The sequence below is a fragment of the Pteropus medius genome, unplaced genomic scaffold, assembly GCF_902729225.1.
Source record: "Pteropus medius unplaced genomic scaffold, Ma_sr-lr_union100, whole genome shotgun sequence".
Classification (NCBI taxonomy): Eukaryota; Metazoa; Chordata; class Mammalia; order Chiroptera; family Pteropodidae; genus Pteropus; species Pteropus medius.
The window spans coordinates 17,050,001-17,194,179 of record NW_024351729.1 but is presented as its reverse complement, the minus strand read 5'-3'; the positions used below and the strand labels follow the sequence as shown (position 1 = coordinate 17,194,179).

Genomic DNA, 144,179 nt, shown 5'->3' with positions numbered 1-144,179 from the left:
CAAATCTTAGCTAAAGTAATGAGAGAAAATAAACTTGGACACAAAAGAAAATGTTTATTTTTGAAATGTTAGACCATTACAATTATTTAGTCACAACCTTTAATTTTATTAATACCAATCCTATTATACTGAAGGAGTCTTTTAAAAAATGAAATAATTAAAATGACCTGGCAAACCAGTGTTCATTTCACAGTTGGAGGTATGTACAAACATCATTCCCAAATTTTTGCTTTCAAAAAACTGTGGAAAAAGCACTAACCCACAAAAAGCTAATTTAGAAATGCTAACCATAATGTGTTTACAGAACTGAAAACAAAAAGAGATTCTTATCTTTTATTAGCCCTGGCAATTGTGACTCTTTGGATGTTTATTTCCATTTCTTTAAAGTGATCTAAGAGAAGCAGGGGCCCAATAATTCAATGATAAGCTAATATTAGTGAAGAAGCAGTTTGGTCATTTCATTTGGAATGAAAAGTGACTTTAGGTTATATTTTTGATGAACTGGATTCATATTTTACAGAATCAGGCCTGTTAATAATTGAAAATTTAAATTAATTATCTTTACTATGATAAACCAGTCAGTTTTCAATCAAATGATCTATTTTTAAAGGTTTTTTTCCCAGTAAATAAGCTTCAGACTATTATCTAGAGTTCTGCCAAATTACTATTCTAGGTATAAAGCAGTGAGAATTTTAAAAATATCTGTTGCTATTCATATACCAGTAGAAATATTGTGTCAAATATTTGAATAAGTAATGTGGCTTAAATTATACGCTTTTAAATGGCTATAAATGAGAGAGAAACTATAAATAAAATTATGATTCTGTCATTATAGAACTTATAAAAGGCCAAGGCAGACTGTACCATGAGCAGATACAGAAAATGAACCCTAAATATTTTTAGACTCACTTCACTTACATCAATCTCACTTTACCCTCTCATGCGTTTATTGTTCCCTGTGGTGAAGATGCCATGGTCCCACTAAGGAAGGGAAAGATTAACACCAATCACATGTCGGGTACATCTTTATGTGTTATTTTAATGTTCCTTTGTCGTCCAAGTGCCTACACTTTAGAAATATCACATATTTCTGTAACATTTCTTGACATGAGACATCAAGGTTGAAACCAACAAAACTTTTCTCAGAACCAAATTTATAATGCCCTCCTCAATTCAGGAAAGCTTATACAGTCTCAAAACTGGAACTTATTTTGTATGTGTTTACGTAAGACAAACAAAGGAGAATACCCTGAAATTAGTGGGAAAACACCAATGTTCCCTTTTATATTTACACATTCTGGTGATCCCAGACCCCAGATACATATTTTCATCCATGGAATGACCAACTCACCCAGCTCTGTTGCTTAGTATTTGTACACATTAATTATGATAATCGAGTCACAGTTTCCTCATCTCTAAAATGGGTACCATGTCCATAAAAAAAATTTAAACAAAAAAGTTCAAGTATATAAGTCAGCTGGCCTAGATCCTGGCACATAATAAGGGACTAATAAATGGGGGGGAATGATCGGTATGCAGAAGGAACTGTTCATTTGTTCATTCTTCAATTCAGCAAATTGTTTGCATGCTTACACATGCTCTGTGCTAGTGCTTACACTAGCTAGAGTTACAAAGAAGAATGTAACAGATGAAGCCTCTGTCCTTATGGATTATGGAGCTCGCACATGGTAGACCTGTATCATAACCCATTGTTGGTCCATCTCACTAAGTTTCCTCATCTGGTCCCTGGTAGAGACTCAGAAGCTATACAGTATCACCGGTCACATTCTTTCTTAGTATTTTGCCAACAACAGTGCTCTCTGATTATATTTCTAGTGGAGGTGGCACTTTTACTCATCCTACACAACTTTCTGATTTCCATCTCTCAGAACTTATAAACATCTTAGGAACAGCTTCAAGACTCTCCTATGCATAAGGTCTCTTTGTCAAGTGTAATGTTAATATAATTGAATGAAGAGCATCAATGCAGGAAAGATCACTTTTTCAGTTTCCTGCTGAGAAATTTGGAAAATATGTGAATAGCCATTTGATGAAGCATTTGAAATTTCTACCATGGAGTGAAACTGATACTGTTTATGATGGTTGAAAAAATGGTCCATTAAGAAAGATTTTATGTGACATGATGTATATTTAGGAACATCTTAGAATTCGGTGAATGTGAAATATACACAATATACTGGCAGTGGTGATATTTAGAACTAACTACAAGCAAATTGTTCTGATGATAATATGTATTAATGTTATATTTATACATTAATATTATATACATATGTTAATGTTAATGTAACAAACTTGAATGAACTAAGAATTAGTCTTATGACAGAGAAATATACAAGTAAATCTCTGAGTATAGTATTTTCAATCCCATGATCCTCAGGATAGTGGAATACCAAGAATGGTCACTAATTCCACATGATGAAAAAGCATGCTGAAGACTTTACCATCAATCAGAGCACAAATAGCTATGCTTCCTGGGTTACCAGAAGCCAATAGGCCATATTTTGAGGACTCACTTATAGACAGAAAACTGTGGAGAGCAATAACACACACGAAATTCTCACTAAGGAAATGAGAAAGGTTTCACATGGCCTGACATGGGGTACCGACATCATCCTTACTGAAACACAAAGGTGTCTTGGTGATGGTACACAGTGCAGCTACCCATGGGTGAACTACTGACAGAACCTTACTCATAGTATTTCTTTCATCATGTGTGTTTTACCCTGCTGCCGAACAACTTGGACATATTGACTTTTGAAGTTTCTTCTTGGCTGCCTTTTGTGGGTAGGCAAAGCAGGCGTTATGTGAAAAATTAAGCAACTTTGTTGTGCCTTTTAGACCCAAACATTTGTACAGGCTAGGCAGCATGGTCTGTTTTATTTACTTTTTCAAATATATGGATTTCCAATGAAATACTCTCTCTTAAAAGAGCCTCATTTATTCTTATGTTATGTTTCACCCCTTTACTCCACATATTTTGTTCCATCACTTATATCAAGTCCTATCTTTCCTTCAACTAAATACATGTCCTTCCTTCTTTAAAGTGGTAGTGTTGTCTTAGAAAACGTTTCCATAATGTGCTTCATTCCTTAGGGTGTCCCTGTTGAAACAGTGATACCCTCACTTCTTCATACATATCTCATTTTCTTATTAGTGATTTTTTAATGGTTGCCAGTATAAGTAGGAATATAATTCAACAAATGTTAATGCCTACCATATGTCAGAAATTGTCTGAGGTCCTGGGCCTATACTGTTCACTCTGCTCTCTTGAAAGTACCTAGAATGTAAAGGAAGAGAATGTGAAATCAAAAGCAAGCAAAATATTACACCTTACCACTGTCTTATGCTCATCTTCAATATTTTTTAATCGGGTTTGCATCTTTCTCTTTTCCAAAATGTTTTTGTGTTCTTTAAGAATTATTAAAATACAAAGATAAGTTATTAGACTATTGTATGTTAATAAATTGATCAGTTATATTTCATTATAACTTAGATTTTGCCATTTTAAAAATAATATGTACATTGTGTAAACAACTCTAATTCCGCTCATATGTGCAGTAAATATGTTTTAACTATACTATGTACCAGACTATTCCAGGTAGTGGGAATATGTTAGGGTACACAACAGCCAGATAAATACTGCTTTTATGGAGTTTATGTTCAAGGGGGTAGGGGCAAACCATAAACAAGTAAATAGGGAACAAGAATGTGAAATATCAAGGATGTGTTTGTGTGTGTAATTTTATATTGAGTACAATCCTGATGGCATTACTGAGAATACTTGAGGAAAAAAAAAACATGGTGGAAGTATGGGAACTAAGCATGTGATTGTCTGGAGGATAATACAGGCCTGAGGAACAAGTACATACAGAAGTCCTGAGGCAGGAATATTCCTGGCAGTGTGGAAGAACATTAAAGAGTCCTCTGTGGCAGGTGCAGAATGATGAGGGACAGGGAGGGTAGCAAGAGATAAAGTCATAAGGTAACAGCAACCTGTTCATCTAGGGCTTTCCAGGTATTAGCGAGGACTTTGGATTTTACTCTGGGTTAGATGAACAGCTATTGCAGTGCACTAAATGAGATGGCAGCCATCTTGTAGGAGTTCTCTGGCTTCTATCTTGAGTTTAGACTACAGGGTGAGACTGAAGCAGGGGCACGAGTCATCAAATAATCTAACTGAGCAATGACATGATAGCTTGGATCAGGGTAGGAGTAACAGAGGCATCAGAAAGTAATCATCATTTGAATTTTTTTGAAGGCGGATTAAAAAAGAGGATATGCAGTGTTAGAGGCATTTTTCAAGTATGAGACAATAATTATGACTGAGCAACTGGAAGGATGGTAGTGCTGTAAATGGATTAAAGGATGAGTGAATAATCTGGTTGGAGGGAAATTGTCAGAAGTCCAGATTCAGACACTTGATGTCTGAGAAGCCCACCAGAATTCCAAATTGAAGTGTCAGGTAGAGAGCTGGATAATAGGGGTCTACATTTAATGGGAGTGGTGCAAGCAGGGGCTACAAATTTGGCAATCATCAGGATTTAGTGGTGTTTAAAATTATGAAACAGTATAAAATCACTTAGGGAGTGACAATAGGTAAAAAGAGAAAAATAGTCCAAATTCTCAGCATCAGGGAACTGAAAGTTAGGAGGTTGGAGAGATAAGGAAGAACCAGTGAAAGAGACTAAGCAGCTGTCTGAAAGGTAGGAGGAATATTGGGCTAATTACAATTTTGAAGATAAAAGAATGATAAACTATGTCAGTGCTGCTGGTGAGTCCAGTAAGATGAGTGTTAAGAAGTGACCAATGGATTTATCAGTGTGGAGATTATAAGCCTATATCCTTAACATGTTATCTAGGTTCCCCTTTAAAATATAAATGATGTATGTGTGAATATAAATTTGTGAACTGTAAGATGCTATACAAATTTATTATTATTATTACAGTATATTATTGAAAATCTGCTCTGGCTAAGATTATTTGTAAGCTAGTTCATTTTTTCTCTGATTATTTTTAGAACTCTTTAATGCATTTTAATTGAAATAATTTCCAATGTTAATGTACATCTCCATGTGCTACTTATTTTTGTTGGCTTCTGGAATGGGCTGATGTTTTCCTAATTGAAGGGACAATGTATTTTGTTCCTAGTTTATATTAGAGAGATTCAAATATTAGACAAAGCGTAACAGTGATATTACGAGGTTACGGGAAGGTTAATGCTATTTAGGCAGATGGTGAATTGCAAATTCAACCTGTTGTCATAATAATGAGTATGTGAAGAAACATTGGTGTTGCAAACAGGAAAAAAATGAAACAGTTTTCTTTCACACACACACTCGCACACACACACACACACACACACACATATACATACATACACACATTTATTATCACCTCTTTCATAGTAGAAGTAGTTATTCTTTACAAAAGACTGATTCTTGTATTCTCATTCACCAGTCATTACAAGGAACATTATTTTAGATTATATTCAGTGTATCTTTAACAATTGTTTTGATATATTTTTCCAAGCAACAATGGCTTAAGCATTTAAAGAAAATTTGTTGTATTAAGTGAAATTTTAATTTATTTTTATATATCTATCTTTTTGTCTCTAAGAAAATATTCCATTGTGTATATTAATTTTTGTCCAAAAAAATTTTAATCCAATAAATATCATTCTTATCAAGAAACTAAATTTAAATTGTATTCTCTTTGATTACTGTTTTTTCCCCTCAATTATGCTGATATATTTCATATCCTAAACCTCTCAAATCAAATACTAGAATATTTTCACTTGTTCAAAAATATATTCCAAACAATATGATTATTAAATTTTTTAAAGAAAAGTGATACTTAAAATTTCTGTAAAACCAGGTATATCCCAATGATCTGATTTTTTTCTCTTATTTTAAAGACTGCCATAAATTTTGGCCATGTTTCCTACTAAAGGACAAGATTTGTTTTCTAAAATAGTTTCCAGTGATATGCACAGTGATCCCTGGTCTTTATGAGATGACTGTCAGAAGAACTGCTGCCCTTGAAATCAGTCAATTAAATAACACACAAGTTCAGCTGTCAATTGAAAATATTGTTTGCTTATCTAAACCAGTAAGTGATTAAAACGCATAACAGACATCTTTTAAATAGTAGTCACACAGGCGTCTCTCAAAATTTTGGAGAATCATTAGGTGGCAAGTAGGTAATTATTCTGAAAAATCTTCTTTCTAATGTAGATATTCCTCAAAACATATTTTCAAGGAGAAAAGAGAGAAAAGGCAGCTGCCTAGAGACCTGAGTTATGTATGAACTGGGTATTCACACTCAAAACAGGGTCAAGTCAAGGGGAAACAATGATGCTGTATTTTTTTAATCTTGCAGATTAAAAAGAAAAGTGAACTTTTATTTGGTAGACGTGTTTACTACTCCAGTGTTTTGTAGCCTTAGAACTTCAATCTGACTTGTTTCAGAATCAGTCAAATACCTAATGATTTTGTTGGCAGCATTTTTAGTACTCAAGAATGGGAAGATCACAAATGCAACATGAATTTCATGTTTGTTATCCTAATGATGATGATGATGATAATAATAATAATAATGTGTGAATATAGGTGTATACACACAAGCACCTTTTTGTATATATATAAACAAATATACATGATGCAGATATGTGTGTTATATACATGCCCACACACACAAACACAAATACATACACATTTACTTTTCTTGCTACTCAGCGCTAAGGTCATTAAATAGGAGCATTTGAGTCCTTGCTCCCTGCATACTTTCTTAGTTTGGCTCAAATAAACTCATTTAAAAAAAAGTCATTAAATACTATGAATTCTGTAGATCTTTTTCTGATATTAAGGTATATACATAAAAAGTTTCAGCTAAACAAATGTAAATTTGAATGCAAATTGAATTGAATTCATTGCTTTTTTTATGTTTTTAAATTTTCCTTAACAAAAATTAACTTTTATAATATTCCAAAAGTGTATGTATAATACATTTCTATGTCTAAAATGGCCTAAAAAGAAATATAAAAAGTAAGGTAAAGTTAATTTTAAAAACATGCCTCCTTGAAATTGAACCAAAAATATTCCCAAATAGCTTTAGAATATATTAAAACAATTACATTAAATCTCAAACATTAATTGTGGCTTTTTGCTTAGTATATTCCATATTACAATATATAATGTGTAGCATTTTTAATATCAATTTTTATGCAATTAAAATTTTGTTATGCTAATCATAATGTTGAACAAATATTTATCAAGCCCCCTGTTACACACTGGGTGTATATGTAGATTCAGGGGAAATGGGACAGCTAGGAAGAAGGACAGTGCTGGAAAACACTAAGTTTTTGCACAAGTAATGAATTACTCCTGGGAAAGTGTATTGGAAGTATAAGAGATGCTATGGGCTATCTAACCAGGGAACTGCATTAGTCTTGGATAGCAGTGTAGAAATGACATTTAATTAGTGAGAAGTAAAGGAAGCTCTTCTTCATGTCAGGACCTCCTGCAAACAACCTCTCTTCTGCTGGACATAGCACCATAACCTCCTACTCTATCTTTTGTTCTAACCTAATTACCATCCTCACCCCAACATACACACAATAACCACTGATTATTTTTCCGATTATTTTTAATAGCTGGATCATCGCGAGCAACCTCATAGAAGTTGCTTTTTTTTTGTTTTGAGAGACAAGTTAGAAGACTTTTTCAGTGCCTCAGGTAAAAGGTTATGGTGGCATAGATTAAGTTTGTTATAGAGATGGAGAGAAGTAGATAGATTTAGGCAATATTTAAAAACAGTGATGAGGTAATGAACTTGTCTAAGGTCATATATTAGGAAATGGTACAACAAGAGCTTTTATCCACTTGACTTCTTGGAGATTGAATGACTGTTAGGGATGAAGAATGGGGACATGTAAAGTATGAGTTCCAGGTTCAGGCATGAGCAACTAGATGAATGATGGTGCTATTCACCAATATAGGAAAACTAGAATAGCACGGGTTCGACATGTGGTGTTTGAGGTGTCAATGAGACATCAAAGTAGAGATGGATATATCCATCTGGGTTGGAGATTGAAGGCTATGGATCACTGACATACAGATGGAAAACAAACCTCTATGAGTAAATAAGGTCATCTGAGGAGTGAGTGTTTAAACAATACTGAAGATGGATTAGGGCAGTGATTCTCAAACTTCAGCATGCTTCAGAATCAGCTGGAGTCAGCTGGAAAGCACAGATTTATGAGCCCCTTCCCAGTGTTTCTGATTTTGTAGTTTTGAGGCAGTTGTGTGTTGAAACCAGATCATTTGATCTCTCAAATTCTGATGATGCATTCCTTTTCCACATCATGTTGGAAGAAGTAATGTTGGTAGCTTGATTTGGCCATGTTGGGAGTATTTACATGTTTCCAGTATTTTCACCATAAGCATCTTTGCATAGCCATCTTACTGCAAGCATTTTTGCCACAAACATTTTTGCCACATAAGTGATTGACCATAAGGCAATTTTACCATAAAAAAAGAATAAAATTATGACAAAATAGGCCCGTTAAAAAGAACACAAAACATAAAAAACAAATAACAAAATTAAAAAGATTTTATTTAAAATGTATGTGGATTCATGGCCATTCTCCCAAATAACTGATTTTATTTTGTGGATTGTACCTCAGCACTTGTGTTCATTCTGTGGCAAATGTGGGTTCATTCTGTGGCAAATGTGGGTTCAATTCTGCACCCTGAAAGAAAGAGAGCCCTCAGCCTCTCCCTCTCCTCCCAATGCAGTGTGTTTAAAAATCAGAAACCAACTCTTGGGGAAAATCATTCTCTGGAAGAAATGCTAACCATTTTTAAGGCCACCATCACTATCACATCTACTTGTCATTGTATAGACTATTGTGAGGACTAGCTACAATTTATACATAAAATAAAAATAAGAGTAACTGCAAGAACTTTGTCAATGGAAAAATAAAACCAAACTGACACTAGCTTAAATAAGTTTGCCGAAGGGTGTTCATTCCTCAGTGGAGATATGAAACCAAACAAATAAACAAAAGCCAAACTGTCAACCAGTTCTTTTATCTTTTCTATAGCTGTTGATTGATTCGTCAATGGAGAAATAAAACCTAACAACACCAAAAAAGAAAAAAGAAAAAAAAAAAAAACCCTGTCAACCAGTTATTTCTTTTACAGCAAAACTGTCTTATGGCCAATTAGTTATTTGGCCATAACTGCTTTTGGCAAAAATCCTTTCTGCAATGACACTATTGTAAAAGTATCTAGAATTGTCTTTACATTATAGAATCAGCGAATGCTATAAATTAGGCTTTTATTTTAAGAAAGCTGGTTTACCATCACATCACAGGTCAGTGAAAGGCCTGATCATTTGCATTTCTTGCAGATTCCCCTGAAAACACCAATATCCCCCCAGAGACCACTTTTTGATAATAATTGGATTAGGGAAACAATTTATATGGCCCGAAATACTATGTTTCTGATTTCTTAAGCCAGTTAAGAATCTTACACTTTTTAAAAGTAGAGCTGCTTTAACAGTGATTGTCTTAAGATTTAATTGTAATGGTGAGAGTTATATAAAATATATATTTCATACCACCTGTAAAAAACTTACTTTCCATGATTATGGACCTTAAATATAAAGCTTAATTTGAATAAGATAATATAACTATGAACCGCTATGCAGTGTTTTTAATTTATTTTATTTTTTATGAGCAAATCCAAATTTATCTTATACCATGTCATTTTCAACATGTTTTAAAACCTCACAAGTTATCAGGAGTCCTAGATCCCTGGGACAGTATGCCAGAGGTACTGAAATCTGTCAGTTTTTTCTCCAAATCCCTAGCAATTAGACTGATTTAAGTCCGCTGCTTCAGAAAGCCAAGAGTGAACTCTTCAGTCAGTCTGCTCCTCTCATTCCTGGTCTTTCTTTCAAGGGAGAGAGGTCAGAATATTTCAAACAGGGAGCAAAACCAGGTATGTAAGATGGAGCAAGGGAGGATCCCACTGACCCCAAAGAAATGGACAAGGTTGAAATGGATTCCTGCTTTACAGCTTGGGCAAGGATAGGGTGGAGAGTAAGAGCCCTGAATAACAAAAATGACAAAAAAGATTTACTAATAAAGATTTATTTCATAGATGAGAGTCCCTTCATAAGTGCAGGCTCCAGATCCTAAAACGGGAAAGGCCTGACCAGACAGCCTGAATCAGAAAAGGAATATATCACACGTGAATAAAAAATATCTGAAAAAATAGTTCCTCCCTATTTTGAGGCCAGATAATCAATGTTTTGTTTTGTTTTAATTTGGTTATTCATTTTGTTTTAGTTGCTCAGAATTCCGAATTATTTTCTTTCATTTTGTGCTATAGGAAAATTATTTCTTAAGAGATTTTTAATAATAAGATTTTCAATTAAGCAAGCGAATGGGGTGATGGAGAGAATATATTTTAATATTATGTCTGTTCAATTTATTAAATTGATCAACTTTTTCCCCTCAATTAGCTTTCTATCTGAAAGAGAAAATAAATTCAGCATTTGCTTTAATGACATTGGAATTATAAAGATATGAAAAATATGTTATGAATAATTGAAAGAGAAATTTGGTAACTGTAGAAATTTAAAGGAAAAAAAGTATTCAAAGTGACCACATGGGAAAGCTGGTTGATAAACTGTCAGATGATCCCATGGTTTGGCATTTATTTCTCAGAATCTAACCCGTAACTCCACCTCTCCGGGAAGACTTAAATTAACCAAAGCCATTAATGATATATAAAGCTTGAATGCCAATTATTAATTTACAAAATATAATATCAGGCAGCCCCAAATGTTACTGTCTGCATGATTAGTGTTTCTCTTGGTGGAGATACATTTTTTTGGAAAGTCCAATTTTAGTTACTAAATTATCTTTAGAGAGCAAGAATCAGAACCAAAAAAGCCAGTTGTAAGTGGAGAATAGGTAGTGGACCCGATTAGAACAGCTTGTAAGTTTTAATTCAAGCATCATCATTTTTATTAATAGTTACTACTTATTGAATGTTATCCATGTGTTATTTACTATGATTCAAGATGTAAATAGGCAGTATGAATAGAGATTAAAAGAGTGAGCTCTGGAGTCCGATAATCTAGTTTTGAATGTTTTTTTATTTTTTTTGTATTTTTGGTTTCTTGCTACTTCTTAGATAAGCAAAATACAAAAACATTGAACACCTTTTTTTTATTTTTTTACATATTTCAGTAGAAACCACTTCAAGTTTTTATAGAAATTAAATGAGAATATGCATGTAAAGTGTTTAGTGCCAAACACGTAATAAATCAGTGTAAGTAAATGATAATGATGATGATGATGATGATTACTGTATTATCTCATTTAATTCTCACAATAAATTTTATTACTGTTGCCATTATTAGCCCAATATTACATGTAAGAGAAATAAAACTCATAAATATAATAATTTGCCCAAGGTTTTACTAAAAGTTGTAGAGCCAAGATTTGAACTTTGCTCCATATAAATAAATCTGAAACCTGAGTATTTCCAATGGATTCAAAATAACTGAATTTATTTCTAAAACTTTTTCTTCTCTTGAAAGTGCTTCATTCCAGGCTCTCAGAGCAGTCTAATTTTCTGAATAACAATCTCTTTAACTATTATAATATATCCTATCATTACAAACAAGTCTTACTTAAGTCCTTAAGTCTTTTTTTTTTTTTGAGACACATTTACCCATCTTTGCTGTGATTTATTATGCCCTGAACTAGCAATTGCTTGATGGGCATCTTCATGTTCTTGATGAAACACATATTGGAAGATCCGAAGTACTGACAGCAATAACAGTGTATTAATACAAATAGTCTGCAATTCTCCCTGCCTTGGGCCTTGAATCCTCAGACTTTAATATCATTATCATTTAAATATTTATCAAGTTCCTTCTGTGTATATGACCTAAATGAGGCATTACTAAAAGAGTTAGAAGTGATATAGAGGAATCACAATAAAACAAAACAAAACAAAGATGTTTTTGCAACCAATTAATATTTTAAATGTTTCCATTGCTCTCATTCATGATTTATTTTAAAAACTGTTAATTAGAAAGCCTACTTTACTTTCTAAAGACACTAATTCTATTTTTAATTTACAGTATAGTCATCATTCCCTGTACCTTTATAATTTATTATTTATAATATAATATGATTACCAAATCTAGCACAATTTGTTAAGAGTAGTAGATGCTCAAGAAATATTTAATGATGTATATATTTATAACTAGATTGGGGTTCTAAACGATGAATCGATACCCTAGATATTTATTAAATGTATTAACTACTCATGAACATGTTCATGAGTAGTTAATACATTTGTCTTTAACAAATCTTCTCATGAACATGTTCATGAGTAGTTAATACATTTAATAAATATCTAGGGTATATAAAATTGGTTTTACTGAAATGTATTGTGGTCGCCCTTTTGTATATAGGACGTATATAGGACGCCCTTTTTGGCATCCTATATACAATTGAACAATGGCAATTTCAGGCAGGAGATATTGATTCCCATTCTGATTCTGCCCTGATTTTGCCACTTTCTCTAGATCTCATTTCTTATCTATAAAATGAAAGAATCAAGTTAAATTTTTTTCAAGGCTTGGTCCAATTTTAACATTTGGTTTTATTCTAAAGGATTTGAAAGGAAAAAATCCTTCACAACAAATTGCTACTAAACCGTTGCGGTCACTTTTGTGAAATCAGTCTTTAACAAATCTTCTCTTTTATGTGAACACTTTATATCCTAAAAGTATAAACATTATTATCTGATGATTTCAGAGACCTCACAAATTCCACAGGAGATCCCAAAATAGGCAGGATCACATCAAAATGTGAGCAGGGTCTGAGGTCAGTATAGATTTGACAATGAAGAGTTTCATTTTTCCAATAGCACCCGTTAAATGAACAATACCTGAAATACCGTACAGTTTGTTATTCTTAAACCTGCAGCAGAACATAATGTGTTATCATATATAATTATGTAATAGCTTTCTGGAGAAAAAACCACAAATATCAAAAATGTCTTTCTTCCCTTGTGTATTACAGAGCTATATTGTCAGTTAGGGCTAAAACTGGAATGAGAGGAGGATAAAAGAAAGAAAATGCAGAGTGCCTTCAGCACACTTTTCTCTTTCAGCTCTCTCAAATGCCCTCATCTCACAAACCATAGGCACCAAGACTTATTCATTTCCTTGAGTTGGTGTGTGCTCTCCAACCTAGGCCTATCTCTTCATTCCTTTGTAGTACCTGAAGGTCTTTTTCTGGGCTGCCCATTATTTACAAAAGGTTAGTTTGTTAGATAAACTAGTTACTTTTAACTCATTCATTTATTAAACATTTGTTTATCGAATTTCTACTACATGTGAAATATATTCACAGGTACTGGGATTCAGCAAGAAATAATTAAATAACTACTCCTGCCTTCATGGAAGGTGGGAGAGATAGGTTATCAAAGAAAAAATGAATAAATATATAACTTATTTATGTTTAAAGCTATGAAGGAAGAAATAATGAGTTTCATGAGAGATTCCAATAGGAAAACCCTGAATATATAGTATAGAATGTGTTCTCTGATGGTTGGATCTGAAGGATAAATAGCAGTTAGCAAAAGTGTGAGGTGAAGCCTAATCCCAGGAATGGGCACATTTGAGGTAGAGATGAAATCCCAGCATGAGTGGAATTTAGTGAGTAATTAAAAAGTGAACAGGAGGCAAGGAAGGAGCCAGATCATTTCTTTAACTGAAGGACCAAACATTAATCCTGTGGGAAGGATTTCAATTCTGGACTAACATAATCAAAGTGACTTGAAAAATGTTTACTTTGATAACTTTATGGAGAATGGATTAGGATGAGTAAAAATTCCACAAAAGAGATGATAGTAGCTTGGACTAAATTGGTGGCAAAGGAAACTAGACAGAAGTAAAGGGATTTAAGAAATGCATTACTGAGGTAAAATGGACAAAATTGGATGTAAGGATAATGGAAGAACAGAAATCAAGGATAAATGCCCTGTTTCTGACACGATAGTGAATGTATCATATTTCCGACATGGTTGGATAGAGTTGTCATTGAAATATGAAAAAAAATGTTGAGTAGATTTGGGGATTTGGGGAGATAAAAATCAGTTTTGGAAATGTTGAATTTGAGATGGCTGTGACACCCATGTAGAGATGTCAAGCTGGCAGTTATATATATATGAGGACATGTGCATCTAAGATTTGTCACTGTAGAGGTGGCATTATCTGTGGGACTAGATGAGCTTAAGTAAAACTGTTGTATGAAGTGGGCTATCACTGACCTACAACTCTAGTGCTAGGAAATATGTGATAGAAGCTAACTTTCAGAAAGGAACTGGGATGAAGAAGCCAGAGGAAAGCCAGAAGAGCAGGAGAAAGTGTTCGAGGAAGGTGTGGTTAGTTGTATTATATGATGCTGACAATTCAAATAAGAGAAAGTAGTTCTCTAGAGAATAGAAACTTTGCCCTTATTAAAATGAAACAAACAAAACAAAATAAAAACAGCAACCAAAACCCTTTAAGTAATAATGTTAAGAATAACAAATGCCGTCGAAGTAGTCAAGGAAAGGCATTTTTTATTTAGATGAGTGTTTTGGCACACCTCAGGTGATATTGTAGGTGCATGACAGCTTCATTTTTAGTGAAGAGTATGTTTAAAAAATAATATAATTAATGTAATATTTCTTCAGTGAAAACTACTAGAAACTAGATTATTTAGAGGAAAAGAAATCAAAACAATGATATGTCTTTTTTTGACCCAAGATTGACTTTTGTAATGATATTAATAATTATGTCAATAATTTTTATTATAATAGCTATTACTTTTCTTACTAAATTTTGACTATTCACTCTGAGTCTGGCACTGTTTTAAGTGATCAAGCGACTTCTACTTTTTTTCATCCAGACCTGACAATTTTGAAGGGTTTAAAAATGATTAGCTTAAAAGCTCATCCAAGTAAGTAAAGATTTATACCCTCCCCCCAAAAATAATAATAGTAATGGTTTTCCAGGTTTTAAAACAAAAATGACATAAAAGACTAGACCAAATTTGATTTCTTCAGGACATTCAAAAAAGATATACCAGACAACCTCTACATTCACAGTAGTACTCATTAGTACCTGGTTTTTCTATTCATAATTTTGTGTATATCTTGATCACTATTTATTTCTTCTGGATGTGACGTATAGTCGTCCCTTAAAATATATTTACTGAATAAGTCAATAAATAGATGAATAAATTAGTACTGTGTAGCTTTCTTTTAATGCTATTTGTCATAGAATATGTGTGCATATGTATTTTAAAATTATTATTGCCCTGCCAGTGTGTTCTATGAACCCTGGGGCTGCATCTATTCTGTTCTCTGGTGTACCTCCAATGACAAGCTGAGTTCCTGATGCTATGTATACATGTTGAAATATAAATCAATGGTCATTCATATTCACATTTCTCTTCAATCTAACAGTTAATGAGTATTTTGCATAATAGCATCAATTATAGCCAACATTTAATATTGTGCAAGGTGTTTTACATGTTTAATCAATCTAATCTTCTCAACAGTGCTTTGAAGTTGTATTATTATTATCCTAAATTTGCAAGTGAGGAAGCAGAGGCACAAAGAGTTTAAATCACCTGCCTAGAGGCATGTAACTGTTAAGTAAAAGAGCTAGAATTCAGAAATGCAGACATTCTGACTCCCCACATTTAGCTCATTACCACCACATTATGCTGTTTTATGGTAGTTATAAGGAACTGTTGCATGTAGAAAACATTTCTATTATCTATTTATTCTTATTTTAGAATTAATGAAACAAGCAGTCAGCTGTGATGAAAAGAATCATATTGAAAAATAATTATCAATTCCGTTTTCAGCCAAAGTTCTCTCAAATTGACAAAATATCTTGTTCATTCTTGGGACTCAACCGATTTTCCTCCTGAATCAAAATATGGTCTACCTGGAAAATGCAGAAGATTAGCATTTGTTTCTTTCCAACCTTAAAGTCTACTACTTTGGGAAGATAAATATTTACCTCTAATGCAATCTGATTAGAGAGCAAATTAAAGAATCGAAGCTACAATTAGCCATATAGACACAAAGGGCAGAGTAAATAAGTTGGAATGTAATAGGAGAAGACTGTTTAATTTGATTTGCCTATTTAGTACAGGATTGGTGCTCTTCCTTTTTTGCTCTGCAATGCCTGTGATTTCATTTTCTTAACTGTAAAAAATAATTGCTGACATTTCATCCTTTGCAAGATGAAGACTAACTTCTTTTTGGTAGACATTTGGAATCATTTACATAAACTAACTTCTTAGCCATAACTTTCAAGTAAGTTTTCGACCGTAAATTCAGTCTCAAATAAAAAAGAAAAAAAAAAAACCTCATAATTTTTTTTATATCACTTTAGTGTGTTGCATACCCTGACAGTTTTTATTTTTAAATAAAAAATGGTTGCTTCTAATTGAGAACTTGGTCTCCTGAGGCATGTGTAAGTCTTCATATTAGACTCCTCTTAAGCAATGTTTTTCTTGAATTATTTTTATTTAAGAAATATGTTTTTGGTATTTACTTCTACTGGATACTTTTTCAGGCACTGGCAATACAATGATGAACAAGAAAGGCAATGACTACCCTCACGGAGCTTAAAATCAAATGAAGTGATAAATACATCAATGTATAAATAAACATAATTTCCAATAGTGATAAGTGCCATGGCAAACATAATACAGGATGATGTGACATAATGTAGCTTAGGTGCTGGGGAACGTGGGATACTTGGATACAATGCTCAGAATAGTGTCTGTCTAGCTCAGATGTGACCCTTCATTTCTTTGAGTATGGGAGGTAGGCACGGAGGTGGGGAGGAAACAATTGCATTGTTGGGTTTGTTTAGTTATTCATAGCTCACTATTGTGAACTGCTTGCAGTACAAACACTGCTCTGTTAATATTTTAGAACCAAAAAAAAAAGAGAGAGAGAGAGAGAGAAAAAAGAGAAATTGTCATTCTTCCAGGGAAAACACTCTGTGTGGTATGAGTGCTATTTTTTTTTTTTTTTGAGAGAAGCACTGACATTTCTTAATTACTCTCTTCATGAGTAGTCATGTATAGCAATTACTGAAGGCTCAACAGAGCCTTGTTCTTCCAAAGACTTGGAGAATAATAATGCTGACAGGACAGGTCGTCAGTGTCCAACACACTTTTCCTCTCTCTTCATTACCCCAGCTAATTACTCTGGCCAGTGGTTATTGTGTAGCAACTCTCCCTTTCTATAACCCTCACATCTCTCTACTGTCGGTATAATTTACAGGAATAGCATAATATCCTCTTGTTGTCATGAATTTCTACTAACATATAAAGACACAGCCTCCTTTTATAATATTCAACTTCTGAATAACTTTACCAATGAATGATGTCCAAGTTAAGAGAAACATTGCAATGCCACTAGTTCCTGTTTTTTTCCAGAAATTCTGACCTTTATAATGAAATAGAAAAGAATTTTTTAAGGTCACATTGCTATGCTGAAGGAGATATTTTGAGTATATGTTCACATAATGCCAAAGTATTTAGTCAATTCGGGTTTTTAAAAAAAAAAAATTAGCCCAGTTTGGCATCATGAACATAAAATAATGATATAGTGATTTAGTTCTTTTTTATTTACAAATTTATTAACAATTTTATATATATATATATATATATATATATATATATATATAGGCTGCCTCACACAGTACATAAGCTGCCTCAAAGTTGGATAACATAAAACTTTACTATTTTTAAAATAAAAAAATAAGACTTCTTCAAATATATTTTAAAGAAAAAAAAATTAATTATTTAGGGAATACATTCTTTGAAGAAGCTGGTGTATTCTATATAAAGACGCTGTGCTAAATCTATTATCAATCTGAATAAAACAAAACTGTTAACTTTTTTTTGCAAATATTTTAATCTAAAGTTTAATGAGTAATTGCAATGTGTGCATACTTTATGTATCCGCACTTTCTATAGAAGGAAAATCGAAGTTTGAAGAGATTGTGTAATTTGCACAGGGTCACACAGTGTTATAGTAAATAGCAGAGATGGAATTTGATCACAAGTCCGATTAAAATCAAAATCACAAACCTCCAACCTACACACATCACCTCTTACATATCGGAGGTAAGGTAGCTCTAATATGTGGTTATATTCATTGCCACATTTTTAATAGAAAACTGTGTATCTTAGATACTTTGCAACTGCCATTTCCATTCTGTGTGAGATTGTCTCTGGGCTGAGATTGCTCAAAAACAGGATATTTACAATGACTTTTAAAAGTTTAAATGTATTAAAGAGTCCACTTAAAATGATGTCACTAAAAGGAATATTCCTGAGGGAAATTCTTCTCTGCTATTGAGGACCAAAAAAATGATGAAATTAATATTTAACATGTTTCTCATTTATTAATAGCATTCATTAACTGTCTGTTTTTGCATCTGGGAATGAAAAAGTATCAAGCAGCATTAATTAAGGGGGAAAAAATCAAGGTACTCTTTTTTTTAAATCTACAGTTATCAGCAGATACCAGTTTTAAGAAAGATGAAATAATTTTTGCTAATAGCTATAAACTTTTTAATAAGCATATAGTATTCCTAGTAATGATACCTCATTATGAATAAAACTGTAAAGTCAAGCTTCTTATGTATGACTATCAATACAGAAAAACACCAATGTAAGAATGAATTGAGTTGTAAATGTTGATATAAACCAGTTTGAAATCAGAATAAAGTCTCTCATAAAACATAAAATTATATACTGATTCTCAAGTCCCTAAAGCAATCTACAAATCACTCTTAATTTATTTTCATTAAGGAGTATTTATTCAATACCTGTTATTTACAGAACGTACTTAAGCTTGGAGAAAAGGATATTCCAGGATATTCAAGACAGAGCCTTAATTGCCTTATTGAATTTATAGCCTGAATTGAGGGACAAGACATATATGTAAGATAGTATATAATAATAAGGGAAAATTAGCTGAGTGTCAAAACACTGGTAAAGACAATATAGCCTATAGAAATCGAGAGAAGAAAATGATCCCTAAAAATAAGTTTGTTCTGGTAAGTCTTATTTGAAGAGGTAGAATTTGAACTGGGTCAGAAACAGGAAATAGTAAAAACAAGTATATTCCAAGTAGAGTGAATTATAAGAGTAAGAATGTTCTCTGCTGGTCTACAATTTTCCTATGGATGAGGAGTGAGTGGGCAAGAACGGTGATAGGTAAGGAGGACAGGATCTTGGAAAACAGACTAATAAATTTGGATTTTGTATTTACATTACGTATGCCCGTTTGTGTTGCTCTGAGACCCTGAAGCAGAAACAGGTTCTGGAATATTTCGCAAAGTCAATTAAGAGTTGAAAAACTAGTACACAAAAAGAAGAGACATGAAGGCAGGTGACAGGAAAAGAACCAGCAACTAGAGTATTACCATGGAGAATCACCGCAGTGTCTTCTCTTATTTCTTTATGCCTTTTCATAATGGCCTCTCACGATTCTGGTCGTGGTGGAAAGATGAGTGCTGACTGCCCCTGAGTTTTACATTTTAGCATCAGCCAATCATGAGAGAGACTATGTTCTCTCTGTCATTCTGATTATATCAGATTCAGCAATGTATGGTACCCTCTACTGAACCGAACAAACTGTGCAAGTGGTGAGGATATGTGTACTCATATTTCCCAGGTATTAAGTCGATTGATAATATTTAAGCCTTCTATATTCTTATTGATTTTTTTTACTCGTTCTATCAATTATTGAGACATGGATATTGAAATCACCAACAATATTTGAAGATTTGTTTCTTTTTTGTCCTTGTAGTTCTTTTGGTTTTTGCTTTAAACATTTTAAACCTCTGTTATTAATTACTAAATATTTAGGATTGTTATGTCTTCTTGAAGAATTGACCCATTTATCATTATAAAATTATACTACTTATCCATAGTAATAGTCTTTACTTTGAAATCCCCTGTCTTCTATTAATGTTGTCATTCCACACTTTTAAAGTTGTTATCAGCAAATTGTAACTTTTTTCATTCTGTCACCTTTAAATTATCTGTGCCTTTATGTTTAAACTGGGTTTCCTACAGGCAAGACATAGAAGCGTTATCTAACCTGGCAGCCTTTTTATCAGGGTATTTAGACCATGTAATGTGATCGTTGGTGTGATTGAGTTTAGACCTACTATCTTGCTGTTTGCCCTTTTTGTTCTTTTCTCTCTCTCTCTTTTTAAAATTAACTGAATATTACTTATGACTCCACTATCACCTTTGTTGACTTTTAACTATAATTCTTTGTCACTTTATTTTAGTAGTATCTTTAGGGTTCGTAGTATATATCTTTGACTTATAGTCTACCTTAAAATGATATTTTTACTATTTCCTATGCAGTATGAGAACCCTACAATAATATATTTCTTTCCTCTAACTGATCATTTCAGCTGTTGTTATTTATTTTATTTCTACATAAACCCCACAATACAGTTATGATTTTTGCTTTAAATATTTGATTATCCTTTAAAGAGTAATAATAAAACAAGCGTGGGAACTGCCCATGTAGTTAACTACATCCAGTGTTATTAATTCCTTTGTGTAAATCCATATTTTGTCTGGTGTTATTTTCTAGCTGCCTGAAGGACTTCCTTTAACATTTCTTATCATGCAGGGCTGCTGGCTTAAAATTCTTTCAGCTTTTGTATCTCTTAAAGTCTTTGCTTCACCTGTGTTTTTGAAAGATTTTTCCTAGGTAAAGAATTTTAGGTTGACAGACTGTTTTTCTTTCAGTACTTTAAAGATATTGCCCTCTGTCTTCTCATTCACATTGTTACCAACAAAATATGTGCTGTCATCCTGTATATATGTGTGTGTGTGTGTGTGTGTGTGTGTGTGTGTGTATGTGTATGTGTATACATACATGTATACACATATATGTGTGTATACATACATGTAATGTGTCTTTTTTATCATGAAAGTCTCTCAATTATATGTCATCTTATATTCTTAGAATATAACATACTTAAAGGCAGGAATCATATTTTATATATAGTGCTTAATCTACAATGGACATGTTAAAGTAATAATTCCTCTACTAACAAATGCAGGGAAGAAAAGAAAAAGAATATACTAACTCATTATCATTGATTGAGCTAGGTATCTCCAAATGTTAAGTGACTCCCAAAGAGTGTTAAGTATTTTTGGAAGCTCGTGCTCTTTTTCATAAACAGCATTATGTGGGCTTAATGAGATCTTTTTTTTTTCTTTTCATTTCTTTATTTATTTTTAATTTTATTTTAAATTTTAAAATATTAGACATTTGTACAATCCATGAAGCGATCCCCCCGGTTACTCTAACACCGATGTGCCCTTCTTCCACTTGCTGCATTTATGATTTTCTCATCAATATTTATTTAAAGTAATTTAGTTATTATGTTTGGGATAGTTTAATTCATGTTTCTTGGGCTTGGGGCTTATTGCAGTTATTGAATCTGTGAATTTATAGTTTTCCTCAAATTTGGAAAAACTTTAGCCATTATTTCTTTAAAATATTTCAATTACCACCTTTCTCCCCTCTCCTGCAGGGACTCCAGTTAAACATTATTTGACTGCTTCAATTTGTTCATCAATTCACTGGTGCTCTGTTATCTTTTTCAGTCTTCATTTATGATAGTTTTTATTTCTATGTTTTCAAGTTCATTACATTTTCTTCTGCAATATTAATCTACTTTTAATTTCATCCAATAGATATTTTATACCAGATCTTTTAGCTTTCTCTCTAGAAGTCAATTTGTGTCTTTTTTGTATCCTTGTATGTCTCTTGCTTCTTCAACATATGGAATACAGTCATATTTAAATATCATTGTCTACAAATAAAATAATTTGTATTATTTCTGGGTCAATTAATTTTTCCCTGTATTTTTCTGCTTCTTTGTATACATTTTGATCTTTGATCAGAAACCAGAATAGAAACTTTAAGGTGTTTTAAGAGGTACATAATTTTTAGTCACATAAATATTCTTGGGCTTTGTTCTTGAATGCTGCTAAGTTACTTGGAAAACCTTTGATCCTATCAGGTATTGCTTTAAGCTTTTCTAAGAACTACACTTAATCTAGAGTTAATTTTTTTCCACTACTGAGGCATGACTCTTCATAGGCTGTAGTGCTTCCCGAAATGTAAAGTTTTCTACTCTGGCTATTGAGAACAAGAACTATTCGGGGCTTATGTGAAACTCAAGCACCATTTCTTATAATCAATTTGAATGGATCTTTACCTGGCCTTGGGTGGTTTCTATACCTAGGTTTCCTCTCCCTGCATCCTACCTTGGAAACTTACTCCAAACAGTAGTCTGCAGCAATCTAAGGGTTCACTTCAATTGTTACCCATCTCTTGGGGATCATTTTCCTTTATTATCTGATATTGAGTGTCCCAAGTAACATGGTTTAAAGTATTTTGTCCATTCATTTTTTTTTTTTAGTTGTTTCAAGGAAAAGTAAATCCAGTCATTGTTTGTCCATATTGACCATAAATTTAAAACCGAGGTGAGTTTTAATCATTGATAATATTTAGATTTCACAGCTTTGTTAGAGGGCCAAGGCCATTATCAATGACGTGACCTTTTTTTTTTTTTTTTCAGAACAAATTAAACCCTGAAGTAATGTTCATTCAACATTTTTCCTAAATAAATTGTGATAGGTGCTTTATGGAAGATTGTGAGAGACACCGTTACTAATAAACATTTTCTTTTCTCATAAACTGTGTAACCGTGACTATATATCTCCTTTGCTCACAAGCATGCCAACACTTTCCGAGAGTTCATGTTTGTTCCTAAGGAAAAAAAATGATTTCCGGCCCCAGTTCTGTCAACTTATGAATGACCTTGAACAAGTTCTTTAGCGTTTCTGAAGTTCAATTTCCTCATCTAGAACTATTTGAAGCACCAGGGCTGTGTTAACTCTCTCCTACCTTCAGGATGTTATAAAAGATTAAGAAACGAATACAGGATAGCAGGGGGATTGTGGAAGTTTCAATTAAAGGTTGAAACTAATAGAATAGCATTGATCTCTTATAATTTATACACATATACTCACAATGTGGCTTTTTTTTTCTTGTAGTTTTATGTCTTCGTATCAATTCTCTCTTTCATAATACTTCAGCAGTACTTTGAAATATGTCACTGAGCTTTCCTCTAAGTTCAAAATGATATTCAATCACTTTACACCCGTGTTCCTATGACCCCTTAATGGGATCCTGACAATGAAAGTAATGCTGTTTAGAATGAAAGAAATGTAAATTACTATAGGTATGTAATTAGCAAATCAATTGACTGGCAGTTATGAGTCCCACTTAACTGTATTGAGCAGTTATGTCATGCTGATATATAGAGCTGATTGAATAATAGAAATGGCAGTTTATGAACTAAATATATTTAGTCATAATGTAAATAATGAACATGCTATTCCCAACTCAAATTAAAATAGTTTAAAAGGCTTCATTAAACCTTTCAAGACAATAACTTATTACCTTATAGTACCATGGAAGTTACTTCCCTCAAGAGAGAAATAGATTTATGAAATGCCAGAGATAAACAGAACATATCCCTCCCTATCATTTGATGGATAAACTGTGAAGCCTAATGAGATAAAGTACTTTACTAGCTAGATAGGGGCAGCAGCAAAACCAGACCACAGGATTCCTCATTTCTACACCAGCCTAGGATACAATGTCACTTCCTTAAAGACAGCAAAAGGGAAATCATGAAAATCAAAAACCTTACATAGTGGTTGAGTGTGGCTTAAAAGGAGAGAGGGAAGAGGGAGTGAGTAAAAGAGGGATGGAGAGAGAGAAAGAGAAAAAAGAGGAAGAAAGGAAAGGAAAGGAAAGGAAAGGAAAGGAAAGGAAAGGGGAAAGGAAAGGAAAGCGAAAGGAAAAGGAAAGGAAAGGGAAGGAAAAGAAGGAAGGAAGGAAGGAAGAAGGAAGGAAGGAAGGAAGGAAGGAAGGAAGGAAGGAAGGAAGGAAGGAAGGAAGGAAGGAAGGAAAAGAGAAAGACAGAAAGAGAGAGAGGAAAAGAAAGAAAAAAAGAAAAGAAAAGGTTAAGTCAGCTCCAGTGATGACAGACAGATCAGATATCCTGTTCAAGTGTTTGAGCACTTTTTTGTGGAGGCAACCAGTTAGGATACACTTCAGCATGCCCATTGCCTGCCACCTTGTTCTGTATTTCCTGTGAGGCCATGAGACTTCTTATTCAAGATCACTGTGCTCTGAAATTTATCCTGCCTCTGAAGTAAAGGAAAAACAGATTTAAATATATGGTATTTGGACAGCAAATGCTGTCTTCTCTTTTTCTTGTCATCAGATGACAAAATACTTTAATTGAACTGCTTAAATATTTTCCCCCAATATTTAGCCCCAAAAACATTGTAATTGTTTCCAACAGATGGAAGCACAGCAGGAATCCCAGTTTCATTGGCAGGGCGTGGACACATGCAAAGTGAAAATGAAGCTTTGCACCAAAAGACAGCTTTATATTACCTTTGCCAGTTTATCTGCCAATTTGTGGTAGCATCTTTATGTCCTCTTTCGGATGTATTTAGTTACCAGTCAGAAAACATTTTTTTTACGTCTCATAGACAAGACATCATACTTTGCACTGTGGATCTGTAATTTAGTAATTTTGAACATGAATACTAGTCTTAAAGAGTATAGAGGTCTATAAGGAAAATTAAATTCTACCTCATGACTATGAAAAATGGGATATCTTAAGTCTTGTAAGCAAAATAGAAATATGAAACTGTAGGAATTTAGAAAAAAGAGAAGTTTCTGGATGTTTTCAGACTGGAGGCATATGCCCAAAGATAGTAGGAAATGATAATGAATGAAGCCTTAAGTGATGGGTTTCTTGCAGAAGTAGACATAGAGGAAACATATAGTTCAGCGGTGGTTCTCAAAATGTGATCCAGAGACCAGCAGCATCAGCACTCCATGGAAAAGTGTTAGACATGTAAATTTTTAGACCCCACCCCAAACCTGAATTAGAAACTCTAAGGCTGGTGCCCAGCAATCTATGTATGGGTCCCCCAAGTGATTCTAATGCATGGTCAAGTTTGAGAAGCACTGAGTTAGAGGAGGCAATTAGAAAAAGGGACAAGATGATAAATTATGGGATATGTGCAGGAGGAGGCCCAAGTAAATATCTGAAGAATAGGGAGAGGAGATTAGACAATCAAAACCACACATGTAGTTGGAAAAGCATGAAGGAGGCTTAAATTACCAACCTGAGAAGTTTTAACTATGATTTATGAAGATTTTTTTTTTCCTGATTTTGGTTTTGTTTGTGAAAAAGATGTTATCATTAGTACATATAAAAATATATTACTGTAATTACAGTTTATAATTTAAAAGAGATAAAATAGTGTTGTGCAGTTAGGAAACTCATAGTAGTCCACACAATAAATGTAAATGCTTGAATTAGAATATTGAAAGCAAAAACAAAGAGCGGTGAATAGATTCAAGTGGTGTTTTCTTTGAGAAAGTGAAAAGACGCAAGAGGTGTTTTCAGAGCTTCAGAATCCAAAGTATTTCTCCTCTGATTAATGATGAAGAGTGAGGAGGAAAGAAAATGACTTCGTTCCTGTAAATTCAGATGCAGATTGTGCAAAGAGCACAGATAAGGATGTTAGGAAGAGACATGGTTTTGGAGAAGGGATATGAGATTGTTTTTGGAACGTATAGACTTTTAAGTGTTCAAGACACATTCAGGTAGAATTAGCCAACATATATCTGGAAATTCAGGTCTGTTTTTTCATATTGGAACATTAAGCTATATTCTTTGCTTAATATCCCTCTCAGCTATTCAAATATTAATTTAGGAATTCTTAGTGGTTTAGTAAGTTATTTCTCTTAACTATAAGCTATTGACCAATACTGATATAGATAATTGTTGTGTACAGATAATATCATTTCCCCAATATCTTCTTCACTTCTCACCCTGTAGTTGTTATAGACTATTTTCTAGTGATCCTATGAATATGGTTGGTATATATTTATTTTGCTTAGTGTGCACCTGCAGAAACTGGACAGCAGTTCTGGCTTCCTGTTGGCCATAAATGCCAAGAATTCATCAGCAAAAGGGTGTTGTAGCTTGGACTGCTCAAGAGACCTTTCCTTAGCTGAGTTGCTACTTCTAACCCATGAAAGGTGAGCTGCTTCTCATATCTCTGAATAGTATTTTGAGCTTATTCAGTTATAGCAATTATGCAAAAAGTTATAGTATCTCAGTTGTTCCACAGAGGCAAAGAGAAATGTTATGCAATAAATGTTACTTTTGAATTGTAATACTTAAAACCCTTAGCAAATTTATGGCAATTATTCTCTGATTTGAGTTAGCTATTATTAATAGCTAAAACTACTATTATTCTCTTCCTTTAGTCTCTTGATTTTTTGTTATAAATTCTAAAACAAATATAGAAAAATTACATAAAACATATGTATAGCTTAATAAATTTTATAACATAAATACCCTTTGTCATCATCACAAAGGCCAAGAAATAAAATAATTCCAGATATCCTAGAAGCCCCTTTCAGTTGTCCCAGTCCAATAATAGCTATCTCCTTCACCCCATAGGTAACCACTCATTTGACTTCTATAATAATCACTTTGTTCTCTTTTACAGTTTTATAATACAAATGAGTATCCCTAAACACTATAATTTGTATATGCCTTATTTTTATTTGATATATAATTGAAATATCTTCTCATCGATAGTATATATATATATTAGTTCTCTAGGGAAATAAGACCAACAGAGAGAGAAAGACAGACAGATGAGCAGGCAGGCAGATAGACAGGCAGACAGAGCGAAAGAGACAGAGACAGAGAGAAACAAGCTAAAGAACTGGCTCACATGATTGTGGAGACTTAGTAAGCCCAAAACCAACAGACAGGCTCAATCGAGACCCAGGGAAGAGTTGCAGTTTGAGTCCAAAGGCAGTCTTCTGGCATAATTTCTTCTTGCTTGGAGGCAGTCAGTCTTTGGGCTATTAAGTTCTTCAACTGATTGGATGAAGCCCACACACATTATGGAGGGTAATCTGCTTTATTAAAAGTCCACCAATTTAAATGTTAATCTCATTTTTAAAACACTTTTACAAAAACATCCAAAATAATGTTTGACCAAATATCTAGGCACCATGGCCCAGAAAAGTTGACATATAATATTAACCATCACATAGAGGTTATTCCTCCCTATCCTTTTTCTGTCTTTGTAATTTACTTGTTGAATAAACTGGGTTGTTTGACATAGAGTTTCCTATAGCTGTAATTGTATTTACTACTTTATTGTTCTATAGTTTAACATATTCCTCTACTTTATGTATTTCTTCTAAACAGTTATTTAGATTTAGAGATTCAATTAGATTCAGTACCTTTTTTTTTTTTTTTTTTTTGGCAAGGCACGTTCATAGATGATGTTGTATTCTTCCATCATCCAATATAATATTCAATTGCCTGTCTTTTTGTGATGTTAGCAACCATTGGTGATTGAATCCATTGATTCATTAGGGGTTAGAAAACAGTGATATTTTAATTTATTCATTTCTTTTTCACTTATTAGCTGAAGTACTTCTAAAGAGAAATTATCCCTCTCTACTCTTCTGTAAACTGAAATCTTTATCCTTGAATAGCTTTCTGTCAATGCTACCCGCTGCCACTCACCAACCCAATCAACTCTTTCCTTCATATTAGTCTTCTTCAAGGTTAGCTCTGCTCCAAACATTCTTCTATCCAAAATACCCCAGTGATTCTCCTTTGGCTCACTAATGAAGTACGCATTTCTTTATTGAGCACTCATGGTCTTCCAGATTATATCTGTGTTGTAACTTTCTAGCTTTTACACTGATTACCCCCGTAAAGGTTCCATATTTTCCAACTAAACTGCATTGTTCACTATCTCCTGAATATGTCCCAGCTTTTCTGGTCTGAGGGCTTTTGTTTATCTTTTCCTCTGTCTTAAAATACCCTTCCCTCTTTACTCTGTCTTGAAATTTGTCAAAGTGCAACTCAGATGCCACCAACTCTACCTGGAATCCCCAATCAAATATAATCTCTTTCTCTTTTTGGGGGGGAACCCTCATGTCACTTTATGTCTTGATTTGATGACTATGATATTTTGCCACATATTTTACTCATTTTTATGCTTATTGCTTCTCTTCATGGGAGAATTCTCTTACTTTTCTATTTTTGTATTTTCCGTTCATCCATTATACAAAGTGACATAAAAGATATTCAACAAATTATATAAGTATAAACAAATTAAAATATATACTTTTAATATTTCATTTATTCATTTATAAACTTAATTTAAATAAATCATTTAATTATAAAATATTATATTTTAAATTTTTTTCAGATGATTGATTTTCAGTAGAACCTAAGCTATCAACAGAATAACTTGCAATTCAGCTTTAGTTTAATTTTTGAAAGAGGTAATATTATTTTTCCCTTCATGCCCCATAAATGCACAAACCAAAATTAAAACTATAGGTATTAACAAAGCAAGAGGTAATGTGGTGGTTGGTGTATTATTTTCTGTATATTTTAATTTACTTTTATATTTACATATCAATTTAGCTTTTCAGATTCAGGTTCAACTAATATCCACTGATCAGTTATTTCCTACTATACCAAGCCCTGTGTTATATATATATATATATATATATATATATATATCTTTATTCATATTAATATATATATTATTTGCTAAAATTTCACAGTGACCTTTAAGGTTGATAATATTATTTGCATCATATAAATGAGGAGAATGAGTTTCAGAAAAAAACAAATACCTTATCCACCGAGTTGCAAACAGATTTTAACAAAGGTTTTTTGTTTGTTTGTTTGTTTGTAGAACTTATTTCTATATAAGAACTTTTCTTTTTCCTCTAAATTACATACATTATTTGTATTACCAGGTCAAACATTTTAAAATAATACATTAGAACGACATAAAATTTATTTTGCTCTTCATCTGTTTTCTTTATTAATAATAAAAGGGCCTATGGAAAATACCCTCAATTATGGTTCTTTCCAGTCATCTGCCCTATCTCAAATTCTCATCACCATACCATTTTGCCTTTCCATATCTCTGACCTAAGTTACTATTTCTCTCTATTGCTTTCTTCTATTACTTTTTCTCCTTTAATGTTCCCTTTTGAACTTCTTAGTACTCCTCCCTCTTGTCATTCCACCTTCTTCTCTGGCTCCTCAATCAGCTTTTCTTCCACACACACATTAAATGTTTCACCCTCAGTTCCCCTACTCATCATAGGCTTCCCAGGAAGGTCATCCAAACTGGAGGTTCACTTACTATCTACATGGCAATAACTCAGAAGTGTACTACTTTGTTCTCATCTATCTGATTATGTAACAATTTTACTTCTTTCATTATATAACAATTTTACTTTTTTTTATTATGCATCAAATTCAACATACCAGAAATTAAACATATCATCTTCTTCAATTAAAATATTTGAGATTCTACATACTCCTTGATAAGTGGAATTAACACAAGAGCCCAAAAAATTTTGAATGAGCCTGGACTCTTTCCATCTACCTTACTCCCTAAAGTCAGTCATTAAATCTATGGCTCAAAGCATGAGCTTTAGAGTCAGCTATATCTTGCAGGTAATTCTGGTTATATCACTTACTATTCGTGTAATTCTAATAAAATTGAACTCTTAAAATTTCAATTTTCTCATCTGTAAAATACAGATGATAATAATACTTGCATAGGGTTGGGAAAATACTCCTTGTTTAATAATTATCTTTATTAATTTTATTCTCAATGCTCACATGAGATGTTCTAGATCAGAGACAGATTAGTTATTATTTATTATAATCATAATAGCATTTTCTCCCTTTTCCTCCATCCTTAGCCCTAGGGCAATATAATAGTAGTCGGATTAGGGGGAAAAAAATAATAACTTTCACAAGTGGCCAGATAATTTGTAACTGAAAGAAGATCGGAAAATGGATTTTTGGCCACATATATACAAGAGAGAGGCAGTGGTCCCCCTCCCTTCCTGAATAAAGGAGAAAAACCTTTGTTTCCTGGAGACAAGTGGGGAAGAACCTGGGTTCTTACTTTAACCGAGAGTCCCTTCCAGCGGCCAGATCTCTCCATGGCTAGATAAATAGCCTTTTTGTCTGATTTTATGACCTTTCTATCTCTGGCTTCTATTTTATGGCTTTTAGAGATGTGTCTATCTGAAGTTTACTTTCATATTTATATACCATCATAGTTGTTCAAATTCAGAATCAACTAATAACCATTGGCCAGGCATTTCCTACTAAACCAAGCCCTGGACTACATTACTTGAAATATAAGTAGAGAGCTAGAAGTCTAATCCTTCTGGCTTCTCATAAGCTTTACCTGGGATCCTGGTCCAGGCTGTGAACATTTGTCCCTCAGGGAGATAAGGGAAGTTTTATCATCCTTTAGATCAGAGTATTTAACTTGACAAATGGCTATAGATGTCATCTTCATGGTATGTGAAAGAAAAATGTTTCTAGGAGAAATGAAGATAAATATTCTTTACATTGTATATATTTCCATGTCCCTAGAGGCTTATACTTTTTTATCGAGCACTGAGAAATTCAGGAAGATTTATTTCCATGTGTATTAATTTCCTCTGGCTGCTATGACAATTTGCCACAACTCGGTGCCTTAAAACAAATGGAATTGAATCTCCCATCATTCTGGAGGCCAGAAATCTGAAATTAGAATTACTGGCCTGAAAGGAAAGTGTCTGCAAGGACATTTTCCCTCTGGAGACTGTAGGAAGGAATTCATTTCTTGCTTCTTTCATCTTTTGGTGGCTGTCAGCATTCTTTGGCTTACGGCTGCATCACTTCAATCCTTTGCCCCATCTGCACATCATCTTTTCCACTATGTGTGCATAAAATCTCCTTTTGTCTCCCTTTTGTGGGGATGCATGTGATTATATTCAGGGCCCACACAGATAGTCCAAGGTAAACTCCCCATGCCAGGATCTTTCACTTAATTACGTCTACAGTGACTCTTTTTCCTTTCCAAATAATGTAACATTTATGGGTTCCAAGAATTAGGACATGGATATTTTTGCAGGGGGGAGGGGAAATTGTTTTTAGCCTACCACATCCCACAACAGGTAATGATAACTATTACCTATTATTATTATTGTTATGATTATCATGACACTTGCTGTTATTACCAAAAGTCTCTTTAGAGCTGGTGTTTTCTTTCCCTGTTACCATTGTTTAGTTTACAACAGAACTATGTATTTCCTGTATTTTCGTATCAGTATCCAAACTTGTCTCCCCACCTCTAGCCTTAAACTCCTCTATGTATCCTCACCAAGGTGAGTGATCTTTTAAAATAGAAGTTTGGTCAAATATACCTTGTCATCTTAAAAGCTTACAGTCATCTTTGGAAATTATAGTTGGGCAATGAATTTTTTTTTCAGGATCTTGCTGCTCCAAGGGTGATGCATAGATCAGCAGCATTGGCATCACATAGAAATACAGAATATTGGGCCTCACGCCAGACCTATTAAATCAGAATCTGCATTGTAACAAGATCCACTGGTGATTCACATACACATTAAGTTTGAGAAGCATTGTTCTAGTTGATTACACCTTGCAATTCTCCAAGGTTATCGAGATCACACATAACTATAAAGTCATCTTAAAGCTTCGCTGTAAAATACATTGATGCTCATTTTACTGATTAGGAAACTGAGGCATCAAATAATTAAATCAGTAGATGAAAGTAGAAAAAGAGACCATTACTACTAATTCATTGTTTTTTTCCTACAATCAGCCAATTTGTGAGAATGGTAATTCTCTACCCTTGACAAGATACCTGCTTTCAGATTTTATACAATTTTGTGTAATTTTGTCCAATTTAACATCTTAGGTATAACATGAAGGGAGTGAGAGACAGAAGAGGATCCAGCCTAGGCACAACCCAGAGTGCTGGTGCCACTCACACTGTCCTCCTTTTTCCCTCAAGAATTTAGCAGTCCTCTTAAAAGTGGCAGTATTGATTAAGAACTCAGTTTTCAAATTCCATCTCTACTGCCATTTACATTAGTAGGATAAGTACTTCTTTTCATTTGAATATGAACTTTTTGATTACTGCAGGAAGCCACAATGCGTGAAGCTTTAAAAAAAAAAATTACTAAGGGCCTTTAGGAGGGATTAATTGTTAAGTATAAATGTTTTGTATTTTAAGTAAAAGGAGGGAAATGCTGTACTTTGTTCCTCATGTTTCCGAGTATATGATTATAGCTAGACCTCCCCAGTTCCTCAGGTATCTCTCTTAATAAAATTATATGATTTGGCACTTGAGCCTCCCTCCCAAGCCCACTTAAACACACTTAAGGTTGACTGTTTCCCACTGGGAAGCTGCTAGAGTAATATCTTTGTTCTGCTAAGCCTTTTCCTATTCTTTAAAAGAAAGGAGTAGGCCATTGTACTCCTTCCCCAGGATATAACGGTAGGCTCCCTAGTTATAATTTCATGACAAAAATTTATAGATGGCCAAGATGTGATTTAGATATGACATATATTCTAATTAACACCTAGCCAAATCAAATTTTATAACTTTTTAATTTAAACAGACTTTAGTTCCTAACTGATCTTAGGCAAAAGGCCCAAATCCTTCCCTTGAGATCGTCTTTGAACTTTAAGGATAAAGAACCTAGCAAAGGTATTCCTTTAATTGAATAGTTTGTTGTTTACATTGAGATGTTTGTGGAGAGAGGTTTTAACTGGCTTGGAATATAGATATATAACTCATGTACACATGGCCATTTGTTTTCATCTCCGCTTCTGTAGTGGAAAGTGTGTCTTATCACTGCATCCCACTTTTCATTGTACCAGGTACATGCCAAGCTTTTGATAAATGTTGAAGAAATGGATAAATTAATGAATGTATTTACACAGTGGCCTACATGGCCACGGACCTAACTGTAAGATACTGCAGCCTTTTCATGTTGCCCCGACTAGTGTGAAAAAGGCAGGCCACTGAAGAGGAAGGTGAAGCATGACAGGCGGACAGCTGGCTGCTTGATTCTTTGTCTGAGGAGGCTTGCAAGCAGAGTTTCCCTCCCAGCTCTGTTTGGTCTCATTACATGCAGGATCAGGTCTCTGCTGTTCCAGACTTCTGCACGCAGCCTCAGCTCCAGCCCTCCAGAGGGCTGTCAGCTTTCTCATCTCTGCCAGACGACTTGACAACACTACATGAAACACAGGACTCACCACCTGAAAGGGTTTTTTTTCGTTGTTGTTTTTTACAGAAGAAAAAAAACACACATACACACTTTTTTTTTTTTTGACGAGTATGCCAGGTTTTTGTTGTTGTTGTTTTGCTGTTATTCTTGTGCGGGACCCAAATTACCTAGGGACAACTATTTCCTGAAGCTGAAAAAAAAAGGCACTGCTGTGTTATTTTCCTGTTATTTTACATTTTAGAGTATAAAATATTAATCTCACTTTAATGTTTATCTGTTTATAAATCTTTCTCCTTAAATATCAAACACTGTGGCTCTCCTTTGTCACCCTTATTTGTTCAAAGTCCAGAGACTAATGATGTCATCTGAGCTGGTGTGTGTAGAATTGGGGGCCATTTCTCTCACTCCTTTATATCACAAGAAGTACACTTTTCCTGGCAACCAGACTCCTATGTACCAAGAAGTACATTTTTCCTGGCAACCAGACTCCTATGTGCCTGTAACTTCCAGATTTTTATGTAGGTTTTCTATAAGCACAGTGCTGTTCTCTGTCAAACTGCCCTCATCCTTTGAACATGAACTTGTCTGTTTCACACATCCAGCTCCAAACTCCCACACACATCGGCATACTTAGCCACCTTGCTGTGCCATCTCCCTTTTATAAAGGTGAGTATTTGATCTGATCTTCTCTTTGCAGAATATATTCTGGCAGTATCGTGTTTTCCTTCCCTTCGTGCTCTCTGCCAAAGCATTCTGGTTTGTGCGTATTAGCACATTCTTGCTTGCATGCAAGTTTTCATTACTGGGCCTTTAGTCTTTTCTTTTTCTCTTTTTCATTAGTACCCCAAAATGATTTGCATAAAGACTATAAATGATATTTCTATATGTGTCCAAAAATCAGCTTGCGTATAAATACATGCCTTTCACTGACTATTCGATCACTTAAAGCTGAATTCTTTACCACACTCTCTTTTCCTGGGCCTCTGTCAGCAGCTGCTTCAAATTTAGGGGTAGAAGTGCCCTTAGATTGCTCCTTCAGGTTTCCCCAGAAGGAAATAATTTATGACTTTTCTACTCAAGCTAAGAGCCAGAATAGCACAGCGTCCACAGGTACTTTGGGACTCACTATACCTCCTGACTACTGATGGAGAGTTAAAGTCACTTGTTTTATCTAGAGATCACCCTTGTATATTAAAGTATATTGAAGTTGAAGGAGGAGTTTATAGGTTCCATGGGAATTTAACCTCTCAACTCCAATATGGCCGAGGCTCCATCTGCTGTTTTACAGTAGCATAAGCTGGAAGGACATGTAAGCGTGGTAACAAGTATTTTTTGATACTAACCCACTTTTACCTCCTCCGAGTACTCTATATTTATATGAAATCCAGTCTTTTTAGAATGCTTTCTTTTTGGTTTATACTCGCCATATGAGGTTTTTCCATAGGGTTCCCCCACAGATAAGGTTCACTACATGATGGGTAGAGGCATTGTGAGCATGTAGACAAGTAAAAATAGCTTAAGGCAGAAATTAAAAACAATTAGATTGATTCTTCCTAAAAACAGCACATCTAATAGTTAGACTGCACATATTTATGTTACTCTGTACTTTTCAAATCACATATATAAACATCATCTGACTTGAGCCTTACAACTCAGTCACTCTGACAGAAGGATTTTTAGAATAATTACTAACATGGACACCGGAGTCTAGTCTGTGACACATCTGAATATCCCAGTATTATATATCTTATATTATGTCTGAAAAAAAAAAGTTTTTATTAAAAAAAAAGTACTTTACAATATTGCCACTTATTACATATTCCATAAAAGAAAGCAATCTATATGTAACCGAATGCTGGTGAGAGAGAGACAGAAAGAGGTGGGAGTAAGAGATATATTATCATTTATAATGTGGGAGTTTTTCCTTGGAACAGCACAGTACTTATATTTGAGCATTATAATTTGGAGGCCTCATAGATTTCAGATAATTGGCATTCCATTTTCATTCAATGAATTTGTGTGAAATGAGTCCATAGGGGAGGGAAAGTAATTTGTCTCTACCCTTCTGAGTTATTAGCTGAGATCCCTGTAATAAATGACTAACGACCGAAAAAAAAAAAACCAAAAAACAGAAGTTTATTCACATATATACCTCATCGATACATGGGAGATATCCAGGGGAAAATGAGTAACTGCCCGAGATGGCTTAGAATTCAGAATTAAATGCCACCTCTAAAAGAAAAGGGGAATGGAGATGTAGGGCTCTTTGGGGAGAGTAAATGATTTTAGGAAAGATGAATGGGTCCTTGGAAGAATAAATGGGAGGTAGGATGGTTTTTGACAAAGTTTTTCTGGGTGTCCTGTTGACTTTTAGTCTCCTCTCCTGTGATGTGTTAATCTGACCTGGTTGATAAAATTCCTGGGAGGGGATTTATGATGATTGAGTTTCTTTTAGCAGCTCTGTGTTCAGGTAGATAAGGGGAATTCAGAAAAAACTTCCCCTGCTCTTGCTGTTTTTCGAGCGTCTAGAGTTCAAACTAATTGTTATGCCAAAGTGGCATATTTTGGGATGGCATATTCCACTACCCTTCTAATTAATGCAGAAACCTTTAAACCCTAGCATTTTTCTATCACTCGTTCTTCTATTCACTGAATTCATTGAGCTTACATGAGAAATTAAAAGTACTAATTAGTCACAGGGTGCCTTTTTCAGCCACTGAATGTTTCGGGAATAGTGTGTTCAGTTTTCTGTTACATTTGAAATTTTGTTGGAGATCAGTTCTGTCACATATAAGTACCAAAGAATCTAGTTTGGCAGCCCATCCTAGATTCAACAAAAATTCACTCCTCTGAGTCTTGAGTTCCTTGACAATAACAAGGATGTTAACCACAAATTTGAAAAAGGGAACTCATTCATAATTCACTGCATCATCGAATGTGCTCCTTGGTTAAAAAATAAATTTAAAAAAAAACACACACAAAAAAATGAAGCATGTTACTTACTTGTAGTAGGAAGACACCTTTTATCTCACATTGAAAAATTTCCCAACTTTGGTAGTCAGAAAATGAAAGCCATTGTGCTGAGCAACAATGCCAACGTGGAGAACACTGATTTCAAGCAAAAGGTTAGCAATATCTCTCTTAAAAACGTCAGAGCTCCTTCTGAGTTGAGAACGTTTTTCACAAAACAGTAATAAAATGCTCTGTGACTGCCTGTACTTTCACAACGACTTCACTCCCTTGCTTCTGCCCTTGTGCCAATTGCCAGACAAAGTGCTTCGAAACAGGACCGTATTTACACAAAGCAAGAATTATAGCCAAAAAGGTCTGGCCTTTGATGATCTGAATTTAGCTGTGAGCTGATTAAGACCCTGGTTGAAATTCCAGGAATGTGGCTTATTCAAAAAGATGCAGATCTCGACTGGTACATCTAGAAGGTGCTGGGGATTTGCTCTCTTTGAGAAGTGCTAATCATTAACAATAGACTCCTGCCAAGGAGTAACTACCCTAAGTTACAGAAGAAAAAATCAAAATTGCTCAGGTAGTGGATTGGCTACTCTCAATTGACAAGCCTTAGGAAAATAGATAGGAAGTTCCTACGTACCATATTTTATTGTTGTTTTTTGCTCAACATGGATTCCAGTTTATAGCAACTTACATAAATTACTTCATTTTCTTTGTTTTCTTTTCTTATAGAAATAAATAGTATCTTACAAACTAGCTGTCGTTTGCACTTCAAAAGTAAGCAAAATAGGGCAATGTCTGATTCGATTCTAAGGAAGTCTAAAGGCCTCTCCTTTTATAACTAGTTACCTACTTCATACAGTGTATAGAATTCCTGCCATTGAACTTCCTCTTTTGGACTATGATGTCTTTTTCAAAAACCTAGGGATTTCAATTATATGTTGCTGCATTATAACCTTTCCCCAGACTTAGTGGCTTAAAGCAGTAGTTTATTATATTTCTCAATTCCTTGGTTGACTGAACTTAGCTGGGAAGTGCCTCTGTTCCAGATGATGTGTCTGAGGCACCTCATACATTTAACTGGAAACTCAGCAGGGGCCAGAATACCCAAGATAGTCTCTCATCCACCAGTGTGTCCTCCATGTAGTTTCTCCTTATTGAAGAGGCTAACTCGAGCCTCTTTATAGCATGGCAGCTGACTTTCAAGAGTGTAAGCTCCAACGTCCAAGTGCTTATCATACCACTGCTTGCATCATGGTTGCTGATGCAAATGTCTCATTGTCTAAAGCAAGTCTCTTGGCCAAGTCCAGATTCACTGTGGGACTACATGGATACAGCGAGGCATGATTCATTGAGTGCCACCACTGTAACAGTCTGCAACGTCAGGTTAGAATGTTAAATGTAAACAATGATAATTATAAACCCATTTATACTTATATTTATATAATATTTTATTGTATAAAAAATGCTTTTCTCACATTAGTTTGCAAGATTCTATAAGGTAGGAGAAGCATTTGTCATTGTCTTTTTATAGATGAAAATGTGCAGAAGTGAGGTTAGTAACATACTAGTTAAATGAATCCTTAAGTGGTTTGACCAAGACAACATAGATAATAAATTGACAGAGCTGTGACTTGAACCCCATTTTTCTGACTTTAAGAATGGTTTTGGTTCTTTTCTTCTGCATTAATGTTAATATGCTTAGCCCTGAGCACAAATTGACAAAATATTGGCCTCCCATACCTAAATGGTCCTCTAAAATACATATTGACATTTGTATACTGCCTTGTGAGTTTTTGATTAGGTTTTGTTGAGATGGCCAACATTTAAGAACTTGATTATACCTGTAAAAATCTTTATTTCTGACAAAAAGGCTTATGTAGATATTCCCCAGTCACTTGTAAGGCCACAATATCACATGACTCCATGCAGTGTCTCATTACTAATTTATATGCTCAAAAAATATTTAATGAGTGCCTGTTATATATGTTCTAGGCATGATCTTGGATGTTGGGGTTATAGAAGTGAACAAAACAGACCAAAGAAGTCTGGCTTTTGTGGAGCTTCTATTAGAGAAATCAGAAAACAAGATAAGTGCTCAGGAGAAAAAAATGAGTAAAAAGAGGAGGAAGAATTATGGAGGAGGTTTGCAGTTTTGGATTGGGTGGGCAGGGTAGCTCTCCCTGAGAAAGGGACATGTGAGATAAGATTTAAAGGAAATAAGGAAGCTAAATGAGTGCTATAAACAGAAAGAAATTGGGGTCATGTCTGATATATTTCGGGGGCAGCAAGGAAGCCAGTGTGGATAGAGCAAAGTGAGTGATGGGGGAAATATGGAGATGGAGATGGGGTTAGTGTGGTAATGAAGACTTGATCAGGTAGAGTCCTACATGTCATTGAAGGGACTTGTCACTTTTGCTTTGAATAAGATGGGAAGCCACCATTTGATAGAGGGGACTGTCTAACTTACTCTTCAACTTCCAGAAAAGGCCTGCCAGAGGAGGTCAGAGGATACTTGTTAAAAATGCTGATTCTAACTCAGATCTGCAGAGTGAGAACCTTTGGGAGTGGGGTTATGCAATCTACAGTTTAAATTGCTGTCAGCTGCATCCTATGTCCACCAAACTTTGTGAAGTACAGCCTGACCCATTATCACATTTCAGTTTCCAAAGAGCTGATAATCAACCTCAATTTTACCATCTGGGTAATGCTAAATGAGGCTCACTTCCAGTTAGGTTAATGATACTACAAAGGAACTGCTTGCTTCTGCGAACCACAGCTGATCTAGCACATTGGAAACTCCCCATAACACTCCAGGAAGAAGTATTTGCAAAATCTCTGAGGTGCATGTGTAGAATCCACACAGCAGCATTAAATTAGTCTTCTTAATCAAATGAGTAGCTTTGCAATTTGTACATGAACAACTCCTGCTGGAATTGGATTCAAGAGCCTTGGAACTAAAAACTATAGCTCTGCTTTTTGTAGATGAAGGAGAATTACCAATTATACAGATAAGCACTGAGCTTCCTAGTGTCTTTCTCAGGTCTGGAATCATTATCAAGCAAGGGTATCACAGTGTGTAGTTGAAGAGCATATTCCATCTGAGCCCTTAAGCCCCAAAGCTCCTTTTTTCTAGGATAATTTTAGAATGGATAAATTACTCCTAAAACTAGGCATGCAGTAGCAGAATACATCTATGGTAGTTTATCCCTAAGGAGCACCAAATTGTTTTCTATCAGATTTAATTTTGGTGTGATCTTAGATTTTTTTGTTTTTTAATAGAAAAGGGAAACTAGAAAATATAGGAGTTGGATTGAAGAAAAACAAAAATCACTATTGGTTTTGAATTTACAAGTGTAATTTCAGGTTAAAAATCCAAACTAAAACATTAACTAAAATGAAATGTTTGGAAATTTGATATTGTTTCCAGTCAAATTAATAGTTTATTCCAAAATATTGACTTTAAGGAGAAGATACCAAGGCGATTACATACTTTGGGAAAACCAGTTTTTCCAAGAATGCTGAGAAGACTAACAGCCCAGTAAGAGCTGGAACAAGCTACATTAATGAGCTGTCTCTTTTGGGTCTTAATGCACTAATCATTTCCTTAAAAAACATAATCTTTTTCTTCTATCTTCTGAACCACATGAAACTTGTTTTCTGTGAGCTGCTGTTTTCTGGGCTTCCTAGTGATTGTCATACATAACTGTCACTCAGTTATTATAATTTTCCTCCTGTTGCTTTATATCCACCCCTGTATTTCCACATGCAAGTTAAACATAATATGTAATCATTTGTAAAATGGTTCTCCCAGAGTACCTTAAAAACACATTACTATTTCCCTATTTCTCATCTTTAAAGTTCTCCATTTAATTGATCATTTTATTTTTAATAAACTCTTCTAGATTTCTAGATAACCTCTGCTCAGTTGATTTCTTTATGGTTCAGCCTGCCTGCCTACATTTTTTTACTATCTGTCCATCTATCTGTCTGTCTCTCTCTCACTCTCACTCTTTTTCTCTATCTATGCTTTAATGTCCATGGTTATTTTTTTTCTTATCTCTACTTTTTTAAAAAGTAAAATTTACTCTGAAGGCCATTTGTGTTTTCTTCCATATTATTTCTACTACCCTGTGATGCTCTTGGATTTCATTCACCTAATCAGTATTGATAAAAATAAAACAGATACCCACAAAAAGAAGCAAACATCTTATTGTTCTGCATTTATTTAAAAACGACCTATTTATTTTGCCTTAAAGTGATTTTTAAAAGTGCAATGATAAAATTTTTGTCTCTTCAAATGGCATAGATAAGTGTCAGATACTTTCTAAATTAACCCTGAAGCAAGCTGACCTAATCAAGAGCAGGATATCCTGCATTCTCTGAGAGTAATACAAGGAAATAACATGGGTACTAGCGCTCTAGTATAAACCATATTATCAGATCAGAGCTTTCATGTACTTCATTTTTTACTTTCTAAGAAGGTATAAAGAAGAGAAGGAGTTAAAAAGAAGAATAATACACCTCGTCAAGGAAGTCAGTGGAGAACTCCAGTAACATAAATTAAAAAACAATCGTTTCCTTTTGTTTTCAAAAGATAGTGTTATAGTCCTTAAATTGGGACTTGACTAGACAGCCTCTTAAAGTGTGGTCTAGGTATAAAATTTTATTTTATACTAAAAATTTGTAGAGATTCAAATAATATCGAAATGCAAAAAGCACAGGAAAATGTAAAAGTAAAGAGCAGAAATAATTCCTTTGAATCTGGATTATACAGATAACATAGGAAGCCAGACCCTGGCTATAGCCTTCAACTTTAAATAGAAGAAATCATTTATAATACCTAATACGAATGCATGACTAGGCTTTGTTTTATCAGATTTTTGCTAGGACAAAGATTCTACTAACAATTATGCAGATTTGGAAACTGAATTAACCTGATTTTTAAACAGTGATTATGCTTAAAATTTGCATGGTTTTCTCCCAGTTGTTTTATAGTGAATATATTATGGAAATGTTCAATTCTGAGTTAAGAATGGTTATTAACCCACCCTAAGAAATTAATGTTCTAGTAATGCATAGACTTGTTAAGGTTCAACAAAAATGTATTTATTTATCCAGGAAATAGTTATTGACCTCTTATATGCAAGGGACTATGTAGAATGCTGAAAGTTTTGCAGAGGTAAATCTGTTAGACAGTCCTTTCAAGGTCATTACAGTTCAGTGGAAGTTAGAAGATCATTATCAGCAACAGAAAAAGAATTTGACTTAAGAGGGGTACAGACTGATGAAAGAAGCAGTAGAGCTTATATTTTATTTTCTTGATAACAATAAAAATAATGTAAAACTTTGAAAAGCAATTATTCATGACGGTAATGTTGGCATTTTCAAGCATTTCTACAAGTCTGATATGGAATTGAGTGAGGAGATAATGAAAGAGTTAGCTATTACAGAGATTTCAGAAACTAGAGGACTTCTGAAAAAAATGGAGATCTTTATATTCATTTTATTTTCTCAGTTTCCATTATTGCCCTAATTAAACTTTACATTTCTTTTGTTCCTCTCTTCCGAACTTAGTTACTTGATGTTGGCTATTAACCATATATCAAGAGTATGTACATGTGTGTATACATTAAAAAGGTATTAATATAGACGGTAATAAATAGAAATTCAAAAGTTGGCTAATCTGTAGTGGTTCAATTTAATGTTTAATTATAAAGATATAAAAAACTATAAGATAAGCTTTTTTTTTTTAGGCGAGGCAACCCTTGGTTGACCTCACAGATTGCAAGGACCTTGTCAGCTTACAATCCCTTACTTTTTTTATTTTTTACTCCTATAGCACCTAGTCTTCCTAGGTGGTCTCCCATTCAAGTGCTAACCAGGCCCGACCCTGCTTAGCATCCGATATCAGACAGGATCAAGCTTGTTCACAGAAGCATGGCCAAAGCCAAATATTATAAAGTTTTTCTTTCCAGAAACAAATGTGCTTGGGTTATTCTTTTCTTGATTTTGTTCCATTTTCCCAGAAGGAGAATGATGGGACTACCATCCTTGATAGAAAAAAATATTAATGAAAACAAAGACTCTTCAAAAAGAAAGAGTGTCCTCACCCCAAGGAGGCAGTTTATTGACTACAATTACATTTCCTTCTCTTGTCCTAAATCTTTTTTTGAAACAGTTTGGGCTACAAATTAATAAAGAAATAAATGTTTTTTATTTCAACGTTTTCTGAACACTGCCACATGCTGCCTTAAGATATACATATTATATAATCAGTAAATTATTGGGGGTGATGTGAGACTTCAAATAAAGGCAAACCATGTTAGTACTTTTTGGAAAAACTTGATTTAGGTGTTTCTCTAAATTATAGTTTGTGCTTTAATGAAAAAAGCTTATGATAAGTGAAATCAAATTCTCAACTAAATTTGGAAGATTATAATTCCAATCATTTTATTACTATGTAGAGGAAAAGAAGAGAAGAAACCCTTGCATTCCAGAAAATTTGGTTGAGTCAGTAACACCTCTTTACACCTTTCTGAGAGCAGTGTAAAACTAGGAATTTACTCATTTCAGTGTTCGCAGGAGATTGTGCAAGTGTTGGTGATGATTGAGAGATTTCATTTGTGTGTTTGGTTAGATTTTCTATTTTGTTAGTAGTGTGTATTTTAGCCTGGGTTCTTCTGAAAGCAAATCATGGACTAAAGCTTATGTGCTCTTTCCTTTTTAGATAGTACAATCTCAAGAAAGCTGAAGTCAGGCAAATCTTTATCTCTCAGGGAAGTCTATCTGTTATCTGAATGATTATATCTCAGGAAAGACCCTTTGAGAGGAAAAAGGCAGAGAAATTTACTCATAGTGTCCTGTCTCGCATTGGTCAAAGGCTCACCCTCTAGTAGGCTAACTCCCCTGCTCTTAGGGGTTGTGCATGCCTGGTAGCTGAGCAAGTTTCACAGCCTCAGTGTCAACAGGGAATCCCCAGGATGGGAGATGAGACGTGAGAGGCAGAGTGAGAATTAGGCAAAGCATCACTGGTCGTCCCACATTAAACTCGCTGTAGTCCACATAGAGCTGCTGGCAGAGGCAGCTGGAATCATAAAGTGCCAAGCAAGCGGAAGGATCTGAAGTAGTATAAAAGTGGTGTGAAATTTATTGAGTGAACATGAGACTGTGCTGGACCAGAGGCCCTCTAACCAGTGATTTGGTCTCTAGCAGTGGCATGAAAAGCTGTGATAATAGTTTCTGTGATCTCAATTTAAGAAGATGAAGAATAAAATCCAAATCAATTTAATTTACATTACAAACTCAATTAGTCATTGATACAAAAATGTATTTATTGTATGCCTAAAGCGTGTATCGCACTGTGCTAAGTGCTGGGAATACAAAATCATATATAATAGTCTTACATTGTTTGACTAGATCATTGTCTATTGAAAAAACAGGCATAAAATGATTTTCTTTTGAAACATAGAGTAATTCTGATTACAGAAAGTTTTAGATACACTGTCCCTCATGTTCTCACATCAAACCAGCGAGGTAGCTATTGATATCAAACACTTAATGAATGAAAAAATATTATACTTGAAGTGTCTGACCTCAAATTCCTCAGTTATCATAGGTGGCTTCCCAAATGCATGTTCTTCATGAATTTATACACAAGATGTTTCTACATTTGAATCGCACATGCATAAATGTATCTATATAGATAGATGTGTGATACTGAGTTAAATAAGCAAACAAATCACCATATGTTTAAATGACTGAACCTTTAAAAAAATTGAAACTTTATTCTTGAACCGGCTGAAGCTTATGGCTACTCTTTAAAGTCACTCAAAGGAAATTTATTATTAGTGGAATTAGTAAAATCTGGCAGTGTAAAATGTGAAGAATCCGAGAAACTAGCAACAACTAAAGATATGGAAGTAGTAATTTCATAGTACTTCACTTGTGGACATATTGCACTTTTGTCTTTTTTTTTTTTTTTTGCTTCAAATAGTTAAAAAAAGAGAAAAAGAAAAAGTAAGTGATCACATATCAACAAGATTTCAAAAAGCATGATAATATGAACTTTTTGTGATTTTTGATTCTTAGGTAATCATTTTAACTTGTATTCCCAAATTATGAGAAATCTGTATGGGGTTTATATATAAATATATGGACTTTTAAAACTCCTCCACCCCACCCCGCCTTTTTTGGGAAGGATGGTTCTGATAGGGAGGAAACTTATTTCATTTGGAAAAAAAAAAAAAAAGACAGTTGAACAGTGCTGCCACCTACTGCTCAGAGAGCAGTCAAGCACTCCTGTGAATCCATTGTCCCCTACAATGCAAAGAATATGAATAGTTAAATAAAGTGTCAATGGCATCCAAATGACAAGTCCATTAAATTACCTTCAGAAATAACTTCTCAAATCATCTGATAGGAAATAATTATTATAAGCCCTTTTGAAAAATTGCAGCTTGCAGTCGACAGTGGTCAGTAGATTATGCGATGCTGAATTTTGTTTCACACACACAAAATGTAAGCTGTCTGTGTGTATAAGAGTATTTTCTATTGAAATAAATGGCCACGTTAGACAGAGTAATTTCTGTTTCATTATGCTGATGAAGTTTATTGCAGACGGAAATAAAAGGACACTGAAGGAGCATCGTTGAGGATAAAATACATTCTTTGCTCTAAGTAGTAAAGACTGATACATTCAGCAAAAGAGTGGTTCATAGAATTTTAAAGAGGGTTTTATTTAGGAAATTGTTTCAAAACTCACCAAGCGATATTGACAGCATATCCTGTGTGCTGGCCAGCTAGCCAGCATCTTATACAAGTGAAGAGGCAGAACCATCTTGGCGGGAAGGCTCACTGACAAGCCAAATGAGAGTTGGCCACGGTCTTTGCTTAATAGGAAAAGTTATTACCTTTGCTTGTTATCCCAAGAAAGCTAATCGAGCTCTCATGGGTCTCTCTTTCCAGACACTAAATAACATCAATTACAATGATCTCAATTAAAACAGAGAGTAGGAGATGCGAAGTTCAAAATTAAACCAATAACCCCTTGACTAACATCCTCTGTAACTTTCTCTTGTCACATGTACTGTTTAAAATTCTGGTTTCGTGTATTAACTCACATCACCTTAAAAATCTTTAAATTACTAAAAAAGGGGGGTGGTGAGAGGAAAGAAATGCATCTGCTTCACTAATCTTAATGGTTGAGTTCTTCTAGCATAAGTGGAATTATGTACCTAATTTTCTTAACATGCACAACATCCACTACATGCAAAATATGATCTAAGAGATGTGCAACATGAAGTGAGCAAATGCATGGATTTAGAATAAACTGGACTTTCAACTTTGTAATGTTTTAAATACAACTAAAATATTCTACTGTTTTATGCCTTCTGAGCTTTTATTCAGAAACTCTTAAGAATTAATAGGTCATAATTCATATTCTCCATATAAGTCTTCTCAAGTTCCAAATATGTTTAAAGGAAGATATTTCACATATGTAGTCAATACATAAGTTTTAACAAAATCTATTACTGCAACAAGAAAAAGTTAGATTTATTCTAATATTAATCCACAGTATTAACCCCATATATAAAGCTGATGAGTGTGCTTAAGTGGTAGAAAATGGTAAGAAAGCTATACTGTATAATTTTAGATATGTATGGAGATTTAATTGCAATCTTTTAAAAATGATATTTAGAGACACGTATACTCTAATTAAAATTAGTATTTCTATACTTGAATATTGGACTTTCTCTACTTTCAAGAATATGTAGAGTTTTCGTATTTTTGCTGTTACTCCAACTACTATTGAACTTTCGTGGTTTAGTATCTTTTTCCTAGACAGTTCTCTGAAACAGTGCTAGTGCATTTTTCTGAAATGGGATGTGCAGGTACATTAAAGCCAATAAACAACTCTCTACAAAATAGCAAGTGAAAAGATGCTTTAGTTACCATAGACACATTTTTAGTGTTAATTAGTCCGATGCAGCACAAAGTACAGCTTCTGTCCTGGGATCTATGCCTCCTTCTCTGCTATTTCCTCATGAATGAGATAATAGTATTGATTTATGACACATGAATATGAAGTTAAGATCCAAAGTACTCCAATGCTATGACATGAATTTAGAAAAATGTTAGAGCTTTTCATTTGAAAATACGTCCGGTAGATGCAGTCAAAAACATATTGCACACTATTAATGCTCTTGCTTTTCCATTTTCCTTGTTTCCTTCTTTCTTTTAAATTATAATTAATTAGTGAAGATATTGAAGAGTACTAGAGTATGAAAAGGGGAATATGAGTAAAATTTCCAGAGGTGTTATAAACATGGTGAAATTAAATAAACCAAAATTGTGTATGTGAATAGTGCTCTCTAGAGTTGTGATACAGTAATAGAAATCATAGGGAAATTAGGCTACGCATTTTTTCCTTGCAATCTTGTATTAGGGAAAAGAAATTAAAGATGGATTGCATGAATTCAATGTACCATAAAAGGGAAAGGAAAATTTTATAAATTTAATTTTCAGTATCTTATAATTTAAACACTCTGAGAGACATTTTTTTTTGAGATTGAGTCATTCACATTTTGATGTACAATACAATCTTATATCTATATCAATTGTTCTTTATTCATAAATTATTATTAGAAGTACCAAATTATTTAATATGAATACCGATAACATCATTTTAGGTAAAATTCATGAAGTTTCCTACCAGTGTGATGTCTTTGAAATGTAATTAGGGTCTTATACTATGAAATACATATTACATGAAGATTTTCAAAGGAAGTATTTGATAATATTTACCTACTATGACTTAATTTGTCCAATACTATAGTAACATAATCTGCTATAAATTGAGAGTTGGTTACAGAGCTACTTTATTTTTACTTTTGTGTGTGTATATTAATATTTAGTTGATCCATTAAAGAATATATGGGAAAATCTTTTATAGATTATAATGATTTTTTCATTTGTGAAAAAATAGGAAGAAATAGATATTTTTATATATTTTTATTAAAAATGTTATTGCTTAAGACACAAACCAAAAATTTAATTCTTTCTTAAGCAAAAATATGTGTTCATCTTTAACTCAGGTATAATTATGTGTGTTTGAGTTCTGAATATATAGCATATATTCAGAGCTGTTTCTTGGGATAAATGTCACTTAAAAGAAGTACAAATGAAAAATAGATTTCCTGAGTCCTCACTAGAAGTAAGACTTCTAGTGAAATATGATGACTATGGTATAAGAAAACAAGCCAAGTCCACGGATACTAAAAGTTTACTCTTGATAACATGACACTTTCAATATCTGGTACCTTTTGAGTATCTACTATATGTTAGGCACAAACAACTGCTACTTGAAACTATTAAAAACAGTTCTTTCTAAATCTTTTTTTTGAGGCAAGATGGTTTTATATGGTCTGAAGTAGTGTAGCATGAGTCCAGAATACATTCTTTCAATTAGCTAAAGGGAATGAACAATTTTGCTGACCTAGAAGCTTTGCAAGAGGTTCTATTTAGTTTAATCTCATGTGGACTAATATAGCTTAGTCCATACACTAGGTTCTGTATGTTCCTCTACCCACCATTGCTTTTCTCTCACCATTGCTTTCCTGGCTAAGAATAGTTCTTTTTCTGCTAGCCTCTTGACCAAATTCTCATGGCCACCATCCAGAAACATCTCTTCTCTGGGTTCTACATCATCTCCTGTATCCTATTCATTTTTATATCCCTCCTTTCTTTATCTCTCACTAGTATTGATTTATGACACATGAATATGAAGTTAAGATCCAAAGCCCTGCCTCCCTTGAAAGAATAGCTTAAAATTGCTGTCTCCCCATTTTCATCTCCAATTCCCTCTTTGGTTCTTCACCGTCTGTCTTCTGTCCCTAACACTTAAGCAAAACTTTTATCAATAACACTACTAATGACCTCCTAAATGCCAATTCCAATTCCAATAGCATCTCTTTCTTCTTCTTCTTTTATTGACATTCTAGTATTTGACATTGTCAATCATTCTATTTTTAAAATGATGTCTTTCCCTGATTTCCACTGCATTACTCTTTATTGGACCTTCTCCCATCCTCCTAACTTCATCATCTCAGTTTTCTTCTAGTGTTTCTTCCTTGTGCCCGCTGTTTACGTACATTTCTTCTCATCCATATCCACATATTCTGGTGACTCTCCCTTTCATTCATGTATTCATTCAATAAATATTGATTGCCCACCTGTCATATGCAAAGCGTTGTTCTAAAAGGTAGAGAGTAAAACTTTAGTGGCAGATTGTCTGATCTCGTGGTACTTTATAGTTGGTGAAACAGACAACAGACAGGTAAATATGCACTATGCTTATCTATTGTCAGGTAGTCATAAGGGCTTTAAAGAAAAATAAAGCAGGATAAGAATTCAGGGACTTACAAAGAGGAGGATAATATTTCAGTTCAAACAGCTGGAGATGTCTCTGAAGAGATTTAAGCAGAAGCCTGAATAATGTAAAAGATAGCCCTGCATTTGTCATTATCCAGTCAGTAGCACTAACTAAAAATTTAAAGTTATCCTTGATGCTTGCTCTCTCTTATGCACCTGTAATATGTGATATGAACCACTGTTAATATTAGCTCTTAAATATCTTACTGATCAATCTACTTCTTGTCATCTCTACCACCATTACTACCATCACCCTAGGGCAAGCTGTCATCATCTTTCATTTGAACTATAAAATAGCCTCTTAGCTCCAATTTTTATTTTTATCTTCTCTCTCTTATCAGTCTTACACACTGTAGCCAATGAAATTGTCTCAAAATATAATTCAGCCTTTCCAGTTAAAAACACCCCAATGACTTTCATTGCCCTTAGGATAAAAGTCAAAATCCTGAACATGGATCTATGATCTTCTTATTGTCCAGACCCTTCCAACCTTATACCAAACTACCATCTCATTATTTCTGCCCAGTCACATTGGATTTCTGATAGACTCACCAAACTCCAAAATCTCTCTAAGCTCAGTTTTGCCCATGCTGTTTCCTAGACCTGAAGCCAAATTGCCTGGTTAAAATGCCAGCTATATTGTTTACTGTGTGTCTTTTGGAAAGTCACTTAACATATCCATGCCTCAGTTTCCTTATCTGTAAAATGGAAACAATAATAGCATGTACCTCATGGGATGTTGTGTAAAGTGCTTATGACAGTACTTATCACTTAACAAGTACTATGTGAGTGTTTATTATTATATAAATCCTTGCTACTATATCACAATGCCTAGAATATAGGAGAGTCTCAGTAAATACTTGTTGAATGATAATCAATTCCCTAGTCTGCTTCTAGAGGGTCCTTCCTGTCTTCTTCTAAGCACACTTACATCCAGACATCCAATTTGCATAGAAATCAAGTTATCCTTCCTTAGCCAAAGAATATTATAGCCAATATCTACAATATTCCTGTAAGTAATTTCTCATTTCCATTAAATTAGCTTTCTTTTATTAAACCCAACTTTATGTTTTATAACTTGTCTTTAATAATGAAATAGGCTATAATATCTGATACATATTAATTAAGGATGAGGATATTTCTTCACAGATGGTATGCGAGCTTTATATTTCATACTCAGATTTAATCTAGATTGCATATAAACTATTTCAGTTCAATTTAAACATGGATATAAGTTCCTGTCCTCAACAGAAAAGAACAATTAACACATACATGAGTCAGAGTTCAATTTATAGTTATAGTGAATAACCATTTGCTAATTTAATAAACTCTATTTCTTAACTACAAATGTTAATAGATGAAAATAATAGCTAAACTTTGGACTGACTATGAAATACAAAATATTAGACTTTATTTTAAAATAGTTAAATCCTTGAGGAAATATCTTATATTCATACCATTTTCAATCTCATGCTAGTAATAAAGCATTCAGGACATGAAAATGCAACTTGTTTTTAAGTTAAATTCTATATAGTTCTGCCAGATGATTCTGATAGGAATTCAGAAATGCTATCATCAATAATTTAGTTAAATATTATTTATCAAATTATGTATAGTATTCACTATTAGATACTAATGGATAGTAATATTAGACAAATAATTTTAGTTCATAAAAAATTAAATGTGATGTTATAGGTATAAATAGAATAGCAGTTAATAAATTTATTGATTGGTCTTATTTGAGAACACTGAAAGATATCAACTATGTATACTTGGATATTATAGTTTGCTCAAACAGATTTTAAATGTTGTAAAAGCAGGAAAGGTGCCTTTAATTATTTTTTAATCTTACAATTCTTAGTTCTGCATCTTTTAGTGAACTAACCTTTCTCTCATACTCAGATAATTATATATATGCAACTTCTGTGTTAACAGATATCTAACATAGATCTACATACATATTTTAAATATTTTTAAAGTAATTCTTTATTTCAAAAATATTTTCCTATTCTTGTGCTTAATCTTAAAAGAGTAAATAAGTGTAATTTTTAGTGCAGTATAGCCCTACTAAAAAAAAATATTCTAAATTTCTTTGGTCCTTCATGATGTATTTCAAGTCCCACTATTGTTAATGAACATTGCTAAATCCTCCATTCAAATTTTATCTTCTGCCTCCATGTAAGTATAGTTATTTGTAGCTCCATTATAGCGTTTCCCACAGTCTACATACATTGCATTATATCTCTGTGTGTGTTATTGAGTGCATTTGAGTAGATGCGCACATGTCACCTCTAGAAGATTGTAAGTGGCTGCTAACATATTTGCCTAAGTTGGTTATCCTCCAACAGTATTTGGATTTAAACTCACATTCTCTGGGATGGATAATTCAGAACAGTCTCTCCCACAGTGATAGATTCTGATTTAATAATAATGATGATGATAATAATAAAGCTAAATAAATATATACTATGAGGTTTCTCCTTACTTATCAAACCTCAGCCATGCTCTTTGTACCATATATTCTAAATGAAGTGGTCAGTTTTGTAAGTACTCTGATTTGAACAGTCTACTAATGACTTATGTCAATTGTTTCTTGGTAAATGTTATATAGCACTTCATTTTAAAGTTTGAATAGCTTGAATCTCCTGATACTGACAATCATTTACATATACTCACAATATACAGAAGCAGAAACAAAGTTTGGTTAAAAGAAAATGTGTCAAATCCTAATGGGTATAGAGCTGTTTTATAAAAATGTTGGTCTTGAATGGACCTTTCGTGTGTTTCCAAATATTCAAAATTAATATGTAGTTCCAAGCAGCTCTTTGTACTAAATTCGAAGAAAGCACCATTATATTTTAACAGACTTTTTTTTTTGCCAAAAATTTGGTATTTCTACCAGAATATTTATGTAGGAAAAAAGAGTCCATTTTATTTTCATATCTTTGCATAAGATTGTGTTTACAGTGTCATTACCCACAAAAGCCTTCCATAGAGTTTTTTGTTGTGTGTGTGTTTTTTTTTTTTTTTTTTTGTAATTAAAACAGTAGGAATTAATGACAGGCCAGGGAAGCTTGCTGTTTTTGTAATAATGAACTAGACTATTTGAATGGGTAAAAAATGTTAATACAGTGATTATTTCAGACTGAGCTAAGTCTTGTCATGAAAGATGAAAGTATTAAATTTGCATTAGATGTTTTTAAAATGAAATTGAATACTGTGAAGCCATATAAAGGTATTCCAACTTTTTCAAATATTATTACAATTGTAAAGAAATACAAAAGTTATGATTCAAATAAATTCTCTCTGACAGCAAAATAAACCCACTGATTTTTGTAACCCAAGGTCACCGGTTTCATTAAATTCATATATTTAGCTCCTTGGCTTGTGTGATTTACTGTATTGTATAGTCTTTCAGTGGTTTATAAAAGGTCTATAGTTTTTTTATAGTTAGGACCTTTTAGATAAATGTTGTATATTGTGACATGGGAAAAAAAAGTGCCCATTTGTAAAAAAATACATAATAGTTAAAAATTAAGTTCTATATGAGACATGGATCATTTGTAATTAAAAGTGTAGGGGGATTATAGGAAGCAAATTTATTCACATAAATTCAATAGTGAAATGTGCCTTGTTCGTAGGATTAAAAAAGAAAACTTTTTTATTCAGCCTCGTTTTAAAGTATACATCTTTGCCTGATGCTATACAATCACACTCTGAACTGTCAGATTTTGATACTGAGCTTAAAATAAAGAAAGTTTTAAAAATATGATTCTGGAGAAATGATTTTATTTTTAAAATGTTTAGATGGGAAGAAATATTTTGTGACTTACGTGTGTGTTGGTGAGAGTAAGAAAGCATTTGAAATAACCAACTTCAAAATGCATGCTAATGTCCAAAATCGTTATGAGTTTCTAAGAGTTTTTCTAATATTCTTATATTTTTTACAAAATTGTTTTCTTTTATTTGTCCTAATCTCTCTCTTCTGTCTCACTTACCTGTTTATACCCTTCCCTGGATGAACCCAAATATTTAATTACTTTGTATCTCTGCTTCTGAGGACAATAAAATACTCAACCCAGTTGATGAAATTATAAGCTTATGTTGGCCCACAATATTTTTTGGCAGTCTTTACCCTGTTTTCCTGCGAGCCTTCTTTCCTACTCTTCATGGAAAACTGCTTTACTGTCACACACAGTGAAATCTGAACAATTTTCCTCCTTTGAGCCACTTCATACCTCTCTTCTCTGACCCAAATTTCCTTTCGTCTCAGCATTTGTTACTGCCTCCTAATTTCCTGAAAAAATAATTTTAGTAAGATATGAACTTTCACATGAACAGTTGCTCTCTTCCAGCTTCCAGCTTTCCCTTCATTGTCAATTCAGAGAAAGCCGTGACTGCGTATTTATTCATTTGCTTTAAAAAGAGCACAACTCTTTGTTTGACCACTATTTCTCAAATCCTGGCTTACCTCTGAGTCCCCTGAAATTGCTGACACCAATACTATAGACTAAATTGTGTACTGAGCCCCACCCACCCCCCTAAGTTTATATATTGAAGCTCTAACCCCTGATGATGGTATTTAGAGGTGGGAGGTAAATAGGTTTAGATAAGGTCATGAAGATGGGATTACTGCTGTTATAAAAAGAGACACCAGAGAGCTTGCTTCCTCTCTCTCTCTCTGCCTTGTGAGAACACAGTGAGCTATTGGCCATCTGCAAGCCAGAAAAACTTACCAGCCTCTCGAACTGTCAAAAATAAATTCCTATCGTTTAAGCCACTCAATCTGTGGTATTATGTTATGGCTGCTGGAGCTGACTGATATAGATTTTGATACTGATAATGGGTGCTGCTGTAACAAATGCATAAACATGGGGAAGCGTCTTTCCATTGGGTAGAGGCTAGAAGAGTTTTGCAGTGTATACTAAGAATATGGTCATTAAGGGTGATCCTGGTGAGGTCTCAGATGGAAATGAAGAACATGTTATGGAAACTGGAAGAAAATCGATTCTTGTTATAAAATGACCAAGAACTTGGCGGAATTGTGTTCGTGTTCTAGTATTTTGTGAAAGGTAGGACTTGAAAACAATGAAATAGGATATTTAACTGAAAAGGTTTCTAAGTGAGGGATACCCAAAGTTTTGCCACCGCAAAATGTTTTGGGAGTATTGACTTTAAGCTGGTTATTATACAATGGAATATTACTCAGACATAAGAAGAGATGAAATAATACCATTTGTGACAATATGGATGGACCTCAAGATAATCATGCTAAGTGAAATAAGCCAGATAGGAAAAGTTGAAAACCAAAAGATATCACTTATATGTGTGATATAAACCTAAAAGCAACAAATGAACAAGAAAAACAACAGAAACTCATGGACATGAACTATAGACTGATGGTTACCTGAGGGGAGGGGGAATGGGGAAGGGGAGAGATAGATGGGGTCAAAGAGGTCAAATATGTGGTGACAGAAATCTAACTATGGATGGTGAACATACAATGCAAAATATATATGACTTACTGTTGAACTGTACTCTTGAAACTTGCTGGATTTCGTTAACTAATGTTGCTATAATAAAAAAAAAGGAAGGAAGGAAGGAAGGAAGAAAGAAAGAAAGGGAGGAAGGGAGGGAGGGAGGAAAGAGAGAGAGAGAGAGAAAGAGAGAAAAGGAAAGAAAGAAAGAGAGAGAGAGAAAAGAAAAGAAAGAAAGAAAAGGAAAGGAAAGGAAGAAAAGAAAAGAAACCACAGACTTAGAAAGAACCTTTAATCCTACCCCTTCCTGTCTCAAGTAATTCAGTTAGAAAAATCTGCTTCAGGAAGGGAACCTTAGCTAATTCACACTAGCATATATGTGGCAGGCAGGAAGAAATCTAGAAAAGCCTGTCTCCCTTTGTGTCCCACTGTTTTTGGATGTCCCAGAAAGAATTATTTACCACATATCTGCTCTTTCACAGCTACCTGTGACGTGCCTACTTTCCCTCTGAAATCCCAGACCCCTTCTTTTTTCCAGAATGGCATATAAGCCTCAACTGTCTAATACATCGCTGTTCTCATATCTTATGGCACCCCTACATGTACACCCATAATAAATCTTGAACATTTTCTCCTGTTAATCTGTCTCTGTTAATTTATTAGCCAGCTAGAAGAATTAAGAAGCTGGGAGGAATATTTTTTGCATGCCCCTACATAAGCAAATTTTGAAAGAGGAGCTTACTCCTGACAGATTATAATGAAATGTGAAAGGAGAGAAATGAATTGAGGAAGGGATTTTTAAACCAAAAAAAAAAAACTTGAAGATTTGGAAAATTCTCAGCTTATTCATATTGCAAAAAATTAGACAGTATGTTTGAACAGAATATCAAGGATATGGCTAGACTATAATGTGATAGTTTTATGGAATGATATGAGCAGGAACATTGCCAGTTTGAACTGAAGGAGATGGGGACAGGGCAAAATAAAAGAAGACTGTCAGACTCCTGTGGTAGCTTCTCAGGATGATGGAGCTATTTGGCTGCAAATGTGCACAATTCTTTAAGAAAAGGGGAAAATGTTTCCAAAGTCAGTTCAGAGATTATCAGGTCCCTTGCCTTGGTTTCGACAGGACAGGTGGCCTCTGTCCACAGCTAGGGGCCAGGACTGCTTTGTGGAGCCACATGGCATGCTGCAGACCTGTGCCCAGCTCCAGTGCGGAGGCAAGACCTTCCCCCTAGTAGGTCCTGAAGGCAGAGCATTGAACCAGAGAGGACTAGTCTTCAGCTTTAAGTTCTGATGGACTTGACTTGGTTAGGTTTTAGACTTGCTTGAGACCCATCACATTTTCTTCTTATTCATCCCCTCTGGAAATATCCTACACCTGTCTCCCATGGAATTTTGGTAGCAGACAATTTATCTGGTTTCACAGATTAACATCTGGAGAGTAATTTTACCTCAGAATGAATCATACCTCAAGTCACATCCATATCTGATTTAAACGATATTTAAATGAGACTTTGGACTTCAGACTTTAGAGTCGATGCTAGAATGAGTTAAGACTTTTGAGGCCTGTTGAAATGGAATACATATTTTCTGTGCAAGAAGAACATGAATTTTCAGAGAACAGGAGATGGAATGGTGTTTTTGTGGTGATCTGAGATGACTAATATACCAATATTCTTATTATCAAAATGAATGATCTCTGTTCAGTTTTCCTTCTTCACCTCTTTATTGCACTTGACACTGTCAATTCTTTCACCTTCTTGAAAGTTTCTCTTGTTTCACCTCCACCTCCACAACACCACTCTGTCCTTGCTCTTCTTCTGTGAATCTGACCATTACTTTTAGTCGCTTTTGCTGGTTTCCTTTTCTGTTACTCACTCATTTAACAAAGATGTTTTCCTGAGTTTGACCTGGGAAAACACTGCATTATCTAACCTTCTCTTATGGCTTTATTATTACTAATAAGCTCCAATCTCAATCTGCTGCTCTCAACCTAAAATTAATTTTCCAAATTATTGCCTTAGTCAAACCCTAAACTGCTATCTGAGCTACAGTTATAGCATTGTAGTCAACCTCCTAGATTCTTTCTAATCTATTTTATCCTTTTCTATTCTTCACACGACTTCACATCTGATCATGTCAATTTGATCATGTCGTCAAAACTTTCAGTGACTTTTTTGCACATCATATTACGTAGTTATATTAATCAGACAGTTGTGGCACTTCTAGCCCTTATCAACTTATGTCCCATCCTCATATAACTTTGTGTATTTTCTTTCCCAAACATACTACTGACTTTTAGGATTCCACTTTTTTTACATGTGTTTTATCCTGTCAAGAATATACTCTTTACTTGCTGCATTATAGCCAAAAATTTAAATATCTATTTTGTTATTCAATATCTAGCTTAAATTCTACCTCTAATCACCACAGAAAGTGTTACATTCCCCTTTTTTTCTGTACTTTTGAAACATTTCCTTTACATTTTCTATTGTGTCCAAGTCTAAATAGCTTGAAGAAAACCCATTATCTTTATACATAAAACAATTAGCAGAGTGCCTGACGGCATATAATAGCTATTCGATAAACAGCTATTGAGAGAAATAAAGAAATCTTCTTTATCCTTTTCAACTACCTGTGGAGTGAACTGTATACACAATGTATATTGTACATGCAATAATCTCAAAAAGAATTAATAACAAGTAAATTTTTTCTCCTGTTCTTTTTAGTAACTAATAACCTAATAAAAAATATATATATATATACACAAATATAAGATGGCCCTAATTTTTATACATAATAAATTCATAAGACGCAAAAGTAAAACTATTAAATGTGAACAATAGAACTGTATGTTATAAGTGGGTTTAGTTATAGATAATTTGAGTATCATAAAATATCTGTGTTTTACACTTACTCCTTATGTGCAGTGATGGATTTATAGCTTTTTCTCCATGTACTTCAGTTTTTCTCTTTAAAAATCAATATATAGTCATTCAGCTTAAGTTCAATAAGTATACAATAGAGGCTAAAGATATGCTAATTTCAGCATCTGTAATGATTTCTCTATTTTTCTTAATTTTATTGATTTCATGAGAACATTTTTTCTGTATTCATTTTTTCACTCTAGTTTCTTTTTAATATCAAGGTGAAGTGTCATTCAGGTCATTGTATGAAGAAATGAAAGTGTACACGCACAAAGTTTTGCTAAAATTAAACTTGTTTAAAAGACAACAATATACGAAAAGACAGAATATATGATTATTGGTTAATAGATGATCTTTGGGATTCTAGATATAAAAGTATACTTAAGAATGTCTCATGATAGATGGTCATGGGAATGGGGAGCACGGCACAAGGAATGCAGTTAACACTAATGTAATGACTAGATGCAGAGCCAGAGAGAGAAAGAGCAATTAGGGGATCATTTTATAAACTACATAAATGTCTAACCAGTGTACTGCATACTTGAAACTAATAATAAAATTAGAAAATGCATTTTAAAAAGAATCTCTCAGAAATTTATAAGCTGAAATTGTTTTAAAGCTGAAATAAGACTCATCTGTAATACAAGGTGCTAGACAAAGTGTCAATAATAACTAAGAGTGTCACGTGTTTACTATTGAACAGGCACTGACTGTTCTTAGAGTTTTACATTTACTAACTCATTTAATTCTCGTAACAACCTTATGAGAAAGGTGCTGTTATTGTCCTCATTTTATAGACGAAAATACTGGCAAACTGAAAAACTAACATAGCTAAGGTCACAGAGATAGCAGCAGATAGTGAGTGGTTGAACTAATATTGAAGCCTGGAAAGTATTGTTGTACAGCCAGCACTCATCACTGTACTCCGCTCTCTCTCAACTATCAAAGATGAACAGGAGTGGGCTGAAAATGACCCTTCAGAACATGGTTGGTGTGATGTGTATTTTCAACTTTCTTTCATGTAAAGTGTTGACTGCATAAGCTGTGAACTGGAGACGAGTGCAAATGAAGAGGACAGCTTTTCAAATTCCATTTTGGCAATGTGCATGAGCAACACTCTGATTTTCCAACCACTGTTAAAAAAAAAAAAAAAGTTTAGTATCTAGCACAAAAATCCAAAGTTTTCTGTAAGATATGCACTAAGCAATTTACAACATATATGCAAGTATGCTAAAAAATTAGTAGGTATTTAGTATCAAAAAAGAGCAAAAGGATGATATGATAAAAATTATCACTAACTTTACAAAACTACTTCCAACAATATTAAACATTTGTTTTTCTTTTTCCACTTTTTTACCTTTAATATTTATGATTTTATTTATTTATTTATTTATTTATTTATTTATTTATTTATTTATTTATTTATTTATTTATTATTTGTGGAAGTGCCTTTCAACCTGGCAATTCAAAGGCAATAGAAAGAATATAGATGAATAAGTGAAGTAAAGAAAGGAGGAAGTCCATCAATCAACTACTATTTGTTGGCAGTCTAAAATATGATGGAATTGATGAATGTGAGGTGGGTCAAACTGACTATGTCATCTCAGTAGGAGCACAGCATTCACAGCTCCTGACAGTTAACTATCCATAGAGTTTGGAGCAAAATAGTGAAAGATAGTCAGATTAGAGCAAACTAAAACATAGCTTTCTACTTCTGTCTCTCGCTTTGATGTTTAATTCTCTTAAAAATAGTTTTTCAAACTAAGGTTGGTAGATGAGCACTCAATTGAGAATCAGATATATTTGAGATTTTTTTTTCTGCTCTTCACTTGAAACTGATAACATTGTGCAATATGCTATATAGTATTTCTAAAGCTTAAGCATAGAAGACACAACCTAATATAAAAACATAAGTGTATGTTCTTTCCACTTTATATTAACTTTGATTTAACCATACACAGAAGATTGTTTTGCAACAATGCTTAATAATCTCAGGGGTTGGTTTTAGGTAAATAGATATAGACAAATTGAGATGGAGAAAATTGGACATTGTGAGGTCATGTAATAGAGTGACACAATCTACTTTGGAGTGAGGGAAGGCTTTGTAGAAAAAAATGATCTCTAATTTGTGATCTAAGAGCGTTAGATTTAACCAAGTGTGTCTGAAGTGTGGTAGGAGATGTGTAGCAGTGTATGGTAAGAGGGTATTCCAGGTAGAGGGAACAGGAAGTGCAAAGTCAAAAGAACCAAGATGATTTTCAGGTTGGTTTGGGCCATCGAGTTCCAGCTGAAGAATTTCAAGAAAAAAAGCTTGAGTGACAAGCAGAATCAAGTTGCCTGAGGAGTCTTTTTGGCTACAGGAGAGAAAAGATGGTTCAGTGCATGTGCACAATGGCGTGTGTGCGTGTATATGTTGGAGGGTAGTGGAAGATGAGGAAATGACCAGACATTCATGAGAACAAGAATACCAGCACTTCCACAGGGGGTCCAGCTGCGGATTTAATGGCTGCAGACATCAGCGAAGAGCCCTGTGGAAAAGAACCGAGAACGTATTTATCCCTGGGGAACTCCAGAAAAATCTAATAAGGATTTCTAAGGAGCAAGTAGCTATAGGTGCTCTGCAAACAGATTGGGTCTAGAAATAATAAAATTTGTGTTATATCTATGACACTATATGTATCCTAAGCCTATGAAGACAGCAGAGATTCAGATGACAACTTCTTGCCAGTTAGAGATAGACCATCCTGCTTTATAGTTATGCGATGATATCTGATCCTACTTTGATGATGTTGATCCAGCACCTCTTTTTTCTTATGTCTCTATGCAGGGACTAGAGACGGACCCTAGAATTCTGTCAGAGGGAGAATGTAAAGGTTCAAACAAGGGAAATGCATCAAAATGGGCTTTCAAATCAACCGTAAGGAATTGATATCAAAACCGGAAGCCACATTTCAGATCCTTTTGAGGATTTTGAAGAGCATGGGTTAGAACAGGCAATTGGGAAGTAGCTCATTGACTTCCAGAAGAAAATATGTGGGCACCACCTCCTCAAGTTTTACATGTTCTGGGAAAACATTTGCATGGTTGGACCAGGTCCATTGGTGTCTAAGACAGAGGCAGAATTGAATTACATGACATATATGTGGACGCTAAACTGGCTTGACTCACATGAGAGCTTTTACTCTTCTAGGAATTTTACCTTTTTCTCTTGGGAAGATACTTATTTAAAAATATTCAGGAGTTTAAACTCAATTGCCTGGACTCATACATGAATAAACCACACTTAATAAAGTAGTCATTGAAATTCTTTAGTTCTGTACAATGGCAGATGTTTTGCTTTGTAATAAGGATGCTTCATAAAAGTTGGTATAATTATCTTAAGATAGAAAATTGTATAGCCATAACCCCACCCATTGAGCCTTAGGGCTTTCAGCCAGTAACGTGCAACTCCATGAAACCTCAGAATATTAGGAATGATCTGTTTGCTCAGTTATAACCAAGGTGTCAGATATTCAACCTCCTCCCTATAGTGTTTGAATGTATTTGCACAATATGTATGCTCAGAGAAAGGCTCAGCTTCCATCTGTTAATCTAGAGGTTGCCGTATTAATAGGTTGTACACTTCATTGATTTTTAATTAATTTCTTAAAAGACACAGAGATAATGCTGCAGCCCACAGACATCTTTGTTTCCATTGCAATCCACGTCTTTATTGATCATCTGCCTAAGGACCAGAAGTAATCAATTTTAAGTATACTTCTCAGAGAAAGCATGAGCACTACACTATTCAGTCCTCTCATTGTAATTATATTGGCAAGAGGTCAGTGAAAGGGAAAAATTGTAGCATGTTTAGTTTTTCTTGACCCAGGCCAATGAGCTTTTTACCACCATTTATTTAGTAGGAAAGCAGTTACTTCTCACATGTGCTTTTTGATCATACTTTATTTATTTGTTTATTTTATTATTTTGTTTCTTTAAGACAAGTTTTGAGTCCCAAGGAGGCTGCCCTTCAAATTCTTCCAATGAAAGTTTCCAAGAGCTTGTGAAGTGTAATTTAATTTTTGAAGAAATGTTTGAAGAAAATATAGGGAACCAGAAGAAAAAGTTTCTGTTATCCTGCTAGTCTCAGGAATCTGTAAATGGTGTCCTCACTCACTCCCTCGGTATTCTAATATCACCTTCTGGGATTTGGCCTAAGTGTTTGTTGCATGGTTCGTTTTCCTCCAGCCCACCGAAATTATCATAGACTTTTAAATTTGTTCCACTCACACTACAAAGAAAAAAATTGCTACTGCCTGGACAATCTTATAAAATTTTGTTTTTATCATTAATTTAATCCAGCTACAAGCATATATTGAGTACCAGTTAAATGACAAGCAGTCTTCAAATTGCCGTAAAAGCATAGTTAATTCACAAAGAGTTGGTTTGTAAAGTGCCTCCAGAGGCATCATTGTAGGGGAGCCCAGCAAAACTAAAGAAGTCTGTTTATAAGCTTTAAATGTTTATTATGTACCAGATTTTAGCTTCATTGAAGTCTTAGAGCACCCGTTGTCTGTATAATAATTATTTAGTTATATATATGCTGTCTTTTGTTCGTTTCCCACATGGATTATAATGGTTAAATTATTGCCTCGGGAGTGAAACTGCCTGCAGTCAAATCTTATTTCTTCTAAGCTATGTCATGCACTAGTTCTCACTCTTGGGCAAGTGTTTCACTTCTCTGTGCCTGTTTCCTCATCTTAAAATGGAAATAATAATAATACAGATCTCTTTGGGTTCTTCTGAGTTCCTATAAACAAAGCACTTAAAACAATGCATAAAGCGCTTAAATAAATATTAACTTTTATATATACAACATATATAATGATAACATACACAATTATATTTTGTCTTCCTCATATGATTTCAGTATTCTTAATTGATAAGAAATCTCTTCATGTTGTATCTTCTACAGTGACTTGATTTTATCATGTGTCCAGATTCTCCTACACTAAAGTTAGTTCTGAATAGCAGATTATTTGTATTGTTGAACATATTTATAGCATTGCACAAATAGTGTTAGTGCTCAGTTTAGTTTGTTTGTAGTGTCAAAGACTTGTAGGTAAGTTTGGTGCCCAGCAATAAGGGAATAGACAGTAAATTGACAGTGTGTGCCTGTGTTATATATGTGTATATGTCTATGAGTTTGTGCATATAATTTAATGCAGCAATGAGAAGCAATAAACTGGATTACATATAACAACATGTTTGAATCTAAAAAAAGCATAAGGAGCAAAACATGATCCTATTTTATACACAACACTATATGTTAGAAATAACACAAAACACTTTTTCAAAATAATAAAAAGAAAATATGGATGATGGATTGGAAGAATATGCATTCAAAACACTATTGTGGACATTTATAATGGATAGAAAAATGAGAATTGGTGGAGAATAGAGGGTAAGAATGATAATAATACACATGAATTATGGAGTAGATTTAGCTCAAAATTCTGTGTACCTGAGATCCTAAAAGAAAACAAAGAAAAAAGTCACACGTATTGCCTTAGATTGGCTCCTAGAAAACAGTCTCTGAGACTGATTTGCATGCAGGATTTTTGTTTTTGTTTTCATTTTGGCAAGTGTTTTCAGAAACAGCATCTATAAGGCAGTGAAAAAGCAGGATTAGGTAGAGGGAAAAGTAGGGCTATGATGAAATTGCAACAGAAGTCTCATCCAATCCCATGGGATGCCCCGGAACTGGAGTAGCTCATTGTAATTGTCCAAAGGAGTCTGGCTTTTGTTACTCTGCACCAGTTTTTAGATGTAACTACCTGCTGTGAAAGGGTAAAACACCCAGCAAAGTGGCTCCATTGGCAGTTGGGTTGAGGTCGGGAGTCAGTGCCCCAAAACTGAAATGGGAGCCATCATCAGCCAACACACCCAGAAGCTAAGAGTATGAGTACTTCGGTGATGAAGAAGTTTCTGGGTGGCACACTACAGCATCTACTACATGCATGGGTGCGTGTGTGTACACACGCGTCCATGAACATACTTAAATACTGGGACGCTGAAAAACATGTTTCAAATAGCAACAAGTAATACTTTTATTACACATTATTAAAAAGGCAGTTGTCCTTAATATTTCACAATCTCCTTAAGAACTGCAACCTGATAAAATGTTTTGAAGATCATAGGTGCAAGAAGAAGATGTGAGAATTAACCATTATTAACTCCAAGACAGTCTAGGATAGTCATGTGAATCTGCTTTCTTCCTCTGAGCAGAATAATGGGAAGAACATTCAGGAACAAATAGAATGAGAAACAGAAGTTACTACACCTGACACTGCTGAATAACCAGTAGGTGTTTCAGCTGGCTGCCTAGTCTTTTGGTCTAGTATTTTAAATAAGAGGGACGAAATTGAGGCTATTTATTTATTTAGCAAACCATGGTATAGTAGAATATTGAATGTTCTAGGTGTTTTACAAACATTAAGGTATTGAATCCTCAAGGCAAGCCTCGGGGTAGATATTATTCCCATTTAATGAATGAGAAAAATAAAACATGCAAATAAATTTACCAAGTTCACACAACTAGTAAGTAGCCAGGCTTTATTTCTAGTCTGTCACCTTAAATGGGGTACACTGAACTGACTTTTACTAAAACATAATCACATATCTCGCTAAACATTTGAAGGGAGGCATCCATTCTACCTCTTTCTTTGCTGTTCTCTGTGTCTATTATTGGACCACAATTTAATATTTTAGATAGATATATTTTTACAGTTCTATCTATCATGGAATAAAAATTTTAAGCTAGAGGACACCTCAGAAATCATTTAGGCCAATCTGTCACTTTGATAGGAGAGGTGACACGAGTACCCGTGGTCATAAACCCAGTGAGCAGCGTGTCCGGGATCTTCTGTCTCAGGACACTCAGTTCTGTGTTCTTTCTGCTCTGCTGTGAACCAGCTTTTGCGGGTTGGAAAGACTTCTCAGTTGATTCAATTACAGAGCCCTTTAGATTCCCTTCATGCACAATTTGGACAAAGTCAGTTACTTCCTTAAAAAATGTCCCTTTCTTCTCTTGAATGTGCTCATATCTTTAGCCCTAACAGTAGAGAGCATTATATTTGGATTTTTCTTCTCAGGGATAGAATTACTTTTAGAAGAAAAGGTAGAGAAGAGTGGAGATTTTCACTTGAAGCTAGCTTTCGCGAAGCTTTCTGCTATTAAGAAAGCTTCAGGTTATTAGAACGAAAGCAGAAAAGAAGAAAAAAGAAAAAAAATACCTAGTCTTGCTAACTCCAGAGATTAATGCCTGTGAGAGCTGACAGCAGCTTGAAATTTTTAGCTCCACGCATATGTTTGATGAAATTGTCGCATGGCCTATCTATGGGAAGCAAATATTTATTGTCAGAAATAGTCTGCTCTCTCTTGACTTCCGTTAGCTTCCTGCAGCTGGGCAGACTACATTTTCGCATTGGATTAAAACATAATAATGCATTTTTGTGAGACAGCTGTGACTCAGATATCATAAGATTGAAAAGAAGGTCAGTTCTTCAATACTGATATTTTAAAATTTAGCAAGTCACTAATTTTATTCCATGGAGAAGTTTATATGAGTTGATTCTAACCAGGGATTAAAACTTAAATTCAACTGTAATAAAATTATCCTTGGATTTTGTATTAAAGTGAATTTCTGAAAGTCAAGAGTAAAATTTGACTTTCTCTAGATGGTTTGTATTTATTGATACACATTTTTAGAGGTATGAGCAAAACAAAATAAGCATTCTTGAAAACTCATTACAGAAATACAGAGCAAGTATGAAAAATGGTAAAATTCTGAATGGTTTATGTAATGGTAAATTCTAAATAGTGGGTGTAAAATCAGACTCGTAGTACCTGGATCAAGAAGTAGACAAAATGCCCCTAAAACATATCTACCGAAAACTCCCTTCGGTGCTGAGTGGTACAAGGCAGATACTTTGCTGTAACAGATCGACTGTTTTATTCACCCACAGAAAACATTATGCAGCATTGAAAACTTTCTGACCTACCTCTTGCATAACCTTTATCTTCACTAAACTCCTGAATCTGTGAGGTATTTATGGAGAGCACAAAATCTTTTAATAGATTCTCTAATTTTTTTTTTCTCCTTACTTGACAGCAACCTCAGGTGAGTCATTATTAAAATAATACTTTGAACAGTAATTATTCTAAAACTTGTAGCTACACATTAATCATGATGACTAGGTTATATCACCATTTGCAAATATTTATTGAACATCTATTGTGATATATTAGTTGAGGTTCACAGATTTTCTGAAATAGGCAATTCAGGTTAATGAAGGGTAAGTGATTTTTGTGCATATCAAGACTATATCTATCTATGGAACAATAATAAAAACATGCTTGTTCTGCACTTACTACATGCCAGTTTCTGTATAAGTGCTTTATATATATTAACCTATTTAATCTTCACAACGACCAATGAGATAGGTGCTATTATGGCAGGTTTAGAGAGGAGGAAGGTGAGTGACAGAGTTTAATTAACTTGCCAGAGTCACCCAGCTAGAGCATGGCAGAGCTGGGATTTGATCCTAGCAATTGACACCAGAATCGGCACTCAAACCCACTCCACCCTCCTGCGTGCCCTGGAGCCAAAGCAAGAATAATGTTTCCAATTTATACAATTGAAATCCCTTCTATATTATAAAAGGTTCTAAAATTCAGCTGAATTTTAAACATAAATACAAACAAGTCAATCGCCGGCATTATGCCCTGAAATTCACAGAAACATCGCATAATATTTTTCTGAAAAAGTGCTAGAATATTTTAAAGCTACATGACTTCACTGTGTGCATTTTTTCTACATGCCCTCACAACCTTGTGACCAAGAAAGAGGTTAGGCTTAAATATGCAGATTTAGGGTTCCACAGCAAGGGATCAAATCCATATTCTACCACTCCCTAGATGACGTGGAGCAAGTAACTTGACCTCTTTTAGCCTTGGTTTTTCTCATATTTAAAATGGGATGAAAGCAATATGAATCTCAGAGGATTAAGTTAACCTACTGATTCAGAAGTGTTTAGTTTAATTCCTGCCACATTCTGAATACTCGATGTTAGCTGTGATTATTGTCAGTGTTAGTATTCCCATAATGTACTCCGCCTGAGCTGGCAGAGCAAAGATATGGGAGTTGCAACACGGCAGAGTAAAAGATTCCTTTTCAACAAATGCAGCATCCCTTTATAATAATGAATGACTCTTCTTTAATCATCTTCAAATTTCAAGGTACATCAGTTTATTTTTGTCACTACTATTTCTAATAACTCTCTGATTCTTTAATTGCATCACACTCTGATTTAAGGAGTGATTTCATTAGAGAATGTGACTCTAATGAGATCTTCCAGTAAGAAAATCCTATCATAATGACTATGATGTGGAGACTCCTATTGTGAGCAATCCATTGACGATTCCACACTTTAATTCAGAGTGTGAAAGTAGGACTAAGGTGGCAATCATAATTAAGGACTTGAAAATGTGCATCTGTACAATTATGTTTTATAGTTAAAAAGCAACCATACGGATGTATTTTAATGGTTTGGTAATGATACTGATTCTTCAGTTTTTACTTATTTTAATGATGGTTGAAAGGGGTGGGGATAATATAGAGATTATTATCTGGTTTCCTAAATTGAATTTTTCATTATTTTTCAGGAAATACTTTCTTCTGGACAAATAATATTGAGGTTTAGGGTATCTATCACCTACTGAGGCTTTGTGTAGGACTTTGAGATAATCATACTAAGAGAAATAAGCCAAACAGAAAAAGTTGAAAATTACATGATATCACTTATATGTGAGATATAAACCTAAAAGCAACAAATGAACATATATCAGCCTAGAGACTCAATGGACATGGACAATAATAGACTAGTGGTTACTCAGAGGTAGGGAGGAGGGAGGCAGATGGGGCAAAGGAGGTCAAAATGATGTGGGTGACAGATAAGAAAATCTAACTATGGGGAGGTGAACACATTGTGTGTGTTTTGTGTGTAAAGTACGCCTTTACTATTAAAGTGGTACAGTTGAAATTTATTGAGTACTTAAACTAATGTAACCAGAAAAGGAAGGTGGCAGGAGGAGAGAGAGAGAGAGAGAGAGAGAGAGAGAGAGAGAGTTTTTGAAGTTTTTCTTATAATGTAAAATGTGTCATTTGAGTCTTGGCGAATGTTAGCTCCCTATTAGTATAGTAGATACCATTATTTCTGTGTACAGTTCAGAAATACATTTATGATATTTCCATTAGGATGATATTTAGTTAAAGGAATCATTATCTGCCTAAATTACAAAACACACACACAAAAAAACAGAATTGACCTCAATTTACTCTCCTTTATTATTCAATTATGAGGATAATCATTTTATTTTATAAATATACTTTGAATTGTCTGCTAATATTCCTTCTAACCTACTTTAGTTAAAGATTCAGACACTCATGTATGTAGGAACTGGACAAGTATCATAAATGATATAAGCAGAATGGTAGGATCCTGGGAACCTGAACACCAGATGCTCTCAATAATGCACTACCTTTAATAGTCAGCTAAAGAGAATGTTTGGAACTTGCCTAGTGTGGGGACTAAAAAGTATTTTTATATATATATATATATATATATATAAATATATATATATATATATATTTATATATATATATATAAAATATATATATATATACACACACACATATATATACACATATATACATATACATATGTATATATGTGTATATATACACTCTTAATAAATATAAACATATATACTATATATATGTATATATATATGCAATTAACATAGCTCATGGACTGCCTATTTGCAATCTTTATTTTACACTCTTATCACTTTTCTTCTGTATTGTTACAGTGGCTCCTAACTTCAGCTCTATTTGTATCCAGTCTATACTCTCAGTGGCACCAAGATACCAATGATAATTGTCTCACTCTCTTTTTTGAAACAACTTCTGCATTACCACATTGAACGCTGCATAAAATACAAGTCCAAATTCTCTACCGTGACATATAAAGGGCCCTTCCTGGATCTAGTCCCTTCTTCTTTATTCAGTTTCACCACTCAGCACTCTTCCTTTCTTATACATTATTCTCCAGAAATACAGAATTATATGCAATAACCGTGTTATTGATGTCTCTGTGCTTGTTCTCTTTATCTGCAATTTGTATCCTCACCTTGCCATCTGGTGGATATTATTCAAAACTTACTTAGGTCTCAGTATCCCTCTGAAGTCTCCCCCTTATGCACACTTGCTAGACTGTGTTACAAATAGTCCTCAAGACACAGCTCTGCTTAAACGCCTTACATGCATCAAACCGATCCATTAGAGTTTGCATTCCAAATCTGCCCACTTTATTAATTTAATTTTGCCCACCTTTAATGTGTACACCTTGTCTGACTCTTTTTGTCTCTCTGGTGTCTAGCATAGTGCTAGGGACATAAAATACGTGTTCTATAATTGTGTATGGATCTGAATATTAACTTGTTACCGATACGTTTTCCATATCCTGATATGAAGATGGTAAGAAACAGAATAATTAATGTTTTTGTGGACATTTCTTAAAAGAACAAAATTATTGAACATATATCATCTCCAAGAAAATAAGTTTATTTTTTTTTGATCCTTCGAGTCATCTAAGGGCTATGTTTTCAGATTCACTCTATTCTGTAAATTTCCAATTTGGCATAATCAAACAGAAAGCACTGTTTAGAAAAGAGGGCAAAACCCCCATAAATCCCAGTTCTAGGCTGATTTCAGAAAACTCTAATACGTGTGGTGTCACCCAACTTCTAACAGATTAGACTATATCAGGCAGTATCTCCACTGGTTGTGTTTAATGGACATTTATATAGGGTTTGGCTCATGACGCTGTTTGAAGCAATTTTCTCTTTACACTACACCGGGTATATGGTTCATAATTTTTTGACCTGTGTGATTTATTTGTCTGTTTTCCACAGCTTTTGTTTTGACATCAGAACAGTTTATCCTTCAAAGTCCTGCAGTTGTAATGTTAACTGCCAACAGCATTGATTTGCAAATGGCATAAGAGTATGCTTTAACTATTTTATAATAATTCTGATTTGCTTTTGAATGACAATATTTTTTACCACTGACATCCTCAAATAAAGATCGCTCCTAACTCTTTAATAAAAATATGTTTATTTAAACAAAATATATTCACTCTAGCCCTCTGATTTCATTTCCTTGGTTTTTTATCAACCTTTCTATTAAGGCTATCATTGAATGATTCTTAGTCTCCCTACTGCTGAGGTAATAATAATTATTACTTCTATGAAATTTTAAAAATCTGTATAGATACTAATATATATGTTGTCTGTACATAGATGGTATATGTACATGTAACATATGCATCTATATGTATATGAATATATGTGTACATAGATGTGTATATATATATTAGAGGGAGAGCCAGTCATATCTTTTCTTGGCAATCAGCAATACATTTTACTTTTAATTACTCCACATGTTTCATGAAGACGATATATTAAAGGCTAATTTGAGGGTCATTATAAACTATGTAATTTCACTTGTGAGTTCTTACAATGACTGCTAATGTCATCAAAGCCATTTTTTTTTTTAAATTATAGGCTTTTAATGACCCTAGGGCATACTTTACTTTTTGCGTAATTGATAAGAATAATATAATTCTTCAACCTTGATAGACTCTATCATGGTGATTTTGGCACCATTAAATCTTCATATGAAAAGTCTTTTAAAATTATGGATAGGTATATCTGTTTGGAGTGGATGTGTAGGGGCAAGAGGACATGACACAGAAGTTGTTGAGAACAATTAGGTTTATGTGGATCGGTCCAAATATATGTTAGCTTATCTACTAAGGCACTTGTACAACTCACTAATGAAAATGTTTGCAAAAGACTATCAAGTCTTTGGATAAAAATGACCTAACATTTAGCTTATGTGCAGGTAATATATTCTTTTTTATAGGAATTTAGGGAGAAAAGGCCACAAGCTATTTGTGGTTTACTTTTTTATCCCAGGTTTTCTCTAACTTTGAAAATATGCCAGGGTTATACTTTACTTAGAGAAATCAAGTACTTTCAACTGACTGCTAAGAAACTCCTTTTTAGAGAATGGAAAAGCCAAGGCATTAACTATCTATTATTGGGGAACTTGGTGTTTTTCAGGGAATGATGTATCTGGAAGAAAGACGTCTTGTTCATCGTGATTTGGCAGCTCGTAATGTCTTAGTGAAATCTCCAAACCATGTGAAAATCACAGATTTTGGACTAGCCAGACTCTTGGAAGGAGATGAAAAAGAGTATAATGCTGATGGAGGAAAGGTGGGTATCTTTTTGAGAGCAATAATGCTTGAAAACATAGTATGATATCCTTTTATCTCTTTATATGTTATAGGAAGAAGCCAATAATCCTGAGGTTTATAAAGTCCCAGTTCTACCATTTGACTTCTCTCCTGCCCAGGGTAAAAAATATAGAAAGAGAATATGTTACTAACTTCTATTTCTCAAAAGTAGCTAAAATAAGACAATATACTCCTGGACACATGTGGTATTTATGTCAGGTTCAGTATTGGAAAGTAGGAGAATCTTTAGGGACTCCAGAAATTAAACTTTGATCCAGAGCCATTGAAATTATTCCATTGACCCTAAAAGCACAGGACTGACTCTTACATAGGGATACAATCTCTCTCCCATAGACTGGAGAGAAGCTTGGCTACTACCAAGAACCATAACTCACTGAAGATTGACCATCCTCTAATGCTCCTATACCAGATATAATAGATTCCTCTTATCTGGCTCTTTTTTTAAAGCGTTTATCATAGTGCATGAGTTACCAATTTACTTTATTACCTCACTATTTCCACTGGAATGTAATTTGCTATATTCTAGGGGTCTGAACAGTGCCACAGCCTCTTGAATCTTTTCTGACTCTGTAGCCTCAGGGCTCTGCCTGACAACTGCGCCCCTTCCATATGTTCATGCCTTAGTTCCAACACTTGTCTTTCCTCATTAACCCACTGTTAAATTTGCCATTCTTGGCTAACCAAGAAGCATAGTCTTCATGTGAAGCTCCCTCTAGCTTGATCTGGGAAAACTTAGATCATGAGAGGTCAAATGAAATAAGCAAATGCACCTTTAATCTATGGTTATGCTAAAAAAAAAAATGTTATTTATATGTCATAGAAATATGTTTTTTACATGAGGTATTCATCATGGGCCATCTAAATATATATTATAAATATTTTGCAATGATAGGATTCTAAATGCTTAACATGATTTTTATACTAAATTTTATATAACTGTATATATTCAAATGTTATCATAGGGCAAAAAAAAGAATTTCTTGTTTTAAAAAACTTCAGTTCTGTAGTGTTACCTGGCTTTTTCTTGATTTTGTTTTGCCTGTTTACTACAAAACTGCAGTAGTTGGAGACCACAGCTTTGAAATTCACTACAAGATTACACAGAAGTAGAAGCCCATAAATCACATGACTTCACTTGTCTTGAGAACATACAGCTGTAAGATTTGTCTAAAGCAAGATTCATTATAGCTTTAAATGCCTAGTAACCGTTCTTTATCAAGCCACCTGTGATTTAAACTTACTTATTTAGCACAATGTCCGTAGTCCATAAAGTTGGCTAACTCCTTGCCCATAGGGAAATTACTTTTCAATGTGTCTTATGTTCCCTTTCACTGAATACTGTGATTCTGTCATAGAGTTACCTTGGTGTCACCTTGGTGAGCAGCCAACCTCATGATTTCAAGGGCCTATTTAGTTTTAAGCTTTCAACTGCAAAGTAGAGGTGTTTATCTTTATTCCATAGAATCTAATTATATTTTCAGCTATCTAATGCTACCTTTCATAGCTGAAACTCATTCTGCTGACCCATCAGTGGCAGAGTATGTGAGTTGAGTAGTTTTGCTTGGAATGATGATGGATTTGTACTGATTCTCTCACATTCTTTTATATAATTCCTATATTGAAAATGGTACATATTTTCAATACTGGCTAACCAAGATGTGAGAGATCATTTGTGGCTGAAGAACTAAGCAAGGCTAACTTGGAATTCATTATTTTAGGTGTTTTAGTGACCAAATTATATGAGAGGAGAGGGAGGGGTAAAGTGTAGAAATAGACCACTTTACTGGTGGCTGACATTTGTCTGAGGGTGAAAAGGAATAACTGAAAATGTAAGGAACCTCATTTTGGGGGAAAAATATAATGTGACCTCATTTTTACAAGTAAATGCTTGATGTTTAGAATTGTTGTCATAATATTAACTAGTAACTTAATTATTGAACATTAATAACTATAAAATGTTATGCTTGTTTTATTTTACTTTTCACTATTTATGAAGATTTTTAAGAATAAATATATATTTAGGTTGATTCACTTTAAGAATTTTGTTTCAATTTATTTGTTCAATTTATATGAAAAATAACATATTTATATTTTCTGTACATACAGTCAAAAAATATATAATTGAAGTAAGTCTAGAGAATTACATTTAGGAAATAACTACAGAAAATACTTTTTATATAACTACACTTTCACTTCTTATTTCTTTATAGATGCCAATTAAATGGATGGCTCTGGAGTGTATACACTATAGGAAATTCACCCATCAGAGTGACGTTTGGAGCTATGGTAAATAAATCTTCCCTGTGAATTAAGGCTTTTAAGACCAAAATAAATATATTAAGTTTATGTAAAATATCTTAAGTCAAATTATTTTATTGTGTTGAAAATACCTACTTATAACCCTTGCTTTCTAAAGAAATTAACTTTTTACTCTTCTATTTAAAAAAATAAAAACTCTAAATACTATTGTTACCTACCTTTTTTGTTAATCCTTGCTTCTCTAAAATTTAATATATTAATATCATAGTTGAGTTGTCTACCATAACCTTTGGTTGGGTAGCAAATTATCTGATCATTTTGACACATACACACACACAAAAAAACCAAAAACGACTTTAGGTGCAATTTCACGTTATCTCATGGCCTTAATTTTCAACAACTCTTTGAAAACATAACTCTAAGTGCAATGAATGTTTTAAAAAAGAACTTTCTTTTTTATGGGAATCTCTGTTCTATAGTAGGAAAATAGAGATTACTGTTATAACAAAGAATGATTAATGAAAACAGTAAGGTAAAATAATAAATGTGAGGAGAGAGATGAGAGAAAAAATTGCTAATTGCAGCTTTGATTTTAATTTACAAATTATTTTGGAATAAACAGATATATTACAGAGTGAATAATATGAACTAGAAAAAAGTGACTTTTATGTTTAGAAAATATATTTAATTGTGTTAGTTCAGTTGTTGAGATGAGCTACTTTGCATCCATCTGACTTTTTACAACTAACGTTCATCCAGGTATTAATAATAATGTTAACATCTTTTCTAAATATAAACACACCACATAAAATTAACATTTCTTACAAACTAAAAGCACATTGTCTCTAAATAAAAAGGTGATGTTGGGACTTAAAAACATGGTGGAATTTATTTTACTCAAATTTAAGCTCAATTTTTTAGTTTTTTCTAATTTTTAGAGAAAAGAATAAAACCATTCATTCACGAAAGAACTTATGTATGCCATAGGAGGTATTAAAATTTCCATGTAGGCTTCACGTACTCTACTCAGCTGAAAAGCAGAAAAGGTTATGTGTTTGAGTTTTAGACCAATACGGGGGAATTTTTGACAAACTTAGTTGTTAAACTGTTAGGACTAAATAGAAAATAAATTTATCACATATAATATACATATGATAGATTTATATACTATGTGATATATGTTTACATGTAGATAAACATTTATATATGATATACATTTATATATTATAGGATATAGATTTATATATTTTATACAATAGATTTATATGTTATCACGTTCCCCCCGCTTTTTTTTCTGCTTATGTTTCCTTGAATTAATGTGGCAATCTGCTCAGGCAAATTTTGAATGACCTCTAAAATAAGAAAAAAAAATATCTATCTATCTATTAAAGTAAATGTTAGCAGGGCAATCGCATTGTTAATAGTAAACTGTACCTATGGGGGAAAATCCTGTTATTCAGGTTATAATGTTTATCTTCATGTTTAGTTGCAAATTCTCAGGAGCTATTCAATAAAAATAAATGATAGATAGATAGATAGATAGATAGATAGATGATAGATAGATAGATAGATCTCTGTTTTGAGACATAACACAGGTCATCATCCCATAAACATGAAGCATTTTAAGATTTTTATGATATAGAATCATCAATTGCAAAAAGTACAAAAGGTGGAGACAGATACATAATCTTGTTTACAGTGCATCTTTTTGGGAAATGGCCACTGGGCGAATCTTTATTTTTATAAAAATAAACATGCATCAGCTATGGTTTTTATCTTGAAATGATAGAATTGTAAATTTTGAGGATGTTTCTGATTTAGTTTTCCTGAGATTGTCTTTCTGCATGAAGTCATCTCTCTTTAACCCTATCTTGTCATCACTTCTGCAAATATATATTTGGATTATTATTGGCAGACGTGGGTGTTTTGATGTTTCTGCTGTTGTTTTTGTATTTGTTATTATATTTTCTATTACTTTTATTTGTAATTGCTTTGTATCTTGCTTATATTAGAAGTTCTGATAGAGATGTGAGTATCCATTCTGTCTTTTGTAACTGTGTAGATAAGTTAATAAATGTTCTCATTAAATAAATATTCTATAAATACGATTGACTGAATAAAAAAGAACAGTCATCCACTTATTAACTTGTTCCAGTCTGTCTCATGTGCAATAAGTTTTAATCACTGGTTTTATGGAGCATTCTTTAATATGTAAATTAAGTAGAATTTAATAAAGATCAAATAGTTAAATTGTGTCACTACTTGACAGGTTTACATTATACATAAGAATCATAGAATATAATATATAAATATTAACCAAAAATATCAAGTAATCGTTAATGTTACTATTATGAAGGATAAGTTGAAATTCATATATACTTTTATATTTTAAGATTTTTATTTTTATTATTAGTCAATGATAACTGTTTATAAGCTAAAAGAGAGTTCAGTTTGAGTAAATAATTTATTACGAATGGCAGTGAAAAGAAAACATAGCCCTAATTAATAGATTTTATGTTAAAAGATATCTGTATGTATGCATCAGTCAAAATCTCTTGGTAATAATATTGTGCTCAGATAGCTATTTCTGAACTTATAATCTTTCTCCTTAAGAAAATTCTAACTTTTTATTACAGAATTATTAGATTATAAAGAAGAGATCTGTAGTGTATATATTATTGCTCAAATCACAATCATTATTATTATCAAAGCTGGCTATTTGTATGCTAATATTTAAGGTGTCGGCTTTTGCAGAGGAAATGTTCTAGTGATTCAAGAAAGTAATTTCAGTATCTAAGGAATATACTATGCCCTCCCCTTCAATTTTGTGGTGCCTACTTCACATGTATTATATCTCACATGTGGATCATTCTTCACTCAGGCTATCCTGTGTGCCAAATAAATTAATCAGTTTTATTCCACTTGTTCTATTTATATTAGTTAAAAAGGGGACTAATTATTTACCATAACATAGGATAATCATTCAGGAATCCAGTTTAGCCTTTAGGGCTTTTGATAGCACAGATGTTAATATCAAATTTAGTCAATATCAGATTTTACCTACAGTAGTATTTACTTGGTACTGAATCCACATGTACCTAGTAAATAAATTGTTTTATAGGCTCTAATGTGATATAGTGAAACTTAACTTGAGTCGGCAAACATTAACATTATTTGTAAGTTAGAAATGGGGAAGATTCAGTATTCTGATATCCACTCTAAATTGTCTCTGCTACCCATTAAAAATTTCAAGACAGTATAGGAGAATTGAATTCTCACAAGGATTTTGTCATTGGGCTTCTCACAATGGATATAGGAATCAGAAGATCTTCTCTTTAGACTATTTTTGCTTGCCCTCTTGGGAGCATTCTTTTGCCAGTGGCATATTACTGGTTTGTTCAAAGTATGTTGTTAATATGCTTATGTAAGAATTTGCTCTCCAATTTAGGAGTCACTATATGGGAACTGATGACCTTTGGAGGAAAACCCTATGATGGAATTCCAACCCGAGAAATCCCTGACTTATTAGAGAAAGGAGAACGTTTGCCCCAGCCTCCTATCTGCACTATTGACGTTTACATGGTCATGGTCAAATGTAAGATTGCAAAATAATTTTATCATCACCATCATCATTCTGAGTAAAGTAATAGTACAGATTAATCTACCTGCATAAAGTTTCTGTGTATTAAAAAATATAAAAGTTCAAAAATAATTATGAAAAGATCATGTAAATACCAGTTTGTTGTCATTATCATTAATATGAAGCAATATCATGCTTCCATGTTATGAAGTCAAATTATATGACTCTTACTCTTGTTCATTTCACTTTGAGTCTTATCATTTCCATGACAAATTGTCTTTCATAAAGAGATGTAATTAGTCATAACAATGTTAGTAATTTTTATAGAAAAAGAGAAGACTAAACAAATAATCTAAATATAAAGAAAGAAATCTTGAAACTGATAGTTTAAAAAATGAATTAAATGGAAATAGGTTTACCAGTTTTAGTCAACAGGAAATTGGCAGGAGAAAGTGGATGGTGGGAAGGAATTAAACTAAAAAGATTATGAACGTTTACTTTTTACAATTCCATCATTTGTTTGCATCTAACTCTCTTACTTATCTTTCTCCTTTCTGTGCCCCGGTACATATGTATTATAAATGTGTTTTGAAATGTGTTGGAAGCCTAGGCTCTTAATTTAAATAGAATTAGAAAAGTCTCTGGAGTTTCTGACTTAATTTAAGTGAGATTAACATTCAGCAATCTTTCTTGTGTAGTTTGAGGTTTTCCCCTTTTGATTTACATAGTGTTAGCAAAGAAACAAACTGGTGAAGGTGAATAAGCATCTTATTAATAAGAGACTTTGGACCCAGGTCTGCCCAGATTTATATTCATGACATGTGTGATACATTCTGACAGTGAGGGAAGAAATAAAAAATGTGTTTTCCAGTTCAGGTCAGCATGCCCTTTTCTCTAAGCAGAGAAATATTTACTCAATATTTAGTTAGAAAGAAACTGATACCTCACTATGAATTTAACCTTTTTTTGGTTCCAATAGTTCCAGAAACACCTACCTTTTTAGTAGCATCTTGTCACCAACAGCATTTAAAACTTTTTTTCCAGTGGATGCATACAGAATACAGAACATTCCAACTTTGTTAGGAGAGAAGAAAATTCAGATGAAATTAATGATATATGAATTGACACCCAAAAACTTCCCAGAACAAGAATAGAAATTGAACTCCCACAATGAGGAATAAGCTTTATTGGATCAAACATTGTTCAGTAGTCATCTGTGGAAGAAAGTTTAAACACGTGCATGCATTATATAATTTGATCCCATAAAGAACATAAGGGTTGGTTTAGATACCCTGATGAAATAATGAAAAATTAGGAAAACATTTTTCCTGACAGAGAATTTTACCTTGCTTTCAGAGTTCTAATACCTAAGAAAAGGCTCATTTGGCAAGAAAATCAAGAAAAGTTTGGTACTTTTTTCTTGTCATCTCATCAGCTAAACAGAGCCTGGGGAGCTAGGACCCACTTTATCTAGACTTTCAGCTAAATAATAATACACACATTGAAAATTGCTGATGTTATTTTTATGCTGAAAAGGTTAGCACTAAAATAAACTAATGGCCATTGCTGAACAAACGTTACAAATTACTTCATATTAATTCTTCCCAGTAGAAAAAAGTAACATAAGAAAGTTGTTTTTTATTCTTTTTTTTCCCCTCTGTGCCAGTGTACCACATTGTAACTAAAGCTTTTATTCCATGCCATTCTTGATAAAAAATTACAAATTATATTCCAATCACCTCTTCTATAACCATCAAAGAAAAACTTTAAGAGAAAATTCTTGCCATACCTAAGAAAAAAGATCTGAAATAATGTAAGTTAATATAGTAACCTAAGTTATATTTTTGAGGAAGAAAATTAATTTTAAATAAGATCAACAAAATAAAGAGTTTATGTTATTTTAGAGTATATTACATTTAGTTATGAGTGTCAACAAACTGATTGATATACACCTTCACCCACTGGATTGTTCCTTTCATTAGCATCTTTTGTTTTTCAGATCATTATTATTAAATTAATATTTTTTCAACTTAGGCTGTATTTTCATAAATTTTATATTGCGCTTCTTTCTAATTATGGATGTAGTAACTTTTACTGCATGTGAATTTCTAGGTTGGATGATTGATGCTGACAGTAGACCTAAATTTAAGGAACTGGCTGCTGAATTTTCCAGGATGGCTCGAGACCCTCAAAGATATCTAGTTATTCAGGTTAGTGCATTTGCTTAGATTTTTAAGAATTTCCCAGTGGTAAACTCATTTTGAAATATGTATAACATCTAGGCTTTGGAACTGTGGAAATCACCATTCACAGATTAACTAAGCAGAATATCATCTGAAATGACATGGAAAACAGCTTTTTCCTTGCTGTCAGAACACTTCTAAGCACCTTTCCTTAATATTCCAGTGCCTCTGCTATTGAACAGCCAGATAATTATGATTATTTATATATATAAAAGCCTTTATGCTCAGACAAGCCTTTAACACTCTGCTTTTTATTATCATTATGTGTAAGTCATATTCATTTTTATAATCTTACCTTTTCAGAATAAAAGGAAGAAGGATTTTTCTTTTAATCTTGTTCATGGTTGAAGACAATGAATTAAATTTTCAATATATTGACATTTAATTTCCTAGAAAAATATTTGTAAATGTGTTTTGCTTTGTTTAGGGAGCTATGCAATATCTAGGCATAACTCAGATCAAATGCATTGATATACATATGAATCAAATAACAGGCCAAAAGAACATATTGAACACTAGAGAAATGGATTGAATAATTTAAAAATCTTAATATGTTTCTCTATGATGATTTCTACCTAAACCATAAACAAATTAACATTGGCTTACATTGAATTAAATTTCTTCAATGAGACAAGGTCTCCTTTATCTTCATATCAATAGTCTGACATGAAGATAAAAGCTAGGTTTTAGAAGATAATAATTTCCAACTATCTTTATGCCAAATTAAGTTTCATAAACAAGTTGTCACCAAGAAATCACATAACTTTGAGAAAATAAAATATACATGTATTTAAGAAATAGATGAAGAAAGAGAGAGTATAACAAGGGTTTTGATGTGTCTCCCACCCCCATTTATGTTATGTGACACTCGTGCTGTGATTTCAAATGCTATCACTTTAACAATGTTATGCCATATGATAGTACAAAGAATGGAGCCTATGTGTTCTGATCGTTCTATGATATCAAACCAACCAAAAAAATAAAGATTGATAAATCAATGGCTTTTATTATTTATGCTTAAAGTCAGAGCCCAAACACATGTTGGCAGTGGAGGCTACCTATCATTATTCTCAGATCTGAAATGGATTTTGCCTCCCTCAAAACATCCATAGCATTCTGCTTTATCTATCTCTAACGCATTTATCATATTCTTCTTGTATTAAATTTATTTATCTTACCTTGTTATATTTGAGCTTATTATAGGCTTCTTTATGGTTAGCAGTTATGCTAAAAAATGTTTTTATTAAGTGAGTGCATGAATTTTCAACCATTTGTTTTCATCTTACATAAATTTACTGCAAAGGCCACATACTAAGATAAAGAGAAGACTCATTTTTTGTGTTCCTCATGGGCAATCTTTTAGGGTGATGATCGTATGAAGCTTCCCAGTCCAAATGACAGCAAGTTCTTTCAGAATCTCTTGGACGAAGAGGATTTAGAAGATATGATGGATGCTGAGGAATACCTGGTCCCTCAGGCTTTCAACATCCCACCTCCCATCTATACTTCCAGAGCAAGAATTGACTCAAATAGGGTAAGAAGTAATTACATACTAACTACCATATTATTTCTGAGAAATATAATCATGTAAATAGATTTAAACACTAAAATTTCAAAACAATTATATAGCTTAGATCAATGTGATTGCTAGATTAGAAACACACCAGATAACAAAACAATAAAAGATGTGCCAAATTTGCCATATATAATTAATTTTGGAAAAAAAGCATGGATAATAAAATATGCACTCTGAAATATCTTCAAGATTTCAAAAGAAGAACCATTTATTCGTCAAGTTAAAATCTTAATTTAAAAAAATATAACATCCATTCAAATGAATAAAACTGTACACATTTATAAACAAATGAAAATTCTTACCAAGATAGGCTTTCTATTTTTCTTTCTTAATAAAATGATATAGCTTATTAGTTCAGAGATAATACAAATACAACTCTTTTTCACTCACTTAAGAGACATTAAATATTTTTTGTCAAGTTGAAGTAGAAACAGAAAACTGTGTAATCCTTTGAAGTAAATCCATCATATTAGGAGATTGCTGAATCATTTCTAAGATGTAGAATTGAGTTTTGAAAGAAGCTTCTGAAAAGAATTTACATTTCTTTTAACATATTAAGCCTACTCTTTAAGAATACTTTTCTTTCTCTGAAAACTGTCAATCCCTGTATTATTTATTTGTTTATTTTTAAAAATTTATTCATTATTCATTCAACATGTATTGAGTATCTCTGCATGTGAGGTATTATTAGACACTTGAAATTCAAAGAATTTTGACATAATTCTTGCCTTCGAGAAGTGCCCAGATTATTGAAAGAGTCACACAGATATAGACACAGAGCACAGCATGATAAGTGTTGTAATCAAGTGTCCATTGGCCATTATGGATCATGGAGAAGCAGTAAAATGCCTGTAATCAACTTTTTCCATTGATAAGACATAAATGTGATGATTACTTTTTTTCCTAAAGAGCAGTTTTTTTCTCTTAGCCTCATCCTCCATCTAAGAACATTATAGCTAGTAGAACAAACAGCATCCTATTAGTTCTGACCATAATAAAATATTCAACTTGCTGCTCATTCTCTAAAATACTTTGCTTTATTTCAGACTGACAGCAATAATAAAGTAATACCTAGTGATTCCTATGTGGCAGCTCATATATATTAAGTCTCTTAATCCTTGCAACAATCTCATGAGATTCTATTATTACTATTCCCATTTTAAAAATGAGGAAACTTGTTACAAAGTTAAATGATGTGACTAGTGTCACACAATTAGCCAGGGGAAGAGCAGGATTCTAATGTATGTAGTCTGTCTCTACTACACATACTATTGCTTCAAAGTAATTAGAACATGTTATTTTTCATGATGTGGTGTTTTCTTGGCATCAACCTCAACATGTTGTTTGGGAAATTTCCCAGGTGATTTTCTTATAGTATGCATCCCCCAACTTGCCCCATACCTTTTCTCATCTACCCTTATTTAGAAAGATTGGTAAAGAAAGAGGCAAAGACGGAATCCTCAATTAATTTTTCTTTTCTATGAAAAATATGTCTTGCATCTCAGTGGATACATAACTAAAAAAGTTAAAAATTAAATCAACTGGTAGATATTGATCATCAGTCTTTTTTTTATGGGCAGGATCAGTCTTTATGATATATAAATGAAGCACAATTTTTCCTCTGTACACTTAGCAAAATGGCCATATTATACCTTTGGTATTTATAAATTTATCTGAAAAATTGGTTACTTTTTATTAAAACAGGGAAATTTAAAGGAAAGTGTTTTCCTTCTTTAACATGAAATGCTATGAAGGCCAAGAGCTTGAATCTTTTTCTTTTCATAAGAATTCTCAAATTCCAACTTTCTGTTCATTTTAATTTATGCTCAGTGCAAGGAATTCTTAATAAAGATTTGAGTTAACTAAATGGAATTATTGAAACATAGAAGCCACATGAGGAATTATTTGGCCTTTAGTCATTATTTCTTATTCGACATTATTATTTAAACTATATTATCTGTAGAATTTTTTTTACCTTTTTAAGTACTTATTTAAGGCATCATGTTTAAAAATCACTTTTATTTCCAGGCATTAAATAGATTTATTAGTCATCTATATTATTCTATTTTTTTTCAATCTGCCTCTATGGTAATTTCTAATAAGTGTAAATACTTTTTCCTCCTTTTCTATAAAGCTGACTTACGTTATTTTACAGTTAGAAAATAAGTTACTTCAGTTTTAGGTTCTGTGACAACTTATGTGATAAAGCAACATATTAAAGTGAATTTTAATGAAATATTTCTTAAGAATATTTGTTGGACTTTGAAATACAAAAAAGTGATTTAGTTTTTAAATGTAAACTGCTCACTGGCTACAAGGATTTAGGTAATGTTCTGAATAATTCTATGACTTTGTTTCCTCGTTTGTGAAATTAACACAATAGTATTTATCTTACATACTTGTTAGACAACTGACTTTAAAAAATTGCAGAGTATCTGAAATGCCAAGCAAATAAATATTTATTACCCTTTTTTTTTAGAATCGCCCAAAGACATTTGGTTGAAGACCAAGCAGATAAGAAAAGCAAAGGCTCTTTATTCAGGCCTTGCTAAAGCAAGGGCACCACTGTCACATGTGTTTTGGCAGATTCAAAGGCAGACAGAGGAGTGAGAAAACTTTATAGGGAGAAAAGAGAAGGCTTTGGGTATGCCCTGAATGGAGATTGTTGGTGTCGGTTAACTAGAAGCGGGACATCCTATGTGATTGGTTAGGGATGCATATTTGGCTTTCTCTGATTAGTCCTAAGTTGAAAATGGGAACAAAAATTAGGAAAACTGTTAGATATCAATCAAGTCCTGGCATTTGGGGCTAATTGTTAACAGAAGTTATTTTATAGCTTCCTGAATTTCTACTAGAGATAGCAGTCTGGCTTCCTGCAAGTCTGACATAGCCCATAGGAATTAGTACCTGGGCTATGTACTGTAGATATGGTTTCTTAGACAGGAAGCTGTAAGTTATGGGTTAGACTTCTATTTTTATATATTATTTATCCATTATCTGTCTGTATAATCAGTCTATCAATAGGTTTTAGGTTCTTTACTGCCTTTCTTCTCTCTTGATAATTTTCTGCATATTTTTTTGTTAATTAAATAATTTTTTTCTTTTGATTTACCTAGATTTGTGTTTGTTTGGTATAATAAATTGCATATAAAATGTAAAAGTAAGAATAGATAATAAGTTAATATGGCTAAAGATATTTTAGCTTTAATATTATAAAGTTTACTGTAAAAACTTCAATGCATTTTATAGAGGATGTCATTGTTTCAATTGTTGCAGGATCATTCAGTCATTTGTAATGAGTACTTTTAAAGATTAAGTGTCCTACCTCTTTCTAAATGTATCAGCCAGTTCCCAATTATCCAGGTCAGGGGAAGACAGAATAATTGTAGCTGCAGCATATTGATGGAACAAATGATCCATAATAGATTTATCATTACAATTTAAACTTTTCTCCACTTCTTTCTGATTGGCTAAGGATAACTATATTCATAGATTTGCATCCCTCCCCCGCCTTTTGCCCTTTCTCTCCTAGAATGGTTATATAAGTGAGTTGAAATGTGAACAAAATGCAGTCAGAAGTGAAGAATGAAGAAAGTAAGAGTCTGGTATCTCAAAAATTTGGTTAATTTCTAAATAATTACATGTATGCTGAATATTTGACTGCTTAAAAAATATGACTATGTATTTTGTACCTATATCACACTGCCCTCAGATTAGATTTCATAAATTTAATAAATATATTTGAGTCAGGTTACCATACACATTATAATTACTTTTGAGATATTTTTATTAATTGATCACTTAAAAATAGATATAAAAGAAAGTTTTGGTCTCCCCTGTAAGATGCTGTATGTGCTTTTAATGATACATAAACTAGTAGAAATTCAAAAACTAGTATGCTGTATGTGCTTTTAATGATGCATAAACTAGTAGAAATTCAAACAAAATAACAATGCAGAAACAATGATGTCATTCTCAATAATGACATTTGAAAATATGAGAGTTTCAATTGAGTTTGTCTTGACAGTTCAGTGAATCAAAACCATGACCTTTCATTTTATGAAATAATAAAAATAGTAAAAATAATATCAGCTAAAACTTATTGAGTGTTTACTATAACTCGGGTACTATGCTAAGTGTTTTAAGTTAACTATTTCACAAAGCCCAAGAGGTAGGTACTGATATTTTTATTAAGAGCTAAGAATATTGATCTGTGGAGAGTTTAGGTAACTTAACAATTGATAAAGGGCAGAGTTAGAAACTGAGTCTGGCTTTCAACAATTTCACATGGATTTCATATTCCTAAAATTAGAGGTTGCTGTTAAACTTGCTAATTATGGAATGAACACTTTTCATTCACTTAATGGTAATTGGACCAAAAAAAAAATAGTTTAAATGTCAGGAATTTCACATTCTAGAACCAATTCTTTAATACTTCAGCCTTGATCATATCACTTAATCAGACTCAGTTTTTCACTTTGAGATTAAACTAGATCACCTATAAGCTTTTTATAATTTTAAAAATACCTTATGATAGGATGACTTTTCAAAATAATTATATTTTCTTCTAGAGAATATTTAATTGGAAAATGACAAAAAGCATTTTAAGTTACCTCTATGCACAATGATTTTTCTTACGTGATTGAATATAGAAGAGAAAAACCTAAGGACATAGTTAAGGAAGCATTTCATAGCTAAATGATGCAGTGACAGAATTTTGTGATGATATAACAAGGTTAGTCTGGTTGCAATTTACCAAAGATAAATATCAATTCTAACAACAGCTCCTACTTGATGATAAATGATTGTAGTCATAGGATATTGGTTTTACATTTCTCCCAAAATATGTCAAGAATTCCTGCACAATATCCTTGATATGATGTTTGGAAAATATATATATATATATATGATATAATATAATATATATAAAATATAATATATATAATATATATAATATAAAATATATAAGATATATATGTAATATATATATTATCTAAGCCAGAAGAAATTCTTCTTATTTAAAAGACTATTAAGACTTATTAAGACCTATTAAGACTATTATTAAGACTAATATCTATATCACTAGGTGTTTTCTTGGTCCCAATGTGTTCCTTATTTAAGTAGTAATGTTTTTAATTGTCCAAAATTATGGTGAAAGAGTAAATGAGTTAATAATAATGAATGTTTATTATGGGCGACGCACTGTGTTGGACATGCGGGTTGCAAGACAAAGATTCTGCCTTCAGAGAATTTGTATTCTAGTGGAGGAGATAATATTCTAAGAGTAGTATGCCAGATGTTATAAGAAAAGACAAAGGGAGTCAAATCAGCTAAGAGGCTAGAGAAAGTTTTTTGAGCTATATCATTTATGGAGAGTGAAGATCTAGCTTAGAACAAAAGCAGAGTTTTGGTAGGGCAGGTCTGAAATTCATTAGAAATAAGGCAAAAAAAAAGAAAAGTCAAACAAAACAATCCAACATGAACAAAGGCAAGAAAATGTGTTTGTAAGTTTACTTTTCAAATCCTAGCTTTTTGTTTTTGTTTAATTTTGGGTGTCTTGGACCCAAAGCCTTAAAACTATGTTCATAGTACCTATTATCTCTTTGAAACCTCATAGTGAAATTTTACTATTTCTGTACTGTACATTCTTGAGAACTCTTCTATGTTATCAAAGGAGGTGACTTAGGCCTCTAATTTTCCCATTTTTTGTCAATGTTAAGAAAGCTTGAAACATGGTTTTGAAATTTCTTGCTTCTCATTAGAATCATCCAATTAAAATAAAATTGGTTTTGTTCTTACCGAAAAACAACTCAGATTCCTAATTTCTGCCAAAAATAATTCACGCCCTTATCACTTCACAGAAATGACTGCAATATCTCCCTGATATCTTTTTTTTTTTTTTTTTTGCAAATATGCTCAATTTCTAAATATAGTGTTTACATTGCACCAAATGAAGGACAATGTTAGTGAGTATTTCAAATACCTGATCATTTAATGGCACTACTTTCTTTGATATTTTTTGTCCTCATCTACTTAAAGTAGACCTATCATTTTCATAAATGGGATAAACTTGAATGACATATTTTATTAGATCTCTCTTTATATGACATATAATCCTATTGTCGCTAACAGTTGAAAGATTTTTGAACATTTATCCTAGGAAATGTCTTGGTCATTCCACTTGAATAGTCACTGCAATTTATTTTTTACTACTCTCCAGTTCATGCACACAAAATTACCCAGAGCTGCAAGCATTATTCCAGCGTTGACCTCTTTCAAAAATAAGTCACGTTGGTGCTTTCTGTTTTAGTTTGAAGGTGTGGATAGGTAGTTGATTTATTTTAACAAAGAACTGTCTCTCCTTATACATTATAGATTTGTCTTTTTTCTCCCTAAATAAGAACATAATGTCGAATTGCATTTGTTTATTCTTCCAAGTTTTTGAAAGTGACAAAGTTAACAAAAATAGTTCTGATTGCTCTGATTTTCCACTAATCTGAGAATATCCCTCACCTCTCAAATGATCGCTTTATATATAGCAAAATATCAGTGTCTATGCAATGTCTTCTCTACCAATGACTTTCTTAAAATCTGGCTATATTACTTTTCATTTTACTGCTCTCTGTAAGCTTTTCTTTTCTTTAATAAAGTACTTTTTACCCAACACTATTATTTTTTATTTCTCCCTGAATCTCTAAGAATTTTCATAAGTTGTGGTCATGACATCTTGTTAAACATAATGATAAACCCTCTATAGTACCAATGGATTCTTCATTTAACCCTATATTTAGGAATTACAAAGAAAATTAACTATTTTTCAATTTCTTAAGTACAAAAGAAATCATTTTTAGACTTCGTTTTCAAATTGTATCTCCAGGTATCATGAAAAAATCACTTCCAGCAGATTTGGACTTTAAGTAGCACCTCTGTCATAGTATATTATGATTTCCTCTGTAGTTGTTTTTTTATTCTTTAGAAAAGCTGTCTTTTCTGTTAGATAATGACTGCTATATTCCATTTAACATTTTAAGATTTTTCCTTACAATAAATATTTCTCTTATTCCTTCTCTCTCCACTCTATATACAAAGTTTAGTCCTCAATATGTTTAAAACTAAATACTAATGTCTATAAATTCATTTTCTGCACATATAATAGAGGTAGAATATTTTCTGGAGCATGGTAAATCCTTTCCTAGACCACTTCCCCGTATAGCCCCCACCGCCCTCACTACACCCCAAGCTGAAATGACCACAAGATATTTAGAACATTTCAGCCTCAAAGGTAAGGAAGCCAAAGAAGTTGGCAGGAAATACAAAAAAAAAAAAAAAATGTATTTTCTATACATAAAGTTCCACACTCCCATTTACACACAGATACCAGGCTCTCCTGACATACTGGCAGCATAACTTTTTTCCCTCTCTTTTGCTACTTCGTTTTCCTTCCTTTCCCCTAGCATGTGTATCGTTTTCTGGACAGTTGTTTCAACTAGATTTTCCCTGAATGGAAATATAATCAATAAGGTTTGTCCTTGGCCCCACTCTTAGTAATTTGTTCTACTGAGATGCCCCATTATAGTATGAGGTGGATATGTAAGCAGTTACACATTGAGTGTCAGAACTGGTAGGGATCTTAAAGACCTTTTGATACAAACCATATCATTTACAGATGTATAAACCGACACTAGAAAAAATAAAACCCATAGCTCAATATCCTTTGCTTCTTAGAGAGGTGGGAAACCATGTTCCAGTCTCTTGTCTAAGTCTAGCATTCAGTACTCTACTGGGTCTGTCTGGTATTTTGCTTGTATAAACTATGGAAACCTTGACTTTGACTTCAAGTCAAACAAGATTTATCATTAATTGGTCTAAAAGGTTCCTGCTGGGAGTGCAAGAAGCCAGAGATCCTGTGGCTGTATTGCCTCCTTTGTTTATTCTTCTGTGAAACTCCCTATAATCAAGAGATAATGGTTTAAGAGGATCAAATGGAATTGCTAAGGCCAGAATCAAAACAAAAACACTGAGAGAATAATGTCTGTACTAGGACTCAGTAATTATATGCTTGAAAATAAAATTATCCTTACAAGGTTCACAAATATTTCAAAATTTTCAAACAAACTCAAATATTGTTATCAGGTATTGATCACATACTTTTCGTTAGGTTCTGCTCTGAGCTTTTACATTTATTATCCTTAATCTTCACACTTGGGGTTAAGTGGAAAACATTACTGTTCACATTTTACAAAGGCAGAAACAGAGAGAGGTCTTTTTGCTTAAGCTTCCAGATTGTATGGTAAAAAGTGACATTTGAACCCAGATCTGTCTGGTCTCTAGTCTATGCTTTTTTAAGTTCCACCTTTTATTTAGTAAAACAACATGCAAAATCAATATATCATCTTTAATAAATAATAACTTTCTAAAAATATAAATAAAAGCCTAATAATTATTCAAATGAAGTTCATTAAAAATAGGTGGTTCAGACTTCTATTTTCTTTAATTTGTTTTTAAAATATTTGAGACAATCTTTTTTATATTTTTTTAATTGTTCAATTATAGTTGACATACAATATATTAGTTTCAGGTGTACAACACTGTTTAGACATTTATATAACTTACAAAGGGATCTTTATGAAACCTTTTTTTTCCCTGTACCCTAAAAAGTAACATTTCAAAAATTATCTTCACCCCTCCTTGAATCCTTTGAGGATTCAAAGTTCACTACAAGCAATATAATTATAAAACCAGAGAGAAACTTTCATTCTTGGAACATTCACAAAAATAGGTGGTAGAATAATGCTTCAAAGTTTACAAAGAACTTTGATACATGTGGCATTTTATTTTCACACCAGAGTCCCAATTACACAGTAATTGAAATCCCCGACCTTAGTAAAGGACTTGGTAACTTACCAACCTCGTTAAGAGGTTGGTAACTCGAGAACCAAACCAATGTCAGGTCTTCTAACTCCAAATTGAGTGACCTAGCTATTAAATAATGATTCATCTGAAAGAACTTCTTGCAGTCATCATTGTTTATAGCTTCATACCAGAACTGGAGTTGGACACCGACAATCAGGTTTCTACAAGACTCAGACAGCATAGGCCGTAGAAATGCTGCTTGTTTAAGGAGGCTGGTATTAACATTTCAGTGATCTTTGTGAAATTGTTTTACACTTGAGCAACTGTCAGCTAGCATGAGAAGCCTTTTTGAACAATCTAAAGAGGATTTTTTCCCCTTCTTTGTTCAAAAGTGCTAAAGAAAAAAAAAATAGAGCTAGGAAAGGAAATAAAGAGGAAGAAGGAACAACTAGAGATGATACTTAGATGTGGAATGTTAATGACTGTTTTATCTAAATCATTTAGATGATTATTTTTTAGTATTACTGACGCAAGAGTCCCAGCTCTGCCATACTTTATTGGAAGTATCTCATCAGGAAGCCTATTCTTTTCTGTCCTAAAGCTGGAGAGCACCACTGTGAGTTTCTTTACCCTTTACACAATAGAATTGGGAGATTATCATCAACTTTCTATTCATATTTTGTGGAGGTTACTTAATTCATATATTTATTTATTTATTTGTACAAATCCATCTTTGTCTGCCAGAACTCCCGGTTCAGGCCAGCTCTCTATGATGATTACTCCTGCAAAGACTTGAGAGAGATGTTCTGTTTCATTCTCAATAAGGATTGATGGCATTTTGAGAGGTTCAGAATATCCTTTGATTACTCCACGAAATGGAATGAGGAAGATAGTTGTGCATAGCAGGGCCCAGGCTTGCTCATCAGCTTCCCTTTGTGCACTTTCTGCAGTTCAACATCCCCTAATCACAAGTGTCTTGTGTTTCAGTCCCTTTCCTCGCTCACCTGCCCAAATGAAAAGTTTCCATTTTCAGTTCGGAATTCTGACATACCTGAGAGGCTAATTTGTGATCTGCAGTTTTCACTCAGACACTGTAAATGAATGGTTATGGACCAGCCTCTCATTACACGTGAGCACAAGCTGATTGAGAGATGGGTAGACCACCGTGGGAAAAATTCCAAATACTATGACTGTATCTCTTGCTGCAAAATGTTTTCTACATTGCAGTGAAAAAAAAGTACTGTTAATCAAAGAGGGAATGAATTTCGAAATTTAATTTACGACCAGTTTGGTTTGCTTTTCCAACAATAATCATAGACATTGTTTAGTAACATCCATACCTAATAGTTTTCTTTTTCTGAAAGAAAATAATAAAGTTTAAAATTCTTAGCATATTGAAGATACTGAGAGGTACATAATTCAGATTTATTTGGCATACTCTCTTTTTAATTGGAGCCACATACTATAGTTCTGTGATAGAGAGATCAGGCTACTCTTAGGTTGAAAAGACTAAATCATTTTTTTTACTCCTAGTAATCACATAAATTTATAAGTATGAGGTGCTTCAAAAATAAATAATAAATAATAATAGATGATACCTATTATCACTTATTTTGTGCCAAATACCACATGTTAAGTGTCTAATATTTATTAGTTGATTTAATTTCATGAAGCCCTATGAAGTATTCACTATTAGTATTGCCTAGTTTGTATGTGAGGAAACTGAGGCACACCTATTGAATGATAAACCAGGCAGCCTATCTCTAACATCCCTAGAAGTTGAACTCTTCACCTCAATGATGCATTGCCTCTCTCTCTGCATCTCTTAATTTTTTTGCTGTTTTATCGTTGCTATAAGGTCAGTACTCAGTACTTTAAAGATGAGATAAGTACATCAGTAAAGGATTTTGACCTTTTTTTATTATCAATTTTTTTTTTATTATCAAATTCCTCAGAAATGTTCATTTAGATCTTTAAGGGACTAAATAATAGTCTTAGTAGTAGCTGCTTATCCATTAATTCAAGCTTAAAAATTTTCACTTACCTCTGTCAAATAACAAATTATTTCAGCAAAGCAGCAAAGAACATCTATTCTTTCAATTATTTATTTATTGATTAAACATTTATTGAAGTGTCTACTATATATCTAATCTAATGGTTACCTATAGGGCCACATCTAGTCCTGCCTTCAAGAAATTTATAGGTAAGTAACCAGCTAATAAAATGCAATGAGAAAACTGTTACAATAGGAACAGAGAATGCCTAAGGGGTCATTGAACAAAATGGTGTTTTTAAGTAGGGAAATGACAAGGTCAGACATGATTCTGGTAAGAAAATTCTGGCAGCTTTTTGAAATGTGAACTGAAACAAAGACTGATTATTTCCTGAGGCAAAGGAGATAGCATGTAAAATTTGATATAAGTGATGGTTTTGAAATAGACTCAACAGGATTTAGGTATCAATTGAATATTTGCAGAGTGAGATGAAGAAAGAAGTCAAGGTGATACCAAGTTTTTCTAATTGGGAGATTATGAAGATGTTATAACATGTTACTATTAACATATGAGAACAGGATTAGAATAAAACATATAATTAACATATTGGAATATAAGTCAATAGAGCCATTAGATACTCAGGAATGTGTGCCTAGAGCTTGAGTGAAGTTAAGTCTTGATTTGGAAACTATTATTATTATTTTTGACTCATGACATATTTTTTTTTTTTTGGTTTTGTTGCTGTTTAAGAATAGTTTCATTATTCTGAAACAAGTGTAGAGCAGAAGAGAATGACTAAAGCATAAAGGCAGGAAGTAGAATTTTTTTTTTTGGAAAAGTCTTTCATATAAATGAAAGAAAAGAGACAGAATGTGATCTCAGAGTGAAAGATGGGTCAGAGGAAGTTTTCTAGAATAATGGGCATTTGAACATTCTTAGAGTAGAGTGAGCTAACAAAATCTTAGAGACAGAAAATAGTAGGGAACAGGAGAGTACGTGGAGAAAAGTTCAGGAGGAGTTAGGAAGAGATAAGTTGCAATACATTCCAAGAAGTATTCATGTGAACTAAAACAGAAACTGGAGGAGAAATCTTTGGCACAAGGAAATTTTCTCATGATATTTTAACCCATCTGTCAGATAGGGGTTTCTCTGTCCCTGGAGCACTGGGCAAATTTTATTCAACATGAAATTTAAAAAATGAAACACATTCAAACTACTTCCCCATTTTTTTTTTCCCCTAATTCACTGATGGTGGAGGGGAGGTATGCTTATCAAAGTAATTTGTTAATTGGCAATGTGTCATACCAGAGCATAGGTGCTGAGATCGGGCTGACTTATTTAAGTTTGGGCTCCAATACTTACTCGTTACCTAAACTTGAACCATATATTTAACCTCTAAGTTTTCTTTTCTCTAAAACGAGGACAAAAAAATTATATTTACCATAGGTGAGTATGAGGACTGAGTGAAATAATGCAGGTAAAACATTTCAAACAGTAGGAACTAAATCGCTGTTAGCTCTTCTCTCTTCCCAGGCTCGCCTTTCCTCACGTTGTGCCTTCTCTCACACTCATTTGACTCCCACCCCTTCCACTTCCCCAACAACGAAAGCAATTCACACCAGGATTTCATGAGTTTGGTAGCTGTGATTGAAGATATAACTGGTGAGCAAGACTGAAGGGCCACACCATAGAGAACGGTCTTCTACTCGTTTATCCGTTTCTCCACTCTTTGCCTTTTTCAGCTCTATTTTCGCTCACATTTATCTCAGGGTCCAAAATTTTCTTTTTCTGTTGTGTAGTATAATTTTCCCTCTCATCTGAAACCTTGTTACTCAGCTTGTGGGTTATTTATCTTCTATTTCAAATAGTTCCCCAAGTTGTTAGAGTTTTGGTTTTTTTTGGTTTGGTTTTTTTTTTTTTTTAGTAGTTTTTAATGAAGTCAGTTAATTATCTCTCAAGAGATATTCAAACTAGTTGTAATAACAAATAATAACAAGTTTTCCATTTTATTATAGTTTAGAGATTAAACTTAAGGGCACCCAACATTGAGACATTTAGATTCTATTCTGTTATACAAAGAGCAAGGTTATTTTCAGAGAGGGAAGAGAGCAGTGATAAGTTTGAGAGCTTAAAAAAGTGGCTAAGTTTTGGGGAAAATGCAGTGGTAAAGCATATGAACAAAGACTAATGAGGGGCCAGTAAATCTAAGGATTCACCAAAGGTAGAAAACATGGCTTTTTAGAGTCACCATTATACTCGGATGCATGATTGTTCAGTCACAACAAAGAAACTATGAGTAAGGGAGAGAAAAAATGATATATCAAGAGTTAAGAACTGGTAAAGCAGCTGCATCAAAATAATATGGAAACTGAAGGAACTAAAGGTTATATTGAGGATCAATGAAGTAATTAACCATGTGGTATAGGTAAGTTTTTTTAAAGATCTATCTATATAACTCTTTATTTGTCTACCTAATTATAAATATTATGTACCTACTATGAACTATTTGTACCTACTTACTATTTTATTTCAGTTTATCATATAGTTTCTTTCTTTACATATATTCTTATAAATTATAATACTAACAAAAAGAAAGGAGGTATTGTATCCCCATTCTAGTTTCAAAGGAAACTGGGTCTCAGAGGTTGAGTAGCTTGTAACATAGCTAATAAATGGCATAGAATTCAAACCCATTCAAAGCCCATGCTGGTAAAATAAAGTGTCAAGGAATTAATCGAGGAGCAGAAGAATGATTGAATCAGAGAAAGGGAATTAACTAAGTGAATGAATAGAAGTCTATGGCCAGAGAGAAGACTATTTTTAAAATTCTCTAACACGATGTTTTCCTGGTGATGTTAAGATGTAGCCATGTGGTCGTTAAGGAGAAGCAGAGATATAGTCATGGGCAAGGAGGAGACTATGATGCTTAGGCATTTAGTGGCATTCATGTTGAAAGGGCTTAGAAATGAGTTAGATATTGCTAAGCAATCTTAGTGATGCCAGTGAACAATCTGAGTGTTGGAAAGTGCCTACAAAAACTGTAGACAATAACCACAAGTACAAAGACCTGTAGAAAAATTATTTAATGTGAACTTCAAAAAGAAGAGGGGTTTGAATGAATTTTGAAGAGCTATGATCTGGAAGCTTACAGCATATTAACTCTGGCTCTGATGCCTGAATTGAATCATAGAATGAACATTCTCCGTCAGAAAGGATATTCCCAGGAAGCCTTCTGGTTGTGTAGGATGGCTGCTCATGAATGCCAGATTTCTGATAAAGAATAAACTGTAGGAAACATTTTCTGAAATGTTGGGGTAGAGTATGGGTAGATTGAAGTTTTATGGAACTAGTCACATCATTGGGGAGTAGGGTAGGGGACTCTTTAAGGAAAAAATGCAAATAAAAAATCTTACTTTTTCAACATTTACAAAATCAGGTGAACTTAGGATGAGCTCTTTCCCAAGCCTTAAAGGGGCCATGTGGTTGAGGGCCTGAAGTTTTAAGCTTTATGCTTTAAGGTAAATTCACTCTTGGTAGAGGAGGTGTGAAAACTTGCAGAAGTAATGACTGTGGGGTATGAATGTATTCTTGGTTTCAAAGAGCATGGTAGTGAAAGCTTCCTTGGGGGCTTCTGTTATTTAGAAATTAAAGATGAATGAATGGTGTGAGCCCTGGAAATTTAATATAACAAAGAACTCTTCATTTATTGTGCTTCCTTCCTCCCTTTTGGAAGAGGATGATCCAGCCATCTTGAAAATTTTATTTGTGGGCTGATAAATATTTTATGAATGTTCACCTGGCCATATGCTATGTATGAGCTTACTACTTATTTTCGCTCTTCTCTTGACCAGAATTTCCAAGCAGAAGAATGTGAACATACTTAAAAGCAAATAATTCACAACCTAGGCTTGGGTCAAGCAAGCTCTCTTAGAACTATCTTCTCTGTCTGTATAATTGACATTCAGTATGCTTTTGTATCGCAACAGACTGGATAAAAATCTTGGAAGTGCTATCAGTTTGCTATTATTACTTCTAATAGCTCTTACCTGAACTTTTGGTTGCCTACCTGTCAATAAGAATTTAAAAGATCAGTCTTGGGACTGATCAAACTGCCCACTTCTCACTTATTGTTTTTGCAAACTCTGAACTACTAGTTATCTTTTAAATATTTAGATAAGTAAATTTGGGAAAAATAAGAGAGGTGAGATACCAATAGAGCTGATTGGTTATATATTTAAGGAGCTAGCTATCCTAAAAGATGATACAGATGAATTAGAAACAGTTTCTAAACTCTTGGATATATTTATAAATGATAAAAAAGGTAAAAGTTCCTAAGGGTCTGGAGTACCTAACATTAAAGACATACGACAGGAAAGACAACCATGCTTTTCTTTGTGATTATATTTGTAAGATCAAGTATTAATATTTTCTTTTATCAGAATATAACCGTAGCTTGGCTTAATATCTTTCTTTAAAAATTATAAATAATAATTGTACTAGTAAGTAATAAAGGATAAAGTGGCCTGGGAAATATATCAGTGGCCTTTTGTTATCTGTCTAGTACTTTTTTTTGTTTGGTAGTCCTTGGGAGAAAGCCTGGGGTATATAATATGTGGGGAAGTCTCATTTATTTTATTTTCCCAACTCCAAGTCATTCATCAAATTATTTCAGGTTGCAAATCTAAGCACTTTTCTGTAACTCAGCTACTTTCTAAGACATTTTTTTCTTAAAATGTTTAGTGTGCTTTTAAAATCTATATTATGCTTCAGCTCTTAATTTATTAAAGAGGTGACACATAGGAATTCTCTCTCCACCAAACAGGGTAAGAGTTCAAACATTTTCTGCATTACTCTGTGCCTCTCTTAATGTGCCAGCTTTCCCCGAAAAGATCAGCAATCATGGAGAAGAAAAAAATTCAATCTTAGCACAAGTTCAGCAGTAAGGACTTCTTCGCCAGTCGACAATGCCTCAGCATGAATTCTGAGACATTTCTTATTAGAAGTCTGTCTGGATGCGATCAAGTGTTCAGTAGAAGTTATTCAAAAAACATCAAGGCCAATATATACTCTGCAAAGATATGAATTTCTAATGTTTGTGTTTCATTGACTCACCCTCACTATCTAAAGAAAAAAAAAGTAATGAAGATTTTATTTCAGTTTATCATTATCTCTACTGGTAGGTCATTTGGTTAATTTATTTCAGTTGATTAAAGATTTTATCATTGGACATTTAATATACACCTTTCTGTGACTAAGTGGAGAAAGAGTTCGAAGAGGTCTTGTGTTGACTTACTGCTGCACAAGGAAAGCATATCATTATTTTTAATTTTCACAGGAATGTTTACAATGACTAAATGATGTATTAATCAATGCACATTCAAATAAATCTCGGAAATTATTTCCCACTATTTTATTTACATCAATAACACCAACCATTCTTGACAGTTGTTTCAAATGAAATGTGATTCTGAATTTACAAAATAATCTCTATCATTACATAGATAAATATGTATGGATACTTTTATTTTGCTATACAAGAAATGTATCCTTATGTGCTTTGCAGCATTTAGTATTTTGTGTGTGTGTCTGTGAGTGACACTTAGACAAGTCAGCATTCAGCTGTATTTTCCTTGACTTACTAGAAAAATTATCATGTTGCACATGTATATATAATACATTATTTTGTTAAAAGATATTTAACAGGACCATGATCCTATGAAACTCATAAAGCAAGCTGGATGAACATTATTGATCCCATTTTACAGATTAGAACATTAAGCTTTGAGTAAAACTTACCTAAGGCAAAGAGCTGTTGGGTAACAGCATTCTCCCTAATCAAATGCTCTCCTCCTGCAGTGTCTTCTTAGAGACCAAGGCTTTCTAATTTTGAGTTAGAATTTCATTGACTTATAACTTTGATTTTCTATAGTACTCAGCTATGATTATCTTAAAAATGCTTTTTGAAAAATTTTAAATGATCTTTCCCTGTGTTATGTAGTACAGTGTGGAAATATAAGTGGGTGATATGTCCCACTTAAAGAAGATACTGGTAGGGATTTGTGTTTTATTTTTATGAGCCAAAACTACATTTTTCATCAGCCTATAGGCAATTTATCTTCGAGGTCTGTCTTTCTTTTTGCTCTTAGTTAACAATTTATATTCTTCAGGGACAAAACTGAAACCTAAGCTTTCTAGACTTCCACAGCTTTAGGAACTATGTCTCAAGGGAGCGTTGTCCAACTAGTGATAGGATCCTGAAGTTTTATAACTAGACCTGAAATGCCCATTGCATTTGGAAACATTCACTATTTGTATGAGTACATATTTTTTTTACTATTAGAATTAAGATTTCAAACGACACCTCTAGAATTAATAACTGAGAGGAAGAATGAGTGTACTAGATGAGATATAATATTCAGATAACTACATTGGGGTCCAGTTTTGATGTAGGACTCACCCTGAGTTTCTGCAGAATAAAATGCATATAATATACGATTTGAGGAGTGCTAAAATTCTATATTCTTTAAAACATATCTGACTGTCTGCATAGTGTCCCTGAGATTCTCATTAATAGAACCACTCCAAGTTTAGTGTATCTCCCTATCAATCTAACCTTTACTGACCATTCACGTCCATGTCCCTGGCCTGTGCTAGGTATCAAGGATATGAGGGTAAGTCATCTTCTAAGTAGGTTCACGGTCTAAGGAAAAAGATATAGTAATGAAGTAAACAAACAATTAGAATACAGTTGCTAAATTATTCATATGGGGTACATAATAAGTTCTCGATAAATATTTTTGAATCAATAATTAAATGTAATCACTGCAATAATAATTTTCTGTGGGATTAACATATAATCAAGACAAAGAAGCTAGAAAAAGCATTGAGGAAACAGTTAGAGCTTGGGCAAAGCCCTGGAGGTGAGAGAGGTAATGAACCATCATGGTAATTGAGAGTACAGAGATGAGGCTGAAGAAATTGGCAAAGACAGTAGCTACCAAATGCCTTCAATGCCAAGAGAAACTGTGAGTTGATTTAGCCTGAGTCAATAAAAGGTCTTATAGTTGTTGTTTTTTTTTTTTACCCCAGTAGGAGAGTGAAGTGTGACTATTAGATTAGAGTGAAGGGAAAGACTAAAATTACGAAAACCAGTTAGACAACTCTTAAAGTACTCTAGTCAAGAAATTATGTCACAATTAAGTTTATGACATATACTTGTTTTCACTAAACAGTCTTGGTTTGCTCCTATTATCCTAGTTTAATTATTAATAGCACTTTATTTTGCAAAGTATTCCTGTTAGAATAATAAATTATATAGCACCTTAACCACAGCTAAAATAGTGTCAGTGAGGATGAAGACAATGGTTGATTTTTCAAGGTCTTAAGACACTCAAATGTGTAGACCTTGGATGCTTAGATAGGAAGAGCGAAATAGAGAAGTCAAAGATGAAACAAATATTTGACTAGCACAAGTATATAAATTATTGATCCTATTCACCAAGCCAAGAAAGATAAAAAATAAATTAAATTTGGTGTAGGGAGAAAATGTTCTTTTCAGTTTTGGAAATGTGACATTTGAAATGCCATAGAGCATTCCAGTTAAGTTGTCAGACCAACAGTTAATTAAATGAGTAAGGATTGGAATTCAGTAGTCCAGTGTTACCTGATACAGGGCCATTATGATCTACTAACAATATGAGAAAATTCCCCAAATTAATCAGACTAAATAGATGTCTTCTGGCCTAGGAAGAGCCAAATCCATGAGGAGAAGGTAAGAGTATAGATAAGAAAGGACATTTTGAAATGTGAGTTACTGCCTCATTATGTTATACCTTTGGTGGAGGAGGATATAGATATATCTCATTTCTTATAAAACCAGGGCAGGAATCAGTGGGCTCTGGAATCTGTTAGGGAGGAATAGAGAATCGTGGGCCTGAAATTGAGAAGTCAGCCATGGTGAGGAAATGTTGAGATCAGACTTTTAGAGTATTACCTGGGTTGCGCTTGACTCAGGCAAACATAATCTAAGTAAACCAGATAGATTTTTTTCTACTCATAATAAACCATAAAAATATTTTTTTCTAATTAGGTATATTGATTTTTGCTTGTAACTAGTTGCGTGACCTTGAGGAAAGTCACTTGCTATCTCTATTATCTTAGTTGAAAAAAGAGTGTGATTGGACCATCTCTGGCATCCATGTTAGATTTAAATAAGATTCTCTTATTTCGGTTCTATTTTAAATATATGTGCCTTCTTTGTATTTTTTATTAAAGTGTTAGCCATGTTAGAACTTAAAAGGAAATTATTATGACCATGGTCCTGGCTAATTTAGGTTAAATTTGGCGGCAAACGGGGTAAATAGGAAACTAAGAAGTATTGGTCATTGTTTATTGTAGGTAATTCCAAAGTGGTTTACAAATAGATGCAGGAATTCTTTGTATATTCTCTTCTACATTTTTATACAGCAAAATGCAATTTGGAGACTTTTTTTGAAAATGGTAAAAGATGCTTAGACTATGATCAACAAGCAGCTCTTGGGGGAAGGTTTTTTTCTCTTGGGGTGCTTCTTTCAATCTGATATTCATTTTGGCGCAGATCAGTTGTAAATACCAGCCTATTTCTGTGAAATGTAACTGGTGTTTGCTCTGGGCTGATGGGACAGCCACGTGCTGTTTGCTTTGTCAGTGCTGTACCAGAGTATCCACAGTACATTATTCAGATCAACTCACACCAAGCAGCTGTCCTAATTCCAGGTGGACTGTTAAAAATCTTTTTACTTACAGCAACAGCTGTGCCACCTGGTAGCTTAAAGAGCAGTAGTTGGATGAATCAACCACTGTTACAAATTCGCTTTTTATCTGGTAAACAGTGTGCATAAACTACCATAACTGAAGATACTTTCAGCCTGGTCCATACTGAAATGACATGAACACTGAAAGCCTTATCTATATTATGTTAAGTTGCTCAACTTGTTGCCAACACCTGTCATTTAAGACACTGAATAAATTCTACATGCCAAAATTAGATTTATAAAATTTGGAATTCTATTCCGATGTTGTTTGTTTTTCATCTCTATACACTAACTGCATCCTTCACTTTTTTTACATTCTCACACATAAATTGCTCTAAATACTGTCATTGTTATTTTGAATCTGTAATAAAAGTTACTGAGCTTGGATTATTGCTAAAGAGGAGGTTGAAATATGGAATATTTTACTATTGCCTTATTATCTGCAAATAAATAAAGTGACTCTAAATAACCACTAAAGAAACATTTCTAAATAGAACTTATGTACATAATGTTTTAATGAACAAGACTCATTCACTGATAAACAATATGGACATATGAAAAATGTAAAAACAAAGCATAAACAAACCCAGAAAATAACTAATAACCTATAAAAGAATGTCATAGTTTGAGTAAGTTAAATAAACCTTCATTATCTTGTTTTAGGCTATTAATTTTCTTAGTGTATATATGAATACATATACACACGCCTGCACACATGTGCACACATACACACACATGCACAAAGCCTAAAATTGTGATTTAAGTAAATCTTTACCAACAGTACAAAAGGAAACATTTTATACCCAAACCAAGGCATAGTAATAGCATTCAAATTCAGAATGTTTAGTTTTTTTTTCTCTCATTCTTAGTTCAAACCTGCCTTATAAGTTACTTAATTTTAAACTATTCTGTAACCCCCCTACATCCTCTCATTTTATAGGTAGAAATAAACACTGTGAAGGAAGAAATATATCAACTGACTAGAAGTAGGCTTATATAGATGTATTTTTTTAAATAACTGGCTTTTATAGCCACAGTATTTAAATGACATACTCCCTCTCTATGGAAGGCAATCTATTTTATAAATAAAATGTCCTTTTAATGAATCTGTGCATGAAGAGCTTTAATCTACAGTCTTTAATATTATTAGGGTATTAATTTCATCTAATAAAGCCTATTGCATAAGAAAAATTGATCTCTCTTTCATAATCAAGTTCCATTAAATTTATTTTAAGAGGATATCAATGTGTATTTCAATTGAAGATAAATATCATAGTAGTTAAGGCCAATGCTTTTGGCTATAATAAGAATTTTTTTTCTAAAAAAGAAAAAAATTTTAAATGTACCTTGAAAACTCTAAACTGACTTTTTGTCATTTAGTAAATGCTAATTTGAGGCTGTAGGTATAATGGGATGTACGTTAGGTGAGGACTCGGGGAATCCTGTTTCTAGTACTCTCAGTCATATGACTTGAAAAATTAACCTGACCTCTTAGGGCACCAGTATCTCCATCTGTAAAATGAAAAGTTTAAATTATAAAATTAAATTAAGTTAGTCATCATCTAAACATAATCTTGCCTCTCAAAAGATAAAATTATATATTGCATATAGGCTAAGATACTTCATAGATATTGCATTTAGAAAAAAAGGGTAACAAAAGCGATTAATATACTTTAAAAAAATGTGTGAACGAAATTTGTAACGTGTCTTTGCCTTAATGATAATCATACTTTACAGTATTTAAAAATCAATTTTGTAGGCTTAACGCAGAATATTAATTTTACATACAAATAATTTGATAGTCAGAAGTGATATTTCTTATTCTCTGTTTTACAGCCCCATTCCTCTTTTCAGTGTTAAATAAATTAAGGGCCCAAGGGATTAAGAAATTTATTAAAGACCACATGATTTAATGGCAAAAAGTTTAAGAATACAACCCTAGAGGTAGAAAGACCTCATGTGACCACTTGTTCCAGGTCTATGGAATTTTTGTCTTCAAAAGCTTCCTGACCTCAGTGCGTTGTTCATGTACTAAGAAGTCTTCAATAAATAAATATTTATGATGTTAGATAAAAATCACTCAAGCAGAGAGGCAGACAACTTCAAGTCTTCACTTGAAGACCTAGTGAGCCTACCCAAGAATTTGGACATAGTAAAAGCTAAATGATTTCATTTTGACTCTTAAACAAAGATATTACAATTGAATTAGATATTCTTAAGGATAAGTTTTTAAAAATAGGGCAAAAGGCCCGTACCCTCTCTAACTGAAAAGAACTATTGAGAGGTCTTTAAGAAAGCTCCTAGAAGTTTTCCTCCTTAGATTTCTAGCTTAATGTGTTAGTGGCTAAATGATAATTACAAAAGGTTTCAAATATCACAACATACTCGTGAAAAGAAATATAAACATGCAAAATAAAGTTTCCAGAAACCAACAGACAAAAAATGTTTAGAACTTGCCCCAGGATGAAGCGATGTAAATTCTATGTGATTACTGATCTCAAGAATGGTGATAAAATTCTTATTGCTTATCTTGAACAAAACTAAGAAATGTTGACACTAATATAAAAGCATGTTTTATATGCCCTTTCTTTTTTGACTGTGCTAATATGTTCTTTGACTTCATCATATAATATGAGCAGAGCCTTAGAGCAGAAAGGTATAAAGTGAGGAATTTTCTGCTTGATTTTATTGACCCATCTAGCCATGAATATTTTAAAAGGGAATATCCTCTTGTTCTATGATATTTGGAAAGGGTATAGGAATGGCTGCCTGGGGATGTAATTGCTTACTTACCCTTAGTCAAGCAGGAAAAGGAATTTATTGACTAAGCCCTGGACTAGGAACAATAAATCCATAAGCAAGAGTGCTGTCATGGAAAATCTTTATGTTCTTCAGTTCTTTAAAATCATTTCCTCCTGCTTCAGGGTTGGCTTTGCTCTTGGCAAAGTAGGTAAATGTGTGTGGCAAGGTAGGTAAGTGTGTGTGTACGCTCTATAGAAGCTATTAGGAAGAATATATATTTTCATATATTTAATGTCTATTAGCACAGCATTCTACTTGTAGTTTCCTTTTCAGCTTGAGTCCTGTAGTTAATTAAAATGAAAATAAGCTGGGAGGGGCAATACTGTAAAGCATTATCAGTAATTTATAGCTAAGGCTAGTGAGTTTTTTAAATTCTTCCTTTCAATTAGTTTATCACAAGAAAGAGAAATCATGAGAACTTACCTGAGAGAAGAGTTCAGGTACTATGCAGGGGCAGAGGGCGGGCAATGAAAGAGAATACAGGAATTCTGAAGTCAAAATCTCCATGTGGAATAATGAAAGGGTAATAGATTCAGACAGCGATTTATGGCTGTGTGTACATGGAAGAACTTGTAACTTCTCTGATCCTCAGTTTTCTCATCTTTAAAATGGGAGTCATAATTTATAATAATATTTCCCTTAAGAGATTATAAGAATAAACTTAAAATAATCTGTGATATGTTAGGTACATGGTACATGTTAATTTCCCTTCTTATTTATCAGTTTTCCTAAGAGTAATCCTATAGTCATCTCTAAAACAGAATAGACATTATAATTAAGTAGACTTTGAGAACTGACTTAGTTACTGATATTTATGAAAGGCATCATGTTCATATAATTTGTAGTCTATTGACTCCCATTCATATTTACTGAGACCATTCATAGCTTCCTTTTAATAAAAATTATTTTTCATTATAGAGTAGATGAGATATATGAAAAAGATTAAATGTTCTAGGATTAGTGAAAAGTGGACAAATGATGAGAGCCCAAGTTAATATTTCTTCAGCTGAATCATAGAGTCATTATTTATTAAATTATTCTTTCATTATTATATATTTTATTTACTATATCATTATTTATTTTTGTGTGTGTGTAGAGTAAAAACTTAGCTTCTTTAAGAGAACAGTGTCCCACATAATCAAACAAAATAGATAAATACATTAATTAATAAGTATATGCATAAATAAAGAAAGACATTTTGTGTAATATGTGTGCGTGCGTGTATGTGTGTGTAAGCCAACTGCCTCAGTTCAGTAGACTTACCCCAATCCTGCCTGGTGTTTGGTATATGGACACATTTAGTTTGTTTTCTTCTGGTTGCTCTATGAAAAATGAAGACTCTAAATCTAGATGTCTCAAACACTGGTATGTTGAACTCAGTTGGGAAAAAGATAGAGTTACAGTCATGCATCAGGAATTGTACATAATGCACAAAACATTTTATCTATCAGCTACCTGACCTGTGAAAATGTAAAAACGCCCATCGGAGTGTTAAGAATCTATGTCAGAGAGGACATAAGGTTGAGAACTCTTAATATTCACTATATGGAAGTATCTAGGTAATAAATTAGTGCTTATGGATTATCAACACCTTACAGAGACATATTCTATTTTAGTTAAAAGGATTTGGAATATTTCTTGGCCCTAGAAACTTTAATCCCATAGTTAATATTGATAGTAACAATTATCTGAAAATTTTTTTAAAAAACAACTGTTTTTCATTAAGTACATGTTTAATTTAGATAGAAGATAGACATAAAGCATGTATTTTGTTTCTTTCCTAAGAAGATAGATTTGTATGATGCTTTTTAAAAATACCATAAGACACAGTCCATCTGGCTAATAATTTAAAATGTCCCATAAACAGTATTAAATAATACAATATTTTAATTAAAAAAAATAAGTATGACAGATGCAATGCATGCAATAAGACAGAGGTTCAAATTTTTATCATTCAGCTGAAAAGTAAATTTTAGGACAGAATATATGCATTTAATACTGTATTTGATATATTTGCTGACATTTGCCTTCTCTATAACCTCTGGCATTTGAGTCCAAGTTAATCATACAGTGTCCCAGTGATATGGCAACAAAATTGAACTTGACTCTCTCCATCACCCTTACAAATCCCCCACCAGGAAAACACTCCATATCACCTGCCGCTTCATAGCCCATCTCCTTCTAGTTCCATCCTGCTGACAGTAAATCTCCTCACCAGCTAAGTGAACAGATGCACCCAGTGCTGCTTTCTGAAGATCCACAAAGCTGAGCTTTGATGGACAGCAGAAAGTGGCACAATGAGAAAACAAAAGCCTTTTAACTGAGAGCACTGCTTTGTTCCGCTTAGAACTTTAAGGTCACTCCAGCTCATTCTGACTGTGGGGATCTTAATTTTTACTCAACCAATTTACTTGCAGCTGTCATTCTTTCCAGTATTAAAAGTTCAGCTCTTCAAGTGTGGGGGATTGGGGGGCAGGAAGGGGAAGGAATGAGAAGAGCTCGTTACAAACTAAAAACAGCAAAAACAAGTAAAATCTGGCTTGGCTCTCAAGTACAAAAAGTTATTTTCAAAGCCTATAAATTATGACATGGTGATTAACATGTAATTTAAATATATTTAAACAACAATTATATCACATTTCCAGCCCAGCTAATTGGCCTCACAGATGTTCCCTTGTAGCTGCATTGCCCTTCCAGGGGGAAATGAATGAGGTGCTTTTTATCATGGAAAGCAGAAAAAAAATGGGAAAAAATGGAAACAGAAACATAAAAAGCAACCAATAACCCTAAAAACGATGAATGCTAAAGGGGCTTTGCTTAGCAGTTTTTCCATTTTAATGCTAGAAAAAGCATGAAGATGCTCCTATTACTATGATGATATCTGGCAGTATATCCAGATAGAGTTGGCAGGTTGCTGACAGAAAGACTTATCAAAGCTAGGACAGCGGATGCATTCTAATATGGCATGGCCTTTCTTCCTGTCTTGGAACAGACTAACTGCAAGAAGCCTAGTTATTTTTAATACAATGCCGTTACAACTGAAAGCGGTCTAGCCCAGATAATGAATATAGATAATAAAGTATTTCCTGATGAAGAATGACTTGTAAGTTATTCCTTTCATCATTTATCTCTCAAAATTTATAAAATGCAAAATGTGCAGCAGTCAATGCTGTTTCCTCAGCCGTGATTCTAGTCAAACATTACCTAGTACAACTCTTGCAAGGCAAGAGGTCAAAGGACTACTGATAATTACTAATATTTTGTTATACCTTATCTTATAATATACAGTCATACAATTGAAATAAATTCACTCCAGCCTTATTTCACTCTTGCCTTTTCTTATAATAATCTCAGATAATATTTGATAGTATAGTGTAAATTGCAAAAGGACAATGGCCATGTCTCGGTGCATTATGATACCTCCAGCATCTACCACAGTTTCTGTGCTTTTATTGTAGAGATGAGATTTAATAAATATTTGTTAAATGCTTGCTAAATAATTAGAGTTTAAAGATATGGTAAGGCCAAGTTTTGTAATATGGTAAAGTTCTACCAGGCAGTTTGTCGTATTTCTCATACCGGCCCCCTATTTTATATATCACTGGACTATATTGAGAAAATTCCTTTCTGAAATTATATGAACAATGTATTTGATTTCATGTCTTTCTAAAAGACAGAAAAATATACCTATACTTAAGGCAATGTGGAGAACAGGTAAGCATTTTTAAATGCCTCTTTGATGAGTAGCTTTGGCATTTTGATTGCTTGACTTAAAAAGTCCTATTTAGCAGATGTGAATATTTAAATTTTATATATTCTTTACACTTGTGCAGAGCTTACAGAGTTTATTTGTATACATTATCATATTTTGTCTTCACTAAGAATAAGATAGAGTAGCCAAGGATGAAAATGAGGGTCTGAGGTGTCTCATGGTTGACTACATCATGTGTGATTGGGAGTGGAGCTCAGAGCTTCCAACAGATCATGAGACAATCTGTCTAATAGCACCTCCTATGCATTGCATTTTAACTATATCACTAACTTTTCGTGTCATAATCTTCAATGCGTTGTTATGTTATTGGAAAAGGCAAGAGATAAGTATTTTCTATAGCATCGTGTAAGTGACTCAGTTACAGGGAAAGTTAAAATGCAAATTCACTGTTCAGAACTCAGAGGTTCAGAATATGTCCCTTGATTAGTCCAACAGACTAAGTTAATGAAAGATATTGTATTATTCAGCTGTTATTAATTTACCTTAAACAGTTCATCTCCATGGGATCATTTTCTTCTTTGATTATTTTATGAATCTCTAAATTGTAAAAACATTTACCAGGAATATGTTTAGCTATGTTTCATAGATGTTTCAAAATGCTATTGTCTTTGAGATTTATGTTCATCATCTCTGTTCACTGTCAAGGACAGAATGTAGAGAATGCAAGCTTTATAAAATCAATGATTTTTATCTGCATTGTTATCTCCAGTGCCTAGAAAAGTGCCTGGCATGTCGACAATAGGTTCTCGAAAAATGTTTAATAAATGCATATATATATATATATACATATATATATGTAATTTCTTTACTAAGAGACAGAGTTGATTTTCATACCATCCCCTCTACTTACACTAAGGAACATTGTCTTTAACATTTTATCATATTTTTGATTCTACTTTTACTTATCCCATAGGCTAGAGTATTAAGCTGTAAGAATATATTTTTTTTAACTGAAATCTAATTTTAGCTGATTCTAACTAAATGAAAGTAATATATGTAAATCATATATCCAAGAAAGGAATTGATTTCAAAGATTCTCTGCTGCTACTAAACCTAAAAAAAAAAAAATTAAGACTGAAGATAAAATAGTATGTACCTTTTTATATGAAGAGGCTAAGAAGACCCTTTGCTGAAATAATGAAAAAAAAATGTAACTTGATAGGAAAAAAAAAGTTATTCCAGGTAAATTGAGGTCCACTTCTATCTCCTTGGAGATGTTCCTTCTTACAAAAGTTGATGCTGTGCTATGTGGTCATGTCAGTCATTTAACATATAACGAAGGGATTTGCTTTTCATGTACAACTGTAGTTAACAATTTACTGTTTTTCTATTTCTTCTAAGGTTAAGTAGAGGAACATTGTTAACATAACTTTTAATCCATTTAAAAATTTTACTTTTTCTGTATAATTATCCTTTTCAGGAATTGAATTAAAGTATTTAATATCCTTCAAACACATAAATAAACATGCTTGTAGTGACAGTGCATAAAATTTTACCATTTAGCAAACTTCACTGTTGCGCATGTTTTCCCCTTTGGTTCATACAACTCATGTGTCTTTTCTTTTTCTTTCTTTTGTTTTCTCCCATTCATGTTACCTCTTTTTATATCCATCATTCCATTTTTCTTTCCTATTAGAGTGAAATTGGACACAGCCCTCCTCCCGCCTACACCCCCATGTCAGGAGTAAGTATTTCACAATCAACCTTCATCTTTTAGGATTTTTGGCCTTTGCTTACCATGTTTCCTCTCTCTTGTCCGCCCATAATTTCTTCATTTCGCCTTTGCCAACAGTGAGTTAAGAATTTGCTGTAGTTGTGTAGCTGCCTTTGTAGATGTTTTATTTCCATAGATAATTCAAAATTGAGATATCATATACATCAACAGTAGCTTTCAATTTTTATCTGAAGGATTTACTTGTGCTCATAAATGATGCTTCCGGGTGAGAAGGTCATTCTTACTTCCGTGATTATAGGTTGTGTGCTAAAAAGTCATAATTTCAGCGGTGATTCTTCAATCAGTTACTGGAGACTCAGTCATAGTAATTACAGAATAGAATGCAATAAGGAAATATCACCATTCAAATAACATCACTGTGCTTCTATTCTTAATAGCAAATGTCTATAATTAACGATGTTGCTATCTGTCATGAAAATTCACTTTGAATTTTATATAAAAATGGTAATTGTGGGAAAAGAATATGAATATTTTTATGAGATCATGTGGTAGGTGCTTATTAAAATTAAAATGTATATTTCCAAATGGTTTTTCCATGGTTTAAATTTTAAGATAATTTGGAATTTTAGGTGTTTTTAGTCTGTAACTCAAACCCACTAGCCATTAGGGAAAATAAGCTCAATTTTAAAAAACTAACTTTTCTCTGAAAGACAAGTTTCCATATCCTTTTAGTTTTAACATTCACTTCTTACAACCATTCCTAATAATAACTTCCGTCCAAATGTGTCTCTGCTATTGACAGAACCAGTTTGTATACCGAGATGGGGGTTTCGCTACAGAACAAGGAGTGCCCGCACCCTACAGAGCCACAACCAGCACCATCCCAGAAGCTCCAGTTGCTCAGGGAGCTACAGCCGAGATTTTTGATGACTCCTGCTGCAATGGCACCTTACGCAAGCCAGTGGCACCCCATGTCCAAGAGGATAGCAGCACCCAGAGGTACAGCGCTGACCCCACAGTGTTTGCCCCAGAACGGAGCCCACGAGGAGAGCTGGATGAAGAAGGTTACATGACCCCTATGCGAGACAAACCTAAACAAGGTACAAACAGGATGTTCAGGAATGATTGCCATTTGACATTCACATCCATCAAAATAAGCGAAGTAGAGACTGGATATTGCCAAACCACTGGACTCTGTAACATTTGTGACCCAGAAAAGACCTTGGCTGCTGCTATTCATACTATACTGTTTGAATCAGCATCAGCTATGGACTTTTTAGCAATCAGAACCTCAGGCCCCACCAGAATAGGAACCTGCATTTTAACAAGACCCCCAGGTATTTTTTTTAACATAATCAAGTCTGAGACGCACTAACCTAAATGTATCTTTATTGGAATATTTGAATAAGGTAGCATATCATGAGATTTCAGAACCATTGTTTTACTGGATTTACTGTGGAGACCATAAAGGCTGGTATTGCTGGCAAAAGTGTCCAAAGCTTTTAATGGCACCAATAAAAGTTTTGGTTGATTCATTAACATAGTGTCATTTAAATGACCTAGTTTATAATAGAACATTATGGTTTCTTCTGTTACACATGTCAAAATTAAAGTTCTAACCCTGCATATTCTTATATATATGCTATCATATCTTGAAAATATTCAGTTTGTTGTTTTACAAAGCACAGCAATGACATTACAGTGGTTCCATCTTATCCACAGTTTTGCTTTCCTTGGTTTCAGTTACCTATGGTGAATCACAGTCTGAAAATAGTAAATGGAAAATTTCAGAAATAAACAATTCATGTTTTAGAGTGTGTGCCGTTCTGAGTAACATGATAAAATCTCATGCCATCCCACTCTGTTCCACCCAGGATGTATAACCATGCTGCATACACTACCTGCTCATTAGTCACTTAGTAGCTATCTAGACTATCAAATCAACTGTCATGGTATTATAGTGCTTATGTTCAAGTAATCCTTATTTTACTTAATAATGACTGCAACGTGCAAGAGTTGTGATGCTGGCAATTTGGACACCTCTTTCAAGTGAAAACATATGAAGTCATAGGGAAAAAAAAATTAAACATAATATCTATAGTATTCCATATGACTCACAGTTTTAGGCATCCACTGGGGGCCTTAGAACATAGTCCTTATGGATGAGAGAGCCACTGCACAAAGTTAGTAGAAATGTCAAACACTCAAATCAAATAACATTTTAGTTTTGAAAAAGCCTCTTTCTTTCTACATTAACAGCATCACAAAAAGGGGAAGATGGATGTTATTAACAGCATCACATTAACAGCATCACAAAAAGGGGAAGATGGATGTTATTAAAAACTGATGATTGTGTCTCAGAGTCTTCAGTGTCAACAGTAGATTATATTTTAAGACTCTGTATGAGGGTCCATTATATTGTTTAATATATGGTTTTATTCACTTTTATAAAATGTGATTTAGAGATCCTTAAGTACATATTGTAAACAACCCTTTAAAGTATCTATCCCTTATATATAATGTTTATGTTGTAATGTATGATGTTTACAGTAACCCAACAGTAACACAAATGTAGGCTTTGAGAAAATTTGGCAGATCCCCCTGAAAGTAAACTACTCTCTGGGAACAGATTCTCAACTCAACGGTAAAGTTATTCCTCTATGTGTAACTGCATGGCTACACAGGTTAGCATTAAGATTATAGATAAGTAGATTGCACTGAGAAAAGGTAACATAAAACTTCCAAGAGAAAGGCAAATCAGCCATAGAGTCACTGTAGGACATCCTCAGATTTTATCTGAATGCGAAGAGACACAAGTTTCTAAAGGTTGTTCTGCTCTAGCCCAGTTCTCAGAGAGTCGAGAATTTTAGTATTGACTTTCCTGTGTTTTTAATTAAGAAATTCAGGAATCTGGTGAAAAAAAAAATTCTGGCTCCCTTGTAAGTTTTTTCATACCTTTTTTTTTTAAAAAAATGACAGTAGTTTTGAGACCCTTTCAAATTTAAAACTTTTTATGAAATGTAGAGTTCGCCCTACTTCTGTAGGGGCAATAATATAAACAGTGCATTAGAACAAGATGATTACTCAATAGGAGTTAGAAGATCTGAATTCTAGTTCTTTACTATTTATATCCTCCATGCATCATTTAATCTCAGTTTTCTGTCTATAAACCTGGAAAATACAACTTGCACTTCCTTTTTCACAGAATTGATGCAAGAATGAAATGATAGTGCCTTATAAATTATTGAATTGTATGTAATTCATGCACATAATGGGATATTCATTACTATCTTTTAACTTGCACGTGATGCTAAAACTTAACTATATCCAATAGACCTATATCCAGGAAAACATATCCCTGAATTGATGATTTTTCCTCTACATGTCAGGCTACATATAGGAGAGAGAAATTTGTTTTAGAATGGTGGCATCTTAACAAACAATGGTACTTTTTCTCTGCCACAATACCAAAATAGGAATAGTCGAAGTATCATTTTTGTGTATATACTAAAAGAGAGGACAAAAAGCATCTACTATATATATGTGTGTACATGTGTCTATATATAGTTATATGTGTATACTATCACATGGATGGAATTAAACTTGGGGAGAGCAGCATTAGTTAACAGCATTTTAAAAAATTCTGCACCAATACCTATTCTAGATAAATTTATTAGGTTGAATAATACCACTCACCATATGATTTAATCTAATAAATTAACCACTAATAACATTGAAAAATAAATTGAAAAATAATCATTATATGACTGTTTTCAACCTACAAAATCATGATTGAACTGTAGTTTGCTCTTTTGTGATTTTTATTAGCCATTGGAAATTGTTATAATTATATTTTATTTTTAAGCATATGTATTGTTAAGCAAGTCACTTTAGAAGCATGTAAGGTGTCTATCAGATTGTTTTATTAGTTGAGTTTTTTCTTAGATGTTTCCTATCCTATATGTAAAACTTTTGGGGGAACATCTATAATCAAATTCTTGTTACCTCGACAGACATCACAGTAAATCATACAGACTAAAAATGCTATGCTTTCACTTTATCTGTTCATCTTAACAAGGAATTAAATTGTAGTCATTTTGATTTTCCAATATTCTTTAAAAATGTTGATTGTTCTACATTTAAAGGTAGTTAATTCTGATAGGTTGTCTCAGCTTCCAACATAAGTTATTGACTTTTAGAAAACAGAAACATTTAAATAACTGGCCTCATATATAGGAGAGACAAGTGCAAATAGAAGGAAAAAGAAATAATATAGGAGTCATTAACACTTTAGGCCTACTTGTTCTAGTTTTAATGACTGTAGTAATCAACAAAATAGTTTTTTGTGAGAATACATGAAAACAAATCCTTGGTTTTATTGTTCTGGACAGGGAAGTTAACCTTTTTGTATAACTTTCGTCTGATTAACATTTTCCAGAAAGTTAACTGATGTTAACTGATATTTTTGTATTCTATCAGAATATCTGAACCCTGTGGAAGAGAACCCCTTTGTTTCTCGGAGAAAAAACGGAGACCTTCAAGCTTTGGATAATCCCGAATATCACAATGCTCCCAATGGTCCACCCAAGGCAGAAGATGAGTACGTGAATGAGCCACTGTACCTCAACACTTTTGCCAATGCCTTGGGGAATGCTGAGTACCTGAAGAACAATGTACTTTCTGTACCAGAGAAGGCAAAGAAAGCATTCGACAACCCTGACTACTGGAACCACAGCCTGCCACCTCGGAGCACCCTTCAGCACCCAGACTACCTGCAGGAGTACAGCACAAAATATTTTTATAAACAAAATGGACGGATCCGGCCAATTGTGGCAGAGAATCCTGAATACCTCTCTGAGTTCTCACTGAAGCCAGGCACTGTGCTGCCTCCTCCACCCTACAGACACCGAAATACTGTGGTGTAAACTCAACAGTGGTTTTAAGGTGTAAAGACATCCCCGTTCCAATTTCCCTGCCACCTCTCTTTCTCTTAGGGTCTTCCTTCTACTTCCAAGGCCAGTAGTGGAAGATATAGAGATGCAATGATAGTTATGCGCTTATCTAACTTGAACATTAGAAGGAAGGTCTGAAAGAGAAAGACAGGAAAACCCACACTGTTTCTTCATTTCTTTGCATGGGTTGGTCAGAAGACTAGAACAGCTAGAGAAGGACCAGAAAATATAAGGCAATACTGCTTGCTGTCAAACTAGTTCTCAGCTTTTCTTTTCTCTTTTTAATCTCTTTCTTTTTTCTTTTTTCTTTCTTTTTTTTTTAATGCAGAGTCTTGAAAGACCCATGCTCTACCTGTTCTTATCTGCAGGAACTGATGTTTATACAGTTTCCGCATCCCTGGAATTACTAATAAAATTTGCATTAGAATAAAAGGATAACATTTTCTATAATAATCGAGATTGAGAATCCAAGTGCTTTCTCTAACAGTTTCTATCATGACAAGCAAGAATGGCCAACTCAGCTTTCATGATTTTTAAATCTACATCAAAATATAACTAATAATTATGTTTGGAGAGCTTTCTTGTTTTTTCCTTTTTTTTTTTTTTTTCTTTTTGCTTTAGTCTGTCCCTTTGTATTACTTTCTCCTCTATTTTTGGCTTTAATTCCTAATTGCAAAAATTTTACATCTAAGTTTTGTATGTTTCTAAGTTTCTTAAGTTGAAAAACTTTTAAAAAGAAATATTTTAATATAGTGAAATGGCCACTATTTTAAATATACAGTCTTTAAAATTAGAAGGGGAGGCCAACATGTTAGTCAAATGTAGCATCAAATCTAACTTTCATGTTTTACACTATTGAATTCCTCTACATTCTTCAATGTTTTCTTCTCCATAAATGGCAGTACTTGATAGGCAGATGGTAATGTTGAAAGTAGAAAGGAAACCATGAGACAGTTCTGTGTGGTTCATGAAAACTACTGACATTTTCAGGGGTGATCCAATGGGGAATCTATTGAACTGGAAGAAACACACTGGATTGAGTATGTCTACCTGGCAGATACTCAGAAATGTAGTTTGCACTTAAGCTGTAATTTTATTTGTTCTCTTTCTGAACTCCATTTTGGATTTTGAATGAAGCAATATGGAAGCAACCAGCAAAATAACTAATTTAAGTACATTTTTTAAAAAACAGCTAAGATAAAGGAAAACTGTGGAAATGCCAAGCAAATTAGAACTTTGAAACAGTATCCAGGGATTCTGGTGAGAGGGCCAGCACGTTATCTACATGTGATATCACATTCACTGCTTAAGAAAAGTTGTCCAGTTTGTATACTTCATATTAAGGAATGCAAGTAAGGATTGGCTTGAATTCCATGGAATTTCTAGTATGATACTCTATTTATATTAAGTGGAAGGTAACTCTTTGCACATAAATTGGTGTAATAAGAAGAAATACACAAACATTCATAGCTTGTAGATAGGTTCTTGGGTCAAAAGTTGTAAATAAATGTGAAAAATCTTCTCATGTAATTATTTTAATATCCTACATATTAATCTTTTGATACATTATAAAGTAACTTGTTTTTTCCAAACACAGCATCCTAGTTCTAGAACCATCTTTATTATGGATCATTTTAAAAGAATACCTGCTGCGTTAGGACGAGCAACGGGAACAAATGGTAGGAATGAGTCTCCAGGAAAAGGGAAACTCAGATCAGTAACTAGGAAAATTAGATGTAAGTCTCTCTTTTCTAGGAAAATCCACCCCACTTCATTTGGGTTTTTTAAAAATACTTATGTTAACATATTGTGATAAAATTTGAGTCTATCACCTAAAAGAAAGCAATTAGACTAAAAATCTCTAGATTTTTAGGGAGTTTAGAGGAAAAAGAATGCAAAGAAATCTAGGTTTCTGCTTATTTTAAAAAAAGTAAATCCATCCATTCATTCAACTGCCTTATTTCTTTTAACTGATATTTATTTGGCGTCTACTAAATGCACTGGGTTCTGTGGGGAATACCCAGATAAATAGAATATTATTCCTAACTTAAAATTTTTACAGTATAGATTTATTTGGAATGACATTTGAATTTCTCCATAAGTTCAAAGAACAAGATTGCATGGACTCTTTGTGAGCAGTCATCATAAAATCAACTATTTGTTAAAAGATCTCCAGTGAACTCACTTGGGATGTGAATTAAACATCCTACAAGTTACTGAAGTTAATAAATAGGAGAGTTTCAATGTTATCATCTAAACACAAACTGGTCTAGCAGGATATTGCATCACTGGCTTGTTGGCCTATCTAGATTCTAACTTGACCATTAAATTAACAGTCGATATTGGCTTTTGGCCAAGACCTTTGGAGGAATTGGTATCGGTTTTTTTCTAAGTTATGTGAAGTGGGGTAAGCTAAAAGAGGGAGAAAGAGCAAGAGATGGCTTTGCGAGATCTCATCTAGTAAAGTTCCCCAAAGTTGAAGACACAGGATGAATCAGGGGCCACATACCAGCTCAGAGTTCTCTCACACATTCAGAGGAGTCCTCAGGAAAAGGGGACTTCACATCAGTATTTATGAAAAGTTGTTTATAAGCCTCCTCTTCTGGATGAATCTGTACCAACTCACTGACACCCTTATTGAATACCAGAACTTGACATTTTCTTCTAATTTACATAATTCATATGTTTCTATTAGGATATGGAAAGCACAATTATTTATTTGGAAGAAAGAAAAAAAAAGTTACCGTTAAGGTAATAAAAATCCATTCAGTGAATGTAGTCTCCTTCATCCGAACAACACAAAACCCTTAGACATAAGGTAATCTCCCACTAATAACTGGAGATAGATGCAAGTATAATCCAAAATGACTCAAAATGTCTTATAAAAGCTCAACTTTATTGTTCCTTTTTCAATGATTTCTGTAGTACATACTTGATTTCAGTAGTTTTAGGGTTTCTCTTTTGTTTTATTAATGTCCCTTTAGGAAAACATATTTCAGAATATATATGAGGGAGATAAAAAGAAAAGAATTTCATTTGTTCCAAAGAATAACTTATTCAACCTAGTAGAGTGAAATTTGAAAATGCTAATTAACGCCTGCAAAATGCACCAGAATATCAGATTCCAGAGGCTAGATGTATCACTGCAAATATGCAGAATCAATTAAGTAATTTGAGAAAAATTAGTATTAAATTTACACAGACTATATTTTTAAATCATCAAATTCGGTAGTTTATACTTATCTTAGGGAATCTTATTTTCAATATTGAAAAACTGTATAAGTGTTTGTTTAAAGAAGTAGTTCTTAGACAGTTGAGAAAAGATGCCCTCTAAACCAGAGTAGACCCGGAACCACAAAGGCTCCTGGCCCATGAAGAAGTGCTGGACTGCTAAGCAGCAATTGGCTTTCTGAATATTAGTGGCATAGGTTAGGGTAAGAGTTCTTTCTCAAGTAATAATCTTGAAATGGCATTAAAAATACAATGCAATACTCAAATTATGTTAAAAGTATAAACTAAAAATTTGAGATTCTATTAATTAGATCAGGAAACATATCTATTAATTAGAACACTATGAGATAAGACATAGTGTTCTTAGTGTTATAATGTAGGTGTTAATACCTTACAAAGTCAGGACATGGCGTGGAGATTATTCATTTTCTCATTGCCAAGGACTAACCAGAAGAAAGACTGAGGTTCTGCTGCTAGATAAAGTTGGAGGGGCTATCGACATGCTTCTTGAAGTGTCAAAAGTGAAAAAAACAAAATTGTTTAAGACCAATAGGGAAGGATGTAAATACAGGTTTTTCAAGAGCTATTTAACCTTTATTTCAAACTTGAATTATTCATCCATCTATAAATGTTGATTATTTAACTGATATATGTAGTTCATAAGGTAATAGAAAAGGTGATCATGAAAGCATGTATATAACTGAGCTGAACCATGATAATGCTGTAAAATGTAGATTTAGTTAGGTTTTCAGGCATTAAATGATTTTAATATTATTAGATAAATTAAAGCTAGAAAATTAACCACAAAATTATAATGTAACAAAATAAAATGCAGGATATGAAAATGTAGGATGGATTTTGCATAGTCAAAAATAAGTTTGCCATTTAAAATTGTTGTTTGTTAGGTTTAGCTGAAAGTAGGCATATAAAGAGCTGGTTCCACTTGTGAAAACTTGCTTTAAAGCATTGTAATTAATTTTTTCCTCATTCTCCTATTCTTTTACCATATTTTCAGTGTATTAAGTATAAAGATAATTTTTTAAAATTGTTTTACAAACACCATCTTGTAGAGTTTAACAAGCAAATATGTTACTTATGACTTTAAGTAGGAGGTTTTGAAAACAAAGTAAGGGAAATGTAAATGTTCTATTACCTTATGCAGAGACAAAGAATGAGTGGTGCCAATTAGTAAACAGACAAAATACATTTAATTTGTGACATGTTCTTCTTTTTTCCGTGATACCTCCCGTTTCCAAAAACAAAACTGAGGAATTAGTTAACAATATTCTGATAAATAAATGCTAAACCAAACATTTCAAACTGCTGTATCTCCATTATTTTGGACTCTAGTTATTAGCATGATGATTTTTAATAGAGCAAATGAGAATTCCAGATGTATAAGCTGCTAGTTGTTAAAAAGCCAGATAAATTCACTTCCAGATATGTTATGGACAAAGAATTCTGCCGTGCCTCTCTTTGTGTATGTGAATTTCGAAGGACAGGCTAGTACCCTCGTAGACACATAAAGGCAGATTCATGTCTCTTGATTGCTATTTGCTTAAGAACAAATAACATTATAAGAGGTAGATTAGCTGTGATTTTTTAAATAACAGCATCGGTGGATACCTTGATATTACCGATATTATAATGGGGCCAGCTTTTATACTTCTGGGTAGAATTAATACAATTTTTCTGATCCCAGAGGTGCCTTTGGGAGACTAGTTCTTTCTACAGTTGCAGACACAAAGCTGTTGTGGGCACTGTGTTGGGTCAGGAAAACCTTGTGTTTGTGTGGACAAATAGCTTTTAACACCACGGGCTTCTTTCTTCTTTTCATTAAAAGAAAAGTCTCCACATAATAGTAGAAATTTTAGACACTCTGTTCAAGTCCCCCTGATTTTGTAGAGGTACAAAAAGGTAAGATGTGTTATTTTTGCAGACCCCTGCCTCACCTCTTCTCAGCCAGGTGATATTTTGAGCGGAAGAAAATGCTTCTTTCATCAAGAGTTGAAAAGACTCTAAGCCCCAATTTCATAGGGGTAGTCACATGCTTCCCCTGGAAAAATACTCTTTGATAGTTGGTTTTACAAGTAAGTGATTATCTTGTTAGGAATCACAGAAAAATTCATTTTTTTCTGGACTTTAGTGGAAAATACCACCCTTCTTTTTTTTCCTGTTGGCCTCAATTCTCTTATCACCATACCTCTCTTAAGCCATAGTGGATCTCGAAGGTCCTCTCACACCTTGCTTTGTGAAATAATGACTTAGCCTCTGCCCTCAAATGCCTGAGTTTTCCATAAAAGATTCTAGCAATTTGGACATTATTTGAATTACTTCCCAAATAAATTACTGCACAAAATATACTTTATGATATTAAAATTATGTTTTCCTAGGAAGATCAATTCCTTTACTATGTCCTTCTCTGCAGAAATTCCAGGCGAGTCAGCCCTGCGATGAATCTTGAAACTCACATATCTTGAAACTGCAAATGCCCTTGGTAGGTCTTAGATTTAATCTTTTCATAAAAACCTTGCATATAACTGAGAAGTTAGTCTTGCCAGAAAATTAACTTTTTTACTTTATTTATCTTATTTTATTCCTGATCACAAATATTTTATAGCTGCTGTATTTTCTTTTTCACAAATGAAGCGTCATAAAGGTAAAGGCTTTTCAGCTCTGAGAACCATTGGTAATCCTTTATCGGTTCATTCATCCATCTAAGCAATATATAATGAATGCAGTTTCATTTTAATGAAAATCCATGTTGTCTAATAGGTTGTCATTCTTTCTCTATTTTGCTCTTTAAGGACATTTTTTTGTCAATGCTCTAATGAGTTTTACTCATATTATGAGAAGTGGTTACATTTGTACAAATATACAAATATAAGAAAACAAAGTTTCATACCTGTAGGCAGTAGTCTAACCTGTCCAAACCTCTTTGCCTTTACTGCTATTTTTATCCCTGATAGGTAGATGTCTCCTCCAGGCCTGTAGCCCTTTTGAAGGAAGGCAAATCATACCTCTTCTACACTGACATAACCTGCTTTTTGAGTATCATTGCCTGATTTTTCAGTTAATGAAGGGTTGTACTTTTTCCCTAATGTGAAAGTCATTTTCCTGTATATTTCTGGATCTCTCAGGGGCTGGGAGGGGGGGAGTGAGGGGACTACACCATAGCACTCCAAGAACCCTTTTGGGATTACTCCAGTAATCAACTACGAAGGTTATTTTCTAAATGTAGATATGTACGTGGTTCTTTTAAAGTAAGGTACTTTGAAATATGTAGCATAAATTGGTACTGCTGTTAAATGGGTCGATTATTAAACTGAGCAGCTGTGTGAGGGCAGCTAACTTTGAATGCACACCTCACTAGCTGGTGTATCTACATCTCACGTGTGAGCACCAGGGACTTGCATCTCTGCATGTTGAAACTGCATTTCCTCATGGTATGACCAGTTGTTCATCTCTTTCTTGAGCACCACTGTAGCAAGATCAATTGAAAATGAGAACAATCTGCAAGACAATTCATAGCACAAAAAATAAATAAGTCATATTAAATCTCTCAAACACTCATCTCATACAAGCATCAAAAGAGTTGACTAGGATCAGTTCAGATGATAAAGGGAGACACTCTACCGAAAAGACAGAAGCTTAAGGTATTTTATACATTTGTATTCATTTCCTTAAGTTCTTAACTTGTAAACAGAAAACAAGCCCTCTCTCTTGTGAAGTATCTTCAAAGAACAGGGGTGCAAAAATACCTAGTTGGTAAGCCATCAGTGTTTCATTTAAATCCCAGTGTTCAAAGTTAGCTGCCTTTTGAAATAAACAAAAAATACTACTGTATGTTTGAAAATGTGAATAGTATTTTTATAGCTTGTTAAAGACATGGCTAGTTGCATTTGTAAATAAGAATAATGTTGCTTTGATTTTCTTTCGTGGACATCTTTATTTGGAACATAATTGTCTTTAGGGTTGATTTGTATATAAGTAATTGGCTTGTGATCGTTTCTTTTTGGTTGGAAGTTTTCATTTTGACATTACTTGTGATTCTGTGTTCAGCACTATTGTGATGTATTCAACCTCTGCACTCGCTTACACAATAGGATATGCCAATTGTGTGTTGTGTAATGTTATTTTGATTTTTTTTCTATTTTATCTATGAAGGATTATGCACTTAACACATACTAACTTTTTTAATGTTAGGTATATTTTTTAGTATAATTTCTCTTATTCATTTTTCTCCTCCAACCCTTCACCCCATTCTCCTTTCCTTCCCCCAGTTTCTGTTGTTATTTGAAAATGAAGGACAAATGATATTTTAAATTTCTGTAATTAGGCTTTTCAGTTAGTTCTCAAGGATCCTCTCTTGGCTCTTGGGAAAGAATTGTACCTGTACAAGGCAATTATAGAATGCGACATGCTTTGCCTCATTCCGTACTGATCATCCCAGCTGAACAATTTGAAAACTGTTCTGCTTTTTTGTTACATGAATCTGTCAGAAATATATTTTTAATTTAATATAAATGAAATTCAATAAAATATGAAACAAATGTTCTCTTCTGTGTCAGAAATATGTTCTAAGATAAACCAATTAGGGAATAGGAATATCTGTTCTAGATTTAATAATCTGAAGTTGTGAAATGGACTCATTTTTGTCTATATTTATGAATCTCATTAATTATTCCTAGGACCCCTTTGGTTGTTTGAAATGTGATACATTCCATATGTTTTTACCATCAATCACATATGGCTATTGGTGTGTACAGACTTACTCATCTGTGCAAACTATGCTTAATTAACTGTAGTTGGTTTGTTTCTTTGGAAATTTCTTAGAAAGAGAGAAATATTTGGTAGGTTATATCGAAAAACCATTACTATTTTTCAGCGATTATTTTTTCTTTATGCCCTCATTGTAGTTCACAAAAACGGCGCTGGCAAATCTTTTGTTACAAAGAATATCAAATGTTAGGAGCATGTTTTGAAGCAAGTGAGAGGGAATGGGACAAAAAAATAGTCAATCAACTGACTGATGACTTGAGACAAGCCCATAGAAATGTGAGAGAGTGATTTCAGAGACGTTGATGATATGAACAAGATTTTCACTCAACAGTTTCTTATTCTAACTCGTCTATTTTAAATATTGTTCTCTCTCCTTCATACCTCCAAAATATAAGAACGTTAAGATTTTAACGACTTTTTCAAGATTCTATTACTTTTTTAAACTACTATGGTTATTTGATTACATACATTATCAACTGAGTTAGTAGACAGGACAGTATTTTAAGTCATTGACAGATTGAGGAAGAGGAAGAAACAACTTATATTTTTAGAGCTTTAAAGCAGTGGTCCCTAACCTTTTTGGCACCAGGGACCAGTGCTCCTATGAGAATCTAATGCCTGATGATCTGAGGTGGAGCTGAGGCGGTAATGCTAGCACTGGGGAGTGGCCACAAATACAAATGAAGTTTTGCTTGCTGGCCCACTACTCAGTTCCTGCTTTGTGACCTGGTTCCTAACAGGCCACGGACCAGTATCGATCTGTGGACCAGGGATTGGGGACTCCTGCTTTAAGGTACAGTTGACACGTCCAGTAGCAACATGTTAGTTCATAGCAGTTGTAATACTTACTAATTACACAGTGCTTTACAATATATAAACTTATTCTACATATGTTGGTTCATTTGGCTCAATATATAAACATTATTGGAATAGTCTTGGACATCTAGATAAGAAAAATAAGACTCAAATAACAAATCTAGAGTCATGTGACCATTACTGAGTGGTAGTAAATGCCCTTAAAGCTTCATCTTCTGACTTAAATATCTTTCTATCTCTGCTTAGTTAACACTTCTCTTTCTTCCTCTGCTAGAGAGAAACCTTATTCTGATAGAGCATACTTTATGCTGACATACTGAGTCAATTCAAGACCACCAGAAGTCTTCATTAGTCCCTTGACAAACGCTCCTCTGATACAGCTAAAAATTTCACCTCACCTCCTCAAACTATCCAGGAGCACCTCATTTAGGCTAGAGAATCAGGTTCCTTTCATTCAAGAAAGACAAATGCAACATAATCAAAAAAGATTTTTAAAAATAATTATGTGTGAGACTAACGGTTGTCTTCCTTAGAGTCTTCTAAATCTGTTTTGTAAAAGCATCACTTGTCCCCTACTCATATCCGAGACTATGGCATATAACTCTGCTCATCTCTAGCAATGTTATTACATAGATTAATGTTAATAAAAGTGAAACTTCACATGAAGTACTTAATCTATAAATAAATTGATAATTTGTGTAGGGTTCATTACATGTTAAAGAACCACAGGAAACAACTTCTGAAATACAACATAGAATCTGATCCTGAACCAATATTAACACTTCAATTAAAATGATGATAGTAAGAAGAAAAGAATTTTGGAGAAGACATGAGGTATACAATAGCATAGAAAGTTAAAAGCCAAAATGAATGTCAAAATTCAGACTTTAGTTACTCTCTTCTGCTTTGTATTCTGAGATTCCCGAATTCACAGTTTTTTTAACTTTTAAGCCCTGTGGGAAGATTATATATATATATATATATATATATATAATCTCCATATCTGTATATATACACATATATGTATACATATGCATATATGTATATGTATATATGTATGGAGAGAATATAGAGAGAGACTATATTACACACAATACTTAGATATGTTTATATATTGCAGAATTTCATAAAGAATTTCTATGTTCAAGTGATTTCACCACAAGCCCCAAGATGTTTATCATACTACAAGTTATACATATAAAATTGTAAACTGAGCAGGTGCATAGTTAGCTAATTGTATTTTTCTCCACAGTATTATCAAGCTGCATGATAAACCATGGGGAGTAAAACCACTAGACAACCATTTTAAGATTAGAAGCAGAAGACTGTCACCCAGATAGCAATTTTAAAGCTATAAAGAGAACAATTCACCACAAGATAGCAATCAGGAGACTGTAAACCAAATGGTACACATGAGACATGTGAATATTGAAATACCTACTCTTGCAAGTTACCCATAGATTTTTAAAAGAAAAATACCAATCTTGCAAACCTGTTTCTATTTACTTATATTTCTAAGATGAGTAGAGTGTTCTACACAATAATATAATCTGAGTTTTCTGCCTCCTTTAAAAACAAAGTAAAATAAAGATCCCAAGCTTTAAAGACAGATTCTATCAGCCGCCCACTGATTCCTATTGTAAGAAGCATATACATATTGTACAATATCCTGAAGATAAAATCTTAATCTCTCATTCCAATTACCTTAAACATCTTCTTATGTCATCATCTTCCATGTATTACAAGGATTTATCGAATCATCTTGCCTTTGCTTGCTATTTATGTGGATTTCCAGACATTACAACAACATTAAAATTATAACACATGTTGATTGAAGGCTTTCCAAAAGTCTGGCCCTCTGATAAGAATCTGGTACTCATTGTCTCTAATGTTCACCATGAACTTGTAAGTTATTATTATTTTCCTCTTTTCATAAATGAGTAAAGTAAAATTTTAGAAAGATTGAAAAAAAGCTTGTCCAATGCCACACAAAAAGTGACATCACTGAGACATAAATTCACGTGATATCGAAATGCTTTATTCCTTATGGCGTATTGTACATTTGACCCTTGAACAACATGGGTTTGAATTGTGCAGGTTCACTTATAAGCAGATTTTTTTCAATAAATGCATGTATTATTTTCCATACACAGTTGATAGTCTGCAGCTGCGGAGGGGCTGATGATATGCATTGATCTATGTCACTGTGTGTAGGGGAATTCATTGTGGATTTTGGTGTCCTCTGAGGGTCATGAACCAATTCCATGCAGATTCCAGAGAACAACTTAAGTTTTGAGGGAGTCAAAATTTGTGCACAAATTTTTGACTGAGTAGGGTCAGCATCCCTATTCCCACATTGAGGGTAAACTGGATGTATCTAATAATTCTCATAATGATGTAGCAGGTGTGGTTTTTTCCTCAAACATTTAAATTCAGATGTGCAATAAATATAATTTTATTTCTCTAATGAACTTTTTTCTACAAATCTCCAGTTCATCCAGAAGTGGAAAACATAAACTGATCAATTAAGGAATTTGCAGAATTAATTCAAAATATATTTATTCAATTTAAGATTTTCACCATCACTTCCTCTCCAAGGTGATATTTAATTCTGGATGCCTATATTGGTAAAACTTTGCAAGATTCTGTAGCCATGATAAATAACCCTGAAATATCATTGGCTTATCATATAAATGCTTATTTCTGCTGTGGGTCAGACCACTTTCTTCCAAATGCCTTAGAAGAGCAGAATAGCTTCATCCTATGGCTCATCTATCTCACCATGTTACCTCTATGATTGCCATAACAGAAAAAGAATGGGGAGGGGAGGGAGGGGTCAAACAAGGGCATTTCTCTGCCACAGCCCAGAGGGATATGTCGCTTCTGCTCACAGTCCATTGGTTAAAACTAGCTACTTGGTGCTATCGAAGTTCAAGGGAGCTACGAGAGTACATAGTAAGGAGAATATTTTTTCTCTTTTTTTAAATAATTTTTTTTTATTTTTCAATCATAGTTGGCCTACAATATTATATTAGTTTCAGGTGTACAACATAGTAATTAATTAGACATTTATATAACTTACACAGTGATCACCCTGATAAATCTAGTACCCATCTGACACTGTGCATAGTTATTACAATATTATTGACTATATTCCCTATTATCTTTTACATCCCATAACTATTTTGTAACTACCAATGTATACTTCTTAATTTCTGCCCTTTTTTCTCCCACCTTCCCAGCCCTCTCCCATTTGGCAACCTTCTAAATGTTCTCTGTATGTTTCTGTTTTATTTGTTTATTTTGTTATTTAGATTCCACATGTAAGTGAAATCATATGGCATCTGTTTTCCTCTGATTTACTCCACTCAGCATAATACCCTCTAAGTCCATCTATGTTGTTGCAAGTGGCAAGATTTCATTCTTTTTTATGGTTGAGTAATATTCCATCATGTATATGTATCACCTCTAATTAATCCATGCTGTCTCTTGTAGGCAGCACATGCAAGAGTCTTGTTTCCTTATCCATTCAGCCACCTATCTTTTGATCGGAGCACCTAATCCATTTACATTCAAAGTAATTGTTGATAGATACATAGTTATTGCCATTTTATTATTCATACTTTTTATCTTTTTTTCTTTTTTTTTTTTCTTCTTATAGCGGTCCATCCAGCGTTTCCTGTAATACTGGCTTGGTGGTGATAGACTCCTTTAGCTTTTTCTTGTCTGGAAAGCTCTTTATCTGTCCTTTGATTCTAAATGATAGCTTTGCTGGGTAGAGTAATCTTGGTTGTAGGTCCTTGCTTTTCATCACTTTGAATATTTCATGTCACTCCCTTCTGGCCTGCAAAGTTTCTGTTGAGAAATCAGCTGACAGACTTATGGGAGCTCCCTTGTAGGTAACTAATTTCTTTTCTCTTGCTGCTTTAAAAATTCTCTTTTTGTCTTTAAAATTTAACATTTTAATTATGATGTGTCTTGGTGGCGGCCTGTTTGAGTTCATCTTATTTGAGATTTTCTGTGCTTCCTGGGCTTGTATATCTATTTCCTTCATCAGGATAGGGAAGTTTTTCATCATTATTTCTTGAAACAGGTTTTCAATTACTTGCTCTCTCTCTTCTCCTTCTGGTCCCCCTATGATGCGAATGTTGGTGCACTTGGTGTTGTCTCGGAGGCCTCTTAAATGATTCTCATTTATTTGGATGGCTTTTTGTTGTTGTTGTTGTTGCTATTCTGATTTGGTGTCATCTGCTTCATCTAATTTACTGTTGATTCCTCCTAAAGTATTCTTCATTTCGGTTATTATATTTCTGATTGGGTTCTTTCTATCTCCATTCTTATGTTTTCTATGTCTTTGTTAAAGTTCTTACTTAGTTCCTCTACTCTTCTCCTAAGTTCATTGAGCATCCTTATAACCAGTGTTTTGAACTCTGAATCTGGTGGCTTGCTTATTTCCAATTTATTTAGTTCTTTATCTGGAACTTTGTTCTATTCTTTCATTTGGGACATGTTTCTTTGTCTCTCCATTTTGGCTGCCTCCCTGTGTTTGTTTCTATGTATTAGGTAGGGCTGCTATCTCTCAGTCTTAGTAGAGTGGCCTTATGTAGTAGGTGTCCTGTGGGGCCCAGTGGGGCAGTCTCTCTGGTGACCTGAGCTAGGTGCTCCAGATGTGTCTCTCATATGGGTTGTGTGTGCCCTCCTGATGTAGTTGCTGTTTGCACATCAATAGGAGGGACTGACCCTCGGGCTGATTTGTTGTGAGGACTGGCCGGTGACTACAGTGGAGGAACTGTTGTGCAGGGACCGACCCTATAGAACAGGATTTGCTTTAGCAGGGCTCTGCTGCCTGCCCAGTCTGCCCTTTGGATGTGTCATTTTGGATCGGCCCTGGGTGGTGCTCCTGCTCAGACTTAAGCCAGCCATCATGCAAGCAGGCTGATATCTCCTGGTTAGGGGGTGCCTGCCACAGGCTAAATTCAGCTGCAGCCTGTGCCCTGCTTGGGGCGACCTGGCATGAGACACCAAGAATTCCACAAATGGCCACCACTCACACTGGGTTTGGATGTACATTGTGAGGGTAAACTACGAACTGAGTATGGCTGCCAGGCTTGTGGCTACTCTGTGAGATGTATGGGGCACAGTGAGATCAGATGCTGCTTGTTTAGGTTTTGTGAACTTTTGAGAGATTTTAGGAAAGTCCGCAGCATGGGCCAAGACAGGCCATTTGTATGGAAAATCCACTGGAAGCAGCTTGGGTGGGCCGGCAAGATAGGTGGGGCAGCCTCTCAGGGAATCATCAGGGTGGGGCAACCATTGTTAACCTAGTTGATGGAGAGTCAGATATGGCACCTGCCTAGGTCTGAATGTTGGGTGGGGGGAGCTCAGCAAAGGAATCTCAACAAAGGAACAGTGGCCTCTGACAGCACTTCTGTCTGGGAGAAAGCTGCCCCACCAGCCCTCTCCCTAAAGCCAGACAATTCAGTTCCTCCCAGTATGTCCCTGTTACCTTCTGAACTGCTTCCCCAGTGCTGGCACTCAGAGCAAGTTCATCAGCAGGTAAGTTCATGCACTGGCCCTTTAAGAGGAATGCCTGGGACTCCCGCAGCCCTGCATTTCACTCAGCCATTAAGTTCTGTTGATTTTCACATCCAAATTTTGTGGGGCCCTCACTTCTTGGCACTGGAACCCTGATTTGGGGAGACTGGTATTGGACTGGGAATCCTTATTCTTCTGGGGGGGACCTCTGCAGCTGAGCTATCCCTCCTGATTCTCAACTGCTACACATGGATGTGAGACCAGCTATTTCCATGTCTGTGCCCATCCTACCAGTCTCAAGCTGACTTAGGTTTGTCTTTGGTTGTAGAACTTGTGTTCAGCAAGACTTCAGGTGATTTTTAATGATGATTGTTCTGTAGTTTAGTTGTAATTCTGATGTGTTTGTGAGAGGTGGTGAGCACAGTATTTACCTACTCCCCCATTCTTGACCAGAATTTTCCATAATTTTTTCGACACATGGTTGCTATAGCATTATGGCAATAAAAGGAAATGTCTGTCTAGTCCTTAGCCAGTATCTGTGATGGTATCTGTTAGAATATGCACTATAAATCTAATTGTTGGTAACTAACAACTGTGAAAATACAGCTCTTACCTTATAATTTATTCTTTCTTCCACTGAGATGTCAACATTCCCATCTGGCATACAGCCATTTGGTCTAATGCATATCCCACTATCATATGCCCTTACTGTGACCATGGTCCTCAGACTCTCCTGCAAATCCTTGGACTTTTCTAGAGGCAACATTAAAATTTGCTTGCTCATACTACTATGAGAGTTGGTTCTGGTACTTGAGGTTTCCCATGCTGACTCATCTACCCTGTGACCCCCAATCTAAGGAAAAGTAAAATTCTTGGAGGTCCTTTTTTAAGGTTTGAGTGAGTAATTGTTTATATTTCCAAACTTGACATAAGGGAGAGTGCAGAACAAAATTATATTTCTACGAATAAAATCAGATTCTACTAATGTAATTTTCCTCTTTATCTTACATCTTCCTTCTCAGGTCTAAGGAGTTTTATAGATTAGAAAGTGGGATAGGTGGGAAAGGATGAGTTTTGTGAAGGATTGTTTCTATCTAATCAATATTTTTCTAAAGGCCAAATTTTTTTATTTTTCTAGTTCTGTTCCCCATGGTTACAAGGAGGTCTACTAACTTATAGTGTGAAGAAAAGTTCCTCACTGGGGAAAAAAATGTGGGAACGGGAAAAAAATCAATCTATGTGCTAGGTAGTGTGCTAAACAAATCACAAACATTATCTCCCTTAATATTTATAAATTATAAGGTAAGAGCTGTATTTTCACAGTTGTTAGGTTCTGATGATGGTGGGACATAATAAATGACCCCCATAGAAATGAAAGGCAGAATTCTTTATTACTTACAGTTGTGTCAGTGGGTGAACAGGCTGCTATGCAGGGCTACACAAGGGGTTGCACCTGAGAAATGGGTAACAGCAAATTGAAACTGAATGGCAAACCAGGTAAAATTAGGTATGTTTTGTAGGCTTCTAGTACATTGCATATTTTTAATAATTTTGCTGACTTGATGAAGAAAAGGTTGTCCTAGATGTTTGCCATATGGGGCCTCTTGCAGTTAGTTGGATGTGTGCATTGTAACCCAGAAGTCTTGGAGTCTGACGAAGGAAAGTGTTGGAGTGTAGGTTACAGATGTCTTGCCAGGAGCATTGAGTTTTTAGCCATTATCTCAAAACTAGGTCAAGACAGTACTTAGGAAATTCATTACATGTTGTAATGGTTCCTCCTTTTCAGTGAAAGTAATTGAAATGTAGGATTTTTAAGTTCCTTAACAGAAATCACACAGCTAGGAGATCAAGGTCCACCTGGATCTTGGCTATACTGCCTCACTAAATGACCTGTTATTTCATGCATTTATTTTAGTAGGTCTTCATTAGGCTTTCTTTTCACTCTTCAGTTTGGATCTTTCCTCTCCTCTATCTTGCACACTGTATTTTGCATGACTGCTGAGAGCTATCAGATGTTAAGTTTCTGTACATTCACCTCTCCAGAGCCTGTTGGCCCACATCTACTTTATCTTGGCTCATTCTACTTTTCAAATTCCCAGTGCTTGGTACCTACTTGTCTCCTGGAGTTTCCAGGCAGAGGAAGAAGGTGCTGAAAAGGAAGGTGAGAAATTGTACTTACATTATTTCAAAAATAAATTTAAAATATTATATTAATAAAATTATTGTGTTTATTAACATTGTAATTCTGGTAAAAGAGCATCTTGGTATCCAATGGGTTACATAAAGGTTTTGTTTTGTAGGGCAATTTTAAAAGCACTTTACTGTTAGCAATAGGAATAGAATTACTTAGCATTCTCCGAAAATGATTGACCTCACTCATGTTATATGCTAGATGTCTCCTTTCGGTGAATGACAGTTCAACTAGTGATCATTCTGAAGGCACTTAAGACTCCAATAATCAGATGGGTCAACTTTACTATAGTGTAAAAACTATGAATTTTTGTTTTAGTGCTATCTAATTGTATGAGCTAATTCAAAAACTGTATAGGTCGAAGAATTATGATAGAATATTTTGATAACTTTCTTTCAGAATAGAAAGGACATTGCAGTACAGGTAATAACATTGATCTGAATTGAACTGGAATTCTAACTAAATTTGATATCAGTCCAGCCATTGTTGTCAAATAATAGATAACATAGTTCTAATTGGATTCTCTGCTGTTTCCTGCCTAGTCAGATGCTCAGCTTGACTTTTACGGTAAAGGAAGAAGAGAAAATATTGGAAAATAGGTCTGATAGTATCAACCGGAGGAATGAAGCAGAGAGAATTTAAAGTTTCTTGGAATAAAGATAATAAGCCTTCTGAAATCTTTGAAATAAGTTAAAACAAAATAATTCCAAATTAACTAATGTGATTGAAGATATTCTTTTCAAACATATTAATTTTCTTTTCTTTTTTAATTTAGTCTCCTGAAAAAGTAATAAATTTATTTAAGAATAATGATTATAAATCAAATAATCATTTTGATAGTGAAAGCCCATTATTATACTTAGATTCATAAGAGTTCAAATTCCAAGTGACTAATAAACAAAACTATGCTGTGCAGTCATCCACCCCATTATTTCATTTCAGTAAACTCCCAGAAATCTAAATAGTTGGAAAAATTTGTCTATTCTCTCAACTTTAGATATGGTCCTAGGAGGAGACATGAGAATAGCCTGTGTGCAAAGGAGAAACAAAGAAACATAAATGGTCAATGTTGATTGTTTTTCAGTAGATAGGTCTACAGCAATAGCTACAGTGTATGTTACCAATAAGCTTTATGTCTGAAGCATAGTATACAAAATATTAGAATATCTCAGAGATGTTCAACAAATGATTAATGATCTAGAAATTCTTTCTTATGAGGAAAAGATAAAAGAATAAAATTTACAAAGCCAGAGACAAAAGGTTGAGGAGGGAATTAATAAACCTTCAGATACAAGAAGCCATTGGATGAGTGACAGTGAAAATCAGTGACCACATCTCCTAAATAATTGCCCAAAAGCAATTGACACCAAAGAACCAATAGAACCAAAGCAGCTTCCAAGAGCCTAGGCAGTTTGGCTTCCCTCTGTTGGTTTTCTCTACAGCCACCACATTCATAGTCTTCTATCCGGGCCCCTCTCTGGCATTCCCTATTTTCTTCAGGATGAAAATCTCACAACCGTTTATTCTGCTCTCTAGTTCATAGTATTAGTCTTTTGCTTCACAAATGTCTCAGCTCTGGCTGTAGGAGTGCAATTCCTCACAAGACAAAAAGAGGCATCCATTGAGATGAGCTCTTAGATTCAGTTGCTCAGGCGAACTCCAGACAAATATTAAATGTCATCGTGGTAGGAAATAGAAATGGCAACACAGACTGTATGATGTTGGAGTTCTGGGTGGAATAGAGAAGTTATACTTTGGGGTCTGACTACCACCCTGAAATTTCCTGACTCACTAAAAATAGTCTCAATACTTGATAATAGGATGTATTCACAGCTAAGGTTTATTATACTTTTGCTATATATACTATAGCAAAAGGAGCAAGAGCCATAGGAAAAAGGCATGTTTTAGAAGGAGTCCAGATAAGCCACGCACAGCTTCTCTGTCCTTCCCTTTTATTAATCATATAAGATGCACTTGTCTATCTAGCTGGAAAATGTGGAAATGCATGCAAGGTTTCTCTGCCCAGGGAAGCCTGTTCAAGTCTCAGGATCCAAGGTTTTTACAGAGGACTGATCATGTAGGTACATCCTGCTAGGCAACCAACCATAGTAACTGAATCCCAACAGTGAAACCAGGAACATGACCAATTTTCATACTTGCATAAATCAATCCTGACAAGTCCTGACAAGCTGGTACAGCATGCCCTATTGCTCCAGGTGTACATAACAACCACGAAAAACAGTTTGAGGAACACATTCCCAAGAGTTAGCCAAGAGTCAATTATGCTTCCAAGCTCCCCTGGAAACATGCAAGGAGTGAGCAACCAGACCTGATACGCTCTTTCCTCACATCTGTGTTGACATGTTTGGGGGTAGGTTGGGAATGTAAGCCAATGATTTCATTCCCTGCTTTCCCCTCCCCCATCCATTAGGAAGAAGGTGATATTATCCTTTGATGCTCTATAACATGGCAGGTGTGACCCCTAGGAAATCTTTATTGTGCTGCTTGGGAACAGTTAACTAGGGAAAGGTGTTATGAGGAGATGCTTTGTCTTTTTTTCAATAAGTGGATGGAGTCAGGAGGTCAACTTTGTATTGAAATCCTTAAACCAGGATAAGCCAGGCAGGTTGCTCTTTCCAGGCATGATGAGAATGTCCCAGAAAGTCAGCAGGTATACCACAAAATCAATACATTAATTATCTTGGGCAAGTTGTTGTTTAAAATACTTTAGTTTTTATTTTACAAATCATATTTATTGGAGAAAATGAGAAAATTCAGAAGCAGAGAATAAAAATTAAAAAGTAATATGATATTATTTCATATACACATCATTAAATGCACACAGAATAATTTGTAAATATAGGATTATTTGCTATATGTTTTATCAACTTTCTTTCCCCCTTAAAACATATCACGATCATTATCCAGATCCATAAATATTCTTTTAAAAGTTTGTTTATAATAGTTGCATATTCTTCTGTTGTCTGAAAGTATTATATTTTTAACCAATTTTTTTATTGATGACATCTACATTGCTCTGTCTTTTCATGTACATCATACATTATTTTTTTGCGACAAATTTCTAGAGGTAGAATCAATCAGTGTGCACATTTTTTTAATGGACTATGAAAAAATGTTTTCATTTGATGTGATTTGCATGTCTGGCTTTGGGGGGTCTTTGTGGACAAATTTACAGTCACTTAAGACAAAATAACAATCCACAGGGGACTACTTTTGCCAGTTCAGTTCTCAGATCTGTGTGTAAGTGTTGCTAAAGATGATGACTTTGATCTCCCTTGTCATAGAGACAATGTTTTGACATTTGATGGGACTTGGAAGATTTCTCTATTGCAGGAAACATCCTCATCCTCATACTCACTGGCAACATTTTATCCAAGTGACACTAATTTTGATTTTATTCCAGTACCAGAGAAGCGAGCAAGGGATAGATTATTAGGCAAGAGAAAACTGATCTGAGATGGGAGGTCAAGATGTTGTTCCATATAAAATTGTTTTTAACACAGGAATCCATTGAACAGAGAAACAGATTTTGAAGCCAGAGAAATGTCTTTTCCTAATTTGAATTACTTCATCCTCCACCACAAATAGTAGTTCAGGAGTTGCCTTAGTTATTTGTTAGAACCTTGTGATTTTCCCTTGGGGGTTTGAAACACATTGCTTCAGCATTCTCCTGATAGTTCTTAAATAAGCCAGCTGGCATTGGTGCTACTTTGTGCTAGGATCCCTTCTTTTATTTTCCTTCCTGCCCCCACCATCAAAGATGCTGTTGTTGCTGCAGTAACTCAGAAAGGATAACAGATTATTCTTAATCTTCTATTTTAAAAAGCATGGAGATGTAATAGCTGCACTTTGAAGACCAGGTTCTAACATTTACTTACACATTTTTAAAATTAAGCTATATTTTATATGTGTGTGTATATATATATATATATATATATATATATATACACGTATATAATGCAATTATCTTCACTTTTCCTCTAACAGTCTTAGTGACTTAGAGTTCTTTAAGAATTAACATCATTTATTCTCAAGAAAAAATCAAGCCCCACATCAAAAATTATAATGTATATTTGAAATACCATTGAGACCCTGATATCCATTTGAAAGGAGTTAGTGATGAATTCACCAGCTTTTCAAGCGACCACTGACTTCTTCCATTCTATCACCTACCCTTTTCCAATAGTAGCCACTGTTACTATTTTTATATTTATTTTCTCATATTGATAACCATGCTTTGAATGCAATTAAAAAAAAAAAAGCATCAGTTGAAGAATGTAAGATGAAAAAACTTCTAAAAGATCTAACTCATTTGGGCATTCCCACTAACGGTATGTATCAAAAGGGCTTTGAAACAAAATCTGAGAGAAAGTAAGACTCTATGATATGGGAGCTACTCAAACTCTGTTGGGGCCTTTTTCCAAGAAGGCTAAAGGGAAATCTGTTTTTATAATAATTTTTAGTTATTGAGTAGGCATTAATTATTTATAGCATAGAGATGAGAAATAATAATTTTGACACAAGAGGGTAAATGCTTGTAAAACAGTCTGCGAACCAAGGATATAAGAACTAGAGAAGCCCCTATAATTACCTAATTATCAAAATATACTGTTAAGATAGAAACACCACAATAGCTTTTAAGCCTGATAAAACCACCTAACTCCCTGGCCAAATTAGAGAAAAGGGAAGCTACGGCTTTTAACTGCAAAGTTGTTTTGCAAGTAAAGGTGGTGGTTCCTTTATGTTTTAGCTAAGTGTATTAGATTGCAGTGAATCCATTTGTATTTCTCTTGGGGCATTAGCTGTATAGATAAAAATCTTCCGAGGCAAACTTTTTATTTTAATGCTATGAGTTTTGGCAAGTCAAATGCCCTAAGTCTAAATGCTTGAACACTTCAAACAAACTCTCTCAATAAATGTGTAATCTGGACGCAGGTGAGCATTTAATATTTAGTGAGAAAAAGTAAAGGTCATTTAGCTCTTCAAGGCATATTTTTAAATATTCCAATTTCCCTAGGTGCCCACTATTTGTTTCTTGAATGACTTCGATATTTTACATTCACTAGCTTGGAAAGGTCATTTTCTAGAAATTGAATTCTCTTATCTGGAAATGTCCATGTTTCTCATTGTTTATTTGGAATATAAGATTATGTTAACTTGCATGTAACATGCCAGAAATAGATGTGTGTGCTAACTTACACAAAGTTCACAGCTCGTAGTTGTATGATGGATGAAATTTATGACTGCTTTCCATGTCTTTATAGTTATCTCTGGTCAAACACTGGTTTTCAAACTTTGTTTCTTTAGTCATTGGACATTCCACTGTTAAGTTGACACACAAAACAAAATCTTCATTAATTCCATATTCCAATATTTTTTTATATGCACATGCACACACACCCCAAAAAGAAAAACATAAGCAAGCACAAGATTTTACTTATTTAAACATTTATACTATGTTTTTAAAAATGTGTTTTGAAAAATGAGATGAGATGGAATTTACCCTTCTTAAAAATGCATTTCTATAGTCTGTAGAACTTGTATTTGCAAAACAGTTGATAAAAATCTTCTTTTGGATTTTACACGAAGGGAGGTACAGGCATCACGAATGACACGTATGATGTAGATCAGATGTGGCTTCTTTCTTTTCTGTTCAACTGAGGTTGGTTTCTCCTTAGGTTTAGGGACTATTTTCTTGCAGGCCCATCTTATTAAGTTTCTTGGTTAGACCCTGCAGCCTCTTTTCCTTTTGCTCCCTCTTTTCCTTTAGTTTACACTACTTTTGTCTAAAGATTTATATTTCCCTGCTGCCTCTTTGGCCCATCTCTCCTTGGGCTCTCCCTTTACTGCCCCTTCAGCTGACTTGACTCTTCCCTTGGACCCATTGGCAGTGGTTGTTAAAGGACACAATATTGCCGAAGCCTTTAAGAACCTGGGCCGCCTAGGGCACTGCCACTACCCTTGTTTTTTTCAGTAATACCATTTTTGGTTTTATGTTTCCTGATACAAAATGTCTTTGGAATCAAGTAGTCATTAATATTGAGTCCCTTTGGTTGGTAAGAGAAATAGATCCCCTTTAATCTCTACTGGGATCTGCAACTTTGAAGTATGATTCTTCTTAAGATGATCTTAGCCTATTGAATTATTTTCTCTTCCAAATAAAAATAATGTTATTTGGGTGGAGGATCCTTTTTCTAGAAAAATTCTTAAATATGAATTTTTTAACATTTCTGATCTACCTGTCTATCTGAAGGCTTATGAAGAATTACTTCCTAATAAATTCTATAAATTCTAAATCACTCCCATCCATCCCTCCTTTCCATTCCTATTTCTGTCATTCATAGTAACTCTGACCTGCAGATTTGACCTGTAGTGATAATAGCCTAAAAATTGTTTCCCTAACTTCGATGTAGAAAGCAAGAAGCCTTGGTTCTAATTCCTATTTAGTCTCTGTGTAATCATTTAGCAAATCATTTAACTCTGTTGAACCTCATTTTCTTCATAAAGGGTAGTAGAATATGCACCCCAAGATATGACTATAGGTGTTCAGGACATACCACCCTAAAATAAGCCACTTTATTATGTTGATTATTTTGAGATGTAGACACTTGAAATCACGAATTCAGGGAGACGCTTTCTCTGAACATCCTTTATCTGCCCAAAGACAGATTCTCCAAAAGGAGCTCAATTGTCATAAATGCCCATATCAGGAGTTTCATTAACCAGAGATGATTGCCTCATCACAGGAGAGAAGACTCGAAGTGAATACCATAGCTAAATTTTCTCACAAACCTCCCATCTACTCTTCCAAAGACCCACTCATCTTTCCAAAATATCATTTATTCTTCCCTAAGGGGCCTAAATCTCCCCTCCCCTTGTCCTACTAAGATGGTATGTAAACCTCAATTCTAAGCCACCTGGAAGAGTTACTCATTTTTTCCTATCTCCCATGTATACATGAGATTTATATGTTAATAAAATTGTTTGTTTTATTCTTGTTAATCTGTCTTTTATTACAAGGGTCTCAGCTAAGAACTTAGAAGAGTAAGGGTAAAATGATTTTATCTCCCCTACGCTCATTTATAAAACCTTGGAGTCGTATTAGATTATTGTTTCTCAACCTATTTTCCCCACTAGTCTCAACACTAGTCCCAACTGAGCTATTGATCTGGACATACTCAGCTCTTTTCAGTCATTAATGTGCAGGTGCATGACCCTGCGATGTTGTTACAATGAGGGTTCCTATTCAGAAGGTCTGAGTGAGATCTTAGATTCTGCATTTCTAAGAAGCATCTTGCCATTGCTCTGGTCCACTGACTGAGGCTGTATGTAAACTGTCTACTTTGTCATTGCCAAATGTGTATGCTCAGGGTTGCTTCTTCTTTTTGGAAGGCCTTCTACTCTCTATCAAGATCCTTCCTAGTTTTCAAGTCCCAGTTCAATAATATCTTCTTCACTAGGTCTTTCTTATTCACTTTCTTGATTATCCAAATAGCACACCCAATTCCTTTATATTGAACTCTTACGAAGTCATAGGATTATTTATATGGCAAGTTTTCTGCTTTCATCTCTTTCGTGAACTTCTTATCTTTGCTTGATTTTAAACACCTTGGAGATCGTTATCCATCCAACCTACTGTTCTCTATTCTACTTCATTAAGTTTAGAATAGCAGTTCTCACACTTCAGAAGCATCAGAATCATCTGGAGGATAAATATACCTAAGTTGCCTATGAAGATACTGAGTGTTAATGTAGTAAAATACAATTTTACAAAGGCACCAACAAATCAATGGTGATACTGGGATTTTAACCCAGATCTTTTTGACTTTGAGGCTTATGTACTTTTCTATCCACTAAAAAATTTTTTATAACCTCCAGAATTTATTTTAAAAAGTAAAAATCTTTTTAAAAGCCTTGCTTATTTTAGATTGTGCCTGATTTCTCTTAGGTCCTCAGAAGGTTGTAATTTTCACAATCAACTAGAATTATCAATGACAAATGTCTTTCTAAATTCAAGAATGCTAAAATTATTCAGTCTAAAGCTATCACATGATTTCCTGAATATGCCCACTAGTGCCTGACTTAGGAAGGGCAAACCTCAGACCTACCCAGGATGAGCTGAAGTGATCACATTTTAAAGCATATAGATAAAAACCTGCCAAACTGATTCTTAGCCTCCATTCTGGGAAATATTTGCTGTATGTACAATGAGCATTCATGGTATCTGGTGTGTGTGTGTGTGTGTGTGTGTGTGTGTGTGTGTGTGTGTGTGTAAAACAAGAGAAGGATTTTTCAGTCATTAGTAACACCATGTAGCCAGACATTAGAATTCATGGTATTCATAGGCTAACAGAGGCTTCAAAGAAAGAAGGAGACCTCAAGGTACTCTATTTGTTTAATTTTTCTGCTCAGAACTAGCCATTGCCTACAGAATAGAGTCTAAACTCAGCATGGGTGAAACCTGCATCTCATCAGCCTTAGTTTCCATAACTCCTTCTCCTCCTCCACATACTATTCCACACCTGAAAAAAAGTACTCTATCCTCCGGAATTACTGGTTTAAATTTTTATCTCTTTGTACTATGATATGCTTAAGACCGAGGACTAACTGTCCTGTTTGTTCATCTTTAAATCTCAACATCTAATTCAATGCCAAATAAAGAGGTTACCACGAAGTGATTAACAAGTCAATCGAGAGTCAATGTCATTTGTGATAAATAAAAAGAGAAACTTCTAGATTCTCCCCCTTTATATGAAGGTATGAAGAAGTTATAAATTACTTGAGATGAAGGACAGGGTTATATTTTGGATAGTTGTGGGTCTCTGCTAGACAGAGGAAGGGAACTAATTTGAGATTCTTTCTGGAGTAGTCTGCTATGGGAAAGGGGAGCACATAGTGGGTTGCCTTTCTGGAGTAGTCTGCTATGGGAAAGGGGAGCACATAGTGGGTTGCCTTTCTCTTGGGAAAACTGTTGTGCTTTGCAAAACCAGAAATGCCAGGGCAGATTTCAGAAGAGAGGAAGTCGAATCTGGCTGCTCAAGGCTGCCTCAATTAATATGATAATAGTTAATAATAATTTACTGAGCACATGTCAGACACTGAGATAAGTGGTTTATATGTAGTGTCAGAGTTGATGTTCCCAAAGAGCAAATAAAATAGGTCCTATTATTACATCTTTTTATATAATACTATACCCATTCTACAGAAGGATTATGTAAAATGCTGGAAGCCAAGGCCGCTAATCAATTAATATTGAGATATGAGGTAGGCCTCCTGTCTATAGTAGGCTCTCCTAACCCTAAGACAACCAGATTCATAAAGCCCTTACCCAGAGTTTCAAATTCCCTGAATTCCCACACCTTCAAAACTGAAAATCAGATACTTTTGTAAGTTTGTGGGAAATCAGTTGTTGGGGAAATGGGTCTCAACTGATGGCAACCTGTTATTATAATTGCTTTTTATTTTATTTGTTTTAAAAAGCCATATATTTTTGCTACAGAGACACTGTTTGATTAGAGAGTTGTTTGACTTTATCTTGCCGGAAAGTACAAAATAGACAGTATATTTGTCCAGTATTATCTTCCTAAACTCCCCCAGAAAGTATAATTTCCAAGACACATCTGGTGCCAAAGGTTTCAGATCAGGAATTGTTATTTTTTCTATGTAGATGGTACCTAGCGGATGTGACCAAACCTTGCTCTACTTATCCTACAGCCCTTTCTCATTCTCTTTGTTCCTATTTCTATACAGTAACTCCCTCTATCCATATGCAAATTTTTTCTTCCTTCAAGATTCATGCATTCTAATCAAAATGTCCTATACACATCATTGTAACTTCTGAGTCACTATCCCATGAAAGATGGAATCTGGTTCACAGATTTTCTCTCTGTTTCTGTCTGCCCTCCTATTAGCAAAAGTTTGTTTATGTGATAGACCCTATTAACGTCACAGCCTTAATATTTTCATCTCAGCTTCTTAACCTCAACATCTCACTTCTTTAAACCACATCCCCAAAACTTAGCATCATCTGGAACTGTCTCCACATCTGAAAATGTATATTTCAATATTTTTAATCTAGTTCACAATCATCTAACTCTCTCTTTCCATTTTTCTCGGTAAATTTATTTTCTAATATCAACCAGCATTACTAGATCTCAACAACTCATTTTCTCCTGATCTATCAGTGCCTTCTCCTCATTTCCTTCCTTGTCTGTTCCAAAGTCTATCATCCTAATTCTCTCTTTACACTCTCAGCAGCCTTACTCTCCCTTTTCACCTAGAACTTTCTGAGCTTATTGTGCTCTTTCTACCACTGTCCACACACTCTTCATACTAGCTATTCTGAGTTACTTCCTGTATCCCAAAGGTGCTTTGCTTTCTTTTGCTTCTCTGATAATCTAGGTACTTTTTCTGCTTACGAGGCTCCTCTCCTCTCCTTTATTTTGTCTGTCAGGGTACAGTTTGGGCATCATTCACTTTGAGAAACCTCTTCTAGCCAATCCCTGCTCCCAGCTCTAGCCCCAGAAGACACTTCTACCATGTATTCTCTTAGTGTCTAGAGTCATCTTTATCTTATGTATTACCTTTGTTTATTTTCTTGTTTGACTTCCTCAAGTATTTTGGGGATGGGCACTATGTCCTTTTTATCATTGAATCCTCATGTTTAATACTTAAAAATGTACTAAATATAAATGAAAATAGAGACTATGAGAAAAGATTGTTAAAATAAAAAAAACTGTAAAATTGTGTAAAACTTTATATTTCACCTCTCAGCTAAATAAATCTGGTCCAAATAAGTATAGTTTGAATGCAAATAATCTGGGTCTTACACAATTTCACCTACTCAGGTCTCATCTAATTCTCAACAAATGTTTATTTTTAAAAATGAATGAATGGCTTTATGTAGCCAAAGTAATCATGAAAACGTCTTTGAAATTTATAGAATTAGAATATTGCAATTATGCCAGACATGACTCTCTGAGCCCCATTACCCCATAAGTCACTTTATGTTCTATCTATCATGATACTGAACTCTTGCCAGATTTGGCTCAACAAAAGTTGGCACCTGACAACAATGCAGCCACCCAGAAACTGGGCACCAGCCATGATGTGACCTGACATGTCAGCTTTGCCTAACAGGCCTGCTCCGTTACATAGTGATGGGTAATCTGGTCAGATGCTGTCCTGGGAATTTTGAGGACCATCCAGAAACTGAGTAAATGAGTCACAGCAGGGAGATGACTATGCTGAATCCTCAAAATCACAGACCACTAGCTTACGAGATACCACATCACACTACCAGCGTTCCTGGGGGGCCAGAGCTGTTGCTGGGGACTGCACACTCAGGAAGCCTGGCTGTGCAGCTGTATGGCCTGCTTCCTGGTATCTCTCAATTTCCACATGTCCTTTAATTAAACCTCCTGTCAATTGAGGTAACCGAACATGGTTTTATTCCTTACACTCTAAAAACACCTAACAAATATCTGAATACAAAATCTGTAAAGTCAGAGACTTTAGCCCTATTATTTACAATCTTCCTGGTACATAGAAGTCTTAACTAATATTTGACTTAAATATTTGCTAAATGAATAAATAGCTAACACATTTATTTGGTCAATTTTCTATAACTTGAGGAACTGAGTCCCATTGGGTTGAGCTCTGGTATCCAACTGCTGATGTTTAAATAGGAAGCCTTCCACTTACTAGACTGAACTCCTTCTCTCTGGTGTTTAGTTCTGTTTGGTTTAACATGTAATATCAGAACACTAATGTTACCTACCTCATAGGATTGCTTTAAAAATGTAATAACAAAATTCATGTAGAATTAATTGTGCCTGGCATATAGTAAAAACTCCATAAATATTGTTATTTAATAATATCATTCAAAGCTAGTTTTTCTTCAAGTATAATTATCCTAGATAAGATAACCATTTTAAAGATAGAGAACATAAGTTCACAATGTAAAAAGAAGAATAAAGCCCAGAATTCAGTAGTTCTGGGTTCTATTTCTTCTTCTGTCACTATTTAGTTTGGTGACTTTAGATAGATTAAATTTTTGGTTTGGTGTTCATATTTGTTAAATAGGAGCGTTGTAGAAGGAGCCAGAGTTAGATACTCTCAAAGGTCACTTTCAACTTTAAAATTCCATAATTTTACATGAAAAGAACAGATTCAATGTAATTCATATTGCTACTTATTAGCAACTGTAATTAAAATGTTGTTTGGGGAATGATGATTGATTCAGACGTGGTTCTGTGGTTTGTTTTATGCAGGCACACAAACTAAGAACAATTTGTATTATAAAATTAATTAAATTACCATGTAATAACTAAATTATTCCCATGCTCAGTGCTATGTTCGTGAAGGGTGTTCAACAAATATTAATTGAATAACTGGTGTGATGTATTAAATAAATTTGATAAACCGATTAAAAAACAATTAAAGCAATCAGATTGAATGTAGGTTAGTTTTGGCAAAAAAGAAACTGTGTATTTTCTTTTTATTATTTCATTTGGGTTTTAAGACATCTCATAATTCAGGTGGCAAGAATGAACACTTTTTATAAAATCAATCTGATTTTGACAAGTGCTGATTATGCAGTCAAGAATACAAATGAGACAAATTTGTGCTGTCCTTACTTGGAAGAATGGACAGGTCTCAGGGACTTAGGCTCTGGGAAGACCCCTTTTGCTGGTAATCAGCCCACACCTTATCAACAGGTCATTTATTGGTCTAGTTCACATGAAGTCCTCAAGGTCCCTGGCTCCGCAACTTTTGCACAAGCTTGGGGAAGAGAGCTCTTTGAAAAGCTAGAGAATCAGGAAGCCATTTCCTTCTGACTTTTTTTTTGCCACTTCTTAATATGATGCTAGAATCAAGTGTCAGTCTTCTGCTTTCCAAACCACAGATGTCTGACCCCCTGTTGGTCTCTAAGAGTCTATTAGAACTAATTCAAATGACTCCCTTAGAGGTACTAGCTCTTCTGATGCTTCTGAAGATAATTTCACGTAATCCTTTCAGTGAGTTTAGGTATTGAAAAACAAAAACCAGAAAGTAAAATTGAAGGCTACTCCTACTTTTCACCCTAAAACAGCCCACCCCTGAGGCAAAGGAGCATCTCATCTCCTATCTGCCTTAAGGAAAGAAGGAAAATACTGGGAGATAAAAGCAAATAAATATCTCAAAAAATGATTCTACCACAGGAGCCACATGTCCACTAAGATGCATCCTCTAAAACCCATGATGACATTTGCCCAAGGCTTTTCTCAAAATTGTCTTTCTTGACTTCACATATATACCATGTAGCAATTGAGTGCTATGTCCACCCTGTAATATATGGAATATAAGCATTATTAATAGTACTCCTAACACTATTTATATATGATAAAAATATCAAAAGATGCTAAATTATTGCACAATCTTAAAGTTATTGAGGTGCAGAAACAGGAATGGGGGTTTTCAGATTCTGTGTTCCATTCCCTCCACCTCTGCTACTCATCTAGCTACAAGGGACCACTGGCTCACTTGCAAGAGAAATTGAATGAGCTAAACTATCAGGACAACAGCAATTAAATATTACTTGACTAGAGATAAAGAGGAAAGAATTTTTCTTAGACACTGAGAGACACAAAGGATAGAAGAACCAAACAATGATGATCAGCTGATAGGTTTGGATGCAAAGTTCCTCTTCTAAATATCATTATTTATCATTATTTTTAAATATACTTAAAACCATTATTTTTAACACCTTCAATTTTGACCTGTGAAAGGAAAGTATTAGGAAAACTTCATAAACAAGTAAGCTGGCCTTGAACTTAAAGCTTAAAGTGTAAGCTCCAAAATTTTAAACTCATACTGTTGTGTCCCCAGGTTAAAGTATTGTGAACACTTTTGTGGAGCCTTCATTCACACCTGAAGCCTCCCACAAGAAATATATCATGTTTGTCTTGTTTCTGTCAGAAAATTCTTGTTTGGCTTCTAAAAGGAACTAAAAGTTTTAAGATTTTAAGTATTAAATGTACTTCTCAACTGAAAGCACATCTCCAAGCCATTAGAAAATCTGTAATTATACTGTAATTTATATAATGCTGTCATTCTTTTAAAAAGGATATTTAACATTTGGTTAATTACATTCTGACACCAGGCTACATATTGGTTAGGCCTATGGACCGAGTTTACTCTGGTTTCTCACCCCGAGTTTCCACCCCTGCTGCCATGTTCCACCCAGCCTACCTTGGAATCTCTGTTATTTGGTAGTGACACATCCTGCTTTTTCCTAGCTATCCTAGAGATCACCCTAACCAAGTTAAAAACTATATACCCACCCATATATGTATAAATATATACATATAAAGCATTATTAAGTCAGAGGCCAAACTGAGAACTCAATTACATGACTGTTTTTCCCACCTATCTGCCTTTCTTACAGGGGATGAAGGAAGAAGGTGAGAATTCAGGTGATCATCTTTCAGCACTTGAGT

The 144,179-nt window shown here is 33.9% G+C and overlaps 1 protein-coding gene across 2 annotated transcripts; it reads left to right on the top strand.

The window, feature by feature from the left end:
* Nucleotides 1-70,432: 70,432 nt before the first annotated feature.
* Nucleotides 70,433-120,907, top strand: LOC120587607 (receptor tyrosine-protein kinase erbB-4-like). 2 transcript variants are annotated; one of them, XM_039844680.1, is made up of 8 exons: nt 70,433-70,584; nt 72,836-72,911; nt 76,333-76,479; nt 78,577-78,674; nt 80,071-80,241; nt 108,133-108,180; nt 108,974-109,271; nt 112,651-120,907. In XM_039844680.1, the coding sequence occupies exons 1-8, from the start codon at nt 70,435-70,437 to the stop codon at nt 113,094-113,096; spliced, it is 1,434 nt and encodes a 477-aa protein (XP_039700614.1). In that variant the 5' UTR covers nt 70,433-70,434; the 3' UTR covers nt 113,097-120,907. The 2 variants fall into 2 exon arrangements, with proteins under 2 accessions (XP_039700614.1, XP_039700615.1); XM_039844681.1 differs by lacking the exon at nt 108,133-108,180.
* Nucleotides 120,908-144,179: the final 23,272 nt, after the last annotated feature.

Coding starts and splice junctions, on each gene's coding strand:
- LOC120587607 (XM_039844680.1), top strand. CDS start 70,435: ATGTATCTGGAAGAAAGACGTCTTGTTCATCGTGATTTGGCAGCTCGT. Junction 70,585..72,835: donor ATAATGCTGATGGAGGAAAG/GTGGGTATCTTT, acceptor ATTTCTTTATAG/ATGCCAATTAAATGGATGGC. Junction 72,912..76,332: donor GAGTGACGTTTGGAGCTATG/GTAAATAAATCT, acceptor TCTCCAATTTAG/GAGTCACTATATGGGAACTG.